Below are 144,179 nucleotides of genomic sequence, written 5' to 3' on the forward strand. Positions count from 1 at the left end.
TTTCTCTTAGTGTGCAAAGAATTTTTTCCCTAAATATTTAGTAAATTCAGTATTTAACCCACCTAAGACTGGTGTGTTTTTGTTGTTTTGTTGCAGTGCTAGGGATCAAACCCACAGCCTCCCACATGCTAGACAGGTGCTCTATCACTGAGTCACCTTCCCAGCCCTGGAGTTTTCTTTTGAAAATATTTTAAACTACAAGTTACATATCTTTGGTAGATATAGAGCTATTCTGGAATGATTGCTGTTAGTGTGTAACTTTCAAAGAAGATGGACTGGTGACAAGGCAGAATGGTGACTATAGTGAATAATACTGTATTGTATACTTGACATTTGGTAAGACAGTAGGATTTAAATGCTCTCACCACTCAATAAAAACAATAAATAACCATGCAACTCTATGGATATGTTAATTTGCTTGACTGTGACAACAATTTTGCAATGAATATGGATATCAAAACATCATGTTGTCTGCAGGTAAATACATGTAATTTTCACTTTTCAATTATACTTCAAAGCTGAAAAAATAACTTTAAAGAGTAATTTAAACAATAAGAAAGTACCTTATCCAGTATGGTTTTCATTTCTGATGCTCTTCATTACTTTATGTTGACTCATATTTCTACCTAGTAGAATTTTCCTCATGGCTTGAAGAATTTCCCTCACCTGTTCATACAGGGCAGATTTGCTGGTGATTAATTCATTTGGCTTTTATATGTCTGAAAACATCTTCATTTGTCCTTCATTTTTGAAGGGTATTTTTGATAGAGAATTCTATCTTGAGAACTTTTCTTTCAATAGTTTAAAAATATTGTTCCACTATCTTGTCACTGGCATTGGTTCTAACAAGGAATCTGGTGTTATCCTCACCAAGTTCCCTTGTACCTAAGTGACTTTCTCTCCTCTGGTTACCTTCAAGAATTGATCTTTTTTAAAAAATTTAGAACATATTTGTTTTTATTTCTTCAAATATTTTTTCAGTTTCCTATCCCTTCTTCAGTGATTCCAATTATATAAATATTAGGTTAATTAAAGTAGCCCCATGGCTCATTGAGCCTATGTTCACTCATTTACTTTTAAAATTTCTCTGAATGCATCATTAAAGATAGTTTCCATTACTATGTTTTTCGATCTCACCAATCTTTGGCTTCTTAGAATTTATCCAGTATGCTTCTTAGGATTTATGATCCTCATCTCTCTATATTTTGACTCAGGTCTATTTTATATTTCTTCTGTATATAACATTGAAAACACATGGAAAAAATTGTAGCAAGTGTTTCAGTATTCTTCTTTTACTGATGCTAAAATCTGTGTAACTTGAGTCAATTCTGATTGATTCATAAATTTTCTCATTGAGTCTTATTTCTTCTTCTTTGCATGCCTAATAATATTTTTGATGGTACACTGAAATTTTTACCTTATGGAATGCTAGGTATTTTTGTTCCCATAAACATTCTTAAACTGTCTTGTGGTATAATCAAATTATTTGGAAATAATCATAATGGTATTGCCATTACGATCTGGTAGGTAAGTCCTATATATTATTCATTCTATCACCCATTATTAAAGTAGAACTCTCCTGAATGTTCTCCTGAATGCCCAGTCTAATTGATGGGAACAAACGGTATTCCCAACCCCCTGCCAGCATTAGAAACTACTGCCTAATTCTTTCAGATGTTCCCACAACCCCACTGATCATGTAGTTCCCTCATACACATATGCTGGCTACTAGTTTGCTAAATGCTCATCAGAAACCTGAATGTGCAGATCATCTAGACTCTATTTTCAACTCTTTTCTCTCTGGTGCTCTGCCCTGTGAACCCTGTCACCTTGGATTCCCAGGGCTCTCAGCTACTTTTCCTAAACTCAAGGTGTCAGCCACCTCTGCCCCAAATTCCCCATTCTTGTGCCACAGCTCAGCTATTCTCTTAAAGTAGTGGGTTGGAGGACATTATAAGGCTCTCTTTATTTGTTTTGTTTCTTATCTCTCAAAGAAAAGTGTCCTTCAAAGTCTATTATAAGTGTCTTCAAAATGGTTTTTCATATACTTTGTCATTTTTATTTTTCTCTGGCATAGGCAGGATGGTAAATTCGTTCCCGGAAATTCCATCTTGGGTAGAACCCCAGCTTCCCACCCCTGCCCTTTTTTTAACTTCTAAAGTTTCCTTTTATTAAAACATTTCAATTTAACCTTTTTTAAAAAAATTATTTATTCTAATTAGGTATATATGACAGAAGAATGCATTTTGATTAATTGTACCCATTGCAGCACAACTTTTCATTTCTCTGGTTGTACACGATGTAGCTTTGCACCATACGTACAGCCATACATGTACCTAGGGTAATAATGTCCATCTCATTCCACCATCTTTCCTACCCCCATGCCCCTCTACCCTCTGCCCTTTACGCAATCACAGATCCTCCATTTTTCCCACTCCCAACCCCACCCCATTATGGATCATCATCCACCCATCAGAGAGGACATTCAGCTTTTGGTTTTGGAGGATTGGCTTACTTCATTTAGCATTATAGTCTTCAACTCCATCCATTTTCCTGCAAATGCCATAATTTTATTCTCTTTTAATGCTGAGTAATATTTCATTGTGTATATATATCACCATTTCTTTATCCATTCATCTATTGAAGGGCCTCTAGTTTGGTTACACAGTTTAGCTATTGTGAATTGAGCTTCAATAAACATTGATGTGGCTGTGTCCCTGTAGTATGCTGATTTTAAGAACTTGGGTATAGACTGAGGAGTGGGATAGCTAGGTCAAATGATGCTTTCTTTCCAAATTTTCTGAGGAATCTCTATATTGCATTCCAGAGTGGTTGTACCAATTTGCAGTCCCACCAGCTATGTATGAGTGTGCATTTTCCCCCCTCATCCTTGCTAATATTGGGGGCTTTTTTAAAGGAAGAATTTTTAAATAAAATCTAAATCCCATTGATCATTTTTATTATTGATTTTTTTTTAAAAAAAAAATGACAGTGGAATGCTTTACAATTCTTATTACACATATATACCACAATTTTTCATATCTCTGGTTGTATATAAAGTATGTTGATACCCAGTTCGTGTCTTCATACATACACTTTGGATAATGATTATATCACATTCCACCATCCTTGCTAATCCCCTGCCCCCTCCCTTTCCCTCCCAACACTCTGCCCTATCTAGAATTCATCTATTCCTCCCATGCTCCCCCTCCCTACCCCACTATGAGTCAGCCTCCTTATATCAGAGAAGACATTCGGTATTTGTTTTTTGGGGATTGGCTAACTTTACTTAGCATTATCTTCTCCATCGCCATCCATTTACCTGCAAATGCCATGATTTTATTCTCTTTTACTGCTGAGTAATTCATTATGTATACATACCACATTTTTTTTTTATTCATTCATCCACTGAAGGGCATCTAGTTTGGTTCCACAGTTTAGCTATTGTGAATTGTGCTGCTATAAACATTGATGTGGCTGTGTCCCTGTAGTATGCTGTTTTTAAGTCTTTTTGGTATAGTCTGAGGATAGGGATACCTGGGTCAAATGGTGGTTCCATTCCCAGATTTCCAAGGAATCTCCATACTGCTTTCCATATTGGCTGCACCAATTAGTAGTCTCACCAACAGTGTATGAGTGTGCCTTTTTCCCAACATCCTCGCCAACACTTATTGTTGTCTTCATAATGGCTGCCATTCTGACTGGAGTGAGATGATATCTTAGAGTAGTTTTGATTTGAATTTCTCTAGTTGCTAGAATTAAAACCAAGAATCAATAAATGGGATGGAAATGAACTGAAAAGTTCCTTCTCAGCAAAAGAAACAATCTATGAGGTGAACAGAGAGCCTACATCCTGGGAGCAAATTTTTACCCCCATATCTCAGATAGAGCACTAATCTCTAGGGTATACAAAGAACTCAAAAAGCTAAGCACCCAAAAAATCAAATAACCCAATCAAAAAATGGGCCAAGGACCTGAATAAACTCTTCTCAGAAGACGATATACAATCAATCAACAAATATATGAAAAAATGCTCAGTTTCTCCTTTTTTATCCAACTAATTCATTCAGTCTAAAGTTTGACTTTCTAACTATAAAGAAAATTTTTCTACCATGTAAGTTCTTGGATCCTGTAAATTCCACCTAAGGACTCCTTCATGGGGGTCTATGAACCCAGATTAAGAGATCCTGCACAAGAAAAATGAAATATCCTATAGGAAAATTATATCTTAATTTGCACTAACCTCAAGTTGAAATTTTTCATTTCATTCTGTTATAAATATATAACACAAATCATAGTAACATTAACACTCTTGTAACTATCACCACTAAAATTCATAGACATTTTCATATCACTTAACATTTTTTGCCCTTCTTTGGAACATGGAGGTTGGAGTATATAAGCCATGGTCCCACCAATCTCCTTTCCTACTCAGGCCCCTTCCTCACATGGGATAATTTAAATACAGCGTAAGTCTCTTTCAGCCTTCTGCTACATTACCCAAAGTTTTCTGTGTGCTGTATGATTCTATTTAGGGATTGACATGTTGATACAATTTTATCAGCACTCTCATTAAAATATATGGGAAAAACAAGACCTAGGAAATTTGTTCAAGGTCTCAGGGCTGATAACACATAAACCCTACTCAAGTCTTGATACTCACCCTGTGAGTTTTCCCCCACACAATATTGATATGAAATATCTCTAAATTTTAGTGGTGATAGCTACAAGTGTGTTATTGCTACTATATAACAGAATATATATATTCTGTTATATATTTATAACAGAATGAAATGATAATTTTCAATTTGAGGTTAGTGCAAATCAAGATATAATTTTCCTGTAGGATATTTCATTTTTCTTGTGCGGGATCTCTTACTCCGGGGTTCATAGACCCCCATGAAGGAGTCCTTAGGTGGAATTTACAGAATCCAAGAACTTACATGACAGAAAAATTTTCTGAAACAGAGTTTGACTTCTAAGTGAAAACTACTACAAAGTGGCATTTTCACCCAGAAATTACATTTTAAGCATGATGACATTAACTTAACCACGTATCTGGAGATGAGAACTTTTGCTGCCTGTTTGCATAAAAGCCTAAAATTCTGAGTTTCCAAATAATAAGATGTCATTCACTTGGGCTCATAGTAAATTAAATTTATAATAAGTACTGAATTAAGCTTACATGATCAATTCTATACTAGCTTCCCTGTGTCTGAGGGAACTGGAAGAAATCCATCAGGATGGAATATGAAAATTAACATAAATTTGCTATCACCTAACACTCAGTTCTACCAAATGACCAATTTGGTAGAACTTGAAAACTACATATGTTTACAGAGACAAGTAAAATGCACATTTTTCCAGTTTCCTCTAAAAAGAACAAGGTTTATTATTGCTGTTCTGATACCTTTAATGTTGAAAGAAGATTCTGTCATACCAGTGACCCAACCAGCAACTTCAAGTCCACATCATCAACACCAAAACATGCTCATAATTTGTAAAAGCAAATGGATCTGAGCAGTCAGCATTTGGACATGTTGCAAATATTAATACGTCCAGCCTTATTGATCATCATGAAGGTCTGTAAAGAAGAAAAAAATGTATTCTATTTTTAAAAGTGGGGCTGGATTAAGTTTTTGTTAGAGAAATCCCATTTTTCTATAGATGTTTTTTATTGACTCAGTGATGTGTTTTGCAGGGAGAAAGCCCAGGTGTACATATTAGAAAACATAGCTGGGGAGAGGTCCACAGATGTAGACAGACCCAGAGCCCTGCTGCAGGATCACAGGCTAATGATGCATTTAAGGTCTTTGAAGCACCTGGTTTCAGTCGAAACTTGCCAGGCTGGGTTTTATTCCCCCAGTTAGGCTTCCTGCTGCTCCACCATCCCTATCAAAGCTCTAAGGTTTGCAGCCAACTCTGGTGACCCAGAACTCCAAGTTCCCTGCTTCCAGCACACTGCTTTCCTCCAGCTGAGTCGGGTTTATAATCTACTGCTGCTTACCAATTTGTCCCACTCGGGGATCTTCTAAAGAGGCCTCTGGCTACAGTACAGAAGAAAGAAATGGTGGGAAGTATTACTGAGCACCTACTGTATAACTGGCACTGGCTCAAAACTCATACTGCTTCTCTCTTCTAATATTCACAGTAGTAGCAGGTAAATATTAATTGGGTGTGCTCTAGATAAAGAGCTGAACACTCAGGTAAGTTGTGTAATTTCCCAAATCTCATGGGGATACTATGGCAAAACTGGATCAAGGTCCATATGCTTCTGAAGACCATGCTTTGTTTATTCCCTCTCATAGTTACTTGAATGCCAGCATCCAAAACAATGGACAATCCACATAGAATTCAAGGTCTCCACCTACAGTGAATGTCGGCAAATGTGTACTTGTTAGAAACTAAATCTTACCAACTGGGGTTGGAATGATTTACAATGTGAGGGTAAAGAAACTTTCTGACTGGAACTTTAAAGGATGTCAAGGGTTCATGGAGAAGAAATTTTAAAGAAAAACTTTATAAACATCAGAGCCCATAAAACTATTCTCATTTTTCCATTAAGGAATATAGAATCACATATTTTGAAACATGATTTGAGTCAATCTCACACATTTCAGTTATAGGCAAGATAGATTCACCTATTTAGACTGTTTGACCCCTTGGTTGACAGTGGAAGATTGGAGCAGGAGGGAATTATCCAAATTCTGCTGTATTGTATCATAGCTTTGCATCTTGCCCTAATACTCCCCACTATTGCTGGCTGCTTTGACCTGGACACCAGAGCAACACTGTCCACAGGCTGCATGCATGAATATGTCCACTGTGTCATCCTTGAAGCAAAGGAGGACACAAAATACCATGCTTCTCAGAGGTCCCACTAAGCCTCTCTCAGGCTCCTCTCCACACCAAGGGAATAAGAAGAGGGCCTGGTCCAGAGTGACTACGTAAAGGATTCCTTGAAGGTCTCAACTTTCTCTCATGCACACTGGCAATAGGGAAAGCTAATGGAATCTGCAGAAAGTCGCTTTTAGTACATAGCCCTCTAACAGGTGGTCCTTGAGATCCTGGTCATGCAAGCAAACTAAAGAAGCTAATGCTGCTGATGTTGCTACTTCTGCAATCTGACATATAAATCCCTCCCTCTCTCAGTGGCTACTGGCACAGAACTGAGGGCACTGTAGAAAGAACACGCGTCACTAATCCAGCTGGCTGCCACTGGACAAAATGCCATGAGGGAGAGGAGACACTGCTTGGCCAAGTACTATGAGGGCCAAAATGCTATCTGCTCTGCCTATCACCACTGGACCATCCTCACAAGCATTTTTAAATAAAGCCTTCTGCCTTGAATGTCATCTCCAGATATTTTGTCTCTTGTCAACCTATCCCACTGTCCCTGAACAACTGAGCTCTGGACCTGATATCCACTTGAATGAGGAATTTATTTTTATTGGTTTATGTGTTATACTTACCTGGGAAAGAATATTCTATACCAAATACAAGTTCTAAAAACAAGATGATTTTTAAGTAAAAGTGCAGAGACTTATGACTAAAGAGGTAGTGCAAATAATTTTATTATGATCCAAAATTAAATTTTAAAAGGGAAAAAAATTAAAATCCAGTCTACCAAGTCACTCGTATTTAGGGAATAATGTCTACCCTCTGGCCATTCTGAAAGTGAACTGGACACTTTTCTAGCCACCCAAGCTCCTCCTTGCCTCATTCTATGCATTAGGAATTCTGCAAATGATTGTTCATGGTTCACAGGGGGTTGGATCACAGAAAACTAGTTGTTGATCTTTGGATGCCTGCAGGCCTGCAATCTGTGCTACAAGTTTATCCCTCCTAGGGAAAAATAATAATAATAATAGAAAAAGGGGAGGGGGCGAGGAAAGAAGGAGAAGACAAGAGGATGGAACCTGTACAAGCATCTGTAACAAGCTAATTGGACCCTTGTGGGCCACCCAGCAAGCACAAAATTAAAACAAACAGAGCTTCCCATCCTGCACTTTCAGGACCACAGCCACACCGTGTCTATCAGCTTTTCCCCTGCCTCCTCCCTTGACCTTCATTTGTAAAGAGCTTAATTATGGGTCTTGCTGAAGGATCACAAGCCAGTTTTTATCTAAAAAGAATAAGCTATTTTGCCTCCAAACTAGAGACACTGATAGAAGTTGGTAATTAGTATGACTTGTTAATGGAGTTTGGCTGTGATTAAGCAGTGATTGAGTGTGAGTTTGGTGCCTGTCAGTGGGTAAGCCTGGGAGGGTGAGAGATGTTTAATGAGACACCTGTTGTTGGGGCCCCGCTGGGGTTTGCTACAGCTGATTGGCACTTGGATGCAGTGTGCTCTGTGACGGGGGCTGGGCTTAGCTTGGCAGGTGGCTGGCATCACAGAGAGCCCACAGCTCCCTCTTAGTCAGTGATGGCTGTATTTCCCCGGCTGCCTGTCCATGACTGCAGCCGCATGTTCCCATATGATCTGGACTGACTATTGTCCTGTCTACTTCCCTTTAGGCTCTGCACCCACCCTGTGGGAGAAAGACCTCCAAGGCCCCTGATCCGTACCAAGCCCCAGGCTCTCTTCCCCTCATCCATCCCCTATGGACAGGAGAGGAAACTGAAGTCAGGTAAGTCAAATAGTATGTCCAAGTTCACACAGCTGACTCCAGGCTCGAATGGACAGCACCCCTCATGCTCAAGGACAGCACCCCTCAAACTTTAGAAAGGGTCTTTGGGAGCATGATGAAGTTCAGGGTCCAGCGAGTAGTTCTGCAGTAGAGCCTAAGACATAGCTTCATCAGGGTTTCCACATGACACTCACGCTGCAAGGCCAAGGACCATACCTGAAACACAAAGTATACGGGAGACTTTCTTGTATTTGAATCAAACAGAAACCCTCAAGAAAAGTAGCTACAGTGCATTTCAATTTTATGTTTAAGACTATATCATGCTTTTTAGAGAAGACAGAAAGGCAATGTATATTCTTTGCCTTAAAAAAAATGGAGCCTGTTGCAAAAGATGTTCTGGAACTCTCTATCTAAGCATGTGATAGAAGAATGCTGGTAGAAGCAGCACAAAAATAGAGGGGAAACCTGGAAATTTACAGAAGTCCCACACTCTGCAAACTGGCAGAAGATTTCCAGAAGGAGAAACAAACAAACAAATAAATAGGAGTTTGGTCTCAGGATGCTGCTCTGTCACAGTGCTAAGGATGCAGCTTCAACCAGCCACCCTCAGGCCCGACCTTGCTCCCACCTGTCCAAATCCATCTAACAAACCCCACCCTGTCCAGGTCAGGGACAGACCCTAGGAGAAAACAGCCTTTTGTTCTTTTGGACTAAGTGTTGAATCAAAATACAGGCTGGAAGCCCACAAAGGGACCATGGCCACCTGGGCCAAGTCAGGTTCAGGGGGAAGGGTCAGGCCTCCAGCCTGACCTTAAATATGACTCTGCTTATAATTCATGTCCTATTTCTCCCAATACTCAAATGAAACTTTTCTGAGCATAAAAGAAAATAAATTCATGACATCCATAAAAGTTTAGGACTAACTTAAGATAAACTTTATAGAACACAAAAATACCTGAAGAACAGAACAATATCAGATGTCTTCAGAACCCAACATTAATATGAAAAACAGATAAAATGATTTGGATATTTCATAATTTTTTAAATGCTATATCTTAAATTCCATAGATTATTGATTTTTTTTCCTGAGTTTTCCAGAAAACCATCTCATTTTTGGCTTCACTGACTAGAAGAAATTGGAACTGAAAGGCTTATGTCAAAGTATATTTTCCTTAAATTCAATGATCAGTCTATTCATTTATTTTTCCATAGAAATAAAATATTTACCTGATGTGGGTAATTTCATTTTGAATATGTAAAATATTGTCATAATTAACCATGTTTATACCTAATAACAGACAAAACTCAATGTGTGAGTTGTTTAAATATTTTTATATGTAGTCACTTTCTTTACATCTCATCCCATTGTAGAATAAAGTGTCTTTGGGACTATTCACATCACATGTGACATTTATAATAGAAACTATGCCCTTAGACTTCTAGAAGGATATAGAAGTTTCAGACTGGTCTCTCAATAGAGATTCAGAATATATATTTTGCATGTGAACATGGGGGATAAGGGATAGTCACATGCCAGAAGTTTACAGGAAATGTAGTTATGGCTTATGGGAAATTTTTTTAACTGTTAAAATTTTCAAGTCCCAAAAGGTGCTACATCTCAAGGATTCATATGAGAGAGGAATGTGCAAGATGCTCTATGGAAGAGTGAATAAACAGCAGATCTGCAAACAGATGGATTTGGGGGGAGAAGCCTGGTTCTGCCAACTCATGGCTGTGTAGCCTGGGACCAGTGGCATAACTTCTTTGGGCCTCAGTTTCTCCATGAGTAAGTTAGAAGCAATAACATCATTGAAAACAAGGGAAAACCTAAATAACCCTCTAGCTTTACTTGATTTTAGTGGCCTACTTTTGGTTGACTTTCTTTAAATCACTAATTTTGGAGGTCACACAACAAGGCAATACATTATTAGTCTCTCACAAACTTTGCTATAGGTAAACCCTCTGTCATGATGTAACAGTTGCCTAGGTTATTTCACTTGAAGACTACTTTTGTAGAAATCATTGACTCTTCCTTCAGTTGAGCCTCTGTGACTTCTGGTAGGGGTCAACTTGACATTAGGAGACCACTCTCTGATCATGATGACATCAACACTTTATGAACATGCAACCCATGAAGAGCCACAAAATTGATTATATATATATATATATATATATATATATATAATGATCATTTATTGGTTCTCTTCCAATCATCCTTTGCCTTGCTTTTTTAAATCCCCTCAAAAATCCTCAAACCCTATCCTGGGGAGGGAGATCTGAGAGTTAGGTCTCCCACCTTCATACTTGCTATCTTGTTTGCAAATCTTGTTGTTTCATTGATTGGCATACTGTGTGGCAGGCAAACCAAGCCTGGTCCATTAATGTTATCTTGTTCTGATCAGTGGATATAAGGTATGGAAAGTTCCTGTGGTATGTCAGACACCTGATGAAAACCAAAGTGGGTTTAACTTGCTCATTGTGTAGACAGAAACATTTCCCACACAGTGCAACCTATTAACCTGTTAAATGTCCCCACGACAGAAGCAGCTTGGGGCATATCTGTTTAGCCACTTTATACCACACAGGTAGACTTAACAAAAGCACATCTAGGTGGCCGCACCTCCCACCTGGACTATTGTCATAGACTTCCAACTAACAGTCGCCTTGATTGGACTCTTGGATACCTCTACCACAACTGTCTATCATCTACATGGAAATCAAAGTGAGCCTTTTAAAATGTAGTCAGATAAAGTCACTCTGTCTTATATTGTACAGAGTGAGAACCAAAAGTCCTGCCTGGTCCAGTCACTCATTGCCCCACTAACCACATTATTTCACTCACCTGTCGGCCACCATGAGTGATGCTTTGGTCCCCAACATAACCCATTATTCCCTAGCTATGTTGCCCTTGCCATTTTCCTAACTTAGAATGATCTTTCCTCAGCACTCAGCTCATCATCCCATCAGTTCTCTGTTCCAATGAGGGCCATGTGCAGACAATCCTACATAAGTTTGCAATCCTCCTACACTTCCCTTACCTTGCTTTGTATTCTCCTTAGCACTCATCAGCTCTAATGCATATTTAGTTGTTCCTAAGCATTAATATCTTTCTCCCTGTGACAAGGGTAAGGGTTTTGTTTTGTTTCTTACTGAATCCCTGACAATTTAAAAACTGGCAGCTACATGGATAAATGAATAGCAAACAGTGGGCTTTGTGTGACTATTGGTTGAATGACTGAATGGAATCAGTTCTAATAAAGCCTCTCTATAAAGCAAAAATCAACCTCCTAAAGGGAAGGGCATTTATTACTATGGAATGTCCCAGTGAGAAAGTATCAAAATGACTCAAACAGAGGAGAAAAATTGAAATCTGGAGAAGAAAATGATCAGGAGCAAGAAGAACTTGAACCCAGAGCCCTTTTCTTATCCTTGTTGCCCCTCCTATCAGTCCTGATGCCCCCAAAAGACTGTGGCAGAAAGTCAGGGTCCCAAACGTAGTGGGCATGTGACTGTCTGAAGCCCATTTTGGTGAATGTCACAGATTTCCTTACGCATACCATAAGGAAGAGGCAATGGCTCCTTTGCCCTATACAAGAAGAATAAAAGTCAATGACCCTGGAGCAATTCCCAGCTTTAAAAAGCCTGGAAGAAAAAGCCACCATGTGCTGACTGCCTGCTGTTCTTTGGGCACTGCTCAGTGGAGCTTTCTCTCTGACTTTGGTATGCAATGGTCACTCATTCTCTTGAGACCCTCAACCAGTAGCCTAACATTCAGCACATGCAGGATGTGTCTGTTTACTCCCACCCCAACCCCACCCAGAATAGTTACAGGTCAAAAGGGTGCAGAATCCAGAGCATCTAGACTAGATGTTGCACAGAACTTAATCTAAAAGAAGAAAAGTCTTCCTCCTTCCCCACCAGTAAGAAGCCTCCACCAATGGCAGAATGCGTGCAAACACAGGCCTCCTTGGGAATCCATGGAGTTTATTCCCAGAATGAACTTGGAGTCAAGATGGATAAAGCTTGAAAACAGAGTTGAGATGCAAAAAGGAAGTTTCTGCTATAAGCAGATGGGGTTAAGAACTGCCAGAGGCATCCAGAAAAGGGTCAATAGAGTGTGAGCAATGCAAGGGAAGAGCCAGGCAGATGAGCCCCCACCAGAGACAATGCTATATGTAGACTCACAGCTGTGACCTGAAAAGCCTGTCAGGTCATTTCAAGTGACTAAATGCTCAGTGCCTGCCATAATACTTACACTAACAAAATCATAATACATTGCATTTTCTAGTCTACATTCCAGAGTTGGGGTTTGGCCATTCTTAACTTATCTTTTCTTCTTCCAAAAGTTCCAAGTTAAAAAAAAAATCCTTTAAGCTATCATTTTCAAAAGTTATACATATCACAGATTTCCTTACAGTGAGTGTCCCAGACAAACCAGAGTGTGTGGCAACTATTATGGGCTGAATTGTGTCCTTCACAGATTTCCTTACTACTGAGTGATGGCTATTTACTGTCTACATAATCAAGAACCCAGTTCACTCCCTGAAATTGATAGAACCAGGAACTTTCAGGATATAGGCTTAAAAATGTCTACAAATATATCTATCAAAGAGTAAACACGTTGCATTACAGTACAGTGCACTTTGCTAAGCATCATTTATGTCACCTAATTTAATCCAGAGTGGTAGGTATGATTCTCTGCATTTTTGTAGATGAAAAAAGTTGGGGAAAATAGGAAGCCATGTTAATCTGTTAGGGCCACTAAAACAAAATATCTAGATTGGGTGGCTTAATAAAAAGAGATTTATTTCTCACAGCTCAGGAGACTGGAAGTCCAAGATCAAGGCATTAGATGTATGAGGTCTGTCTCCTTAGCTTGCATATAGCTGTCTTCTCATTGTCTCCTCAGTGCTCATATCTCTGTGCACATATATCTCTGATGTCTCTGTGTGTGTCCAAAGTTCTCTTACAAGGGAACCAGTTAGGCAGGATTAGAGCCCACCTTAACAGCTTTATTTCAACTTAATCCTGTCTAATGCATGCATAGGCTGAGGGACTAGGAGCAGGACTACACCATATTTGCAATAAATTTGGATGTTGAAGGACACAATTCAGCCCATAATAGTTGCCACACACTCTGGTTTGTCTGGGACACTCAGTTGAAGTTCATTGTCCCAATGTAATTATTAGATGTACTCTTTCTCCATTTTTCCCCAAACTCTTCCTGTTTGAATAATCAATCCTATGCCTACTCTACTGTGACAATAGGATTAGTAAAACATCTCAAGAACAGAAAAGGAGATGGAGTTCAAATTCTATTCTATTCGCCAAATCTTCCTGCTTCCTTATGCCCCTCAAATACATCCTTTGAACAAATATGTTCCCTCACCATGGAGAATCCATGCTTACCCTGGCCCTTTACAGGGTGTGTGTGAAGAGAGCCACAAGTCTCAGTGACTTGGTAGGCAATGGGCAGGAGACATGTCTGGCCATTTTGTTTCTTGCCAATTTCAGAATGAAAAGTAGCTTAGCTGGATGAACGGGAACAGATTGGTCCTCTTCTTTCAGTTCTCATTTTAGGTTTAACTTATCACATTTTACTACACCCTTTTGTTCCAGAATTAAAAACAAAAGCAAATGCCTATATCCAGGAGGACGCCTTGAAAGTACCTGCTGCACCTTGTGGATACTCCAGTCTGAGCTCTGCCAGGCTTCTGTCATTGTTTATTCTCCCTCCTGGAGGGCCCAGCAGCATATGATGCTTCCCTCACCTCTTCAATGTCTTCTGCGTCACATGCAGGGAGACTCCCCTCTCCTGGGGTGTATGTGCTGGCCCCTCACTGGGACTGTATCATCTGGCAGATTACAGACTGCAGACTGCTGGCTCAGCCTCTGTTGAGAGCCAGCTTAGTCTTTTAACAGTTCATTCAGTGGGGAAGGAAAAATGGTCCCCCACCACTGGTAATGAGATCAATCTCATATAGAAGAGGAGGAGGAACACTTCTACCAAAACCCACAAATATGTAGGTGGTCCAAATTTGATGACTTGACTTAGTCTACCCCAATTTATCATGATAAAATGAAAATAATATAATAACATCCAAATGGTGAGTACTTGCCATGTATTAGGTTTTGTGCCAAGATCTTTAAAACTATATTTTAGTCAAACCATGCAACCTCAAGGTTTGATTTGGATGCAGTGAGCAGCAAATTTAAACTTGGGTCTTCCTGTGCCTCTACAGCAATTGTAGTATGGTGCCTCTTCCAATTTGTTTTGCAAGCACTGTTAGGGCAATCTTCCTAAAATTCATATTAATGTGCATTACACATTCATTAAAATTAAAGCAACTTTTGCATTAAAAAATCATGAACTTCTTATGCTCCCAAAGAATCTCAACAAAACATTAATAAATGCTCTACCCTGACCTTTCTCCATTTTGGTTCTTAGTGTTGGAGATGTTGGGTTGTATTGGAAACGTCAGGTTCCTTAGTGCAGGACTTTTCCAAGTCTTCAGAAAGTTCATGTTAATCGTGAATCTCCACAAGAACACAGCACAGAGTATTTCCCAGATGCCCAGATGAAGTACCTCATGGAAACCTTTCTCTGAAAAACCTCACGAAATCTGGTCACTTAGACAACACCCTCCATGAAATGCTGCCTTCTTTCTTATTGTCTCAAGTCTCCATCTAGACTTCCCTCCCCTGCCTCGTCATTTCTCCCTTGTTGTGCAGCATGAACATTTCCCTTCCAAATGGATAGTTGGAACCTGCCACAAATGCTGGCCCAAACTCAAATTCTCCCTCCCCATCAAGGTTGCCCTCCTACTCCTTCAACTCCAAGTCTTAGGCCAAACCTTACATCCCTCCCTTCTTCGATGGCAACATCCTTTTCATTAGTGCAATTCATTCTAGCTATTTAGTAAGCACCTGACCCATGCCCTAATTGTGTGCAAAGCATGTATTAATAAAACAACATGCCCAGGGTTGTTTCATTTTAATGCTGAAATGGTTCTGTGCTTACTAATCTTAACTTCATCAACTAGATTGCAAGCTTCATGTTTGTGTTTTTGGTGGGTTTTTTTTTTTGCCTTTATTTAAACCAGCAGCATCTGACACTGAACTGGGACCATAACTCACCAGTCTGGCCATAACCTTCCCTGTCATTCTAGCCTTGCTACAGAATGATCAATATTCCAAATTGCCTGGGACTTATGGTGATCTTAGTATTGAAAGTTCCATCACAAAGGAACCCACTCAGTGCCAGGAAACCAGAAAAGTTTGACCTACTCAAGCATAGATTAGAATTTTACATTCTAAATATTTATCCTGTGCCTGAAATGCCTTCACCCCATGGCTAACCACTCAAAGGCAGGTTCAAATGTTTATTCCTTTATTAAAAATTCTCTTCTCACATTCCTGATATGATTCTTCTCTCCGATGATTTTAACCAAGTCACATGGCTTGGCATCAGAGCTAACAACCTATTGACCCATGGTCTTATTCTCAGTACAGCTGCCACCCCTGGGTGATTGATTGATTTTTCAGTACTTGGAATTGAACCCCGGGCATCATACATGCAAGGTAAGTGCTCCACCGCTGAACTACACATCTAGTCCCTTTTACGATTGGTAACTTGTACAGTCTAGCCCCAAACTTGCAATCCTCCTGCCTCAGCCTCCCCAGGGGATTACAGATACACTCTGGATGATTCTTAAAGGCAAGATACTTGACATGTATGTACATCCATATTTCCCCTGAAAGCCCAGAACTACAGGTTCATCACATGGGCAGGCACTCAGTTGGCTTATTGAGTGGTTCTGATCCTTGGACCCAGTAGAGAACAGCCTTGCATTGTACTTCTGTACAATGGAGATTCCAAAACCAATTGTACTCATTCCACTACAGCTGTAAAATTTAGCAAATAACAGTGAAATCTTCAACTGGTAGAACAGTGAGCTTCTCTGAACAATGGCTGGGGTTTGTATAGCCCATTAGATGTACCTTAGAATTTTTTTTTTCCAAGAGACAGACACCAGGCTTTACTGATATATGCAGAAAGGAGTTAGCCACGGAGCGGAGTGCCTGGGAATGGAGACAGTTATCATACAACTATGCTAGGTCATTCAGAATAGTTATCATTACAAATTCTGCCTGGGAAATTGCAGAGGCCCTATTTTAAAAATGAATATAGAGTTGAAAAGGAATTTTGACAAGTCAGATTCACCAAAGTCAAAGTAGGCCACCCTGACTTAAGCTGTCAATAAGGTGTTAGGGAAGATACTGGGAGATTAACACCTTTTCAGGGTGACCCAGCTGTTCTCTTGAAGGTGATAACTTGCAATCAGGCACAGGATGGAGAACAAAGAGGAAGGGGGGCGGAGTGGGGAGCTTTCAAATACAAGCATCCCTGAAGTTCCTACTTATTTTTTTTAAATGACATATTTTTAAATCTTAGTAGCATTTCCAACCTTTATCAACTACAAGAAAGAAAAACTTTCATTGGTTATTTTCCTCCTGTTTATATTATCTGACACTGATTTTTAGACAGCTGCTGTATAAGAAGTCCCTCTCTTGATAATGAAAGAATTTCTTTTTCTTCAAATATATATAAGTGAATTTTTTAATTTATATTAAATTTATTATAAATTTATCTGTTATATATTATTTAAATATGTATGTATTACATAAAATATTTGTATTTTGTATATATTGTGTATGCATTATATATTATTTTGTGGATGTATTTATGTACATAGTAAATTTTATATAGTTGATGGAAACCAATTCCCATCCAAATACCTTATGTTTCATTACTAAGGATATTAAGTGTGCCATACTGGGAAAAGCCATGGAAACCATTGTGCTTGCCCTGCACATCTAATGATGAAGTTCCTCTAAATTCACAGGCAAACTGAACTAGTCAAATACTCAGGGGCTTAGCTTCTCACAAGCCAGCTAAACAATTCATTAAAATGAAGGACTTGTATTTCCATGATCCAGTTGTATTTTTAGCTACATGGAGGTTCAGCAAACATAATAGACTCTCATGTCACTTTTACAGTTTGCATGAAAATAGAATCCAGTATGAGGCATCTGCTTTCCAAATGTTTAGCTACACTGTGCACTTCGGAATTCAGTTATCAGTGTTTCTCCAGGTTTTAACATCTCTGTCTTTAATCTGAAGCTCCACATATCACATGGGCTCACCTGTACAATTCCAGTTTCCCCTCCTTGCACACCTGACCTCCAAGGAGGTAGCCATTTAACATGCCCTCACTCCCACTGAACAATACAGAGCCTTATCCAGGCAGCCTGCAAACTTGAGAAAACTTTCCCTGGTCTAAAATACTGCCCTGACTGAACAATGGAAATTTTTATTTGGTTATAGGTAAAAAAGAAAAGGGAAGATATGAAAAATTAAAGAAAATGAAGTAAAGAACAAAATAAGCAATACAAGCAGTAAATATGCAATGGTATGTTTTATGATTCTTTCTTGATATTCTTTCTAGAGCTTTTATTACCAAATGTTTTAAATGAACACTTATTAAGTCAAACAGAATCTGCATCTTCCCTTGGTAACAGCTAAGAATACATTTCTGGACTTCCAAAAATATTTACATAGTCTTATAGTTAGTTAATCATGAAGTAACATGAATACTTCTAAAATATAAAGAGTCAATTAGATTTTTTTATATAGGAAGAAGAGATTTTTTTTAAAAAATGCTTAATCAGCAAAGAGTTAAAATATTACTGGATTCTAGCCCCTAGTTCTGCTAGAGGCTAGCTTCTGGAATATAAGCAATCAGGCCTTCTCCTGGAGAATCAATTTCCATACCAGCACATGGAAGGAGGTAGATCAAATTAGCCTTAAGATCCCTTACAGTCCTCATAGCCCATTGGTCTAAAAAAAGAAAAACAAGAAGTTAATTAGTATTAATTAGCATATTATTTTCTCTTATGGACATCACATCTTGGAAGGAACTAGAGAATTAAATTTTTAATTAGAAAGAAATAAATATCCATTGTAGGAAAGCAGAAAATAATGTCAATCCCTCTCCCCTAAAAAATACCAAAACCCTAAAATCCTCATCTTCTATAATAACCATTCCCTACAACTGTAGGATTTATTTTTTGGAATATGTTCTACACAAGCATATAAACATATACATATACACAAACACATACATATATCAATGAGATACTGTACCTCAGTTTTAAGGCCTACTGCATAGGGAGTGAGGAATATTAATTGGTATAAATCTTCTAGGGACCAATTTATGTATCCAAAGTCCTAGAATTACAGGTGGCAATCACACTTTGATCTGGCAACTGCAGCGCTAACAAAGTAATTGAGTGAAGGATATATAATGTGTGCAAAGTATTCATCAAAGTACTGTTTAGACTTAGTTAATAAAATGGAAACAAACTAAATGTCCAAAATTCAGGGTCCTGCCAGGTAAATTCAAACAATGGACCATGGAGGTGCCTTTAATAACCACACCCAGTGTATTTAGGAAAATGAGAAGCTCTGTAAGACCAGTATTTGAGTCATTTCCTCCAACAACCACAGGTAAGGGAGCTCACTGAACCGCTTGCTTTAGATGCCACAATAAAGCTGCTGGGATGGCACAGCCCCGATCTGGGCTGCTGACAACAATCCCAGGCTCTCCATATGCTCTGCAGCATCCAGAAATGGCAGGCTAACATTTCCCTCCTGCTGGCACTGGTGGGTTTGCTGCAACTGTCACTGTTCAGCCCTCACTCTGCTCCCTCTCCCAAACCTTTTGCCCACTCCTACCAAAGGTGGAGAGAGAGAGTTCTTGAGGCTAAAACTTTAACCACCTGTTGGGTGGTTAAAGAAAGGAAGGTTTAGGACCTTCCTTTCTTTGGGGAGGGGCAGGGTGGATGCAGCAGGAGGAGCAGAAGGCAGAGGCAGCAGGCAGAGCAGGGGAGGTGTGGGAGTGCACAGGGACATCCAGCAGAGAGAAGGAGGGTCACAGAAAGAGAGGAAACCAAAAGAGAAGGCTCAGGGCTAGGGCAGGAAATGGAAGCAGTACTTACCAAATAATCACAAAGAGCAGGAAAAGAAGATGTGTCCTTTTGTGTGTGTCCTTCTTTCTGATAATGCGACCAGTGCTTTAATCAAGGAAACCCAGGTGCAGTCAACCAGGAGCTGAACTGCTGGCTCATGCCCAGGAAGGAAAAAGTTTCCTTCCTTCACTTACTCTCTTCCCTTCTTTTTCCATTGTCCTTTTGTGATTCTCCAGATCCATTTACACCCTCCCATTGCTTCAATTTGTTTGTCTTCATCAACCTGCTAACCATCCCAGTGGCTTGGAATAGTATTAAAAAATGAGAAACCAGCTGAGAAAAGAGGGAGCTGGGACACCTGTACAGGCTGAGGATGCATACAGCAATTCACCTATCCTCACCCTTTTCTTCAACCTGCCCATCTTTGATATGGACGATTGCAGATTAAGGGAGTATGAAGGTGTCCCACTGTCACTTCTTCATCCTCTACTTATGGCTGGTATTGGGTGCTGTCTCCTTCAGGTCATAACTTTATTGTTCTGGTACCTCCTAACTAACTCAATGTACCTGCCATCTCTATGCTCTCAATAATACTATTTATTGCTATGATTTAAAATCACACTCAACATCTAACTTCTTCTCTAAGATGAAGCATAGTTTTCCTCAACATCTCTATATTTTCCAAATGTGATATATCATTTCCCTTTAAAGTGGGATAATTAACAATTAATTGACTTCTAATCAATGGACATAATTTGACATGCAATCAAAAAATAGAATAAAAGCCTGTTCCAACATCCTCCTTGGCAGCCTGGTAGTACTCTTCTGTATCTAGACACCAGGGACCATGGGGAGAGGCTCCTTTTTTGTGGGTCTGGTGCTTCCATACTGTCCCTGGCCTTCCAAGGATCCTGGTTTCTTAACTAGGGGTGATAAAATAGAGAAGAAAAGTCCTGGTGCAGCACAAACCTAATGAAAATATAAATGGCCACATTTTCCTATGATGGGGGATGGAGGGAGTTCACAACACCACTCTAAGGTGGAAGAAAATCTTTCAATTAACTGAGAACCTACTTGCCAATAACTATGCTGGATGCCTCACTCTCACTAGGAAACTTTATCTCACCAGGTACTGAAGACACAGCTCCTATCCTCAAACTATTTTCTCTGTCACACAGATAAACCATTCACACAGTAATTGTCTTATGGATCCAGGCAAGCAGCATCTATCTGCAAGAGTGTCTTGTAAACAGATTCAATACCAGAAAAGCATGAATTTATGAGAATAAAAATGGTTCCTGTTTATTCAGTGCCTACCACAGGCCAGATCTTATGCCAGTCCCTTTAAAACTCCAGGCTGCAAATATAAATATTGACTTCACAGATGACAATAAGATATGAGATTTACAGTGATGATCCAGCACACTGTGGACTTTAGCCATGTCTTCTGCCTCATCAGAGATGTTAAATGAAGAAGGTAAATCAAATGGCTTTTAAAACCAGTGATCCATTGGCATATAGGATGCCTACTTATTAACACAAGTTATTAATTCTCATTTTCAAAACATTTTAGATGAAGTGGAGTTTAATAAAACCAAACAACAATAATTAGTCTTATTGGTTTAAAGTGCTCCACTCTACAATATAATTAATAGTAAGTAATATTTTAATGTAGTTGATATTTAAAACATGAGTTACTATTATTGTGATATTTGTAACTTGTAGGTAATTCTATAAATCATGCCATTTAGTAACCTATATGAGAGATTCTATTATTGGGCTCATATTACAGCTGTAGAAACTGAGGCACACATAGATAATTGCACAGTTTAAATCTGGGGAATAGCAAAGGTTTTTAGAAGCTCCCAGAGTCCTAACCCATGACCAGGCCATTTAGTTTTTAGTTGATATTTTTAATATGGAAGTTACATTTTTAAAAAACCCTCTAGGGCAGGTTTCACTTAAGTTAAAATCTAGTTGAACTCAAACTGGGTATTATTTTTTTTTTAATTTCTGATCATCAATAAGCAAGTTAACTGCTCCTTTTTCTAAAAGGTTTCTATAAAGAAGTGTTCATTTATCAAAATGCTTTCTTAAAAACTACTAGCCTGTGTTTAAACCACCAAAGCTGACGTTAAACAGGAGAGGAGGAGAATGTTGCTTCTTTTACAAATCGTCCTTTGTTTGCAGTTCTGACACCTGTGAAAGTCAGAATTGTCACTTTCTTGCATTGTTGCTCCACTCACGCCCGCTCTGGGATCTTGCATCAGAGCCTTTACTTGGAACAGGTTGGTGGCCCTGGCTTGGCATCTGCCCTTGGTGCTGCCTGAAGGAGAGCCATGGAGTCTGACAGGCTCCTGGGGAGCCTCCTCACTGCCTGATGAAGACATCACAGACCAAAGGGAATGTTTAAACCATGCTGGCTGCTTTGCATCCCCTAGAATGCAAACCTCTTTGTTTTGCCTCTGGGTTTACCTCCTGCCTAGGAATCTGGAAGTGGCTCCTAAGCCAGTTGCCAATGATTTGGACTGTTGCCATTTTATTTCCAGGCGCTGAAAAATGCTTTACATGGCAAAATGGTTTAAGGTTCCCCCAATTTTTCCTCTGAAAATTGCCATTTATTCCATCCCAAGGTCGGTCTCTTCCTAACTACCTTCCCGGTCTATCCTGTGTGTTGATGGGTACCTCCAACTTGCTGTGGATCTCAAGTCAGGGCTAAGGCTTTATCAGGCTCTATGTGCAGAAGCTTCCACATCTCCAAGCTAAGCGGAGGACAAGAGATTCTGAAATTTTGCAGAAGGAATTTTTGCTAAATTTGAGACTCAAAATAAGAAAAATCTGATTTTTTTCCTCAACAATTTTCTCACCTGAAAGACGTTGGAGCACAATGACTATAACCTTCATCTCACAGTGAACATTTTTATGCTTGAATAGATTTTTAAGACCCAGAAACCTGCATATCACTGTACAATTCCAGAGGTAGAAAATGAAGTTTAAGAAGCTTTCCTAAGAAAAGTGAGGCTAAAAATAAAATTGAAAAAAGAAAATAAATAAATAAAAAATAGGAGTGTTCTCTCTTAACATCTGCTACACTAAAGACAAATATATGATATTTCAGAATGGTCTGGATTCACATACATTAAGTTGAAAGTTAAAGCAAGTTAGCCTTAAGCCTAAATAAAAAACTTGTTTACCTCAAACACTGAGAAAGGTCTTTGAAACAAAAGACCTTTCAGGCTTATGTTATCTAGCAGACTATAACAATTCTCTCCTTCATAAATACAAATTCTTGGTAAAAGTTCGAAACCAATTATGCTTTCTGGACGTTTGTGCACCTCTTTCAATAAACAAGCCACCTTCTGCATTCCCATATGTTTCAACTCATTCATATTGACCTTGGCAAGTAACTCAATTTAGAAAATTTTAGTGCATTCCCACTGAGATCCCCATCTCTAAGTAATTATCACTTTGCACAGGCTAGATTAGAAAGTCAAGGTGTTTTTTTTCCACCCCTGGTGATTCCCCTGTGTTTTCTATAGAGCACTTAAGATTTTCTGGTTGAAGTCCATTTCTGTGTATTTCTTGCTAGCTAAACCATAAGCTTCATGAGAGTAGGAATGGTTTCTTGACTGTGAGGGTTATATTCCATTTATTTATAGTCTTCTCAGCACTTTGCATACAGTAGTTATTCAATAAATTTAAGCTGAAGGACCCGGGAATTCCTCTTCTCTAGTAGTATATCCTATAGATATATTGATACAAGTTCAAAGCACATGCTACTATATATTGTTTCTAACAATGAAAATTGGAATATAAATGAATCTCTACCAACAAAAGAATGGAAAAAGAAACTTTCATATCCTGCAAGTTAAGACTTCATATATTAAAAAAAAATCTGTAATACAAGGATTCAGGAGGCTAAGGAAGGAGGATTATAAGTTCAAGGCCAGCCTTGGCAATTTGGTGGGACCCTATCTCAAAATGGATTTTTTTAAGTGACTGGGGATATAGATAAATGGTAGAGCACCCCCTAGGTTCAGTTCCCAATACTGCAAAAAGAAAAACAATCATACACCTGTGCACCTGATAACAAGAGCAAATTAGAAAAATAAGATGTGGGAAAGAATCTATGAAATTGATAGAAAGTTAAAATGGAAAGTTGCAGAATAACATGTGTAGTATGCTTCCATTTTTTTAAAAGAGAGAGAGAGAGAGAGAGAGAGAGAATTTTTTAATATTTACTTTTTAGTTTTCGGTGGACACAACATCTTTATTTGTATGTGGTGCTGAGGATCAAACCCAGCACTGCGCACATGCCAGGTGAGCGTGCTACCGCTTGAGCCACCTCCCCAGCCCTGCTTCCAATTTTTAACAGGCATACATATATACTATATTATGTGTTGTAACATAATTTTCCTGAGTATCCAAAGTTTTCATGGGAAAATACCTCTGAGAAATTGGACACACATTATGTATTTCTATGTTATTCTTTACATTGAGTATATATGTCTATATAATAAAAGGTTAAGAAAAAGAAATGTTTTCTAAATGAATGAATAAAATTTGAATGAATAAAGTCTACATAATTAAACTGTTAATTCTATATATCTATTCTGGTTATGAGGAAATACTGATGAAATCAGTTGTCCCTTAGCAATAGACTCATAACAAGACAAGAAAGGTATTTGCTAAAGGGCAACCCAGCAGCATGCAAATCACCCTCTCCTAGGAGTCTGTAGACTAAACTACTGATTCACCTACTCCTCCCCAACTTTTGTGACCATATAGCTTCTGTACACCTCACTCTACTTATTTATAAAGTGAGGTTGGGTGAATTAAATGATCCCCAAACTCCCTTTGAATTCTAGGTTTTTCACCACTCTTTTGAGAGAGAGAGAGAGAGAGAAAGAAAGAGAGAGGTAATGAGGGTCATCAGATGGCCAAAGCATTAGAGATGTTAGTGACACTGCTATTAGAACACAGGCAGTTAACAGGATCTGACAATGAAAAAAAAAAGGAGCACTTAGAAGGTTAACATTCATTTTATGCTTTGCCTCGTGATATAAATTTAAGCTTTCATCTGCATTCAACCCTACATAACATCCTATAAGACAAGGGAACACTGTTTACGGCATGGCATTTCAAATATCCAGATGATGGTCCATTTGGAATAGATTACAACTCTGCTTTCTGTCATCAAGCATTCTCAAACCCATATTGCATCCATATGGAGCCAAGGACCATTTGTTTGTCCAGTTTTCTTTCATTTGGTGGGAAAAGAAAAATAATGGCGCAACAGTTTGGTGTGGAAATTTTTCTTAATATTCTTTTCTACTGACTATTCTAGATTGAAAACGAAATAAATTATATATAATGATTTATCAATCAATTTAAAAAGTTAAGTCATCAATAATGCTACAATGGAAAGGAACCTGAATCTTAACATGAAATGTCAACTCCTGTCTCAGAAACCATATAAATACATGGATTTTACTCCAAATATGTTACAGATACAAGAGCAGTAGAAACACTCAGATATAGTTTAATGAGAAGAGCTTTTTAAAAGTTTTCACCTTAAAAATAATAATAATAAAGCAACTTCTTTGAATCATGATTCAAACCCATTAAATGCAAAAGTGGCCAAAGGTTTTCATTGTCTCCAGTGATTATTATATACAGTTCTTTTTATGTTTTCTGATAGGGGATTTTAATTAGGTCTCTGAAAGGACAAATTCATTTCTTAGCCAACTTTGAAAGGTGTTCCCCACTTAATTCTACTTGAAAATCCATACAGAGTTTTTCACTTAGCAGTTTGCAGAATGATATCTATAGCATTCTATCTCTCACTCACATGCATTTAGTTTTCATTACTCAAATATTTCTTATTTCCTTTTTAAAAGTTATTTAAAAAATGAACTGGTAAAACTGCAATGATAGTTTTGAGAAATAAAATACTTTTGAGTGAGAAGCATGAAAAGAAGGATTGCCCCTCGGAATAAGGATTTCAGCAACAATTGTTAGAGAGAATTATGGAACTCGGGCCAGCAAAATGGTGACCATATGCATTCTTCTCTGATAAGATTTTGCCTTCCACAAATTCTCCTTCTTTTTTCCATTATACTACTCTCCCCAAGTACATTCTTATTTCCCTTTCAATTCACTAGGAAACCCTCCTATCCACTGTGAAATCTCAAACTGGATCAGGCTTCTTCATCTTAGCAATGCAATTTTTTCAACTCCATTGAAACATACCTAAATGGAGTAGCCCATACTAATCTGTAGATACTACAAAAGCTAGACTGTCAAGGTAAGAACTAAGTGCAAGCTCTTGAGAGTAAAACCATAGATCCAAGAAAATCATCCCCTTTTCTGCCTTTGACAGATCCTACTAATCAATTCTGGCACTCATTTACTCAAGGTTCAGTCAAAATTTTACAATTCTTACTACTGGATATCAGACAGCCATTTTCAGTGGACTGGAGTTGGCCCAAAAGGCAGAAACTGTTTGGCATCATCACCTTATTCCCTGAAGGCAAAACAACACTCAGATAAGCACTGATAGCTACTAAAGAAAATGTGGGAGGCAGATGATAGGTGGCAAGTTACCTTATCACAGTCAAACTACAACATAGTGGGATCATTCAGTAAACTATGACAATACTCCACCATGTATCCATGGAGCTGAACCCTTCTGGTTCAGGACTATGAGGACGGAAGTGGCCATTATCCACCTATAACACTCTCCTTGAAAACAATTAATTTCTTCCATACTAAACCATTTATTTTTACACAGTTAAGGTATTCAACTGAACTATTTTATACATTTAAACAAGGTAGAAAAAATAAGTTGCCACTGTGTTGAATGCCACACTTACACAAATTTTTTTCTCATCCAGTTATGAACTTGTAAGAATTTATTCAAATGTATTGTTAAGAGCATGTAGTATTCCCTTATAATGAAAAACTGTGCATTAAAAAACATTTCAGCAAAATTTATTAGTCATCTAGAATTTGGGGAAAACTTTTTGACCTTGTATAATTTTACCTTCTCTCCAGGTCATTGTATTTAATTTACAAACTTGTTACATAGGAACTACAGTCTTCCATATGCAAATAACCCATTGGAATCAATGACACGGGTGGAACCCAAATTGCCTAACTTTTGAGAAACAAGCCAATTGTTGAAATTTATGAAGATGAATCATCCCTTTACAATGACTTAGATTTGTGATATTTTTTCCCATCACCTCACCCCCATCTGTACATACCCATTAATTCAGGAATCAAATTATTCTTGTTTTATTCATTTCAGGGTATTAGTCACACTGTCCTTATTCCTCCTGCATGATTTTGACACATTTTTCCAAATTATTTGGTAATTTTCTTCTCCTTCAAAATTTGAAGTTAGCACTAGTTTGCTCTCAGATCAAAGTTTCCTAAAATATAAAATTTCCTTTATTTGTAACAAAGTTTGATCAATCCAAACAATTTGTGCATGATTATTTACACAAGAAAAGACACTAGTCTTTCTGCCCACAACACAACAGATATGGCCCAATCAAGATCAAACCCTTGGCAGCTTTGACATACACAGCAGTCTCATTTCATTTACTAGGTAATTAACCTTCTATTAATTTTTTTCTAGAAGTTCAATTTAATACCAGAAGGATTAAGTCTTATGACGTACAAAGTAGTTTAGAAGTGTCAGGATCCTATGAATCTGATAATAAAAACTGTGATTCTTCTACTTTTGGTACTGCTTATTAGGAATTTATAATACAATAAAATTTCAAATTCTGAATTTATTTTATTCATCAGGAGTTGGACCCTAATCTCTTCAAATCATTTTGAGGCATTTGGATTTAGTGATTGACTTGAGATGAAAAGTTTCTGGATTTCTCCTGAAAGAATTCCCCACGCAAAGACACTTCGCCTGGAGAATTCCAATTTTATTGCAAAAAGCTGTGTGCTTATATAGAACTAAGGGGGAGATGGTAGGGCTTAGATAAATGGCAGGCAACCCGTTTATTGGCAAGTTCTTCCAGATATCAGCTCCGGAGCCAGGAATTAGTTCTCATTGGAGCTAAGATTCCCCGCCAGTGAGATTTGAAATTGGCGCTGGCGGGAGAGTTCACATGGGCAGGAACTTTTCGCGCCACTGCAGAAAAGAAGAAGGTAGGAAGAAGAGGTCCTTAGGCGCCATGTTGGGGTTTTTTCTCTGGGGTATGGCTGCCGTTTATACTTTTCCCAACATCTCCCACCAGGGACAACATAATGCCAACATATGTGGCAACTTTTTGTTTAAATGCACATTATTTCCCAAAGGCCTGAATTTTCTATGGAAATAAAGACCACTCAAATAAGAATAAGTAAAGCCTAGTTATTCAGAGCTTGCTACAACAAGGGGTCAACCACCATCACTTGTGCTTGGCAGAAACTCCAAGGCAGGCAGAGGACTAGGAAAGCTTTATAGGGAAAAAAGGGAAGACTTTCAGTTCCCATGATTGGAGGCTGTAGACATGAGGAAACTACAGGCAGCCAACTAGAAGTGGGCTGGAATTTGCTAGGGGAACATTTGGCTTTCTCTACTTGGTCCTAGGTTGAAAAGCAGAAGACAATTAGGAAGGTCTCAGTTACTAATCAACATCTGGCCATTTGGAGCTGTTTGCTGTAAGAATTTTTGTTTGGCTTCCTTGACTGACTGTCCTGGTTCTAAGCCAAAGTTCTATTTTTATGTATGGTCTGTCCCTTGTCTGTATATTCAATCTCAATTGATAAATACTAAAAAGTCTCACTTATATCCAGTGACATTAGAATGTCCATGCTGTATGATAAATAGCATGACCATCCAATTTGTTAGCCCAGCATTTCTTTTTTGTGACTACAGTATAAAACCTATTTGTTGCATGTTATTTTGAAGAGGAAAAAATACACAAAAAAGAGAATACAATAAATATTCCAACATGTTTAAAAAATGGCCCAGCTAACATGTAAGAGTATATATTTTCACTGTTCTTTATATATATGAAATTTCTAGGACCAGGGTTGAACTGGGCATAATAATTTGAAAACTGTTTTATAAACCAGCAATAAACAGATAATCATGAACATTCTTGGCCTGATCACTTATCAATTTTCCCTATCATTTTAATGACTGTGTTATTTTAGTGATTACACACATTAAGGATTCCTACAATATAGGCAGCAGTCTGCTAGCTTGAGAAATTCATGGTGTGTCTTATTTCTCATTATGATAAATAATATATCTCTGAACCTTCCTATCGGTGACTTAGTATATAGCAATTAACTACTAGATTCTCAAGGAAAGAAATATGGAAAAGGATCGGTGTTAAGAACTAACCAAGAGGAAATAGAGTGGGAAGATCCATGCAGTGGATCCATGTTTGTGTGAGTCAATTTTCTGTCACTGCAACAAAACACCTTAAGTAATCAACTTGTAAAGAGAAAATATTTATTTTGACTCAAGGTTTCATGCTTCAGTACATGGTTGCTTAAATCCATTGCTTTTGGGTGTGTGGAGAAGCAGCACATCATGGTGGGGGCACATGGCAGAATAAGCTGCTCACCTCACGGCAACAGAGAATCAGAGAAAAAGAGAGAGAGGGAGGGAGGTTCCAGGGCCCCAGTCCCCTTTCAGGACACACCTGCAATGACCAAACTTCTTTCCACAAGACCCACATCCTAAAGTTTCCTCCATCTCCCAACACTGCCATCAGCTGAGGAGCAAGCCTTCAAAACATGTGCCTTTGGGGGACAGTTAAAATCCAAACCATAATACTGTTCCACTATCACCTCTTTTGCCCCTCAACTCCCTCTCTTCCTGGGCTTCAGTTTCCTCATTGTATAAGGAGAAAGAGCCTCCAAAGATGTGGCAGCAACACTTTGCAATTCTGCCTGACCTGATCCTGTTCTTTTTGTAATCATGCTGGCTGGTGACTCAGGCTGCACCTCCCAGGAGCTTGGCCTAGACGGAGCTGACAGAACCCATCATTAGCCTAGGTGGACATGGAATGGTGGCTGTACTCAGGTTGCCTGGGTTTCACTGACATCTCAGACACTGAGAAGAGGTTTCTGGGCATCTTTGAACTTCAAAGCGTGTCAGGTTGCAGCCTGCCTATGAGCCTGGGGATATGCAAGTCACTCTATAGGACAAGCAAACTGAATGTTGAGGGTGAAATTCTTGGCACATTACAAATCTATCTCTCTCTCTCTCTCTCTCTCTCTCTCTCTCTCTCTCTCTCTCTCACAAACACACACACACACACACACACACACACACACACTCATTTTCCTGTTGTTCTGTATCAAGTTCTACTATTTTAGCCCAATAAACTTTGTGTAAACACAAAGTTTCCCAGACAAAAGCAAGCTCTACTTCAGTGTCAGGGAAACAAGCACTTTGAAAAATCATAACCAGAGGTAGACATATTATTTGGGTTGTCCTCAAGAAAAAGTAAAGAAAGTTACAAGCATAATGTTAAGTGAAGGGGCCTTGCAAAATACTGCAGGTGCTCAGGTTTGCTGCTAAATCTTCCTAGGGGCCTGGTCAACTCCCAATGCCAGCTCTACCTTCAGAGATGCTGATTCAGGTAGACACCAGGTTGGGTCAAAATCCTTCATTTCTAACAAGTTCCTGTGTAATGCCTAAGCTACTGGTCCACACTTAAGAGCATCCACACTTTGAGAACCAATGACTTACACAAATGATAGTGGGAGACTCCAGAATACAAAATTCTTTTTCACATTTTACAAGAATCACAGGAGAACTTTAGGGGCCCTCCCAGGGCCATGAGAACTTGCCTTTCTATGAAAGAGGAGACTGCATTGACTGTCCTCAAAACAAAACACATCCCCTTATCTAGAGTTTCAGATTCTGGTTGTTTCCATTGCTCCGAGAGGGCGACAGTGTAATTAATGTGTGCAAGCTGTTTCTATAGAGCTAAGTATTAAGTATTTAAAATCTTGACTTTGCCACATGTGACCTTAGTCAAGTTATTAACCTCCTCATCATCAGTTTCCTCATCTTGAAAGTAGAGATAGTAATGACTCCTCTCTCAAGGTACAGTTGTTAGAATTCAGCACCCAATAAGGGTTCTCACTACCAGCCGCAATTGCAGCAGCAAAATGTGGCTTACAGCACTGACTCTAGTAGGAGACAGGCTGGGCTCAAATTGGGCCATCATAACTTCACAGCAGTGCACACATATTCAAATGAAAGAACCACCCAGGGCCTTTGTATGTTTGATCTGAAATGTCCCCCAAAAACTCATGTGTTGAAGGCTTAGATGGCAGTGTGGAAGAATTTAGAAGTGAGACTTTTGGGAAGGGGATTGTATCATGAGGGCTGTAACCTCATTAGTGAATTAAACTATTTGATTGGTTAATAATTTGAATGGATTACTGGGAGATAATAAAAACTGTAGGCATGGGTGGCATGGGTGGAGGAAGTAGGTCACCTAGGGCATGCTCTCAGAGACTACTTCGTCTCTGGCCTCTGGACTTTGCTCACACTTGTGTTTTTGTGCGCTCGTGCTCGTGCTCTCTCTCTCTCAACACCCTCTACCCCCACCACCTTTCCTCTGCCATTTTCCTGTCATGATGATCTGCCTCACCTCAGGCTCAGAACAATGAAATTAGCCAACCATGGACTGAAACCATGAGCCCAAAATAATCCTTTCCTCCTATAAGTTGCTTTCCTCAAGTATTTGTCACCGCAATGAAAAAGTAACTAACACAGCTTTTGTCTCCTCATCTATGAAACAGAATAATAATGATAACATCTGCCTCAGACTTCTTTAAAGGTTAAATGAGATAATGCATGCAAACATGCGCGGTGCCTATCCCACAGTAAGTCTCCATAAATGTCGGCTGCTTTTGCTAATTGTTTTCCATGATCTCCTGTTAATTATCATTGGCTCAGGAAACCAGAACCACAGAGGAAACCCTCTTCCATTGCTGAGCACATGATAAAGAAGCAAGACATTTCTTTTGAATTGAAAACAAAACTGAATTGAATTCCTTTGTCTCATCAACATCAATCATGAGAACTTATTATTCATTTTGACATGAATTAATAAAAATAGTTCTATGGAAATCAAGCTTTAAGATTTAACCAAATTTTCCCTTTTAGGTTGAACAATTGATTGGTCTACTCATATCTGTCGATGGTGTGGTGGTTTCATTACTTCTTTACATACTTGGCCTTGAATATATGGAACATTAAACCCAGCAGAGCAGAAAGGAGGGAGTAGTTTTAGGGACTATCACCATTACACCAGCCACCAGCAAAATGACTATGGATGAATTTTTGAGGGCTCCTGAAAATGGTGACAATTATCAATGGGCCTGTTGGGGTTGTCTATAGCAGGGGTTCAACTACAAAACGCAGAATGTTGACAGAGCAGACCCTGACCAAAAGCTTAGAATCAGCAGCAATCATCCTTTTGATGAACACAGAGGCTAACTCTGTCCCTGACTCCATCTTTCCCTTTCTGTCTAACCTCCTGCAAATAGGGACTTCCAAGAGGCACTTGAAATCCTCATCTAACCAGAGGCTTCAGTTAAACCAAGTTGTGACTATCCCATAATCAGATGCCAAGAAATATCAGTATGCAGAAAAGGAGTAAAAATATGACAACTCTCTGTTGTCATATTTTTCAGGAGCCCTCAAAAATTCACCCATAGTCATTTTACTGGTGGTTGATATAATGGCAATAGCCCCTAAAACTACTTCCTCCTTTCAGCTCTGCTGGGTTTAATGTTCCATATATTCAAGGATTCCCAAGTAGCAATTCAATTCATTCAAAATTCTGTGTATGAAACTCTTATGAGTCATAAAGGATTCCACCACCAAGGTAAGAAATAAAGTACTTACTAACATTTATGGATTTCAGAATCTTTGTGATAATGTCTGTTGTCAACCCCTTGAAGACTTAAGATTCCCTTTAGTTCAAAGACCATGTATGTACTTGATGAGTTTGATTACATTTAAATATGGTGGTGTTATAGACTAGAACACTAACATCATGTTCACCAAGGGAGCTATGATTCCCTGTCATTTGTCTTCTATATAGATATGCTTTCTCTTCAAGGTTGACAACCAGGAGTCTCTCAGAGAGAGGGGTTATATAATGACCAGCACATGCTCTTCTAGCATCTGGCACAGGACCTGGTCTTTGCTCATGAAGGCTATCATCAACATTTTTCATATAGCAGCCACAGTTTATCATGGCTCAGGCATTCCCTTTGTAAACCATGCCTACCCTTCATGAGTAGAGTATCATGGAATCATAGAAGAGGGAGTCTGCTTTCTGCTGAGAAACTTCAGGAGGCATCACAAAGAGCAGACATTAAATCTAATCATGAGGCATGGGTAGGATTTTGGTGGTGGTGGTAATAGAGTAAATGAGAGAAAGAATATCCAGGGTGAACACCACAAACAAAAGCATACACATGTACAGGAACACACACACATACAAAAAAAAAAAAAACAGTAGAGAGACACAAAAGTGCAAATTGGGTTTATAGTCAAAAGAATTGAAAGCATTGACTCAAAGAGATAGTTCTATACCTTCATTCATAGCACAATAGGAAAAAGACAGATTCAACTCAAGTGTCCATCAGTGGATGAATGGATCAAAATATGGCAAGTACATACAATGGAATGTTATTCAGTCATAATAAGAAAAAAAGGAAATCATAATATAGGCTATGATATTCAGGATATTCACCAAGTGAAATGCACTAAGATCCAAAAGGGCAAATGTCAGGGGATTACCCTTATATGAGGTACCAAAAATAATCAAACTCAGAGACAGAAAGTAGAATGGGGGTTGACAAAAGGAAGAATGTGGAGTTAGTGCATAATAGAGAGTTCAGTTTTGCAAAATGAAAATTGCTCTACAGATTGATGAAGATAATGTTTACATGATATGAGTGTGCTTAATGCCACTGAATTGCACACTTAAAAATGGTGAAGATGGTAAATTTCACATTATGCGTATTTTACCACATTAAAAAATTCTAAGAAAGAAAAGCTAAATCATCACAACCAACCTCTGAGTTAAAACATTAACTTCTATTTACACACTTACACTTTCCAAATATAATGCAGTTACATTTATACAAATTCATAATATGCAAATTTGAAATATACATGATTAAAACATTAATAAATGTCACATTACACCAAAATGTTGAAATGTGAACCCCGCCCTAAAATTTTGTAACTTAACTAAGAACCATATACATTTAGGTCTCAAATACCAAGTGAATTGTGAACTATATTTAAAATAAAACATCTAACAGCTTTTAACTGATCAATAAAAGCTCCCATCTTGGACTGGGGATGTGGCTCAAGTGGTAACACACTCTCCTGGCATGCACAGGGCGCTGGGTTTGATCCTCAACACCACATAAAAATAAAAAAATAAAGATGTTGTGTCTACCAAAAACGAAAAAATAAATATTAAAACATTCTCTCTCTCTCTCTCTTAAAAAAAAAACTCCTATCTCCTTTGTCAGTTACTTCTGAATTGTAGCTATGATTTTAGTAAATATTTAATTATTATTTTTAAATACACCATCATGAACATGAATTTTTCCTTATGTCATATTCTTAAAATTCAAGCTATTATATGATAGTACCAGTACTCACAAAAACACATCTGGATATAAATTATTTTGGAACAGAATTTGAAGTGACACAATCTTAAGAAGTAGGACAATCATTTATTCATGATCTACTGCTCTCTATAGGATGAAAGCTACATTTAAATGTCCTATCTTCTTCAATTGGTGTGTTCTGATCATACATCTCTGTGACTTTAAATTACTTTGGAATGAAGTGAATCTACATACATACATTCTTGGCATGAAATGCAAATACAGTGTGTCATAAGTTGAGCTTTTTCTTCAGAAATATTGGACTCTCAGCAATCTCTGAAGTGTGCAGGCCCATAGCTCTCTTCTGCTGTCCTGAGCAATGTAGCTATTTAACTGCCAGGTTCTGGGGTTCATGCAGGTGGGCAGCAGACATGCAGACAGCCACGTGCCAGTTTGTTCATCTGCCTCGCTCCTAAGCACCCAAGTCTGGAAGCTTTTCCCTGATAAAGGTTGTTCCCAAATGGTGGGAAACTGTCTCAATGCCTATAAAAATTTTTCATCCAAAATTCAGCCCAGCAAAATTGTCATAGCATTGGGCCTCAGATCATCTTAAGCTCCAAACAGTGTCAAAATAATTTAATAATTGTCTCATTAAAGACTGTAGTAACCTGATGTCATACATAAAACTACTTCTAATTCAATCTGCAAGTATGTGAAAATATGTGTATCAGGGCATTTGCCAGTAAATGGATGGAGCTGGAGAATATTATGTTAAGCAAACTAAGCCAGTCTCAAAAAAGAAAGGCTAAATGTTTTCTTTGATATGGGAATGCCAATTCATAATAAAGGGTTGAGATTAGGAAAGAATAGAGTACTTTGGATTAGACAGAGGGGAGTGAAGGGAGGGGGAAAGGAGGTAGGCAGGATAGTAGAATGAATCTGACATTATGACTCCATATACATATATGAGTACACAACCAGCGTAATTCTATATCATGTACAATCAGAAGGATGAGAAGTTATACTCCATTTATGTATGATGTATCAAAATGCATTCTACTGTCCTATATAACTATTTAGAACAAATTTTTAAAAAGAGATGTAATATTCCAACACAAATGCATCTGCCAAATAAGAAGAAAACTGAAGTCTAGGAAAATATTACCAAGAAACCTAGCGCCACATAAAACATGAAGCCTCTTCTCAAATACACATTTTTGCTCTTCCAACCTTTCCATTCGGGACACACAGTCAGTCTTTATGCTTGTATGAAGGTCAAGCTGTTGAAATCACGGTTGAGAATAACAGAGGGACATACTCTGCCACTCTTTAAAAACCTGTGAAGAGGCCAACTACAATGTGAGGAAGAAAACATCTAATGAGGCTGTCAGGCATATCATCACCTCCAAGTCCAGCCTGTGCTCACCCTGACAGCATTACATGGCACCCTTTGCCTGAGTGTATAAAGAGTTTAGCTTTGAAAGATGCCTTCATGTTTCAGCCATTCTCTAGGGTAAGAGACACACAGGCAGCTACAGAGGACCTTCCAATGAGGTGAGGCACCCTTGTGTCCTTGTGGAAAGACTTCCCCAAACCAGTACCCAAAAGTTTACCCCTCAACACACACAAATACATGCATACCAGTGCATTTGTGTATACACACACACATATACACACACTCAGACACACACACACAGAGCACTAACTTTCCCAGAAAAGATAGGATGGCAAGAATTAAGTGGAGTAAAATTAGAACATTATATGACAACTTTTAACCATAAAGCTGCATCTAGAAATCAATTCAGAAATTACACTTGGATTTCTGCTCCCTGTAAACATTTGGGTGGAGACTGACCAATGGAAAACATGAATTTCTCCACTCGTCTCAATGGTAATGGACATAAGGAGATTTTAAAGAATAATGCATTATGTTTCTAACTCAGTTCTTCTAAGATTTTATTTTTTGATTCTAGGATTCCTGTTTTATTTTTCAATCACTCAGAAAGATACTTACTAATGAGCTCTCAAATTACATGAAAAGAGATCTAAAATGCAGAAACACTAATATGTCCTATAATATTGTGACTTCAAATGCAGAAATGGTATTTGTGTGCAAGTGAGGAGGATAGGCAGCAGCTCCGGAAACCAGAGCCAGAGGAGAGGAAGACAGGCTAGAATGAGAGATGGAGCGATGCAAAAAGGAAACATGCCCAGAAAGGAAAATAGAGGCATTCCTACATACACACACACACACACACACACACACACACAAACATACATGTCATTAGTACTTTAAATGATACAACACTCATATCGTGATCATTTTTTGTTGTAGGGTTTTCCAATGAAGTCTCTGACATGAATATATATATATATACATATATAATATATATATACACATGCAGACACACACATACATATACATACACACATATGCATACGTGTACATATATTCAACATATATGTATATATTAGTTTAATAAACAAAACAACCATTTTTGCAAGATATAACATTGCTAGACCTTTAGTCCATTATGATTTTCCTCTGTATGTTTCTCCTCCTTTCCAGATGGTACCAATTAAGAGTGAGGACCACAGTCCTAACAGATGTTAGCCAAGTATGCCCAATCTGAAGCTTTAATGAACAAAGTCAGACACATTTACTATACCCAGGAGAAGCAAAAATAAATATCACAAATACAATGGACCACTTGGGTTAACTTGAGATGACTAGGGCTTTGACCTGTGGCTATGATTAGTTTCAACTCTTCCCTCTATTTGTAATTAGCATATCAAAGATTGTCATGGTGTTTACCACAACCCTGACCTTGGAATTCTTTGACATGATGTATTTTTCCTTAATATCGTTTGAAGACGCAATTTCCACCTCTAAAATACTTTGCATTACAGCTATTGAAATGGGAAGCATACTATTTTTAAGATCTTAAACCAATGATGGTTAGCAACTAAGCATGCAGCTTGCTCTGTGTCAAGAAAATGTGCTATTTTCCAGCTCTCTCTGGGAGCTATGGTTGAACTCAGCTGGCATCATTTCTATAATTTGTGCCTCCAAGAGTTCCTTTTGGGAAGGCCTAGCAGAAAGCAGACTGATGTCAAGCATTCTTATCGCCTCTAGGGGCCCATATTGGCCCTTATATTTTCCAGAACAACAGGTGGCAGTAAGGAGACACATTCTGCAGGAGCTAATTAAAGAGGTTTTCCATTTCAGGCAGGGTTGTACAAATGCTGCTTTAAAGAAAGGATTGAGTAGTAAAAAAAAAAAAACTGATTCAAGTCTCTCTGCACACACTGTTCTGTTCCTACATATGTTGCACCTAGCTCAGAGATTCTCTGCCCACCGCCCCCTTTCCTTATATAAAGAACTCACCTTGTGATATAAATACTTCCTTAATGTGAAGAACTCAGATTTTGCAATTAACAGACCTCCAACCACCTACTCCCCATCCCCATGTGCACACACCCCCACACAGACACACACATGCACACACACACACACACACACACACACACACACTGACACATCTAAGAGAGCTTAAGCTTGTCAAAAGCACAGATTCCAAAGCTGCAAAGCCAAGGGGTGCTTTGTGAGAAATCTGCCATATTATGGGAACATTTGGTTTCTGAACTGCCTTAAAACAGTGACCTTTTTTCTGTTGCCAAATAAACATTCTGCAAGCTGCACTGGTGTAGAACAAAAGTATCATCCAATAGTTGATCACGCTGATCAAAGAGTTGTCTTTTAGGTCCTTTTGTCATTTTGACCAGAAAAGGCAGTTGTTTGAATTCTTAGCAGAAACCAGCCTACTTTGCTTTAAATGCACATAAATTTTTTTTTCTTTAAGTGTGCACAGCTCTCCTCTGAAAACACACACACACACACACACACTCACACACGGTGGTGCAGGGAGAGAGACTGATTTAATAAAACACCAAGTCCCAGGGAATCTACATGACTAATTTTGTATTAAAAAATACTGGAGACGTCTGTTCCAGTGGGCGCAGTCCCCAAAGATTAGTAATTGCAAACATTAGTCATGAAGGCATGGAAAATACAATCTGTAGCTCATCTAGTACATTTTGCCCAAAAATACAATCTATGGAACTCAGATTTACCCATTAACTTGCAGCATGCCTCATAATGACGCAGTCCATTTTATAAGGAGGATCTGACAGGTTTTCCTGAGTTGTCAGGTTCCCCTCCCTGGAAACCGCTCCCTCTGTACCCAGCAGTATTCCATGGCTGGTCCTCCTCCTCCTATACTCAATCTATTTAACCTGTAAGCTCATGGATACTCTTCTTCTGATGCTTTAGATTCACCTGAAAAGAAAGGAAACCTTGAGAGGGTGATACGGAGGACATGTGAGTTATTTCACAATGTAGCTGGCCACTCTGTGCTTCTGCTTCTTGGTTGCCAGAAACTAATGGTGACATTTTCTCACCAATTGATTGTGAAATCTCCCAAGAGATTCCCAGGGAGAATGAACATGTTGACTTTTTTTCAACATCCATCACTGTCTAGTCATTCATTTCTAAAAGGGCAACTTTGATGGTCCAAGTCTAAATGTCCACCTGGGTCCCCAGTCACATGCCAGACCAGACGTCTAGGAGTCACCCTTAATTTCTCCTTCTACCTTCTCCCAGTAAATCAGATCGTGGTCAACGATCCTTGTCACAACCTTCTAAAATAGCAACATCTACTCCTCCTTCCAGATTTACTAAGGCATCAGCTCCTTTTCCGAATTCTCCTTCTGATGTGGTTTAGATGTGAAATGTCCCCAAATGCTTGTGTGAGAGAACAAGACAAGAATGTTTCGATGTGTAATGACTGGGTTATGAGAGCTTTAACCTAATCAGGTCATTAATTCACGGACAGGAACTAATCAGGTGGTAACTGTAAACAGGTAGGCAGTGGCTGGAGGAGCTATGTCACTGGGATTGTGCCTTTGGGACTTATATTTTGTTCCTGGTGAGTGGAGGAGGTCTCTCTTTGCTTCCTGGTTGCCATGTCCTGAGCTGTTTTCCTCCACCATGATGTTCTCCCTCACCTGGGCACAAAGCAATGGAATTGGCCATCTCTGGACTGGAATCTCTGAAATTGTGAACACCATATAAACTTTTCCTCCTCTAATATTTATCTTGTCAGGTCATTGGGTCACAATGGTGAAAAAACTGACTAAAATATCCTGCATTCCCCAGACCTACATTATGTCCTATGTCTTTGCATTTCCCTAATCCCCCATACCCAATTCATTACAATTTTATTTTATTTTTTGTAAATTGCAGCTCAAGTTACCTGTCAGTCTTACCTAGGAGACTGTGAGATCCTTGAAGAATGCAACTTTCTTTTCTCTCTTACGCCTCATCCTGTGCCTCGCCCAGGCACTTGGTGGATGAATGGAAGGATGAATGTGTGGGTAGAGGGACAGTTAGAAACACTCCAGGCAGGGGATCTCAGCTTCACATCTATCATGAGGACATTCTTCTTAACCACATTACTTGGATGATTCTTAAGAACAAACTATTTTTAAAGAAAAAATAATTTGCATTCCAAAACGTCAAGTCCCTGAATACCAACTCTTGGAGGAAATCTCAAGGAAACTGTTTGAAATAATATAAGGCTTGTCTTAGAGGGTGGACCACATTTAAATTCCAAATCAAACAGGCTGTTCTTCTGCCCCCATTTCCATCTCTTTATACAGCCTTAAATGTAACTCTGCTGTAGACTAAAAAGCCAGGTTTGAATTTTCCAGGTAGAACATACTTGTCTATATAATTAGAGGCACTTGATCCATCAAGAGTAATAACATGTTCTTGGACCCAGATTCTTAAAAATTCCAACAGAAGAGAGTCAAAACTTTTACCAGCAGGAAAACCTCTGTATATGATCAGCTGTCCTAAGCACTGAAATCATTTCAGGTTTCTGACTAGGATCCAGGGAGAGGTACCAGATAAAATACTATATACCCAGGTCAATCTGTTTCAGATAAACAATGAACAATTACTGTATACATATGCTTCATGACATATTTGAGGTACACTTAAACTATTATTGACCTAAATTTTCACTAAATATCCCATATTTTTATTTACTAAATCTGGCAATGCTAGTTTTAGGGTGTAGGATCACCAAGGTGTCTTATCTTAGATTCCTTTGAAATGGATATTCCACAGAGAGTTAACATAGAAGTTCTATATTTAGCTGGTCCTGCCATGTGATTGTTCTTTGTCTCAGTCCAAATTGGTCATCACCTGGGTTGGGGATGTGTCTGTGATAGAGTGTTTGGCATGTGTGAAGCCCTGTGTTTGAGCCTCAGTGTCCCCCACACACACCACAAACAAATACTCTTTTTCAAATCATCACCCCTGAGAAGGCTGTCCTTCTTCCAGCCCTTCTCACACCCTTTTGAGCTCGTGATATCAGAATGTGTTTGCTGAAGTATTCTCTGATTTCTGGAATCATAACTCCAGTCCCATGCACAGCTGTGCACATGGAGAAACCTCATGGGAATGAAGGGAACAGTTGAAGATAGTACCTATCAGTGTTCCGACATCCTACCTGCCTGTGTCCTTCTTTGGGGCTTTAAGTACAAATATGCAGGGCTTCCAAGAGGGTGAGGTAAAAGAGCCACCCAAGGTACTAAGTTTAAGGAGGCAGGAGTCTCAGAGTGAGCTCCTGTGAGTGAGCACCAGCCCCACTGGTGCTCCCCAGGCACCTGACTTCCCTCTCTCTGATCCAGGCCCTACACATGTAGGCCACCTCTTCTTCAACCTGAATGACTGAAGCAAGAATTTGACATTTCTGTCACATCATAATAATTTCTGGGTGGGAACAATCCAGATTTATAAGGAACAAGATGGTGATTTTTAACAAATATATGACATAGTCCCTCACAGAACTATAACAATCAGTGCGATGTTCTTAGCACTGGAGCTGGTCCCTGCCCTCATCAACATGGTGAGCACAGTAGGCCATGTGCTCATTTTCTAGGGTTGTAACAACGAAGCACCTCAGACTGTGTGGTTTAAAACACAGAAATGCACTTGCTTCATCCTAGAGGTCATGAGGGTCAAACCAAGATGCTGGAAGGCCTGGTTCCCCGAAAGGCTGGGAGGAAGACTTTGTCCCAGGGCTCTCCCCCAACTTCAGGTGACCTGCAGGTGATCTCTACCATCCCTTGGCCTGTAGATACCTTTCATCCTCATGTGTCATTCTCTGTTTGTGTGTTTGGGTCCACATTTCTCTTTTATTAGGACATAAGGCGCATTGGATTAAGGCCCAGGATAATGACCTCATTTTAACATAAATACCTGTATAAATACCCTATGTCCAAACAAGGGCACATTGTGAGGCACTTCAGGCTGGGAATTCAACATAGGAACCTCAGGGGGACTCAATCCAACTTGTAATAAAAGCATGTCAACACTGACTAGTCAAGGACATGACTGTGGACTCTCAAGGTCCCCAGAACAGGTAACTGTTTCTCTTGAATTTCAATACTGTAAAGGCCTATCTTTCTACACCCCCCAACTCCAAACCAACACCTTGCTCCAGTCAAATTGAGTACTGGACATCCTGAATGCCCTCTTTACAGAGGAACAGTCCATGGAAGCTCAGAATGTAGTGACCCACCCCTGCTCTCATGTCCGCACCACTAAGTCGTTCTGGAAAGTCCTTTGAACACTCTGCTCCTCCCCATTAGCCTTCACTGCCAGAACTAAGTGCCTTGAAGGCCCCTCCTACCCTACACTTTTTATGTTTCTTCTTACTTCATTGTAAGTGTCACTTCAAGGGAAGTGGGCTAATGGGCCAGAGCATCTCACATCCCAGAGGGCTTCTTTTTTCCCCCACAAACAAATAACTACAGAGAAGGATGGACATCTGCCTTCAAGTGGGTAGGGCTATCATGAAAACTCAGGAGGGGTGGCTGGGGATGAGGCAGCTGGGGCTGTCCGTAAGAGTCAACTAGGGCTCTTTCCCATATATGCACCATGTGATATATAAAGCAGGAATAGAGTGTTTATGAGCATCCCAGGATATCAGGCCAAGGTGTGAAGATTGCAGGAGGAAATAAACATGGGGGGGTAAAAGGGTACCTTGAACTCTGAGGAAAAAAAAAAAAGTACTGTTGTCTTAGGAGGTACTGGTCAGCCAGTGATGAGTTTGAGATCTGATTCTTTCTGGAATGGTGGTGTGACCTGGAAAAGAGTACTCAATCTCTTTGAGGTTAATTTCTCCATTTATAAAATTGGCTTATGATAGCTACCTATCACTGGCTCACTGAAGCATTAAATATAGAAAACCCCACAATCTGGTACATGTGTTCCAAGATAAATAGGTTGTCAATGAGTATCAATTTCTTCCATGGTCTCCCTTTAGGAAAATGAGACTTCTTCTTGGGGTTTCCAGGCAGGGCCAGTAGAGGGAAAGCAGAAAGGACTGGGAGGAAAGTTTCACTAGACCTTGGTTGCTGTCCATGGACCAGGGGCTCTTGGGGTCCACAGAAAGAAGGGACTGAATAAAGATGGCCTGTCAATTCATCAGGACTCTGGGGACAGTGTATAAGACACTCATTCCCGGTCCTTTCCAAAAGGGTCAGGTTCTGCACATGTTAAGGCCAAGGATACTCAAAAAAACTACCCCAGTGATTTAAACCCAGAGGAAACAAAGATCTGATTAATCGCGGCACTGAGCCCTGCCGACACTAGGTGGCGCCGCACAGCAAGAAGCCCGAGGCGGCGGCTCCACGCAGTGCTTCAGCGCTGAGTGCAAGTCCCTGGTCTGAGAAGACAGCTTCTGCTTAGTTCATCCGTGGGTTATTTCTGCCTTTCTATTAGCATTTGCTGAGTAAAACACCATCTTTTATGACACGCAACTTCCCACTCCCACAGAGGAAGAGATGTAGAGGCGAATTTTGATCACAATATATGATGCCTGATGCATTTCCTTAGTTCAAATGAGATTTGAAGAGCTGGTCAAAAGTTACAAAATTATTCTAAACCGTGTGATTCTTGCCAGTGAGTATTGTCTGAACTCCCCAATAAACATTTATAAAAGTGATAGTGAAAAAAAGAAAGAGAGAGAAAAGACAGAGAGGAGGGAAAGAGAAAAGGAAGAAAAGAAAGGAGATTTAGCTTTAATAATCAAAAGGCAATTTCTAATGATATTCAGCATACTCCACCCAGCGACGAAGGAATTCCACTTCTAGAAAGGAGTGTTGACATCCACAAACTATCTACAAGAATGTTCAAAGCAGTTCTAATCCTAATGACCTAATCTGGAAATAATCCAAATGTCTATCAACAAGATTCTGGATGAATAAATTGTGATATATTCATCCCATGGAATTGCTCTCAGCAATAGGAAGGAATGAACTGCTAATATGTAGAGCCACATGGCTTTAGGCTGAATGAAAGGAGCCAGATGTAAAAGATAGCAGAATGAATGATTTCACATATATGAAATTCCAGAACAGTCAAACCAGACTATGTGATAGAAAGCAGCCCAGTATTTGCCTCTGGGGGTGCCCACTGTCTGCAAAGGGACAGAGGGAACTTTCTGGAATAATGGAAATGTGTTAGTTCTTGATTTGAGTGGTTAGTTACTCAAGTGTGTGCAGCTGTGAAAATTCATGGAGCTGCACATTTAGATTAGCAAAATTGGTCAGGTTTGCACCATTTGGAGATGGTGAGATTTCAAACCACTCAACTCTCTGTTCTTATGTGCTTTTAAAAGATTTCTCTCAGCAAGTTTTTCCCTCTAATGTGAAGAATATGGCCTATTTCTGGCATCTGTCCCTCCCGTCCAAATTTTTTTTTGTTTTGTTTTGAATAATTTAGCTAAAGACTTCATTAGTTGTTTTTTGTAAGTGCTTATGTTTCTAACTAATGAATTATCCAAATCCTTATCATAAGACTTCCATTTTACTCATTAGAACCTTAATTGTCAAGCAGCTGAAATGATTCTTATTGTTTATTCTAATTGCTATTAGGAAGAAGTACCAGAATTATTTGTAATTTATTAGCCACAGAAAAATAATGAGGGATGAATAGAGTTATTTTCCCTGAAGTGGTTTTCAAGGTACAGAGACAAAGAAGGGCATCTTGAAGCAAGGCCACTCTGGGCTTCTCTGGGATGGGGAAAAGTCTGTCCCTGGGTCTCTCTACTTGCCTTGTTATGCTCAAAATTGCTCTTTCCCACCCACTTCAAGCACTCAGGACTTTCAGAGGTTGCTTCCTGTTGTGCCAATCAACATGCACTCTTGGAAAGGATCTGGTGGTGGCTCTGTGAATCTTCACACTTCCATGAGGACAGGAAGCACACCTGCTATTCACTCCTGATGTCCTCAAGCTATGCATAAGAGAGACAGGTGACTTGATTCAGGGGACAGGAACAAAAAAATCTGGTGCACATAATCAAGTACTCTTTTTTATTTTAATATCTTTTTAGTTGTCAATGGACCTTTATTTTATTTATTTATATGTGATGCTGAGAATCAAACCCCAGGCCTCACACATGCTAGGCAAGCACTACACCACTGAGCCACAACCCCAGCCCTGATCAGGTATTCTTGATTCACATCTGTGTGCAGGAGGTGCCTGCTGAAGGGATGGTGGGTAGCAAACTTCAAGTCAAAGACTTTAAAGCAGGATCTAGGGTGGGGTGACTTTTCCTTGTGCCTGCTATTTACCCCTAGAGGGACTATCTTTAATTTGCATAAGTCATTGTTGAAACTAATAGTGGCCCAAGATTTGTCTTCTGGAAAACTCAATGGCTGTTATGAGCAATGTACCTATTTAGCACACCTGGTTGTGAAGAATTTGTGGACCTCCCTTGAGGAATTTATATCCCAGCCAAGAAGAGTACAATTATGCCAAGGAACTGGATCTCTTTCCCCACCTTGCCCTCATCACTTAACTGATTATTTGGTCTTTCCTCCAACAGAACCTTTTGATTCTCCTACTTTGGCATGGATGTCTCTGCAATGTGCTCCAGAGCATGATGACATAGAACAATTCTCATCATAATTATAACAAATGGTGCCAGAATTCACACATGCACACATATTTATATTCCATGAATTTTGTAAAGCATAACATTATAACCCAGTACAGTCATAGCCTCAGTTTTCTCATCAGTAAAATGGAGATAACAAAGATGCCTACTTGCAAAGTTTCTCTGAAGGATAAAAAGAAAATTCACTCATTTATTTGCTTAATACACCTTCAATATTCTACAGAGCTGAGAAACTGAGAATAGAACCTCCCCCAGTACCCACAAATAACAGAGATCTAGAGAGACAGAGAGAATTAGCAGATGTCAGCCTGGTCCAGTCTCAGATCAGCACCCTGCCCAACTGGCTTAGGCCTCTGCTTGAAAGTGCTACTTAGGGCTAGATCTTTACTTCCCTCCCATAGGACACACAACCCCACCCATCTCTCCATCATCTCCCTACCTACCTCTTACCCAAGAATCATGGAATTGTCAAATGTTAAGTCTACATTTATAGGATTTTAAATTTTAAAAAATGTTTGAAAGAAAATACACTAAAATGTTTTAAATTATTAACTTTGGAAAATCAAACTATGAGGAATTTGTTCTTTTCTAGTTTTTCCATTTAATCATCTCTGTTTCTGTCATAAATTCAGCAGAGTTTTGAACATTGAGCCAGCTCTGTGTTACTAGCCAAATAAAAATCCCTGTTTCTGCCCTGTACTTCCTTCCTTGGCTTGGGAACAGTCTCATAACAAGGGTTCAAGGCTCAGGTTGGGATTCTACTGCATGTAGCTCTTTGCAAAGATGAAATGGCCATGGGGATGCTGGGCCATCCCATACAAAGTTCTGGCAAGGTTTTTATTACTAAAAATCCTGAATTATACATTATTTTATCAATTTCGTTTTTATTATGAGGTTTGATTTGCTCATTTTTTAAGGTTCCCATTTATTTGAAGTAGAGGTTTTACCATGTAGAATTTATAAAAAAAAAAAAAAAAAAAAAAAAAAAAAGATCTGGTTATCAGTGATGCCATGGCTAGTATTCATCCCAGCATAGCAAAGGCATGAAGAAGGTCAAGGTCTTATTCCCCAAAGCATGGGGAAAAGCACAGGAAAAGTTTCCCTGATAGACACCTGAAGATCCTGTGAGGACCCTAAAGACGTATTCCACTAGAGTCAAGAAGTTGCTTGAGAACGGAGAAAGAGTGAGTATACTCTTCACAAGGGATCAGAACCCTAGGAGCATGCTAGGGGAAACTACTTCAGGCTGACACTTCCCCTTGCACACCTCACTTCCCCTTGTTCCCCTTCTACTTGGTTCCCATCTGGATCATAGAAATGATGGCTACAGATTCAACAACCATCTTGAACCATGAGGCAATCTTGAGGATAAGAATCAAGGGTTATGGATACAGACCAGCAAGATAGAGGAAGACTGTTTATCCAAAAGGCCCAGGGAATTCTCAGACCAACTCTGAGGTACTTTTCTCTCTATCATGATATGTAAGAAAAATATCCTTTCATCTTATTTAGTCTCTCCCTTATTAGTAGCAGCCAAACACATTTTTAACTGATATAACAAATAAGACAAAGATATCCTTACTTTGTAGAGCTAAAATCTCATTGGCTAGAACTAAGGCTGTAGGAGAAATGTAGGATAGGAGATTATAGGAGGCACAAATCCAGGAAACCCAGAAGATATGGGAACATTTCTCTGTAGAAAGAAATTAGGACACATAATTGTTGGGCTTAGTCCCAGAGAGAGAAAGGAGACACGTGTTGGAAGGAAAGGAATAACAGGCATGAGGCCCCAGAGGCAGGAGAGAAAGCACAGCCTGTTCTGTTCAGACATCTGGACTTTACCACAAGACTTACAGAAGTTCCTGAAGACTATTTAACAACAAAAAATCATACTACAATTTTTAGGAAATTTTCTCTCCCAGCTGTGCAGAGAAGAACTGAAGAGGTTATGGTGAAAGCCCAAGGCCACCAGGAATCCTATGCAGGAATCCAGGTGAGATCCTGGAGCAATGTGATCTGGCAGTGGGAGGAGAGAAGGAGGAGGTCTGGCAGGTAGAACTGGCAGGATGGGGCAAATAAGGACAAAGATGGGGCAAGCAGTCTTCTGGCTGGAACCACTTTCAGGACAAGAGAATAATCTTAGTCTCAGTCCCAATACTACTTATTTTATAGCAAGATAATCTCTCTCATCCAACCTTATTTTATAGCAAGATAATCTCTCTCATCCAACTTCACTGTGGGCATGTCAGGGGGTCAGCCCAGACCTAGCTGTCCATTTCTACCAAAAATGTCAGAAAAGCCTTTTATTATCCAACAAAGGTGACATTATATATGAGGTACAGATAAGTACATGACAATTATCTTAAAGGGAGAAAAAAAGATCCCAACTATGATTATAATCCAAATTCTGTGGATCTTTTTCAGCAATGTTGTCAGTTTCAAATGTCAGGGATGATTTAAGAAAATTTCCTGAGATTTAGTACATCAAATATGCTAGACCTCAAGAAGCAATATCCTGGAGATAAAAAGAAACCCATCTCACTAAAAGGAACTGCTGTCTCTACCTGAACACCAGGTGTAGTTTGGGTCACCAACATTAACAGGCTAGCAGAAACCATGCATGTGCAGTTCAAGTGGCTGCCATAGGAGGGCAGTCTCACGCGATTCTGCAGGACCCAGGTATGCTCCAGGCTGAGCTTCAAAATCACCACCACTCACAATCCCACTTAGAGAATTTTTCCGTTGTATAAAAAGTGTAAAATATAGGGTTGAAGGACACATCCTTAAAAATAGCGATCACAGTGTAATACACAAAAAGGAAAACTGGAAGAAATCCAATGTCCAACAATAAAGAAATGTCAGGGAAATTATACAATGTCTTTATTAATTCAGAATGATAAAGAACAAAACAGTAATATTTAGTTTTAAGTGCTAGATAAAAAGTGCTATGAGAATGAATGAAAATGTATTTAGATATACAAATTAAAACCAAATTATCATGGTCAATGTGAGTAGAAAAGATGAATATTATAAACCTTGACAAATACAAAAACAAATGCTTAATAAACATCTAACAGGAAATATAAGGCAGGAAAAAATGACAAAATCTATAAATTAGAAGAGAAAAGTAAACCATCTAGAAAGTCTCAAATATTAATAATTCTTGTTTCTTTGAAGCAGAATTTCAAGGAAAATGTGTTCCCTAGTGATACATAGCATTAAAAACCTACATAATTAACTTAGGAAAAATTAATAACTTGAACATCCAACTCAATAAGTTGAGAAAAACAATAAAATAAACCCATATTTCAGATGAAAGAGGATAATAAATGTGAAGTCAGAAATAAAATATACAAAACAGAAAAGAAGAGAACGGAGGATTTTCTAGGAAAATCCTGATCCCAGAACAAGGAGAAAACAAATATATCAATGCAAGTGAAAACACAGCAAAAGAAGTAGGAAATATTTGTAGCATTCAAAAATGGAGTTTCATTCATCAACAGAAAATCATGTAATTTTTTAAAAGAATAACATTGCTGTGAAAAAGCTGATATTAAAGTAATTGTCTTTAAAGGAAAAATGTAAATTCAGAAGAGCAGGTATGTGTGACCTCATCTGTGCAAAATTTTAAAACTCACAGCATATACTTTCATGTAAGCTTATTACATTAAGGATATGTTAGCGTGAAGCAGCACAGTGCACTAGTTAACATTTACACTCTCGAGCCAGATGGTCTGAACTTGAACCACAGCTTTACCACTTTCTAGCTGTGTGACTATGAGAAGTTTTCTTAGCTTCTCTGTGTCTCAGTTTCCTCATCAAGGAAATAGTAACAACGCAGACACTAATTCACAGAAGTAGGGAATAAATGGGCCAATTCAAAGTGTTTTAGAATACTGTCTAATCATCATATGACAGAGGACTGCTGAACAATTAACTGTGATCTACACACACACACACACACACACACACAAAACACACACGAGTCATCTCTTGTTACCCATAGGGGTTTCGTTCCAGGATCTCCATGGATACTCAAATCTATTGATGCTTAAGTTTCTTTTACCAAAAGGCATAGTATTTGCATGTAACCTAGGCACATCATCCCATATACTTCAAATCATTTATATCTAGATTACTTATAATACCTAATGCACTGAAATGCATGTAAATAGCTTTCATGCCCTATTTTGGGTAAAATACCAAGACAAAAAGTCTGCACAAGCTCAGTACAGACACACTGTTTTGTAAATAGTCCTAATGAGCTGTTGGTTGAATCCACAGGTGCTAAACCTATGAATACAGCAGACCAACTGTATATTCCTTTAGTTTTTTTTTTCTCTAAAAAAAAAAAAAAAGCTCAAGAAAGTATGACTAGCAATGGTCTTTGGTAAATGGGACAAAACACAAGTACAGGTGGAGGTTGATCACAGAAAAAAAGGAAGCCTTTCATGTTCCTTCTGTTCCATGTGAAACTGCTTGTGTTTCCTAAGCGCACACACAATGGTGGACAGCCTGCACACAATGGGATTATGGGACACTTTGATTTTGTTAAATGCTATGTCCACACTTGGCACACCTATGTAAAAGAGGTTCAAATGAAAAAAAAAAGGTTAGAAGGAAAACTACTATAGTATTTTTGCCAGGGTAATACAAAGATCCAGCATCTTATTTTCCCTGTTCATTTTTAAAAATATTTATTCTTAAGTTTTTTTTTTTAGGTGGACACAGTATCTTTATTTTACATTTACGTGGTGCTGAGGATCAAACCCAGTGCCTCGTGCATGCTAGACAAACACTCTACCACTGAGCTACAACCCTAGCCCCTTTCCCTGTTCATTTTAAGAAATTCTTTCATATTTATTTTCAGATATAATAGTTTAAAGTAATATGTTCTTATAAATTATTTAAAGGTGACACAAAAATACTTCCTGATCTTTCCCATACCTGGCCTCTCCAGAGTCGAGGGCATCTTCTGAAAACTTTTTTTGTTCAGCTATATGCATAATTATATACAAATATATAATTTTACTTAGCAATATAAATGTTGTTGAATTTCATGGATTTCTCTACAGTTTGCTGTCTTCAATTAAAATTACGTTGGAAAAATTAATCTATTAGAATACAAATATCTAACTTGTTTATTAACCGCTGCTGTATCCATTTACCTGATATGTCCATAGAACAGCTTATATCACCATTTCCCAAGTATTGAACACTTAGTTTGTTCCCAAATTTTCCCTCTTGTCATCAACACCAAAATACAAATCCTTCTGCACACCTCTTTTTCTTTGACTTTCCTCTATTTTCTATACTTTTTTGAGATGTATTGCCTTTACAGTACGAAATAATTTTTAAACTGATGAGAGTACCAATAAGGGAATATTTTAGTCAGTTTTTGCATCATGTGATCAAAAGACCTGACAAGAACAACTTAAAGGAGGAAAGGTTGATTGTGGCTCACAATTTCAGAGATTCATCCATGGTCAGCTGACTCCATGGCTCTTGTCCTGAGGTGAGACAGGACATCACGGTGGAAAGATGTGGTAGAGGAAGGCAGCTCAGAACCAGAACCAGGAAGAAGAGAGAGAGAGCTCCACTCAGGGGACAAAATATAAACTTCAAAGGTACATACCTAGTAACCTACTTCCTCTAGCCACACTACCTGCCTACAATTACAACCCAGTCAATTCAGATCAGTGGATTAATCCAATGACTTGTTACTCCTCTCATAATCTGATCATTTCACTTCTGAACATTCTTTCATTGCCTTACACATGAACTTTTGGGAGATACTTCATATTTAAATAATGGAGGAGTATTAGTTCATTTTCCAAACCCAAGAATTCCACAGTGTCTTTCATCCCTTAAAGTATAACATGTCAATGGATATCAGGACACCTAAAAGGGGTTAGTGAAGTCAAACAAAACTTCACAAATAATAAACACTTATTTTCCTCTAGAGGGTGTAAAATGTACAAAAACAAAACTATACTTCAGCTGCATGCATAAATGTCACAGCATTAACTGTCCAGTGGGATGTTTAGGGACAAATTGAATTTAATGGAAACACTATGAAGAACAGTTGCATTTCTGGGTGCAGTGGGCAATGACAGCATGGTGGACTAGATGGATCACAAGCCAGCTGGGTGTGATCAATCTTATGCCCTGACCACCATCATTACCAGCCAATGACAATCCTTTGCAAAGATCTCCCCCACAATTTATTACCTTGTCTCTTTTCTAATAGGCTTATTGTTTCGTGATAAGAAACCACAAGTAAATTAAATAAAGTTTATTATTTTAGATAAGAAAAGTAAGCTATTCTTTTTCTAGCTCCCGTTTTCCTTCCTCTAAATTTGCATATAAGCCACAACAAGTCCCATGTCATTTATCATACCCAAGACTCAGTGGAGCAGCAGAAATCACTGGGGAAAGGAAAAACATGAAAGACCCTCTCATGCCCTCTCGATTGGGGGAAAGTGTCCCTTCAGTAAGCTCTCGTGTCAGTAAAGCAGAAAGATGGACAGGCAGAGGTTCGCCCTATTAAATATCAGAGTAGAACGTGTTATTTTGTTTAATGGAACCGCAATGTGATCCTCTTCTGAATAGACAGTTTGATTTAAGAGAAAACCGAAAGAAAGAAAGCAATTTGGCCATTCTTGTTCAAATTGTCACACTCACTGAAGAAGAAAATAAAATGAGTACATTCTGCTTAACCCCACAGTTGCAGGGTAAAATATCTCCATGTGAGTATTTGGGAAAGAAAGAAAAATACAAGTACAGATTCTCAAAGACAAGTCTATGAAATTTACATCAAACTATTTGGGAAGTAATAAGACTGGGAAGAAGAGATTGATGAAATGTTAAACAGTTGTTAGAAAACGTTTTATCTGAGTTTTCAGGTAGTCCGAAGAAGAAATTATTATGTCGCACTACTCTGTCAGATTAATCTTAAAATCTTAATATTTTTAACAGGTGAACCTTTCGTGGAGCTTGTACCTGATACCACAGTTTATGAGTCAGCTTCAAATTTCTTCCAGCCTTTAATGTCCCCTGGCTCTGGCACCTTTCTTCAAAGAGTTACTGAGTCCCTGCTCAGCAACTTCCTCCTTCCCTACACTAGCCCCATCTGACTTCTATTTTGTTCCTTCTATTGATTTCATTCCATGGGCAATCAAAGAATGAATGCAGGAGCTGATAAGGATGCACACCATTTGCTAAGCTCTTAGTTGAGAAACAATCGCCAAATTAAGGCTTAATTAATGGTCTCATGTCACACTTGGGGAAATTTCTTTCGTAAAGTGTGTTTGTTCCTCCTGAACCAAAAGGCCACATGATGAAAAATTCCCACTTAAGCGGATGTTTAATTTCTTCCACAAGCACTTGGCATGGTGTTAGCCATCAGGGGGTGAGTAATTCAAAATTCATTTCAACTTCTATTTTTTTCCATTTTCTACTACAGAGTCTGGAAAAACAAAAACTCAACACCCACATCTCTACTATACTAGTGACTCAGATCTGACCTATTATAATATAAAGGCTTCCCAGCTCTATTCCTATCTGCTGGAAAACAGAGATGAAGGCCGGCTAAGCAGCTGCTGTTTTCTGACCAAGAGAATTTTGGAAATGCCAAGAGAATTTTGGAGATTTAGCCTGGGTTGTTGAGCCACTGAAGTAATGATGCCTCATTCCCTAGGCTCTTTGTAATGGAAGGGAAATAAACTCTCTATTTATTTTAAACTGGATGTCAGTTGTAGCTAAATGCCATGGATGATAGACGATACAAAGATGACAATCTACTATAACTTCTTAAAGGGAGCGAGGTATCCAATCAATTAGCTATAATGTCAACCAAAATATGAGAAGTAGTAAATCGAAGAAAACAAAAGTCCACAACATGGAAACAGAAGAACAAATGTGTTATCCGTGTTTTCTGAGAAGCCCTCACAGGAAAAATGGCGACTTTGGAGTCAGAATTTGCAAAATGAAGTTTCTCCTAGCCAAGAGAGCTGAAAACCTACATCAAAGACACAGCAGGAAGTAAAGAATGATGGCCAGAGATAATTTTTTTTTTCCTTTAAGAATAGTCCTAGGTAGCTGGAGAACTTGACTGTGTTTAATGAGAATATTGCTTGTTATGGTTTAGATCTCAAATGTCATCGATAAACCAATATGTTAAAGGTTTGGTCATCAGCCTGTGATTCTATTGGGAGGTGTAGAACCTTCAGGAGGTGGAACCTAGTGTGAGGAAGTTATGTCATTGCAGACATTCCCTTAAATAGGATATTAGGACCATGGCCCCCTAGTCTGTCTCTCTTCCCAGGTGCCAGTAAACAGCTTCAATCTGTCATGCTTTCCCTACCATGATGTTCTGCCTTGTCACAGACCCAAGAAGAATTAAGCCAACTGATCATGGGCTGAAATCTCTGAAACTTTGAATCAAAATAAATTTTTCTTCCTTATAAATTGATTGGTTCAAGTATTTTTTCAGCGATGGAAAACTGACTACCACAGAAAATTGATATCAAGAGTAAGGTCATTTCTGCAACTGTTTGCAGGAGGAATTTGGAAATGTTTGAAGGAGCCGGCTAAAGAAAGCCTAGAATGCTATCATCAAAGTCTAATGGGTGATTCTGGTGAGGGTTCAGAAGACCAGTGAGCTAGCTGATAGAAAATCAGAAAAGGCTGTGCTCATGAGATTTAGATGGAATTAGGACTCTATGGAAACTGGACTATAGGCCATTCATTTTACATTTTGGCAAAGAACTTCCCCTAAGATTTTGTGGAAAACTGGGTTTAAAGGTGATAAACTACTCCATCTACCAAATAGGTGAAGACATCCCAGCAATAAGGCTGAGGCATGGATATTTGGGGCTTCTTTTAGCCTGATTTACAGTGAAAGTCGGGGAACAAACAGAAGCAGAATGGAAAAATTTTTTATTTGGCCAGAAAAGAAATATATGTAAAGTTGTATCAAGAAGGTATAGAAATCAGCACCATTAGAAGATACTAAATATTCTTCACTGGGAATATAGGAAAGATGCCTTGAGGGCACCTTAGGAATTAGTAAGATCCCACTCATCATAGCCTCAAAGGTGTAAAAGAGTAAGCTCATTTGAAAGGCTTTCCTTGGAGAACAGGTCCTTAGGGAAACCTGTTCACATGGGACACTAGGGAGCTCCTTTCTCCAGGATTCTTTTTCCCAGTGTTCAGCCCTAAGGACATCTACAGCCAAAGGTTGAGGAGACTCGGATACAGATCACACTGGTGACAGACCTTGGCATGGTACATGTGATGCTGATTTCTCAGGCATGGAGAATAAGAGAGTTGTGGGCCATAGAGGATTTCATGGAGATTTCAAAGGAAATCTTGGAAGGCCAGGCAGTGTATGACAGGGTCAGTGTCCCTGCAAGAGCCCATGACAAGATGATGTGCAAAACTGTGGAAGTGAAACCAAAGCTCTAATGGAGACCCCAGGAAGTTAGAGATGCCAGGAACACAGAACATCTGCTAAGGGAATCTGCAGACAGGAATCAAGGCAGCCCGAGAGAGTGGCCATTTGTGCTATAGTTTTCAAAGCCATAGAAGTAGGATTGTTTAAGCCCTTTGTAACTCACATGCCACCTTGTGTCTTGGAAACCAGATATGGAAGCATAGGATTAAATATTTGACCTGCTGGGTTTTGGTCTTGTTTTGATCCAATCCATCTTTTCTATGACTCAATTGCTCCCTTTTGGATGAGAATATTTACCTCTTGTCATTGTATCTTGAAAATACATAAATTTATTTTAACTTTTACAGGGGCTTACAGCTAAGTATCAGAAGAGACTCGATTTGGACTTTACAACAACACTTAAATAGTTAAGACTGTGGGATTCTTGGATAAAGACTAAGTGCATTTTGCAGTGTCAGATGGACATAAGCCTTTGGGGGTCAAGGCTGCGATGCCATAGTTTGGATCTTAAACGTTTCTCAAAGGTCCATATGCTAAATGCTTGGTCATCATCTTAGAGCACTACTGGGAGGTGACAGAACCTTTGGGAGATGGGACCTAGTTGAAGGAAGTTAGGTCACTTGGAGTGTTCCCTTGAAGGGGTTATTGGGACCCCAGCCTCTCCCTCTTTTTTGCTTCCAGGCTGCCACAAAGCAAGCATTCTCCTTCATGTTCTCCCTCCCATGATGCTCTGAGTCACTACAGGTCCAAAACCAATGAAGCCAATGACCATGGACTGAAACCACTGATACAGTTAATCAAAATAAATCTTTCCTCCTTAAAAGTCAACATCTCACGCATTTTGTCACAGTGACAGAAGGCTGTCTAACACAATGCTATTGACCTTATGTATGCCTTTAATCTATTTTCAAAACTGCTCTTTCAAGTCCCAGATTTTCCTAATCCATTCCTCACAGTCTTCCTTTCTATGTGTAGTGTCAGTCTCCATCACATAGTCTTTTACAATGAGAACGTAGGTATAAGTCATTAGCTATTGACTTGCAAAAAGAAAAAGGAAAAAGAAAAACAAAGAAAGAGAAAACCTAATAGTTTTCAACAGTTAATAACAATAAAAATATAATGATTCCTTTTACATGAACGGTTCTCAACCAAAAGTGATTTCCATCCAAGGAAGACAATTTCTGGAGATATTTTGGAACATCATAATGGTACAGGAAGGGGTGGGTGCTACTATTAGAAGAGACTAGGATGCTGCTTCATATACCACAGTGCAGAACACAGCCAGTCTCCATAACAAAGCACGATCTGGCCAACAGTATGGTAATTGAGGAATCCTACTCTTACAATGTGTGATAGTGACTAGTGGAACTAGTCATGTGAGGCTTCATCTCACCAAATGAGTTCAATAGAAGAAGGTGAGGAACTGTGGGCATCAAGGTAAGAAAAGGTGGCTAAGTCTCTGTGGGATATACCAATGTGTTTTCTTTTGAATACTTAACAAAACTACATTGACTAAAGCAACATACCATTTAATACTTCTAAATTTCCCAATACAGGGGAATACACCTAACAAGATGCCTGGTAATTAGCACTCGTTTACTAGAATAATGAAGAAATAAAGGCCCATCACACAGGGTTCAAAATACATTTCTTTTACACTGAGGTTTGCTGAGAGGTAATAGAGCAGCTTCTTGTTTATTAACTGTTGACGTTTTAAGTCCCAGAATGCAATGATAATAACAAATTTTTAAAAGCCTTGTAAAGGCCATATTTACTATTTCATTCAAATACTCTGTGCCAAGAATGATAGTGTCACAAAAGTAGTTTTCTTAGAAAAACTTTTTTTAAAAAAATCATATTGAACTGCAACAGGATTCAGCCTTTGTTAAGAACTGTGTTTAGATCACAGATGGAATATTGAGAACTGTGCTAAATCACAGATGGTATATTTTTTCCTATATTTCACAAAACAGGCAATTTCTACCACTTTTTTTCTTTTACATTTTGCTCTTGGTAATCCTGTAGATTGAAAAAAAAACTAAACTAAAAAGAAACATGGAAACATTTACTTTTAGTGCTGTTTATAATCTTATTCTTTAGTGGATGGATACATCACTGAATATTCTGTGGCGTAATTTACTTCAAAAAAAACACTTAGAGTGTAATTCATTTTAGGTGAGCAATTTGTTTTATGAGCCATGCATGTTTATTTGGGGTTGTGCTGTTTTTTTATTGAGTGCAATAAAGACACTTCTTATCAATTGATTTGTTGTATCAGCAATGGGCTTCTTTCCAGATTGAAACATGGCAGCTTTGTAGAGGACATTATCCAGCATATAATTTCACCACAGATATGAATCTGGGTTCATTAGGGCCCACTTGCACTGCCTGTTATGACCTAATTTCTAGGATTCCTGCTTGATGGTGGCATTATCCTTCCCCGTGCACCATGCATAACATGGTTGTCAAATGGGTTCTCCCTCTTTGATGGTTCATCACATACACAACTTTGAATTGTGCCAACTTTTATATCAACTGATAAAATCAGAAGTTCAAAAGTTCACTTCCAGTCCCATATAACATAGAAACTTTAGGTGTTCTAAATCTTACACCTCTTGTGAATAATTAATTGCAATGCAAGGCAGAAACTGAAATATACAATTAGTAGTCTAATAGTGTGAGAACACAACCAGGAAACAATTCTTAATCCAGATGTGGACAAGTACATTGCAGCTATATCTCATGAAAGCTACTAGACTTCTACCAAACAAGGGTATGATGAACACTGTCCTTTTGAGCCAGCTGACCATGATTCCCAGACCATGAAGCACCTTGCAAGATCTGTTATTAATGCTCTAGTGTGACATGTGATCGTACTAATTTGCATCTTTCCTGAGTGAAAAAATCATGCTTTGAGAACTAAATGATGCAGAAGAAGGTCTCATAAAAGTACATATCACAATGTCCTGAGAAACATTCCTTTGAACTTCAGTAATGTCATGCATGAAGCAGAACACAAGTGATATACGCCCACAGAAAGTAGAGCCAAGAGATTTAACAGCTGTGCAAACGGGTTTCAGAATGCAAAATCAGATAGCTATGTCTTTAGAAAAAGTATTTTTTAAATTCCCAAATATCACATCTGGTTGCATCAAAGTTGTCATTATGACATAGTATTTAAGATGATTTAATGGGTTATTGCAGAATAAGAATCTTGGAGTTTATTTAACTACTGTGCATTAACAAAATGTAGCTATTAAAATGATGTTCTGACAAAGCAGATAAAAAGATGTTCTTGATGTTAAATGACTTTATTATATATATATTTTTTACTATAGTCAGTATAAACATAGTTATTCAAACATAAACAGAATATATAGAAATATAAGAGTGAAAGTTGGGCTTTGTCATAGAAGTTTAAAGCAAGCAGTACATACCAAAGTATAGAAAACTATTCATCCTTAAAAATTTATGAGGTACATTGACTATGTGTATGAACATGGTGTGCCACAGTACAAATGTATCACCCATTGTCCTGGATTTGCAAATCCTCTGACTGGGCCTCTACTAGTTAACAGGTCAGTCCCCAACTTGATGACTGGGTATTTTGGATCTGGAAAGTCTCATTCACATTCATCCTCTTCCTCCATCAATATGAAATTCTTACCACTTCTCAGACACACACACCATTTACAATATAAACCTGAGGTGCTATGTAGTTAAAACAATCTCAGACAAATTATATAGGGCCCAAACTGAGATCCAGCATCCCAATATCCTGATTTGTTTCTCTGTCTACCATGTCTTCCCATGCTTGCTGTTATTTATGGAAGTTGCTGATAGACATCAACATAACACACTTTTCCAGATCGACCAAGTATACAAAAGTCTTTATACAGATTTTCTAGTCCTAGAGTGAATGTATTTTGTCTCAATATTTTTCTAAGATTCTAAGAATTTATAATGAAGGACTTGAATTAAAACAATTTATGGTGAACTCCAAAATTATGGCAGGTTGCAATGACTATATACCGGTGTCCTAAACAAAATAGAAATAGTCAAAGTACTGTTTTAGTGGCCCAGTTCAGTAATGTTTTCAAGAAAATAAACTCCTCCAACTTACCAGACCCTCTTCATAGCAAGTCTGTATTAAAGGTGGCAGAATTAAAGTTAATAACAAGAGGAAGAGGAGCACAGTGCTTGCACCAACTGCCTACTAAGAAGAGTTCCAGAAACGTCCATACACACTATAGCTCATATCCACTGCCAACGCTTACTCTCCATGGTTGCATCCAGCCACAAAAAATAGTCCAGGAAATCCATTTTTATTCTGAAAAACCACAACCCAGGCTAAATCCTACACTATGGAGAAAAACAATAGAACAATGTAGTTGATGGTGACCTGTGAATTTGCCTGTAGACTTTTAAACATTAATGATCTTTTTTTTTTGGGGGGGGGTCTTAATGTTTCTTTCATTGTCTCAGACTTGTGCACTAAAACAGCAGATAGGTTTTATATCTTTATCCAACACTGATCACTTTGTAATGGCTGCATGAGAATCTGAAACAAAAGTATGGCCTTAGTGACAGAGAGTTGTACAATTCATTACCAATGACTTATAATAGGAGAAGAAAAGGAGTAGAGAAAAAAAGGCCTACTTTTATGTTGCTGTTCTCACACTCATATGGCATTTATTTTCAAATTAAGATAATGGTTCTATAAGTCAATAATAATAATAATAATAATAATAATAATAATGTTATAGTTCTATCATGAGATAATAAAGTATTTCCATGATCCCTAATATGGAGGTAAAAAAGTTAAGTTTGGAAGCAGAACAATGGATTGTTGGTAAGGTCACCTAATTACAAATGGCAGATACAGAATTTGAATTTAGTTAATTTTAACAAAAGTCAGATTTTTTCCCCACTCTCTATACAATAATACTATCAAAAAATAATTAAGTTACACTCTTGGTAATCTTTCTTGGGACTTTAAAATATTTTGGTACAATGTGCTTAAAGCAGGAAGAGGACATAGCAATTATATATTACCCAAAGGTATTCCTCTCTTCAACTTTTGGGTCAAGACCAACTGAAACCTTCATTCCATGGATCCAAAATTCAAACAAAAATAACTAATGGAAAGGAAGCCTATATGAAACTGGGCAACAATACTAATAAAAATTATTTTTGATTGCCTTAAGCTCACAGATGTATAAACAAATAAATGAACTACACTGTTCTGTGAGCTATAGTAAAGGCAAGTACAAGGACCCATGTGGGTTCAAAGAAGCTGACTGCCACCTTCCTAGATATGAACAAGGAGGATGTCAGAGCCACTTCACAGAAGAGATGGATGGTTCCCAAAAGGGGTTGGTGATCACCAAGCATGCACAGGGGAGCACTAGCCAACCAGAGAGGAGCAGATGCCTACACTGTCCATGAAGAGTGGATATGTGCATGGCTGGAGCATCAAAAGTGGCAACTAGCAGGCAATGGAGCCAGCAGGAGGATTCTGAGAGAAAGCAGGCACATGGATGAGGCTGAGTTTTACCGATTTTAGCCCCAAAGCACTTAAAAGCCATGAAAAATTTTTCAGCAGGGAAGCCGTAATCACATGAATCTTTGAGAAAGACTGCTATGGAAGCTGGGCAGAAGTTACCAAGACCAGAGGTAGTGAAACTAGGCAAGAAATGAGCAGAATCAATGCAGAGTTTTTTCCTCTGAGACCCACAGATTTTTAAGGATTTAAAGAAGTCCTGGAATTATATACCCCAAACATGGGAATGATCGTGTCTCTTAGGAAGCACTCTGGGCCTTTCCCTATATTTTCAATAAAGCCCATAACAAGAAAGACAATGACAACCTAAAGTTTAAAAGCATCTGACCTATACTTAGGTCACTGCAATGGAATTAAAGAGAGAAAAAGAGAGAGAGAGAAGAGTGATATAAAAAATATGGGATTAAAAATGCAGGTATTTAATTTTCTAAAATCAAAAGAGTAAATGTCTAAACAATATGCCAGCTATTTTTGGCTGGTGTTTCACATACCTGCCACATCCCCTTCACCATGTGTGTGCAGGGAGAGGCCTGGGTACAGATTTTCCAGGACAGACCCATCTCCTTGCATCTTCTTGATCTAATAAGTGCTATTTTTACTTCCAGGATTGTGTATCCCAAAGCTTGGTTTTAAAAGTAGATTCCTATAAATTTAAGTTTCTGAAAAGTTTAATCAAAGATTTTGAATACTTTTTGGCAGGGACAGAAAAGTGTTGAAGAATTTTAAATCTCAATGTTCTAGCTAAAGAAATTAAGCAGAAAATGGAGCAATTATCTTGTAAAGAGATAAACATGGAAAGAAAATCCAGATTAATTATTCTTCACTATTTGGGGTATCACAGAACCTTTGAGAAGTTGCTGAGCACTATGAATCTTCTCAGAAAAGAATACAAGGTATTTTCTTACAAAATTATATATAAAATGTTAGGCAGTTTACTAAACCACTGGAGTTTAAGAACACAGACACCATCTTAGAGTCTCCTAGTCTCAACAACTCTTTCCCTCAACAAATATTATATTATTATGGCTTTTCTAAATTATCCCCACCAACTTCTACATTATCTGGTTTTCATTGATCCCATTCCTCTGCAATTTATTTCACCTTTCCTGCATGCTTAAAATTTCCATCAATGGTAAAATCAAAAAGTCTAAACAAATACTAATTTCAGTTGCCACTGAATTCAACGCTGCCCAAATAGCATGCAAACTCCCAAGTACATTTACAAACCTAATATAGAAAGCTGGTTACAAGCTTTCACTTCAAAAATGCCTTCCCCTTTCAGTGCTAGTATCTGGTCTTAAAATCAGGTATGTGAGTCCTGATATTTCATTTGAATGAAATCAATTCTCTCTGCTACAAGGATAAATTCATTTATTTGAAAATTATTTTAACTGCCTTTCAAAATAAGTCCAAAACCCAGCAATGGTCATGTTTTCTTAATGGCCTAGAAAAAAGGAGAATTTGAAGGGAAAAAATGATAGCAAATTCTATATTGCTTCTTCTTTCTCCCTCATTGCAGTTACTGCAAACCTTTGATTAGACCTCTAAAAAAGACCACACATTCAATAATTTGAAGCAAAAGGTTAATGGTGTTGTTACAACTATTATCCCTTTTAAAATCATTATCCTCTTGTTTTTTATGGCTATATTACCTTCACCTTTCCATGAACCCACTTTGCCAGCTGTTTCCCTCTGTCATAAAGTTTGCTGAACATCATCATAGGAATAGGATAAATGCCATGTTTTATCAATCAAGCCTAAGGGAATTCGAGGCTTCTTATAACTACAACTGTAAAGGGAGTTTATTACAAGTTTCTGTTTTGATTTGTAAATTGTCCTTAAGTAAAATACACACCTGATGCCAATGTATAAGGAATGTTAAAATGCAAGACAGTATATTACAAAAATCTGCATCATAAAGTTTGATAGGTTGGCAAATGAGAAAGCTAAAGACTACAGAGGAAAGCATATAGTCCGGTCTCCTCTGTACGTCTACACCTGCCCACATCTTTATATCTGCCAATAACTAAATTCTATGGCCCCTCACTCCATACCACCCTAGTACTGCAAGGAAGATATGAAACATAGGACAGGTATTTTAACATGCACAAGTCCAATTAGAAAGTCTCAAACATAATTCAAAAACTGATATAATTAAGTTATTTTAACATAATTCAATAATACTTAAAATTTACCATAAAATAATGCCTAAATACCTCCATTCATTAGAGACTTAAAAACATACTCTTAAATTATGAGACATTATGAAATATTTATATCTATATGACTGCAAATATTAAAATGTGTAGGTTACAGCTAAACAACTATTTCAGGAATTCTGCACTCTTAATTAGAATCTTAAAACAGTGAAAATAAATGAATGAGGTATTCAACTAAAACATACATATAAGAATAAGAAAATAAATCTAAATGAGCCAGTGGAAAAAAAATCAGAATAAAATTTAATTTACAAAGAAGTATAATTATGGATAAGTTGTATCTTATGTTATTACTGCAAACAATTTTATACCAATGCATTTGAAAACAGAAAATGTAAAGTTTTATGTAAAATATTTTAATCACTAAAGTGTCTCAACCAGACATTTTGAATAGATAAGTCATCATCAAATAATTTCAATAAGCTGTCAAAACAAAAGCATTCCCCCAATCAATTGCACAGGCTAATTATATTAAATTCACAAAGTCCCAAAATAACTATTTTTAGAATTTTTACAAATGGAGTTTCAGGGAAAACAAGTGGGAAAGCACTCAGACTCAAAACATTGTTATAGCTCTATGCCAAACCAAGCAAGAGGAGTGGAAAAAGAAATTAAAAACCCAATTCATTTATAAGCATAAATGCAAAAATTTTGATAAAATTGTTCCAAATCTAGGTGTGTATAAAAATAATTCATCATGAATGAAATGGATTTTTATATATATAAGGCAAAGACATTTTAAAATTATAAAATTGATCAACACTAAGAGTAAAGAACATTATTAAGATTATTTCTCTAGATGCAAAACAGTATTAATATAAACATTTATTACTATAAAAACATTTGGTAAAGTTTTTACACAACTTTCTTAACCTAAATATGGCATAATTCTTTAACATCAAATTTGATAAGAAATTCGAATAAATTCTGGAAAAGAAAAGAATTCTCACTATTAGTACCACTGCATAATCCTACAGTGGAAATCCTGGCCCATGAAATATGATAAGAAAAAGAAGCCAGTGGCTTAAGGTATGACATTAAAAAATATAATAAAGTTATTATCTATATCAAGGTTCTACAAAATAAGGCCCATACATCAACTCAAGCCATTGTAAGCCAAATCAAACCACATCTATTTGTTTCCATATTGTACATGACTGCCTTTAATTCTGAAAGTCAGACCTGAGTATTGTAACAGAGTCTGCATGACCCTCAAGACAAAAACAAACAAACAAAAAACATCTGGCCCTTTCCAAAAAAGTTTGAGTGCTCCTTCTCTACAAAGTGAAAATTAATGAAATCCACAAACAAGTAAAAAGAATAAAAGAATTTAACACAGTTTCTGCACTCAAGATCAACATACAGAAAATCAATAACATCTTTATCCACTAGCATTATCTACTAGAGACCTATAATATAAAACTGCCTACTACTCACAAGAACAACAAATTAATAAACTATATAAAAATATGCTACACCTTTACAAAAAACAAAATAGTTTTGATGAATGTAAAATAAAACTGGATAAATGGAGTATACCACTTACTGAATATGGTCATAAAATACCACATCATAATAACAGCAATAGCAAAAACAAAAACCATATCTAGAACTTGCTGTGTACCAGAAACTACCCTATTCTAAGCTATAGATAGATAGATACACAGACAAAATCTAAAAGAAATTTTAATAAGAAGATCAGTGTAGAAAAGCCTTGTGATATCAAATATTGCAATATATTAAAAAGGTACCATGGTTATGACAGTGTGGACTTAGCACAATAGTAAATAAACTGACAAAGGAGATAAAATAGAACATTTAGATGCACACATATATGGACACCCCATATAAAAAAAATGTGGCATTATAGATCAGAAGGACAGATGATTTCAAAATAGTGCTAGAATAAGTGATTATATATTGTGCTGGTTATTTGTTATTACCTTTCAAATCCAAGTTCACTCTTTTTGCCTACACTGTGCAAAAGGATCAGGGCCTGTTAAGTATCTTTCCTCTAATATGGCACAATGTTGAGCTTTGTCACTAGAGGGTACTCAAGAGACATTGCAAAAAGAGGGTACTGTGCTTTCTGGTTCCAGTGTGTTTACTGGGCATGTTCCTGGGCATGTTCCTGGGCTCAAGTTCTCTAAAAAAAAAAAGAAAAAAAAAAAAAGGCTCCAGCAGTGAAGGTAGCTTCCCAGTGCTTAGAAATAAGTGTCCATAAACAAGGGAAATCAAAGATCAAATGTTGGCTTAGGTATATTATGCGTTAATCTATAGCAGTTAAAATGAATGAATGAACCAATGATAGTTCTCTGTGTTTCAACATGAATGACTTACAATGTGAAAAAAAAAATTGCAGACTAGAGACAGGGTAGACAAAATAATGCTATGTATATTTAATGGAAAATATATGTTAAAATATAAGTAATTATATAGACTTGAAGGACAGATAATATTTTAAAGGGGTTTTTATTAATATGTTTACAGAAGTAAAAAGTGATTTACTTGCAGATATAATACAGTGCAATTCTTTATGAACTTTACTCAATTTTACTCAATTTGAACATTTTTTGCAAAACTTCTACCAATTAACAACTAAAACTTAAACATTGATAAAATCAACAGGTCTTACTTAGATTTTTCTCAGTTTCTCTTGTGTGTATGGGGGGTGGAGTCTAGACAATTTATCATATGTGTTTCATGTATCTACCACAAGAGTCATAACCATGTTTTTCCTTGTGTTGCCTTTTTATAACCACATTCACCTCCCTGCTATCTCCTCCCTTCATTCTGAACTCTGTACAACCCTCAATCTTTTCTGCATTTCTAAATATTGCCATTTTAAAAAATGTTACCCAAATGGAAACTGTGTACAATATGTAATCTTTGAGATAGGCTTTTTGTTTTCATTTAGAATAATTCCCTAGAGATTCATCCAAGATGTTGCATATATCGATAATTTCTTTTCATTGAGGAATAGCTCTCCACAGTATGTATGAGCCAGTTTTTTAACCCTTCACCTGCTGAAAGACATCTGAGCTGTTTCCAGTTTGGGCTATTATAACAAAACAACTGTGAGCATTCACATACAGTTTTCTGTGTGGAAATAAGTTTACATTTCTCTGGGATGAAAGCCCAAAAGTACATTGATAGTAAAATGGTAATTACATATTTGGTTTTACAAGAAACTGTTATGATTGAATTCATAAAGGTCTACCAAAGGTAGATATGCCAGAGGCTTTCCCACCAGCCTGTGGGGCAATTAGGAAGTGGTGGAAAGTTTGGGAGTTGGTGCCAAGTGGAAGGAAGTCAGATCATTGTGGGTACACCCTTGGGTGGAATATTGGGACCCTTCCCCTATTTTTCAACCACCATGAGGTAAGCAATTATGCTCTGTCACATTCTCCCAACCACAATGTACCCACTCACCACAGACAATGGAGCCAATCAATCAACCATGGACTGAAGTCTCTGAAACATTATGCCAAAATAAATCTTTCCTCCTTAGGAGCTGATTACCTTAGGTACTGTGTCACCATGACAGAAAGCTGATTAACACACTGACAAAATCTTTTCTAGTAGGTTGTAAGATTTCACATTCCTGTCAGAAATGTATGTACAACTCTTTCTCCAGCTCCTCACTGGCTTTTGTTATTGAAACTTTTTTCTTTTATCTCATGTTTATTGGATATCTTTTCATACTCTTAAAGTCATCTGTATCATCCTCATTAAAATATCTATTTTTTCTTGATATTTTTGTTGTTTTCCTAATTGGAATTTTGATTGTTGAGTTCAAGAATTCCTCATATATTCATATGCTAGACGTCAGTCCTTTGTCAGATATCAGATAAAAATGGTTCGAACCACATATTTTTTTCCCATTCTGAACATGATTTTTCACAGAGCACAAGTTTTTACTTTTGAGGTTATAATGATCAATTTTTTTCCTTTGTAGGTCATGCTTTTGATGTCAGGACTAAGAATTCTTTGCCTAGACCTAGACCTGGAAGATTTTCTCCTATTTTTTTTCTAAAAGTTTTATAGTTTTACATTTTACATGTATGTCCATGATCCATTTTAAGTTAATTTTTGACTAAACTATAAGACTTAAATCAAGGTTCAGGATTTTTTAACCTATGAATTCCAATCTCCCTAGTACTATTTGTTCAAAAATCAAGCCTTTTTTCTATTGAATTACCTGTTTATCTTGGCCAAAATGTAGCTGATCAGATTTGTGAGGGTCTATTCTGGATTCTCTAATCTGTTCTATTTATACATCTATCTTCCTGCCAATACCACATTGTCTTCATAACATTTTTATGATAACTCTACCTCTAGCTTAGCAAAGGATGTTTGCCCTATGGAAGTCAATGTAGGGATCTTAATTGTATTTGTAATGTCCTGTTTATTTTATATAAAAAAGCAATATCTCAAAGAAAACAACAAAACCAACATTGGTTAGATCTAGTCAATGAAAACCTATGTGTTTGTTTCATTGTTCTCTGAATATCTTAAGTATAAATATAAATGCAAACTGAAAGAGAAAAAATAAAAGCAAATTTAAATGAAGTTTATTTATACAACAGATACTTTTAGAGAACCTGCTATATAACAGGCATCATTCTGTGATATTGGAATAGAACAAAAGTCCATTCACACAAAACCCTTTCTTTCTCAAAGCATAATTCTATTGGAGGAAAAGGGAAGGCAGAAAATAAATCCAATGATATTATGGAAGAAAAATAAAGTAGTGATAATTCATTACGAAGAAAATAAGTAAGGGTGATTGGGAGGGAAATATGGGTTTATTCAAAGTGGTGAATAAAAGTCTCTGATGGAATATAAAAAATTTGAATGAAGTAAGGAAGTGGGTCATCTGCCTACCTGGGGAAAAAGAGTTCTACACAGAGACAAGCAAGAGCAAAGATATGCTTGGAGCATCTGTGAATATCATAGAGACAAGGAAACACAATGAACAGAGGACCAGGGTAGATAAAATGTGTGCGACGTGGAAGGGGCTCAGAGGTCATATAGGGTTTTGTGGACTATTAAAACTGCATTGGCTTTTACTCTACAAAAAATAAGTGACTGGAAGATTGAGCAAAGGAATGATAGTGGTTTATTTATGTTTTAAAGGGATCAATCTGACAGCTGTATTTAGAAAATACTACATAAGTAGAATCTGGAACAATAATGTTATAGGCAGGATTCTAAAAGTGTCCCACCAAGAGTCTAAACGCCTATTTATTTGATCAAACACTAATTTGCATCCTACTGTGAAGGGACCTTGCAGACACAATTAAAGATACTAATGAGCTGAGTCTTAAAATAAGGAGATTCTCTTGCATTATCAAGGCAGACTCAAAGTAATTATATGCAAAAACAGAAAAGGCAGAAATAGTAAATAAGAGAGATGAGGCAAAAGGAGAAGTCAGATTTGAAGTATGAGAAGAACTTGACCTGCTGTCTTTGGCTTTGCAGATGGAGGAAGAGGGCCATAAACCAAGGTTGTTGGCAACATCTAAATGATGATAACTAGCCCCATCCAATAGTCAGAAAGGCAGTAGGACCCTCAGCTCAACAATCATGTAGAGCTACAGTCAACCTGAATGGATTTGAAAGCACATTTATCCTCAGAATTTCCAGGATGTAATGTAGCCCTGCCAACATTTTTATTTGACCCTTATGAAACCTGGAGAAGCGAACCAGCTGAGACTCACTTCATCTGGACTTCTAACCAACAGAATGATGACATAATAACTTGATACTGTTTTAAGCCACTAAGTTAGTTGTCATTTGTTACAGAAGCAATATAAAAATGGTACAACCAGCTAATAGATTCTGCACCAATTCAAGTAAGAATTAATGGTTTGGTTGTACTAGGGGAAGTAATGAGAAGTGGTTATTTATACACTTAAAATGACAAAAAGAACAAACTGACATCAATGGAATTTGGAATGTGAAAAAAACAGGCACATTTTGACCTAAAAACATGGAAAAAATGCCTTTTATTAAGATGAGAAAAATAATAGGAAAAGATTGAAAAGACAAAACCAGTTGGAGCTAGGCAGATAGAGCATATTTATATTCCTTCCTATCAAATTAAAATGCATTTTCCTTGACAAACTGTTGAATCACAACATATACACTATCAAGTTGTATATTCTCAAATTTCTGTTCAGTTATTATTCTGGTTATTCCTGGATCTTCCAATAAAATATGGCATAAACAATAGATATGTTCAACATCATTATGTTCAGTATATACAGAACAATAAAGAATGAAAGATAACATGGGTGTGAGAAAGGAAAAACTAATAACAGTATTTTAACTTATTATCATAAACTTCTTAAATTTGCATAAACTACTTAAATTAATATTCGTGATGTTCTAAACTCTGAAATAAAATTGTAATATATCTATATATTCCACCAACACCCTCTGGGGAAGTACACATTATTATCAACTTACATATGACCTGAATCTTGCAGAAGTTAACAACTTTCACAAGTTTCATGGCTAAGAATTTAGTGGGGATACAAATTCAGGCAATTTAAATACAAAGCCTACTTTCTTAATCCTCACCCTATGAAGGAGGTCTTATTCCCCTCATTACTAATTATAATATGTGGAAACAGAAGCTTGGAGACATCATATGACTTCAACAAAATCACAAACCTATGAAGCAATGATGCTGGGATTCAAATGAAAAGACAGCTAAAGTTCTTTTATTCCTATAGATTTTATTCCTATAGTCCAAAACTTGAGTGATGCCAGTAGTGGGGAAATAAAAAGCTTTAAGTATTAATTATTCATAAGATACTGTGATTTGGGGTAGAAGAGACCTTCAGAAATGTCAATAGAACATACATTATTAATCAATTTATCAAAGTCAAGAATTTAAATATTTAAACATTTCTTTACTGACATATAGGTAGCAAATACCACAATCACTAAAACTATTGTTAGTGCATTAAGTTTCTACTACTCATTAATGAAGTATGGCCTTAATTGATCTAGGTCTGACCATTCTCTATAAGAAAATAGATTGGGAGAAAGATGGTGGGAGCCACTCAGTTCACTGACTCTCATCTACAAAGGTACTTTCTACCATGATGATATATATCATCTTTTAAGATCCTACTTTTCATTCTAGGTAAAAGTTTAGTTCTTGGAAATAATAGTTCAAAGTAAGTGTTGGTTGCTTATTTAAAAAAAAAAAAAAAACTCAATACATGTTTATTGTATAATTAGAGACAAAATGCTCTGACAGTACTAATACCAATAGATAGCATTTTTGACCAACAGGCACATTTTTAAAATTAAAACAACCCCCTGAGAACTGCCATAGAATTGATTCAGTCAGGAGGCTTTTACCTTGGCTATGGGCCATCGATCAGCTAGGATTTTCTGGGGCAAAGGTTGAGTTCATGATGTAAAAATGAATTTGACCTCCAAATAAAACACATATCAATCCAAATTACTGTCTACAAAGCTTATATTCAATGTCCAATGGACCAGTCCAAATAGCCAGGTCAGAGTCTCCTGATACTTTAGGACTGGGGATGAAAGCCAAGCAGATGCAGCTTTTTGATTAAGTGATGCTCTGGATTATGACAGGATCCCTTGCACCAGCTAAAATTTTCAGTATATATTTGAAGCCTCTAGAGAAAGGCATCCATCAAAGGTCAGTCAATGGTCTTAGGCCCCATTGAGGAAGGGTAGACTTCAAAGCCAGCTTCAAGCAAAGATTAACCATGCATGAACCTGATCATTACCATTACAGAAGAACATGAACTTCAGAGGCACGCCCACAGTTTCAGACAGGAGAACTGCTCTTAGATATGTCAAATGATCTGTCTGGGTCAGATTCCTGATCTAGTTATCTCTAGTTCTCAGTAATTGGGTAGAACTGGGATTAAAAGTTGAATATTCTTTGTACTGAAAATGTAAGCGATGACAACACAAACAATAAAGATCTTGTTGCCACATGATAATTACTGGGAATGGATCCAAATTCACAAATTGTTCATCTGATAAGAAATGATACTTTATCAGAGAGGCTAATCATACTAGATAAATGTTATCCCCAGTAATAGAAGTTGGTTAAAGCTGATCAAAGAGTTTGCATTCAATATGGCAAACAGCGCACTTAAATTTATCAATTTATACTTCAAAAATCTCATTTAGATATTAAAAAGTCAAACCAAAATAATAACAATAATTAGTGGATGAGAGCACTGAAAAATCAAAACATCTACCATTAGAAGACAAGAAACATTTAGAAATTGTCTACAGGACTAAAGTTGAGGCCTATTTTAGCTGATCCAGGAAACAAGAGGGCAGCTGAAAAAATGAGTTATAATTTTTCTAAGTGATTCCCCTGAATATTTATACAATCAGCAGTTTCAGGTACTTGGAGCAGGCCATGGGTTCATGTTGCACTCCAGGCATGGGTATTAAAGCCAAAAAGAGAAGCTGAGTAGTTTCCAGGCAAATTTAGACCACAACAGTGGATGTGCACTTATGTACCTTAAGCAAAGGTGACCCAAGTCTCCTCATCTCTCCAAGACACACAGCTGATGAAGAACTCCTCAGCAGCTACTGATGGTGACTATTCTACATGTTAGGGTATACATAAGTATACATATTTTTATATATGCAAAAATGTATGTGCATATATGTGTGTGATCAGTTATTTAAAGAAACAGAATGGCATGAAAGAGAGAAGGTATCTGAATAAGAAAAACACATTGTTCCCAAAGAAATAGCAAGGAGACAGGGAAGAGAAAATCAGTTTGCCAAAAATTGGGATGTATCCCTTTTGATACTGAAGGTTTGCATATGTGTCCATGTGTGTGCTTATGTTCACATTTGTGCATATCACAAGAATATGCTGGTAAAGAAATATAAATAAAAATTCTTAGACAAATAAAAATATGATTACCATTATTTAAAATGCAGAGGCGATAGAATAACAAAATGTTCAAATACACAATCTCCAATGTAGTCATTTCAAAATTTGAGAATGCAAAAGAAAATACAAATGAGGTGTATTTGAGAAGTACTATTTGATCAATATTGAGTTTTTAGAACTAAAGTTCTTAGAACTAAAGAACCAAAGCATTACAAAGGAAAACTGAGAGTCACCACATGTAAATAGATATATCCTGTTATCATTTTTTAAAATTTAGAAGTTAATTCAAAAAAATACAACTAAAAATTTCTAGGATAATGAAACACACTTATTAGGAAGGAAAGAGAAGCAAACATGCAGAATTTGTTATAGAAATTGCTGAGTGCTAGAATGCAATGAAGAAATTCCTGTATTGATCTGAAAAGAATTCTGTAGACCTGACTCCTTTACCAAGCCAAATAATCATTTACATATGTAGACAACCTAGGCGTTTTTCCCATTGTTCAAGAGCTCAGAAAACACACCAACAAACATCATTTCTGAAAAAGAATAGTACTTGATTATAACTCTAGCAAAATAAAATATTACATGTATATATTCAGAGAGAGAGAGAGAGAGAAAAGCCCTTAGACATGAGGCACACTAGAGAGAAAAGTAACCAGTAAAAACCTAAAGTTACATCAAAACAAGCATGACAAGACATTTCCAGGATTTCATGCAACTGTTCAGAATAGATACTTTTAGAAACAAGAGGCATAAGGAAATTTAAAAACCATATTTTCAAAAATCTGGAGCCAAAATAGAGAATGGTTTATAAAGTTACAACTATTATGAAAACTCAAGTTTTGGAAGACAGGGCATGAATATAGAAAATTTTTAAAATGCCAAAGTGTTTATTTTGTTCTGAGATTACAGATAATAATGGATGGAAAAGTACAGACTCAAAGATGCTTACCAAAATTTAGGGGTGCCTTTTGTAGAGAAGTGAGTGAGAGACAGCCAGGAAGCCTTCCAGGATAATCCTTCACAGTGTGCTCACAGCTCCTCATGCTGTGCTTTTGCTGTGAGAGATTTTCTGTAGGCACATTTTGTTTCAATTTAGAACTTTTTTAAAAAGCAATCTCAGTGGGGCTGGGGCTCAATGGTAGAGTGCTTGCCTCACACATGTGAGGCACTGGGTTCAATCCTCAGCATCACATAAAAATAAATAAATAAATAAATAAAGGTATTTTTTTAAAAAAAGTGATCTCAGAAACTAGAAATAAGAGCAGAAATTCCAAATTGTTACAGGTAAAAGAGAATAAACAAAATTCTTATCAGGAATGAAAGAAGATATAATTAGAATATTATTTAGTGGGATAGCCCAAACCAGAAAAAGATCACCATAAATGCAAAGGAGTTAATTTTGTCTTCTAAAACAAAACTAAACAAAACAAATACTCGCAATTAAGTAAAAGAAAATGCAAAACTCACCTCTATTATGTTTAAAAGAAAAGCTCTTGGAAATAAGCAATAGATAAAAACATGTCAGGCAAATGTTAACAAGAAAGGGAAATGGCAATATAAATATCTGACACGGCCAAAGGTAACAAGGGGGAAAGAATCTACTGCAAGTATATTTGGTAAAGGGAATTTAAGGCTAAGTACTATTCACAGGTGTGGAGAGACCGAGATATCCAAACGAGGTGGGGGTTAGGTGATTCTAGCTCATAACTATAGAAAGCCAGAGTCTATAATATTTGAAAAGTTCTCTAGTTAATTTGATTGTATTTAAGTAAAAGAATTTTTCACCTGTCTATACCCACCTCTCTCTGCTCTTGCTTGGTAAGGTCAGGACTGAGACTCTGCTGGCTACATGCCTTTTCTGTCAGGTAATTTTGTGTTAGGCTCTTTGTGTGCGGGTTTTTGTTGTTGTTGTTGTTGTTATTGTTTTTGTGGTTTTTTGTGTTTTTTTTTTTATTTACAGACAAGGTTTCACTGAATTGCTTAGTGCATTGCCTTGCTGAGGCTGGCTTTGCAATCCTCTTGCCTCAGCCTCCTAAACCACTGGGATTACAGGAGTGCGCCACCACACCTGGCTCGTGTTAGGCTCTTGACTATTGGGTGTTCTTGGACTTAACTGTAGGGTTGATAGAAGGAGATCTGACTGGCTCCTTCACCTCTGCTCATGTATAATTTGTACCTGGCTCATCCTCCTGCATCAGAAGTAGTAGTGATTACATTCACATTTTTCTCTGATAAAAGCAGAGCCCACTTCAGGGCACCTCACTTATTCAGCAACTCCTTCTCCAGTGTCTGGGTCCTAGGCTCATTAGGCCCCTTCTCTGTTTCAGACTTCAACTGAGTCATGCTTCAGGCATCCCAGTGTCTTCTGCTTGCAGAAGGCCTATCTTGGTGTTCTCAGCTTTCATAATCACGATCACGTGATCCAGTTCCCCTAGTAAGTCCTCTCTAGTTGTTCTACCTACCAACATACCTACCTACCAACTTACCCACCTATCACCTACATAGGTATCTGCTATGAGTTCTGTCTGTCTGCAGAACCTTGATGAATACTGATGTGGTGACTAGGGAAGAGCTAGCTGACAAGATAGAGATATGATATAGAATGATGTAAGGACAATAGCCCTAAGGGTACCTAGTGACAGAATGCTGCAGGCAAAGACAACACCAATGGAGGCTTCAAAACAGAGCAAACTTATCATGAAGGGAGGTTAGGCTCCTTCTCTCAACTCAAAACTATAGCTATAGGATCCACAAGTTAATGTTTTTTAAAGATGTTAGCTTTAGGATAATTTTCTATGTAAAATAAAGAATAAATACACAGACTCACACCAAATTGGTTTAATTTTGCATCTTATTTCTATAGATATAAGTATACTTTTAGCATTTTGTCAGTTCTAAAACCATAGAAATCATTATACTTTTCCTTTTTAATGTTTTTAAAAACAAAAGTAATGATTAAAACACATTTTGAATTATAATTGTATTTTAACGTTAATGTAAAGAATTTATCGTTCAACTAATAAGATTATAACTTTCACTTTCAAAATACACATGTTAATTACTTCACATAGTTTAAAATAAGTTGACTGGGTTTACACTTTTTTTTTTTTTGCCAGTGTAAGTTTAATATTTTCAATTAAATATTTTAATTAGTTGTTCATAAGGTACCTTTTCAAAAAGCACAGTCATTTGCAAGAACTTGAGACCTCTGAACACCATCTTAAAATTTAATTAGTTTATAATACATTTGAATAAATCATAGTTTTCAGGACAGCGTTTTTAGGAGGTTGATAAACAATTAAAATACATTACATAGCCAGTGCAAATGTGAAATTTAATTTTTATTATTATGGAATATTCTGTGTATCTTAAAGAACATAAATAAGATAGAGGTTTAAGGTATAAAAACAATTTTTAAAATACTCATCAACCTTCTATAAGACTAACTGGACATCAGCAGTACTGTTGAAGTGCCCCAAGTGTTCTACACCTTTCCTCCCTATACCAGTTCCCCTATAACCTCCCAAGGGTAGACAGACTTCTAACAATTGTATGCATCTTTTCTTTGTTTACCATCATAAGGTATGACTCCCTACACAATGTTCTATTTATATTTTAAATGCATGTCTTTGACCTTCCTGAAAGTGTTATGCTATATGGTTTTAATGCATCTTATCTTTTTCAACACTTTGCTCATGAGACATATTTAAATATACATAGCTCTACTCAAGTCTTTTTAATTAATTCACAGGGTGTATTGTATGAATATATTAAAATTCACTGTCTTACCAACGGACTTCTGTTTATTTTTAAAGTTTTGCTATCAGAAATGTTGCTACCATCAATACTCTTGAACACATCTCAGTGCATTGGGTGTATTCCTTTGAATAGGTTTTAGAGTATATGCCTCTTCAATATTAAAAGATAATGACCTGACCAGCCTGGGATTGTGGCTCAGTATTAGAATGCTTGCCTAACATATGTGAGGCACTGAGTTCGATTTTCAGCACCACATATAAATAAACAAAATAAAGTCCATTGACAACTATAAAAATATTTTTTTAAAAAAGATAATGACCGATTGTTTTGCTAAATGGGTGCATGAATTTATATTCTCACCAGAAATGTATAAAATTATAGTTGCTTGATGCTTTTACAGTATTTGTCAGAATTATTACTTTTGCCCATATCTGTAAAATTTTTTTTTGTTATTGATTCTAGAAGTTTTTTTCTAAAATACATTTTTGATCTTGACCCTTGTGAAGTATATACTTTGAAAGTATCTTCATACTTCTTTAAACCCTGCAATGAATAAAACTTCTTATTTTAATGTGTTCAATTTTATCTACTTAATTCCCCTTACTTCTTTAGTTTTATTTAAGAAATCTTTTTCTACCCAGAAATTGGATGTGTGTGTGTATGTGTATGTGTGTTTAAATTCTGACTTATCTAAGAATCCAGATCATTCTAGCTTCCTAAGACTAGTTTCATAGAGTTTTCCATTTCCCATTTTGCAGAAGAATATGTATAAGATTGTAAATTAGTTAAAGGTTTAATAGTATCAAACTGGGAAATTTTAACTACTGATTTGATTTTTTTAATTACTATTATTGACTCCAGTGTAATGGTGATTCCAAAGACATACAAATATTAAACTTGATACAAATGTATGTGCAAGCACACTCACTCACACACACAAACACTGTCATTCATTTCCATTTACAAACATACATTTTTATTTATTTACTTACGTTTTTAAATTTATTTATTTTTTAGTCCTGGGCATTGAACCCAGGGGTGCTTTACCACTGAGCTACATGCCCAGCCTTTTTTAAATTTTTTATTTGGGGACAGATTTCATGAAGTTGCTAAAACTGACCTTGAATTTGCCATCTTCCTGCCTCAGCCTCCCCAGTCACTGGGATTATAGTGGTATGCCACCATATCCAGATAAACAGATTATTAAGTGGTAAGAACTTAACAAAAAATAGTCAATGCTTTTGAAAAAATATAATTTGACTAATCATTGTTTATGTCAGAAATGCAACACCAGGAATTTTATTAATGGAATTCACTATAATAATACATTAAATGAAAAAAGTCATATGATGATTTCAATAGATTCTTAAAGCATTTAGGGAAAAAAGCAACCCATTTATTTTAACAAAAATTATCTAAACAAGACATAGAAAAAAAAATTCTCCAGTTGTTCAAGTATAGACAATAAGTAGATAAAATTTATAGCCAATATTATACTTAATCTTGAAAACTTAGAAGCAATCCCATTTAAGTCTGGGGAAAGACACACTACCATATCTTTTTTTTCCATTATTCATTACTGAACTAAAAATATTACTAGAATATAAAAATAAAAACAAAGTATTGAGTTTAGAAGAGAACATATAAAAATATATCTCTTCTTGCATTAATACAGTTTTTTTTTCCTTAGAAAACTCAAGACTTACTGAGTAACAATAAAACCTCATGAAAGACTCATGTAAGATATGAAGTTAGAGAATCAATGAATAAAAATCAATAGTTTTGAGAATTTTTAAAACACTGGATATTAGGCAATGAAGTACGTGAAGCCTGAGAAATGGGAAACAGGAAGATGAGTCACATAACTTCTCGGCTTACTGCCTTAAGAGAGTTCCCAATTCACAGAACACAAAGAAAAAACCCAAGAGGAAATAACAGATTTTCCTATTTGAGATGTCAGGGCTGAGAGCCTGCAGAAACTAAGTAGGCTAGAGCCTAGAGAGGACATGGAAAGAGAGAAGAGAGCAGAACAAAGACCTAAGTATGGGGCCTGCAGAGCATCCCCTTGAAGACTTCAGCTGAGGATCACTGAGGATGGCTGAGATGTCAGTGCATGTGTGTCAAGAAACTACTAAGGCCAAAGAAGGAATGACCTAGGAGTACTTGGGGCATCAGGACTCTGCTCTCATAAAAGACTCCAAGTAATGTCTGTTTCCACTAGCAACACTGAGAAACCTCATGCTTCACAGTGTAACAGGTATAGTACCCAGAGGGCTTTGCCTCAGTAGTGGGAATTAATCATAACCTGAGCATTCTTCTTGTCTTGCCTAACAAACTTTAAAAGCAAGATGTAAAAGGATCAAACTATTTACAAGTTACTGCATCTTACAAGAGAGCACAAAAAGATCTAAAGGAATACCAAATATAAAACAAAATAATAACAAAAATAATCTATCACCCAAAAAGAGTAAAATTCACAATATCTGACATTCAATTATAATAAACAAGCAGAAAAATACAACCCATCATGAGAAAATTCAACTGAAACTAATGCAGGACACACTTAGATATCAACAAAGATATTAAAACATTTATCATACCATGTGTTCAAACAGTTACACAGGGACAGAGGACATAAAGAAGACCTTAACTACAAAATGTGAGTTAAAAACAAATACACATAAGATTAAAAACAGGTTGGGTAGGGCATGATGGAGCACACCTGTAATTCCAGCAGCTCAGGAGACTGAGGCAGGAGAACTGCAAGTTAAAACCCAACGTCAGCAACTTATCAAGACTATAAAAATAAAATTAAATAAATAAATAGGGGCTGGGAAAGTGGCTCAGTGGTTAAACACACTGGGTTCAATCCCAGGTACCAAAAACAAAACAACAACAACAACAAAATATTAAAGATTAGGCCTTACAAAGGAAAAGATTAGTGAATCTCAAACATAGCAATATAAACAGTCCCAAATGAAAAACAGAAGGAGGGAGGTACTAAAAAAATGAACATAGCCTCAGTGAGCTACAGGTCAACTTTTATCAGCCTAATATACTTGTATTGTAATCCCTGAAGGTCAGGGGGATAGGAAGAAAAAAATATTTAAAATTAATAGCTAATAGTATTCCAAACTGACGTAAGCTCCTAACCTACAAATATAAGCTGCTCAGTAACCCCATAGTATAATTAAATGCTCAAATCTTAAAAGCAATCAAATAAAAAAGACATATTAAGTACAAAGGAGCAAAGGTAAGGATTAAAATGTACTTCTCAGAAAGAATGCAAGCAAAGACACACTAAAGTAACAATTTTAAATGGTGAAAGAATCTGCCAACTTAGAACTCTATATCCAAGTAAAATATCTTTTAAAAGCTAAAGGCAAAATAAGGACTTGGGGGGGGGGGGCGCTTACAACAGATCAAAGAATTCATCACCAGCAGATCCTCATGATAAATTATGCTAAAGGAAATCCTGCAAGCAGGAGGGAAATCATACCAGATGGAAATACTGATCTACAAAAAAAAAAAAAAAAAAAAAAAGAATGAAAAGTACTAAAAACTGACTACATGGGCAAATATATGCTTTTTAATGGCTTTAATATTTTTTATAATATAATTCATCATTCAAAGCAAAAATGACCAAAATGCAGTGTGGTGTTTATAATATATGTAAAAATTAAATGCTTAACAACAATAAAACAATGATTGGGGAGAGAGAAACTGAAGTACTATATTGCAAGATTTTAACTATAGTGATTTATTATAATACCACTTGATAGTAGATGATTCTAAGTAAAGAAGTATTCTACAAAACCAACAAGCAAATAAGGAAATAAAAACAAAATCATATTGGATTACAATTCATCTCCCAGTATCTCTTTATTTTCTGCTTTAATTTTTAGTGAAACTAAAGAGAGCTGTGTCAATCTCAATATTAAGATATGCCTTAAATACTATAAGTGAAAAAATTGTTATCTAGGAAGTTTTCTGAATAAAGAACAACCATAAAATCTGACCAAGGCAAAAAGGGAAATTAAAATATTTTATTTAAAGATGGAAAATATTATCTGAACTTAATTTATTTGAATGTAAAAAAAAATTAGAGAAAATTTATTTTCAATTAATGTGCTAAAATTCCTGTGATATATTCAAAAGCATTGTTGCCCATGTGGTGCTTTTGGGGTTGCAATGCCAGGACTGTGAAGGAGCCAAACTTTACAACTATATCCTTTTTATTTATTTCAAAGTTTTTAATATTTTGTTGTTGTTGTTGTTGAAGATGGACACAATATCTTTATTTTATTTATTTTTTAATGTAGTGCTGAGGATAGAAACCTATGCCTCACACTTGCTAGGCAAGTGCTTTACCACTGAGCCACAGCCCCAACCTCAACATATCCTTTTTAAATAACTGAAACTAAAACTGAATAAGTAATGAGTAAACCTGTTGATGGAAAATAATGTAAATTCTCTTGTAACAAAAAGTCCTTTGCAGACAGTATAAAAACCATTTTCATCTTTAATATGTGTACCTACATAATTTGGGTTTAATACCAAACTAGAAAAATTAACAGAAGAAAAATTCGTTGTAACTATTAAAATATTTTGACTTTTTAAGAATATAGATTTAATGATTAATGGAATAATTAACATAATATGTAGTAACAACAACTTTAAATTGCACTGAAAATACAACTTTCATAAAATAACGGTGATAGTCAATGAGAAAATATACTAGAAATTAAAAGAATGCTATTCACCATAGCAAGAAAGTCATAAAATACCTAGGAATAAATAAATCAAAAATGTGGAAGGCATACCTGGAGAAAACAATAAAACACTAATGTAGGACCATCAATGAAGACCTGAATTAATAGGAAGATATCCTTGTTCCAAGATACAAAAATTTTATATTTTAAAGGTTCAGCCAGTTCTCCAAAATTTAATCAGTGTAGCATGAAATACTGTTCTGACATAAGTTTTAGATTTACAGAAAAATGAAGCAGTAGAATTTTCAATATATACCCCTCATTTCACACTCCATTTCTCTTGTGATTAACACCTTGCATTGGCGTGGTACATTACAATTGATGTAATAAAATTAATAGAACACTGTTAACTGAAGTCCCCAGTTTATCTTAGGGTTTTGTCTTCATATTGTACAGTTTTGTTTTGGTTTTGTCTTCACAAGTGCAAACTGTTGTATATTTACCCTTGAAGTATCACAGAACAGTTTCACTTCAGTGCCCTAAAAATCACCTGTGCCCAACAGGAATTTTAAAACTGGAAATTGATTATATTTGATAAAGGGGCTAAAAGCATGCAATGGAGGAAGGATAGCATCTTCAACAAATGGTGCTGGGAAAACTGGAAATCCATATGCAACAAAATGAAACTGAATCCCTTTCTCTCGCCATGCACAAAAGTGAATTCAAAATGGATCAAGGAGCTTGATATCAAATCAGAGACGCGCCGTCTGATAGAAGAAAAAGTTGGCTACGATCTACAGTCGGTGGGGTCGGGCTCCAAATTCCTCAATAGGACACCCATAGCACAAAAGTTAATAACTAGAATCAACAAATGGGACTTACTCAAACTAAAAAGTTTTTTCTCAGCAAAAGAAACAATAAGAGAGGTAAATAGGGAGCCTACACCCTGGGAACAAATCTTTACTCCTCACACTTCAGATAGAGCCCTAATATCCAGAGTATACAAAGAACTCAAAAAATTAGACAATAAGAAAACAAACAACCCAATCAACAAATGGGCCAAGGACCTGAACAGACACTTCTCAGAGGAGGACATACAGTCAATCAACAAGTACATGAAAAAATGCTCAACATCTCTAGCTGTCAGAGAAATGCAAATCAAAACCACCCTAAGATACCATCTCACTCCAGTAAGATTGTCAGCCATTAGGAAGTCAAACAACAACAAGTGCTGGCGAGGATGTGGGGAAAAGGGTACACTTGTACATTGCTGGTGGGACTGCAGATTGGTGCAGCCAATTTGGAAAGCAGTATGGAGATTTCTTGGAAAGCTGGGAATGGAGCCACCATTTGACCCAGCTATTCCCCTTCTTGGTCTATTCCCTAAAGACCTAAAAAGAGCATGCTACAGGGACACTGCTACATCGATGTTCATAGCAGCACAGTTCACAATAGCAAGACTGTGGAACCAACCTAGATGCCCTTCAATAGACGAATGGATAAAAAAAATGTGGCATTTATACACAATGGAGTATTACTCTGCATTAAAAAATGACAAAATCATAGAATTTACAGGGAAATGGATGGCATTAGAGCAGATTATGCTAAGTGAAGCTAGCCAATCCCTAAAAAACAAATGCCAAATGTCTTCTTTGATATAAGGAGAGTAACTAAGAACAGTGTAGGGACGAAGAACAGGAGAAGAAGATTAACATTTAACAGGGATGAGAGGTGGGAGGGAAAGGGAGAGAGAAGGGAAATTGCATGGTAATGGAAGGAGACCCTCAGGGTTATACAGTGGAGGAGGTAGAGAGAGAGGAGGGGAGGGGAGGGGAGAGGTGGGGAGGGGGGAGGGTGGAGGATGGGAAAGGCAGTGGAGCACAACAGACACTAGTATGGCAATTTGTAAATCAATGGATGTGTAACTGATGTGATTCTGCAATCTGTGTATGGGGTGAAGGTGGGAGTTCATAACCCACTTGAATCAAAGTGTGGAATATGATATGTCAAGAAATTTGTAATGTTTTGAACAACCCACAATAAAAAATTAAAAAAAAAAAAAAAAAAAAAAAAAAAAACTGGAAATTGAGGACCTAATTTTAAAAATCTTTGAAAGGAGGGGGGAAATGCATGAAAACAAGGAATTTTTGGCAAGACAATAACAGAAACTTACTTCATCAAATGTGAAAATCAACATAAATATATACTAATTTAAAAATTTGCACAAATAAAGAAATGTGTGGTCATATTAATGGTACAGAAATAAAATTCCAAAACAAAGCATGTTTTTTGGGAAACAAAGTTAGGCATTTCAAAATAATAATTGAACTAAACATGAAAATTAAATTTATGCCTTCACATTTTATTTTAAAAATCAACCTATATTTAAATGTCTAAACTTAATAAAGTTATAAATGTACTATAGAATATATAAATAAAATAAATGATAATATCTACTATGGCTTGAATATATGCCCCAGAAATAATGTGTTGTAAACTTAAGCACAATGCAACAGTGTTGGTAGGTTGAACATAATGCTGGGAAGTGTTTGGATCAGAATCTTCATGAATAGATTAATGTCATTATAAAAAGGGTTCCCATATATGGGTTCATTCTTGCTCCTTTCTCTTCTGCTTTCTGCCATATGAAGACATATTTAGAAGGCCCTCACCAGAGCAGATGCCAGTGCCTTGATCCTGGACTCTACATCCTCCAGAACTGTCAGTCAATAAATTTTTCTTCATTATAAATTACCCAGACTCAGGCATTCTGTTAAAGTAGCACAAAATGAACAATGACAAATATCTTAATAAGTTGATAGATAGAAAGACCATTACTTAACTTAGAGGAGTTTATTAAAATCAAAAGGGATTGAACAACAAATTTGATTGTAAACTTTTCTGTATAGTTTGAGTCATTACTAGGAGCCAAACTTTTATAATTAAATATTTTCTAGAAAAAGAAGTGTAATGAAATTTCTCCTATGACTAGTCTCTCTTATCAGTTAATTCATGCAACTTTTTTCAAATAAAACCAATGCTATTAAACTTCTTAGTTTGTGTAGTAAAAGAAAATTTCCCATTCATTTAAAAAATTGTTTGCATTTCTAACAAGAAGCCAAAGAAAATTAAAACATAATCTTCTGGAAAACACATTAAGAAGGCTTTTTAAAAGTCTTGTACCACCATCACCTACTGAAATTAATTTCCATGACTCTGATTTTTTTCTCCAATGTATTCTCTATACAAAATAGGTACATTTTTCATTGTTTTATTATAGAGTGAAAAATTCAGTCATTGACTAAACTATGGACACTGCTTTTTTCTTTCTTTCTTTCATTCTTTCTTTTTTCTTTTCTTTTTTGTTGTTGTGGTGGTGATGCAGTAGTGGTGGTACAGAATTAAATTGACTATACAATTTATTGTCCAAACCAGGACTTTGTGACTGTGGAAGAGGACTCTATTAATAATTAAACCAAGATAGCATGCATTAACAAGGACTGTCCTGAAAAACTAAGATGGGTGATCACACTACGTGTTAAGCTTTTGATGGTTGGCCCTTTTCCTCAGTCTGGTTTTCCACCAGTGTTTCCTTATATCTCAGATTCTAGGAATTCCAAACTAAGCACTTACAATTTCTGCAATATGCCATGCTGGTTCGCACTTTCAAGGCTTTGCATATTTAAAGCCCTTCAAATGAAATGCCATTGAGTACTACAGAACCTCCTATGGAGCTTTTAAACCCCAGCTCAGTTGTCATCACTTAGGAGAAACCAGTGCTAACCTTCCTTTAGTGGTAACCATTCTTTTTCATTAATTAATAGTCAGGTGGAAGACTGATTACAGGCTGGCACTTTGTGGTAGTTTTAAAATGAATCTGAAAATTCTTTCACATTCTTCCTTTCAAAAAATAGAGCTAATTCCATTTCTTTTAAATGCAGGACAAATGTGTGACTCATTTCTAATAGAGAATATGGCACAGTGAAGGTATGAGTCTTCTGAGGCATTGCCACTTTTGATTTTCTTTCTTAGGTGGCTTACTAGGCATGAGTCAGCCATCCTGTTGGCAAGATACTTAAGCAGCCTGTGGAGAGAGGCCTTCATGAGGAATAACTGAGGCCTCCAGTCAACTACCAACCCAACAATCAGGTGAGACTGTCACCTTGAAAGTGCATCCTTCTACCTCAGATGATTACAGCAAAGACCAATGCCTTGCCTGAAACCTTATGAGAGACCCCCAAGCCAGAAGGTCCTAGCTAAGCCACAATGAGATTCCTGATCTTCAGAAAATGGGAAATAGAAATGTTGATTTTTGTTTTAAGCCACTGTTATGGTTTGGATATTAGGTGTCCCCCAAAAGCTACTGTATTAATGCAGGAATGTTCAAAGGTGAAACAACTTGATTAAGAGAGCTGTAATCTATTCAGTCTATCCTAGTTTGAATGGACTGGAGAGAAACTATAGTCAGGTGTCATCTTATGGCTGGAGGAAGTGGGTCACTGGGAGTATACCCTGAAAGATACATAAGGGGGGAACATTAATGATTTCAGTCTGATAATGACCAGTGGGAAAATGTGGAACATTTGTTCTTGATGCCAAGATTTCTGGAGTTTCCCCACTCCTGTTCTGTCTGGTAAGTCAGCTTTTCTTTTCCTTTTTTAAACTACCACATGCTTTCCAATGAATGCATTTCTTTTCTAATTGAGTTAGCTAGACTCATTTCTGTTGCATATTATTAAAGAAGCCTGCATTCCCTACCACAATCGTGGTAACCTATGCCTTAGTACCACGAGACCTGAGCATGTGACTGCATTGTTACCTTAGGGCATGTTCCTAATAAGCACTGATACCCCTTTTCTAAGAACTATGAATCAGAAGATACCACAGACAAAGCACTCAGAGATCCCTCAGAACATCACTGGAATTTTTAAAATTACCTTTTAAAATTACTTAAACTTTCCTGAGTACAAAAAGTAATATAAATGCAAAGCAATAGCAATTAATGTAATAGCCCAAAATGTTATTCTCTGCAAAGGCTGAACTGTCTAGCAGCATTTCCATGTGGCAGCGCTGCTGTATGCCAGGGCTATCATATGCCAATAGAGGCCAAAGATTTTGGCGATTGGACCAAGTATTCATATTTAAGCTTGGAAAGCAACCATCTCCTGCTTTCTGCTTTCCACTGACATATGGCAGCTTCATACCACTGTTCTATTGGCTCATTTATTGCAGTTGAGTTTTATAATCACTGCAGGCATGAAATACTTAATGAATTTCACTTTCTGCTGGTCATGTTTCCTCACTAATACACAACATCAATTGGGGATGACAGAAGGTATCAGCTCCCTTCCCAGGTATTTAAACCGTGAGCAGTCATCTCTATGCAGAAAGAGTGCCCATGAACTTTTGAGAGCTTTGATTATGAAGAACTGAGAGTACATACAAATGCAACATGATCAGATGCCTCCCAAAGATATTTAACTAGCTGACGTTTCAGCAGTTTCTAAAAGAAGATCATTAGTATTTCCTTTCTTTAGAGTTCTAGCAGCTGTCAATCAGGGACAGACTCGGGCACCTGGCAGTAGAGACAGTGCACCATGTGGTTATGGGCGCAGACCTTTAATCCAAAAACTGAGTTCCAATCTAAGATCCACTTATTACTGAGAGATGTTAGACAAGTGTCTTAATTCTTCTGGGGCCTCAGTTTTCCCACTAATAAAATTGTGCCCAAAATGGAAATTACTTCATAGGGTTCTTCTGAGAATTAAATTTAACAATATATGTAATTCACTTAGTGTAGAGCTTAGAACATCAAATTTGTTCAATAAATGGTCACTGTTACTGCTTTTATTATTACAATTACTAATATTAACATCACCACACCTAGGAATTATTTAACATGCCAGCACCTTCTAGGGATGAACTACAAGACTCAGGGACACCTAACTCATCAAGTCACAGCAAGGGGCTAATGTTGGCCCATGTGGGACTGGCATCAATGTCCAAAGGCAGCAGTGAGAAGGTGGGGAAACATAATATGGCTCAGAACAAAGGTCAGCACTGGATGCTGTCAGCATCAGACTTTCACAAATCCATCTATGTTGGACCAGGAGTATCAGAAGTAGAGTCTGAACTCAGAAGAAGAGAAGTGAGAACTTGCCTCTATTGCAGGACTGGGTTCCAGTTTCAGTGGTGCACTAGAGCTGAGCCTGGACTGGGGCAGGAAACAAAATAGCAAGAAGGACCAAAGACTGATTCCCATCAAACAGAACAGAGATCTGGCTTGCAAATTGTTAACTCTCCAAACCCAATCTGTCAGCAGAAGGGAGTGAGCTTGCACTGTGCTGATATGACTGGTTCTACAGTGGGTTGAAGGCAGTGTGTGATGGGAACCATTCCTTATTTGTAGGGATAAGACCGTCTCCCTCTCTGAGCTGAAGGAATAAATAAAATTGACAAAGAAAATGGAAAATAACCCACCACAATGGTACATCTGGCCATAGCTACCAAATGCTCCAGAAGGCAATGGCTCTGATAAACTAAAAAAGAAAACATCATCCGATTTGTCAAATACATGACATCAGAACTGTACAGCCCCTTCCCTGCCCCATATGGCAGATATACTGAAGGATCCCAGCACTGTTTTTGACTGCCAGCATTAGTCATTCTCAACAGAATGCTCTAGGACCCCACTGGTCATGGTGCTTCTCAGAGGATATCATTGTGCATTTGAACAAGAGGCTCATTTGCACATTTCAATTTAAGAAATTTTATGAGGATGCTCTTATCCATTGGTGGCATTTAACATCAGAGTCCAGACCTATTCACCAATCATGGTTTTAATCCCTTTTAAGGGATTAAAAATTGGTGCTGAAGGTATGAAGAAATAATAGTAAGCGTTTCTTAAGAGTCAGCCAGAGTCTTTTGATTCATGAGAAAATCCCCAGGTCACCAAAACTAAGACCATCTTAGCCAGAGAAGATGGAGGGCTGGAAGAGAGGAAAGCAGACAAGCTATCTGGGAAGTGAAAGAGAAACTCAGAGTATGAGCACTGGATGAAGACACTGCATGTCACCCTTAACTCCCATGACCTGTTTTGTCATTGTTTCCTTCATTGTTTGCGATTGTATTAGTTTTACTTCCTAATTTATGCTTTAGAGAAGATCAAACACATTCCACTGTGCTAAGGTGCACAAGGAAAGGTGACTTTCTTTAAGTCAGAATGGTAGGTGGGAGCTGCTCTAGTCCCCCGGGAACCAGGAACTGTTGACTAGAGGAAGTACAAGGTGCAGGCACAGGAAAAGATACAGGTTTGAGGAAACACTCAGGGCTACCCCTCCATGACTTAGAGATGTTCTTTCTTAAAAACTGAGTGTGTGCCTTAGTGTAGGCATAAATTTGTACAGATTGATGTTCATTCAGTGGATTCCTAAAAGATTTGCTCCTTGTGGCTTCCTTCCATTATCTTTGAAAGGGATGAACCTTTTTTCCTCCTCACCCCGTCCCAATTCACATATCCTCAAAACCTGGCAAATTATTTCATAGATCACAAGTTAATAACTCACACCTGGCACCTCTCCTGCATATTTATTTCTTTGAAACTACAACTTTAAACGTGACCCTACCATTGTTTCTAAATAAACAAGGGTTACCAGATTGCATTTAAGAAGTTGAAAACTAACTCATCTTTTGGATGATGAGTGTCCAAAGCCATTTTCTTCACTCACAGTGTACACTGGAATTATCTGGAAACCCCAAGCATCTGTATTTTAAAATTTCCCCAGGTAAAGTACAGCCCAGTTTGAGATCGCCTAAGCAATATCATAGTTCTGCCTTCCCCTTCTCCTTCCTCCTAGGTACCTCCTCTGGCTGAGAAGCTGGCAAGACAAGCCTGGGAAATGAGAATGTGGCACATCTTGTATTTGTATATTTTTTTACTCAGGCACAAACCTGGTTTAACCATAAACCCTGGACAAAGAATAATAGACCCCAGTTGTAACTAACACCTGTGGATAAGCTGTGAACTTTGCCTCTGCTTCCCTCCAACATGGACAAAGGTCCTTCATGAGCAGGTTGGAGAAATGCCCACTGACTCTCTCACAATACCATTCATCTCTTGTGATCAGACACTTCAGGTGAGTCACCTGATATTAAGTAAATTGGGATTAATATCACAAGTATGCCTGCTGATAACTCCACCTCTGATCTGTGTGTGCACCCTGTTTCCACAGGCATTTTTCCAGTTAGCCTTTAAAGAACTTACTTCTTTGAAAATCACTGAGCAATAGATTTAAAGTTCATAGATATGGCAACAAATTCAACAAATTGTTTAACTGGAAGTCTTAAAGCTGGGTTCAGAAAACAGTTAATTACATTTAATGGCTTCTTTATGAAATGTGCTTTTTTTCAAGGATGGTTGGCACAGTTTGGTGAATGGTTAATGTCTGTCTTCTAGAATGTTCAGATCAGCCACTTCTTGGTTGAAAAACCCATCTGCATTTGGATATGATACTTTGAAAAAAGTGTGTTGGCAATAAAATTGCTTCAATAAAATGTTTCTTCTTACAGTACAGCCCAGTGTGTCCAATTTTAAAGAAGGTATCCCTCAGATTCAAATTTATGATAAGTAATTTTAATCATTAACAATTTTTCAAGTGCCTCCCTGCTATGCCTAAATTCAATGAATAAATAAAAAAGATGATTTCTACCCAGCTAGAAAGCAGAAGAATATTGGACCCAACATTACGGCAATGCTCTCACTTTTCCTAAGTAATCTATGATACCATTGCTTGAAGCAAGAAGTCTCATCATGTCTCAGAAAAGCAGAATTCTATGGTACTCAGTTTCATGACAAAACTTGGTTTTGAAAGAATGGCCTGGATAATTACCTGGAAAATAGTAGGAGAACATCTTTAAAACACATACAAATCAAGTAACTAAAATCCTGAAATGTTTTTTGTTTTTTGTTTGTTTTTTGTGGTGCTGGGGATTGAACCCAGGGCCTTGTGCATGCCAGGCAGGCACTCTTCCAACTGAGCTATATCCCTAGCCCATGAGATGTTTTTTTTATGAAACATAAATGATACCTGAAGCTCACTTTATATATTTTGATTTAAAAATGTGGTTTCAATGAGAGACACATCTTCTTTATATCTCAATGAGAACATATATTTTTTTGTCTACAGAAAGAAGGGAGATTTCCAGAAATAACATGACCACCAGCCAGTTACATGAAATATCATAATTTGTGAAGCATGCATGTTCACATTCTCACTTAATCCTTAAATTATCTTCAGTCCAACCTTGAGGAAATTGAGGCTTGAAGAGTACAAGTAGCTTGAAGAGTCCAAATAGCATTAGGAAATGGCAGAGCTAGAACTTCAAAACCAGCCTGTCAGACACAAAGTCCACCTCCACCAACATCCTCTTCCCAACAACAGCAAAGGCCTCCATGTAATGGACACTTACTGTATCAGAGACATCTTCCATGCCATATTCCGTTTAACATGATAGACACACAATGAGAAAAGCATTAGCATCTGAGTCCTAGTGAAAATCTCTTCCTCAGACTCACACAGCAAGTGTTGGAAGTAAGGTTTAAACCTAGGAACTGAAACTCCTGTTCTTTTCACTGACTCTGTGCCCTTCATCTGCAGCGGAGACCTTCTCTCCACCTAACGATGAACTTCACACAATAAACTCCACTCAACAGTGACGTGCAGCCCTGTAGCTGATGCAAAAGGCCAACCATTCCATCATCGTATATGTAACACAGGCTTCTCTGTCTAGCCCAAGGGTTCAAAGACACAGGGACATTATAATTACAAGCTGTGGGTGAATGTGTCATTTTAACACTTTGATATCTTATTTTCCCCATGAGCCTATGATCTACTTGACCCACAAAGAAAACCTTAGGAAGCTTTATATCCAAGCCCTGTATTCTAATAGATGGAGTCCACCAAGGGCCAAGGACAGGATTCAGATGCAAAAGGCAATGTTTCTCCTCTGCATAGCAATAATCAATTCAAAAATGTCTATGAAAAAATTCCCATTCAACTCAAAATAATGGGGGAAAGTTATAAAATAAACTTTATCAGAAATGTGTGACTTACATTAAGAAAGAGATAAAAATTCTATTGAAGAATATATATATAAGTGCCTGGATGGAAAAAAATTCAATATTTAAAAATATTCATTCTTCACAATGTAATAGATAAATTCAGTGATTTTCTAATGCTATTTCAATCAAACAACAAAATTTTTGATTAAAACCTGACAAGATAGTCCTAAAATTTGTCTGGAAGAAATAAAATGTTTAAAGATCAGAGATGCGGTAACATTTGCCCTCCTAGTTATCAGAATATACTATAGAAAAAGCTGAAATAAACACAAATGTTGTTTTGGTTCAGGAATAGAGAATATATCAGTATAAAATAATTTTAAAACACACTGATAAGCCAGGTGTGATGGTGCATGCCTGTAATTCCAGTGGCTTGGACGACTGAGGTATGAAGATTGCAAGTTCAAGGCCAGCCTCAGCAACTTAGCTCAGTAAGACCCTGTCTCAAAATAAAAAATAAAAAAAGGGTTTGGAATATATCTCAGTGGCAAATTGCCCCTGAATTCAATCCTCAGTACCAAAACAAAACAAAACAAAAAACACACTGACAGATCTGTATCAACTTATCACATAATAAAAATTAATGTTTCATTCAATGGGTAAAGGAAAATTATTCAATAAATTATATTGCAGGAATTAGCAATTTGGGGGAGATCATTAAATATTTTCTTCACAAGTTGCTCAGATTATTAAAGAGTTGAAGGCTTAAAAAATCACAAGTATTAGAACAAAATATAGGGAAAGTGTTATTGTGGGAAGGGGAAGCTTTCTTACGATTTTCTAGAAAATAAAGCTGAAATGTAAATGATTAATAAATGTTTATATTAAATAAATTTATATTTAATTCAATTTAAATTAAAAGCATCTCTAGGATAAAAAAACAAAAATGTATAATATGGCAAAATATTTATAATATATGACACCAAATTTCAATACCTAGAACACTGTAAAAAGATCTGTAAGTCAATTTAAAAAGAAAAAAGGAAAAAAGCAACAATTATGAGTTCCCATTTCAAAAAATATATATCATATGAAAATATGCTCAGCTTCACTCATAATCCCTCCTATTCCTAAAAAGGTAAATTTAAATCACAATGAAATACCATCTTTTACTTATTTCCTTGACTAATTCAGGCACAACATTGGAAATTTTAAAGTGATCTCACGCACTGTTAGTAAGGATATAATCTTTTTGAAGAAAAGTTTTGTTATATCCATTTACACTAAAAATGGCATAGCCTTTAAAGGATATTAAATGTTATTACTATTCATGGATCTAAATCTAAAATAACCTAAATGCCTATCAGTGAGGCTATGATTACACAAATAATGATGTGGTCAGACAATAGAATCCTGCCACTATGAGACAGATTTTTTTGTATTAATAGGAAGTATGAAGTAAAGGAGAACATAGTTTACAACCCCACAAGTAATATATGATTATCAGTGTATGTATAAGACAAATGCATAAAACTATATAAGATTATGTAACATAGAAAAATAGATACCTATATATTCCTAAATGCACATGCATTTACCAATGCATTACTAATTTGGGAATGGTGGATGGCAGATATTGCTTCAGAACAGGGGGAAAGGGAGCTGGTGGTGGAAGGGTCTGAATGGTACCGAACCACAGGCATAGGACTCACCCATACTCACATGCTCATTGGCTCTTGTCCTTGAGTCTATCCATTGGAATAGAATGTCTTCATTCTTTGGACCTCAGTTCATAAAATGACTTTTTAAAGCCATTATAGCCTCCACAAGTTTCATGATAATTTTTTTCCATAATTCAATTAGAATTCTTTGTCAGGCAACATATACTTGCAAGAAGGTGTTCTGCGAAATCAATAATAGAGTCAGTTATTACATGGCAATTTCAATTGGAGCAGACCCTCATGAAGGGAAAGGGATATTAAAGGGCAATCATGTAGAACAAATAAGGTTTGGTCAGAGATTAACTTTTCTCATGGATTCTGCTTTCAATATAGATGTAATTATATTTATTTTAGACCCTTAATTGTTACTTACCTTGCATGTCTTGATTTCGTGTTTGCTTGTACAGTTTTAGTAATGGCAATGTAATGTACGATTAGTTCATTCATGGGAACTCTTCCCTCTCTCTGCTCATTCTTTTGTAATCACAATACAACTACATTATGCATGTGTAAACCATGAAATAAGAAGGCAGGACCCTTTCTACTACTCAGAATAGATTAACTTCTGTCTTCCCATCAAATGGGGAATCAAACAAAAATTATCACCTGTATTTTGGCTATGGGGGTTGCACTGGTTACTTAGTTGCTCCTTCCCCATGATCCTTCTCCTTTCAAACTTTCCTCCAAGTAAAAATGCTTATTTCAGTTGTTTCCTCCTCAGCTGCCACAGATCATTTTTGGAAGACAGTGGATGGCATATTTAGGCATACAGATGCACAGGGTGATCCAGAATATGATTAACACAGAGAGCAGCACCTCAGTGTAAATAATGCACATACAGGACACTATGAAAAAGAATGTACAGGGAGATTTGTTACTGTCTCTTCATTCTATTTATTAAAATAAGTTTAGCTTTTCCCTTCCTCTTCCTTCTTTCATATTTTCCCTTCCTTCTTCTAACCCCTTTATCCTTGAGGCAAGAGCAGTGAAAAAGTTGGGTTTGATCTTGGCTCTACAACTTATCCTACCTGTGAATGTGAAACATGGCACACAGCCCATCTGTCTGAACCTTAGGCTCCTTATCAATCATCTTGGCATTCTATCCCAAGATGCACCTCCACAGGGTTTCTGTCAGTTTGAATGTGATTGTATATGTTGAACATCTGGACTGAAGTTTAGTAGGTGTTTCATAAAGGTTAGTCCTTGTTCTCCTTTCTAGAGGTATTTGCCTTGTAAAATTTTACCTCCAATTGTGAAACAGAAATTTGGGCCATAAAAGAATTTCAAACATCAGCAAAAACATAGGTTCAGTGCCCTAGTTAAGATCTAGGTATGCACAAGCAGATATCAAATTTACAAGCTAAAAATTCTTAGGCAATAATAAGATGAATGCTTGCACTATACAAAGAGATAATGACTGAGTGTTGATGGTTATGCAGCAATCCAACTACATCTGTAAGACCTGAGGATGAAGGTAGAGAAATTAGGACTTCTGGTATTGGGCAATATGGAATAGAACATTGAATCCTATCTCTTCCAAAGATCAAAAACAAATCTCTGAAGATGATAATAATAAAATAAATGATCTGAGCACTGGCAATAGGAGGTGGTTTGGGGGGCAAAATCAAAAACTGAAGACCAAGCTATAACAAGATTAAGTTTTATGGAAGGTTTTTGCCTCTTTTATTTCCTGGCTTTGAATGAAGGGTGTTCCCACTGTGGGACCATGCAAGGGCACAAACAGCAGAAACTCAGAGAGAAATATCCTTCAGCCAGAAAACCAGGAAAAAGAGGCACATGAAAGCAAGAGAGAATAAGGACAATCCATGTTTGCTTGCTTGTTTGTTTTTTCAATAAAAGCTTACTGTGGAAAATATCTGTATTTACAGAAAAGCTGCAAAAATAGGATGGAGATTCTAATGTTCCTCACACCCACTGTTAACATTACCAGGTCCATTTGAGAAAACCAAGAAACTTGTATTTTTACATTGTTATTAACTAAACTCCAGGCTTTATTTGGATTCAATGGTTTTTCCACTGAAGTCCTTTCTCTGTTCTAGGATCCAATCCAGGATAACACACTGCAAGTTGTCATCATGCCTCCTTAAACTTCTCTGGTCTATGACCCTTCCTCAGTCTTCCCTTGTTTCCTGTGGCCTTGAGAGTTTGGAGGAGTGTTAGATGAATATTTTTAAAAATATCCCTCATATTGGGATTGCCTAATTTTTCCTCGTGCTTCTACTAGACTTATGGATTTTAAGGAAGAATATTAAAGAGGCAATGAGTCCTTTTCATAATATCATATAAGAGGAACACACTATCAACATAACTTATCACTAGTGATCCTAACTTTCATCACCTGGCTAAAATAGTGTTCACTGGGCCGAAAGAAAATCACTAAGTCTAATACATATCAAGCTGAGTGGGAGAAGAATCTATATAAATTATTTGGAATTCTTCGGGGAGAAAGATTCATCTCTTATACCCATTTATTTATTCATACTTTGAGAATGGCCTCAGTTCTGGGCTATATTAGCTTCCGATGAGAGAGAGAGAGAGAGAGAGAGAGAGAGAGAGAGAGAGAGAAACTTTTTCACAAAGAGAAAACTTACCTTTCTTGTTAGAGGAAGTGGGAAAAGAAGACCCTATAATCTGAAGTGAAAGAGGAATCCCCTCTTTCCCTTCACTGCTTTGTCTGATTGCATAAAACTATTCAGCAGCATCTTCCTCTAAAGAGAAACACCAAATTTGTGTCTAGGGGATTAGAAAAAAGGGATCCTGGGTGCCACAGGGAGTGGGGGAAACAATGGAGAGTGAAGTAATGAAAGAGATTTCATAACTCTATGTGTGAAGTGACATCAGTCCCAGACTCCTCTGAGCTGCTCATGTGGAGACAGACTCACAGCAGGAGAGCAAAGGCATTGAGAACTAAGCTGATATTGGAACCCTGCCCACAGAAGGGCAGAACCTGCAGTCTGAATATGTCCAAGACCACTGCCTGTGAAAGTAAAAGAGAGGGTGTTTTCTAAAGGATTTTAACAGGATCCAGCTAATCATCTGATTCAAAATGTCCGGGAAAAAAATCTAAGATCACTCAACATACAAAAACAAGACCAAATCAAAAAAAAAAAAAAAAGAAAGAAAGAAAAAAAAAAAGCCAGCACACATGACAAATTCCAAAGAGGAAAAAAACAATAGATGTCAACCTGAAATAACTGATGTACTAAAATTCTTAGAAAGACCTTTAAACAATTATTATAATCATGCTCAATGGATAAAAATATACATTATGAAAATAAATGGAAAGATCAATGTCATTAGAAAGGAAACAGGAACTATTGAAACTGATTCTTTTAGAACTGAAAAATAATATCTGAAATTAAAAATTCATTCAATGGTCTCAAGGAGAATAGAAATGTGTTGATGAACTTGAAACAGTATTTATTCAACCTCTAAAATGAAGAGAATAAAAATTGGGGAAAAAAATCAATCTCAGGGATGTATGGGGCAAAATTTAACAGATCTAGCCTTCTAGTATTGAAGTTCTAAAAAAAGGGGAGAAAAATGTTAGTACAGAAAGAAAAATTTGAAGAAATAATTGCAGAAAACACAAATTTGATAAAAGACATATATTTACATCCATAAGAACAGAAAGAAACCCCCTGAAAAGTATAAATTCAAAGAAAATCAAACTCACTTATAATATAATCAAACTACTGAAAACGAAAGATGAAGAAAAACAGTCAGAAAAAATGACTCATCAGAAAGAAGGGAACAAGAATCTGAAGGATTGCTGATTTCTTACCAGAAATCCAGGTTCTCAGAAGATGGTGGGATTATACCCATAAAGAACTTACAACCCAAAATTCTATATCCAGTAAAAATATCCATCAATAGTGAGGGCAAAAGAAAAAAACAAAAACCTCAGATGAAGGAAAACTAGCAGAATTCATTGCTACAAGGCCTTCTCTAAAATAAATACTAACTGGAATTCTTCAAACTGAAATGTTGTCATGAGGGAACCTTAAATTTCAGGAAAAAAGAAAGAGCACAGAAATAATAAATATTCCAACAATCATAATAAACTATCTCTTGAGTTTTTACAAATATAAATAACTCTCAAAAGCAAAAATATAAAAAGTATCTGGTATAATTTTCAATGTATGTGAACACAACACACAGGTCAATTATAAGGTAGATTGGAAATAGTATTACCTAGATTAACTGCTAAAAATATAGATTGGAAATAATATTACCTAGATTAACTGCTAAATATATAGAGAATTATGGTCAAAAAATTAGGTATAAACAAGCTGATTACTAAAAGATTTACAGGTAGTCAAAATAAAGGTGTTATCTTTTCATCACTGGAACAGAATCCTGAGAAAATCAACTTAGAGAAGGAAAGGTTTATTTTAGCTTACAATTTCACAGACTTCAATTCATGGTTGGCTGACTCCATTGTTTTGGGGCCTATTTGAGGCAGAACATCATGGTGGAATAGCATGGTGGAGCAAAGCAGATCACCTCAGAGTAGCTGGGTAACAGAAGGAAAGAGAGAACAAAGAAAGAAGTCGGACAAGATAAGCCCTTCCAGGGCACACCCCCAAGAACCCACTTCCTACAGTTTCTACCATTTCCCAATAATGTGATCAAATTATGGACCTATCAATAGATTAATCCCTCTGTGAGGGCTGAGCCTTGGTGATCCAATCACTTCCTCAAAACTCCTCAGAACATTGCTATACTGGGGACCAAGACTCCAATACATGATCCTTGCAGGACATTTCAGATAGAAAGAAAAAAAAAAAAAAGGGGAGAACAGAGAAACACATACTTAAATGAAGTCATAATCAAATCAAATATGAAAATGATCCACATAAAAACCAATTGTCTTAGTCCAACTGGGATTTTATAACAAAATACCATAAATAGCATGGCTTATAAACCATATTTTTTTTTCTCACAGCTCTAGAAAATGAAAAGTCCAGGATCAAGGTACCAGAAGATTTAGTATCTGGTAAGAGTTCATCTCCTCATATATGATGGCTTCTGTGTCTTCACATGATGGAAAGGGCAAGAGATTTCTCTGGGGCCATTTTATTAGGGCGTAATTCCACTCACTCATGAGCTAATCACCTCCAAAGTCCTCACTTCCTAGTGCCATTTCTTGGGAATTAGGATTTCAACCCAAACATTCTGATCAGTATACCAACCTTAACAAAATTACATTCTATATAAGTGGTCTAAGTACATCAATAAAACCACCAAAGATTTCATTTTGCATTAAAAAAAAAAACCCTCCTATATGCTCCTATATCAATGCTAGCTTAACTTATAACATAAATACACATAAAAATGGAATGTTTTGATTGAGATGAGTCACCATGTAATTTACCTTCTCTCTAGTTGTAAAATACTTTTAGTCTGTTTAACTACTCTTTTAAATGCCTATCTGAAGCAGGTCTGCTCTACAGCAAATTTGATCAGATGCATTTAACTATTCAAACCGCTTCAGGTACATACTACTCAAAAACTATCTTCCCCTCTTCCTTATTAACAGAATTCTGATACTAACAACCCCCAGAAAAGAATCATGGAGTCAGAAAATCATAAATATCTCACTTTTTTTTGCCATTTAATGACCTACAGGTACACATGTGACTCAATTTGGACCAATGACATGTATGAAGTCAGAGCATCCAGGAAATAAATATATTTTCTGAGTATCCTCTTTGCTGCTGTTGTTGTTGTTGCAGACACTCTCTATATATTTCAACTTCTGTGAGAAGAAGAGCTAATTAGAGCTATGGTAACCATTGCCACTGGAAGAGCATCGGGCTATGGCACAGGAGAAAAGATTTTTTAAAGCATATATGGTTCTAAACTTGGTTGTCCAACTCAAGGCAACCAGGTTACCACAAGGCAACAAGAAGTTACCACTGAACTTCCTGTCAAGTAAACAAGAAATATATTGTTAAAGCATTGTTGGTGACACCTTCTACTGCCTATAGTCAAACATATGAACTGACAAATGAACAAAGAGAGCCAGGTCTTTCTCGGCACAGAATGCCATGTCTGCAGTGCTGTCATTTCATCATTCTGTTAGGGTCATTGTCCTACTTTTCCTGCCAGTTAATACTGACGGGAGAGGGTTGGAGAACAGCTGCATAGAGACAAGAAAGTATAGTAAGAGGCAGAACATTATTTAAAAGAACCAATAATACTTCATGGGTTGGAATTTATCAATGAGTCTACATACATTTAATGAGCTTTTATTATATACTGAGCACTGTGTTAGATACTAGAGATTTAAAAATCAACAAGTTCTGTGTTTCAAGTGGGAGTGACTGACAATATGTAAATAAACATATACAATCTGATTGTGTTATGAAGAACTAGAAGCAGGGCAAGGAGAATGTTGGGGGCTAGACAAGACAAAATAGTAAGAGAAAAAAAAAAAAGCTATTTCAGAACTTTAGGCCGAGCTGGATTTTTGGCAGTAACCATTTTTTGAGAGGTGATAAGGAAACTCTGAACTCCTACAACCTTATTAAATCACACATTAATAATCCAAACTTAAAAGAGGGCATCAGAACAATGTTTACTTTGGGATTTTAAAAAAATAATCTACATCAGAAAGCTATTTAAATCTCTATTTGTGATGAATCAATCCATAACAGTTCACAAACTTGGAATTTTTATAAAGAGATTATTTAAAAGGTTAGAGAATGCTAGCCAGATGGCCAGATGCTAGATGGGAATAGAAATTTAGAAGAGAAAAGGAATGGAAGATTAAAGATGAAACTGAAACAGATTATAGACAAGAAAAGCTATGGGCGTGGGGGGAGCAAGTCATCAAGGAATCTGGAAATTTCATGGACTATTATACCGAGGTCAGGAAATACTTTTGGGTGGGGCAAAACTTAGGTGATGCATGCTTGTTTCTCTCTCTCTCTCTCTCTCTCTCTCTCTCTCTCTCTCTCTCTCTCTCTCTCTCTGACATATTTGTACATCTTTATAGGGCCCAGTATAATAATTTGAAACATATGTATAATTCACAGTGATCAAATGGAATAGTATTCAGCCGCAAAAAAAAAAAAAAATCATTTACAGCAACATAGGTGGTAGATACTGTTTCAAAACAACCTGATTCATGATCTTTTTCAGAACAGGAAGAATAAGAGTTCTAGTCATTCCCGGCCTAAAAAGAGGCTCCACAGCCTGGGAGTACTCCTTAGGGGAATCAGGTTTAAAAGCATAAGCTTCAGCTTTCTTTGGCGCTTACCTATGCTAGGAATTCTGAAACCCAGGAGAGGTGGGGCTCGGGGACTTGGAGGTTGGTAAATTCCTGGTTGTCCATTAAAGTTCGGATGTGACCCGCCCCCAAGTTTCAAAAGGAAACAATACTGAGTTCCATTTTCCAGGATATGTATTTCCTTTCTCTCGATCGTTGCAAATGTAATGATAAATACCATCCTGCTGCAGCCACAATTTCATGTTCTAGTGCGAACCCGGTGACTCTTAACAACAGATCCCACGCAGCCAGAAACCCCGCCCCCGCATGTAACCATAGGAACAGCTGACACGCCGAAAGCCGGAGATACCCTGTTCTGCCCCCTCCCTGACAGATATTGTTTCCCACTATCTGTCCACATGGGCGCTCCACCTTATTATTGGTTCCTGTGCCGGGACTGTGCTTTGCCCCAGCCAATAAACGCCCTGTGCACGTGCACTCTTGCGTCTGTCGATTGGTCAACACTGCTTGATCACGCACTGCCTACATGAGCTAGCCTTTGCGAGGGGGCGCCAATGAAATTATTCAGTGGCCATTTACAACCAATTGGCAAGAAGCAGGTCTCACAGCTGGCCTATGGGCGCGCGCCGAGGGTGGGCAGTCTCGGCCCCTTTCCAGTCCCAGTTAGGTTTGTTAAAGAGACAGGCCCCGCGGTGGGCTGGTGCTTCACCCGGCACCGCACAGCGGCCGCGGTGGCCCTTGGCTTGTGGCAGGCGCCCTTGACAGCGGCGCCTCTTTGCTCTGGACCCCGGCTCCCGGCCTCCCCGGACCTCAGTGGCGGGGCCGCGTCGCCGGCGGGATGGGTGGAGAGGCGGGGTCCACCGCGGCCTTGGGTTCCGAGGGCCGCGTGAAAAGCCTGGGTCTGGTGTTCGAAGATGAGCGCAAGGGCTGCTACTCCAGCGGCGAGACGGTAGCCGGGCACGTGCTGCTGGAGGCGACCGAACCGGTGGCCCTGAGCGCGCTACGCCTGGAGGCCCAGGGTCGTGCCACCGCCGCCTGGGGCCCGAGTGCCAGCGCCCGCATCTCAGCCAGCGGCGCTGCTTCCCCAGCTGCCTCGGAGGTGGAGTACCTGAACGTGCGCCTGAGCCTGCGTGAGCCCCCGGCCGGTGAGTGAGCACTACTGCCTGGGTTCCCCGCCAGGCCCCTGGGTCCCAGGGTAAGGGCCAGGAAGGGGACATTCTCTGGAGGATCACGCGCAGGCAGAGTGCCCTCCTGGCAGGTGGGCCTGTCGCAGGCTTCAAGAGGTGGACTTCCCAGTGGGGGTCGCAGATGAGGGGCAGGTAACAATGCTTGTGCCCCTACCTCACAGCAACCCAGAGATCAGACCTTGCGCCCTGCAGCATAGCCCTATGTGGCGACTCATTCTTGGCTGGCTGTGGTCGAACACCTGGTGGGTGTCCCAGGATCTTCTAGAACCCAGAAGGGAGTGGGTCATTGCCATGGGGACCTGTGATTAGACTGTCAGGATCCAGGGATCTAGGTTCCTTAAGGCGGTGGGCATGGAGGGTGGAATCAGGGTCTGTAACGTTCCATTCTGATGCCTAGTGTTTCATGGGCCTCCACTTCTTCCCATCGTGGACCTAGACACTCCTTGGTTCATGATGAATTAGCAGAAACTCAGTCTTGGGAAGAGGGAAGTAGTTCTTGAGAGGTGGTTCAAAGGAAGTGTTTCTAGACCTGACCATCATACTTGATTTCCATCTTTGGGGGAGTGGGGCAACTTTTTTATTAAGAGTTCTGACTTTATCAGATATTGCCGCTTTTTTGTTTCCTTCACGTCCTGTTCCTCCTGCTTCTCTCCCCTTTCCCAAAAGGCCTTTGGAGACTGCCATCTGGGCATTTCTGGATTACCCCTCCTGTTCTCTTTTGTGAAATCCAGTCAATTAATGTAGGCTTTTCTAGAAGTCACCATGCAGGGATTACTACATGGATGTTGCATTCATAAGTACCAAAATTTATACCCTTAATTATGAAAATACTAAAAGTGAGTCTTTAGTGTTTTGTTTTTTTTCCCTCAGAGGAAATTATTTTAAACTCTTGCCTTTCTGCCTCATCAGCTTTTAGCTATCAAATAAGATAATTTGACAAGTAAAATGCATTATAATTATATTCTTAAATGTTGCTATATCTTTCACAAAATCCAATGCAGTTTAGTCTTAATCCTACTATGGAATAGACCCTCCACAGTTAAATCCTCCAAAGTGTTTGATAATCTGAGTGAGCACAAATTTATAGGTAAAGGATATCTGGAACCAAAGCTTTCTTTTAGGTTAATGAGAGCCCTGGTAGATGACAGTTCCTGCCTGCCCTCACACTCTTTCTTTAGTGTAGTTTCCAGAATCACCAGCAGGCCCTCTCCCAGTGGTTATAGCCAACACAGATTTTCAAGATGGCTGACTGGGAAGAGGCCATGGAAGAGAGAAGTAAATTGGGTTTTGTCCAAAATTCTTAAACTTCCTGAACCCATAACTACTGAGTAAATAGATAGAAAATTAAAAGTAATTGAACCTAAAATTAGAAATGAAAATTGCTTTGGTAAAAATCCGGCCTGGCAAATGGTTTTTCAATTCAAAAAAATAAGTCAAATTTTATTTTTTATTTTAATGGAATTGAGTCTCTAAACCTAAACAATTTGCAAATCTTCAACTCTTTTTAGTGATGTATCATAACAAATATTAACAACAGTTACATATTTTTTTAAATCAGCCTCTTTTAGTTGATGGGGGTGGGGGGAGCACCCCTAATATCCATAACTGGAAAGAAACAAGCAACTTGACACAGTCATAGGTTCTCAGGGTCACTTAATTCCAAAACATGTCTTTCAAAAGAGATTTTTAGAAATTTCGATTTCTGGAAAATGCAAACACTGGAATCTCTCCAGATATTTCTTTGGAATTACTAATCAAATCCAACTACTGTGATTGTCTTCATATGTTGATTGACAAATACTGAAAGATAGAACCATACAGTAGGTTTCAGTTCTTGGGCACTCAATAGCAGTGTGTGACCTTACATGAGTCCCTCCTCTTAACTTAAGCCCCAGACTCTGCCTCTAATGGTCTTCTAGACCCCACAGCTTATGAAAATCTTTAATTCTGAGCTTTGGTTGTGAGACCATTAGTAAATTAAACAAATTCCTGTGACACTGTAGTCCTCAGTAAGGCAGAGAAGTAATGAACCATGAGAGCAGAAGCAGAAATATGTACATGGTTGTGAATGTTTTCATTAAAAACAAAGAGAATGAAATAAAGATTTTATTCCAAATACTATAGCCCATTTTTATCAGTTTCCTCTTGTTGTTGTTTTTAATTATGTTTTAAGACAGTTGAAAGTCTTATTTTAAGGGGAATAGTGGATATGTTTCCTCTATGAAGGAAGAACTTCATCTCTTTGTCACTCCCTGTTGGTATCCTAGCCAACTCTGTTCTCCACATGCCTGTCATGCTTCCTCATGACATGCCTTTCATCTAAGCCCCTTCCCAACTCATCTCCATTCCACCATCAGGTCTTCAGTGCCTACATAATCCTGTGTGGATGTTCTAGGCTCTAGCACTGTCTCGTAATTAGTTGTGTACAAGTGCCTTTTCTGCTGGTCTGAGGAATTGAAGTTATTCATCTTTTTATCAACAGTGCCTGGCATATAAGCCCTATAAATTTTGAACTCATATGAAACCCACATTTTTAAACATTTGTAAGTACTTTGTCGTGCTCTGCAATCTAATGATTAGAATTTATAGTCCAGTACTCTCTGGAGAATTGGGTCCTGAGCCTTTCACTGGATAGCTGCACTGTGCAGAAGCTCCCCTTGCTTACAGTAGTGCAGCTCTGCTGTGACACTGTTGAGACCTGTAGGGCTGTTCGTGAGAACACCTTAGCCCTGGGACTCACCCTATCACTATCATTTAATCTGATCTCATGTCCCTGTGACTGGTTATTGTTGACTTTGCCTACAAGTCACCCACCTGTGAAGTACAACTATGCAAATGGGCTTGTGACTTTTTTTCTCCCTAATGCATTACACATTAAACACTGAAGGTAGATTTAGAAGACTTAGCAGGCCAGTAATATATTCCTAAAATTACACAGTTAAAATGTGTAAATTGTTTAAAGTCATGAAGCTCTAGTAATTAAGTTTTTTAAGAATTCCATTTCACTCCTGATTTCCTGTCCTTCAAAAATTCAGCCTTAAATCTGAGCTTGAAATGAGAGAAAGTTTACAATATCTCAGGAAAGTCACCTGACCAGCACGGATGCCATCAAGTCCACTTTGGACCTGAACTCTTAATAGATTGTCTATGTACATTCATCAGAGACTCCAGCAGTGTCTCTGGTCTTATACAGTCCACCCACACACTGCATTTTTGGCTTTCTCACAGTCAGTACATGAAATAAAATGAAACCGGCAATCCAGAGCAGGGGAGGGGGTCATGTCCTTGCTTGGTAAATCCAAGTTAACTGCTAAGAAATCCTGTTAATCTCACTAGAGCTGAAGGGTAAATACCTGACTCTTGCTTAGTGGCTTGTCTTGTTGGTTTGACTTTTTTATTTTATACCCACTATTAATAATTGTCAAGATTTTTTATTTCTATTTCCACCTCTTCCCAAAGAATATAATGTGAATTTTATATATAAAAATAAATCTATCTTTTGCTAAATTAATTTTAGGTCCAATTTAATATTAGTATCTCATGTTAACATAATACAGTAGGATATGTGTGTGTGTGTATGTGTACTGCATATGTATATTGGTGCCCTGAGCTCTAGAACTTCATGGTAATTACTTGTGTAATTGGTCTTTTCTGAGATAAAAAGGTGTGTGTGTGTGTGTGTGTCCCTCCATAGACGGCCTGCTTCTTACTTTTTAAACCTAAACTGCCATTTTTACTGGCTAAAAACTGGTACACATTTCATTCTCTGAGTCTTTTTAATGAACTTTTGAACTCTACTGTGTCTTATGGCCAGCAAAACCTTCTTTAGGAAATGTGATTTAGGTTGTGAAGCTCTTTTTCTAGTACTAACCTTGTTAAAATAATCTCTTCTACAGGTGAAGCCATCATTTTATTGCAGCCTGGAAAACATGAATTTCCATTTCGCTTTCAACTTCCATCTGAGTAAGTAAAGCAGGATAGTTTGCAATTTTCTTAGCAGTGTGTCCATCCCATGTCTGAGTCTTATCAGGATCTTCTGGCTCTAAAGTGTGTGTTCATCCTCTGCAGCCCCTCCATAGATGGCCTGCTTACTCTTGTTCTTTCAACCTAAACCACCATTTTATAGAGTACTTTTCCCAGGTTGGTTAACTGAAAAATAAACTCATAAATTAATGCCTTGGTTTGTTTCAGACCTTTGGTGACCTCATTTACTGGGAAATATGGAAGCATTCAGTACTGTGTGAAGGCAGTTTTGGAACGACCCAAGGTACCAGATCAGAGTGTAAAACGAGAACTCCAGGTTGTTAGTCATGTCGATGTCAACACTCCAGCATTATTGGTAAGTTCTTCCTTTTCCTCTTCTTCCTTCCTCTCTTCCTCTATTCCCTCTTTCCTCCTTCCTTTCAATAGTGGTATCTGTATTTCAACAGTTTAGTAGTAGTCTGTCCTGTCACTCTCTGATGGCTTAGAAAATACAATCTTGTCACCCATAGGCATTCACTATAAATATATGATTCTAGGTTGGGCAAATTACAAATTGTGTGTGTTAATACTATTGATTATGTCCCTGCTGTTCAGGGTTCTTTTGCCAAAAAGTTACACAGGCTTGAAATGCATTAATAAGGCTTAATAACAATAATGCATATACAGAGTGTAGTTACTTTTACCAGAGCGGCCACATTCACAGGACTGTGGTATTCTAAACTCTTCAATAATAGCAGGTTGAGGAACAGTAATTATGGAAGAGTATTAATCATGCTCAGCCTGTTATTGAGGCTCAGGCCATTATGCTATGTATCCTTCCATTTTGCATGTCATTTTCTAACATTAAGTAAGTGCATGCAGCTGCCGCCGAGATCCTTTCACTTATCATCTCCTTATGACAGATTTGGCCACATTAAAGCATTGAACTTCTAATAATCACTAGAAATACTGTAGACTGATAAGAAAGATCAGGCTATAAGTAACAACAGAATAGGCAAGATGGGAGCTAATGAGCTAGATTCTTTTATCTAAACCCATATTATCAAAATAATATAAAATTATACCTTGTACTTTCATGATAGCTACTAGGACCTAATGGTTCTTAATTTAAATATGAATGAATGATTTTTTACTTCATAGAAAATACTGAGATAATTTAAACTTTCCATCATGGAATTGATGTGACAAAGATGTATTTTAGTATTATTTTTCTAGCCAGTGTTTTAAAAAACAAGGGAAAAGCCAACAATTAAAAGTTGTTTAACTCCTATTTTCACACAAAAAAGAAGTGCTATTTACTTTAATTTTACCTTTGGATAAATGATAACAAGTGTGGATGTTTGCATGGTCTCTTGTGTCCAAAATCATAAAGGAACCAGCATCTGACTGACCAGGCTTATCGCTATGACTTTAAACTTTTTTAAAACGCTTGGTGATGCCAAGTGTCTTGCAGTTTTTAAAAACAACTTAGAATAGGGCAGTTAAGTATTCTAAAGCCTTTATGATCATCATGACAAATTACTTAAAGGGATTTTGTTTTTGCTAAAAAGAGGCACTCATTATCCCTTAGTGTTCTTTCCATTAAAAAAAAAAAAAAAAAAAAAAACTACTGCAAGTAACTTTGGGTTTCACAGAAAGCTTTGTGTGTATGCAGCTTGTAAACTAAACATTTAAAATCCTGTGTCACTTTTCTTGGTATTTAAAAATAGAATAAAATACTATGATGGGGCATAATGTGTTTAATAACCTTTTTAGATCTGTTAATATATGTATGTTGTCACATTATTACTGTTTCACAAAGCCCCAAGACCGTTTGAAATTTCTGCTGGGTAATCATTTTGAAATAATGGGGGAAAAAAAGAGAGACAGAGGAAAAGACTGCTTATTTCACATAGTAAATACCAAAACGAATATAACTTTCTGTTTAATTTTTGTATCATAGTACAGCCTTTGCTTCTTTAAAGGGCTAGTATATCATTTCCCAGAAATACAGTAACTTCAAAGTAAAATAAGATGATGTCATGCTAATTTGAATCTGAAAATTCACCCTAGTGTTCTTAAGAGGGAAATAAGATTTAGTATCTAAGATGTCACATGAGACTAAGAAAGGTTGATATTTCTTCACAACTATTCTATGAAGAAAGATAATTTTAAGTTCTATGAGTTCTCTAAAATGATTTAATTAAGGTTATTTTATTTTAAATTTTCAAGACCCCTGTATTGAAAACTCAAGAGAAAATGGTTGGCTGTTGGTTTTTTACTTCTGGTCCAGTCTCGCTGAGTGCCAAAATTGAAAGAAAGGGATACTGTAATGGTAAGCAGCCTGTTGGGAAGTTCAACTGATTGACTTATTCATTTTATTAGCTAATTTTACGTGATTTTAAGTAGTGTTTTGTAATATACAAAGTATATCATATTTTAAATCACAAAGAATAATTTTTAATATAAAAATTGATGTTCAAACATTTTTAAATGAATGAATAAGTTCTAGAAATACTTGGTATTTCTGACTTCAGTCCTTTTACTTTAGTTTTAACAAAGAGTAAAACTAGAAGAGTATGAAAGTGCCAATATCATTGTTGCAAAAGGATGTCTAGAGTCATGTTTCTCAGAAGAGAACTATTGTAATATGAAAGTACTCTTAGTATCCTGATTTCTTACTGGTTTGAGATTTACAAATATTTAGGCCTAGAACATAGAAAATTAGCAAACGTTAGTAATATTCAAATTTTAACTATCATTTGTGAAGGGCTTAATTCCTGTAGTGAATTTAGCCTCTAATCCTAGGTTATGGCTTGTTGGAAATGAGTGTGGAATGGAATATTATGGCATGATGTGTAATGTTGTAAAACTCTATCCATTGTTTATTTGTGCCTTAGCCTTAGTAATTCCTTAAAAGGCTTTGTTCTCCTGTTGGGAGGAATTTAATATGATAACCACTAGTGTGTTTGTTTGTCATCTGTTAAACTTAACATTAGTACTGAAATTATATACTTATATTTTTACCTTAATTTATATGCATACTGATAATTTACCTATCTTAAGATTGTTAATATCATTTTACTACAGAAAAGGAAATAATGCAATAATTAGAAAATAATATCAACCTAACCTGCAGTGGATTTTCACTTATGTGACACATATTTACAATGCAATTTATCTATCAGGGCTTCTCAGTTCATTAATATTAGAACATTTCAGCTTTAATTGGTGGTGGCCCAGTTTGATTTCAAGGAGTACTTTTTGAGAAGTCTTTCAATCCATTCTGTTTTTGTTCTCTTTTTTAGGAGAAGCTATTCCAATCTATGCAGAAATAGAGAATTGTTCTTCTCGTCTGATTGTTCCCAAAGCGGCTATTTTCCAAACCCAGACGTATTTGGCTAGTGGGAAGACCAAGACCGTCCGTCACATGGTTGCCAATGTGCGAGGAAACCACATTGCATCCGGGAGCACTGACACTTGGAACGGGAAAACTCTCAAAATCCCACCTGTTACTCCATCCATCCTGGATTGCTGCATTATCAGAGTGGACTATTCCTTAGCCGTAAGCAGAGCTCTTTGTAAAATTAAAAATACTTGCGACAGAGCAATAACTGGAGCCATGTCACTGTCTGTGAATATTGTTACTTATTTAATACTTAGGAAAATGTCATTTTATGTCAGCATTACTACCAATTGTGAAATATATGAAGATTGGCCTTTGCTTTTACAAAAAACACAATCCTTCTGCCCAGGAAGTTAATAAAGAAACTTAAAAGGGATTGAGATGCTTTAAGGGGCCCTTGTCACATTGACAACATGTACTTATATTCTTTATTTATTATTATAAACTATGCAAACTTAAGTGAAGTACACTGAGGCCAGATTCCTGTCAGAGGGTACTCACTGCATTTTGTGTATTTCTCATTTTGTTTGCTCTTTATTTTATTTAGTCAGGACAACTTACATTTGTAATGGGGTGGGGTGGTTGGTGATAAAGGCATTTATTGCCTTGAAAAAAAAAATGTAATTAGGCCATCTCCTATTAAGCCTAAGTTAGATTTGTGCCTTTTTCCTCTATTTTGAAATATTAGGTATACATTCACATTCCTGGTGCTAAAAAACTGATGCTTGAGCTGCCTTTAGTTATTGGTACAATTCCCTATAATGGTTTTGGCAGCAGAAACCCCAGCGCTAGCCAGTTCAGCATGGATATGAGCTGGTTGACACTGACCCTGCCAGAACAGCCTGAAGGTAAGGTATTTTGAAGTTCTCTCATAAAGAAGCTTTACATAGAAAGTAGCTACAGACAGGATGTATGAGATAATAATGCTTAAATGTTAATGAATACTGCTACTACAGTTACCCTTATTCTTTTCACTACTCAAGAATCATAAATCATTCCTGGAAGAGACCTTGAAATCTTAATTTTTTTGTTTAGGACACAAAACTGCTCATGGCAGACTCAGGGATAAAGTGTACATCTCTTGGTCATCTCTTGTACATCCATTGGTCATAGTAAAACAATAAAAAATAGTCAAAATAAAAATACAGTGTTATATATTTTTTGTAGCCACATTTCAGGGATAATTGCCTAAACTATAGCACAACCATCTCAAAAGAGTAGAATATAATTAATATTAGTAACGATTTAACAAAACAATCAAATTTTTTTCATTGCAGTTGGCACACAAACAGACTGATGAGAGGGAAATGCTTTATTTTCATCTTCAGTGTTGCTAAATTCCTTGTCTTTGTTAGAGTTCAGAGAGATAAATTAATTTTACTTGAATTTCTTAGCTCTAACTCCACTACTGTTTTAGCACCACCAAATTATGCGGATGTGGTATCAGAGGAAGAATTCTCTAGACATGTTCCTCCTTACCCTCAGCCCCCCGACTGTGAGGGAGAAGCGTGCTATCCTATGTTTGCCTGCATACAAGAATTCCGGTTTCAGCCCCCACCACTTTATTCAGAGGTAAACAAAGTGAAAGAAAATTAGACATTTATTATGCTGTCTGCAAATATTCATTTGCAGTCCTCCTTTCATGCAAGTGTCTGTTGCTAACTCATAATTAAAAAAGGATACATAGAAATGTGTTTTTACTGTGCTCATAGATTATTACTGATCCATTAGCACATTTTCCAGTATTTTCCATGGATCTATGGCATGCATATACAGTGTCATGGATTGATTTTTCAGATGTTCTGTGGCCATGGAATACCAAGAACATAACAGCCTGCTGGCACTTAGTAATGATAGGCTTTGGGCAACTTGGCATATAGCCATCATATAATTAGAAGTAGATAATAAAACCATTTTAAAGAATGTTACAACTATAATCTTGCTCTTTTTTTCCCCCTTTTTTCTAAGGTTGATCCACATCCTAGTGATGTAGAAGACACACAGCCTGTTTCCTTCATTCTCTGAATGTACTTCAGAATCACTGTGTTCATCATCAAATTAGAATGTTGCTTCTTTCACCTGCCTTTCTGAGGGTGGGAGAGAGAAGGCTAACTTAAGAACATAAGTAAGAATATGAGAACATTCCAGTGGGCCAATAGGATGGTTGCGCTAATTTATTTGTTCCCTTTGAAAAATGGGATGAAGATGTGAAAAGTCGAAGAATGTAGTGGAAGTCCTGGTGGTGGCAGAGTAAGTGTAGGAGTGCCTGTGCTGACCTGAGAGGAAGGAGCCTGAAACTGGTGGGAGCATGCCTTTAAGAAACTGTGAGAGCATGCCTTTAAGAAGGCTTGTCAACGTGGAACGGAACAAAGGTGTCGTGAACTTAAGGCAACTCGGACTAATTGGGAAAAGACAGTTGCAAAGAGCCAAGCAACATAGAAATGTGTGTGAATGGCAAAGTGGCCTACTCTAAATACAAAGTGAGACCCTCAGGTTTCAGGGTCTTCATGATTTCTTTCCATATTAGCACATCAAGGACTAAAGTCCTTGGAAGCATCCTTTCTTGAGACCATGCTCACGTAAAGGTCCTAATGAAGTAATGACCGTTTTCACTCCTTCAATAGTAGGTTACAGTGTACTTTATAAGTTGGCTGTAGAATGTCAGGAAGCCTAAAGGGCTTCTGGAAAGCTTTACACTTCAAAGGGGAAAGGAGAATTTTAACATGAAAATATGCTTTGGTGAAGACTGTACTATTTACCACCCTTAAGTACTTCCACAGGATATATATTTGACTTTCCTCTTGTCTTACTTTCCTATGGGCACATTAAAAAAAGAAAGGGGGATCAAAAGCTTACATATTCAGGATGCCTTGATAACTACACAGTCAAAAACAAAAACAAAAAATCTTAACCTACCTCTAGTGGGGTTATCAGATGTTTTTTAAACTCTAGGCCTGATCACCCTTCTTCAGAGTTTCTGCTACTTACTATAGCAGTCTTATCTATCACTAAATCTGAAACTAGACCAAGGGTAAAATCCACCATGTTAGCATTAAGTGAAAATAAACATATGTATACCTAAGGATATTTCAAAATAAATGCAGAATCAAAGAGGATAGAAACATCTTTTTTTTAAAGACATACATTTGATTTCTATCAAAAGGCTTAAATCGACTGATGATAGTCACTGCATTATACATTGTTTTCAAATTCTTCAGCAACTATTTAAACTGTGATTTTCTTTATTGTTTTGGTGCAATATTTTATTGTCAGTTAATCTCAGGATTTTCAGACCAACAGGATTATGTTGCTGCTAAATGTTTGAGCAGTGTTTTCACTGTCCCCCTGTCCCCTCCTGTGCATGGTCACATACTCACCTGCTTTTCCTTCAGTCTGTTGGTTCTGTGAGCTGAGAACATTTCTGGACACTCATTGGAAGGGAGATAGGGATTCCCATGATAGAGATTGTGGACCAGCCAAGTCTTAAGGGTTTGATCGAGAAACCCTGGTGCTTCCCAGGCATGATACTGTACTTCATTCAATAAAATGATTAACTTATCTTTAAATCAGTATGTTCGCTTAGAAATAGAAAAATTCTACTATGGTTAAATTTTGTATTTAGAAATCAGTCGGACATTTGATCAGGGATTTTCTACAAACATTAGGTAAATGTGCGCTTTTCACCCTTCTCAGATACCTCTCTTCTCTGTAATCATGTAACCATCAAACACACTTGTTTCATGACAAGTCACTGTTTAAAATCATAATGCAAAACTGTTATATGAGTAATTGTGGTACTATATTTGTCACAAAACTTTAATCCTTGCTTTGGTTTTTAGAGATTATTTTTAATGTTTTGTTTTGTGTGTCTTTAAGCAGGTTTGTGTATTTGAGTGCTGTCCAAACAGCTTTATTTTTACTTGAGAAAGATCATTTTCAGCTGTTTATTGACTTCTAAGCTGAAGTTTACATGCCATGTCTAGACATTGTCCATCTCCACAAAACCAAAACAAAGGGAAACTGTATGGACAGAGAGAGAGAGAGTTGAGTTATTTGGCTCCATGTAGAAAAGCAACCACTTAACGGAATCCTTCAGTAGGATTGTTTTATCTCCTTGATTAGAGAAATCACAAAGTCCCCCTGAAAAATTGAAACAATTTTGTAGCATTAAGAAAATAAATCAGAAGTGTGACTTGATACTGGTCTACCTGACCTTAAGCAGCTGTAGGTTCAAACTGCATACCTTTTCATAATCAAAATATGAATACTGAAAACTACATTGGAACAGAGAAAACCTACAAATGAAGATAAAAATTTAGCTGCTATTATTTGTCTGTTTATTCCCTTCTTGTTCTTTAGTTTTAAAAAAAAAGTGGCCTTAGAATTTTGTTTTTGATGCAAAAATTTAAAATGTGCATCTTTTGGCACACAAAATCCTTCCCTTGGCAAAACTATTTGTGTATATATGTTTCTGTTTTGCACAATAAGAAACTCAGTAGGCAGGGGTTATGTTTTTGATAAGTTAACTATGAAAGCTTTTTTTTTATTTTTTATTAAAAATATAACAGTTTAACCCACAGGAAAAAAAACTAAAGATTGTATTTTGTATTCTTGCTTGAACCCCATGGGTTCTTTTTGTTAATAAAATTATTCTATTAATGCTGTGAGTTGCTAATTTTGTTTTTGTTTTTGTTTGAAAGACTATATTATTGTAGACTGAAGGATAATCAATACCAAAAACCACAGTGTTACTAAAAGGTGGCTTTGTCTGTATCTGCTATCAGAAGGTAAGGAGCAGCCTAGGATTCTGACCTTATTTCTACAGTGGACTCAGTTTCCCAAGACAGCCGCTTTTTAGCATTCCATGAAAAAAAGTACTTGAGATCTCAAGTAAGGAAGCTTAAGTTCTTTTGGTTAGTGGAGAGCATATCTTCATTTATACCCAGATTATAGCAGCCACTCTCAAGCTTCCTGAGCTTTAGTATTTGCTTGGCCAGAATCTCATCAGGATTGAGTTAGCAGGTCTGTTGGGCAGTCAAGGGCAACACTGACTGACATAAGCCTCCCCTCTGTACAAATACTCATGGGTGCAAGTACTATGATTTGTACAAGGAAGATGTGATTATAAATCATCTCAGGGAAACTGCCCAGACTCTCTGTCCTGGAAAATTATAACCTTAGCTAAGCATGAAAAATTAGCCTAGTTAGATTGCTCTCCAGTTGTTTTTAATATTTGAGATGATGTTATTATGTAATAAACAGGCTGTTTCTGCATTCATGTTTGTCATCAACATAACATGAAATGTTTTGTCTCAGTAAATACTATGACAGAATCTACAAGATAGCCATTAAAGTTTCTGTAGTTTATATAAGAAAATTGTGGATTAGAGAATTAGAACTAGGCCGGACACTAACAAAGAAACTAGGACAAAGCCCTCAAGTTACCAATGAGGATACCAAAAACCCAGAGAGGTGTAAACTGAGAGCTTGGCCCACATTCTCTGTGAGGTCTCTGCTTGCTCTAAAATTTCCTGATTCTACAACTTTAAAGAAGTGATGAAAACAGTCATTGTTTTCAATTACACAGCTTAAAAGTTGCAACCTGGATACTAAGCACATGGTAGGTCAAGAGTTGTCAGCGTTCATATCTAAAAACCCTCCCTCCACAAAGGACACCAGTCTTTGTCTAAATTGCTTCCTAAGTATGTTTAATTAGTAGCTGGAATCCTTTCTTCACATACATCTAAGACATTTATATTTTGAAATAATTATAGACTCACAATAAGTTGCAAAAATAGTACAGCTAAGTCTTGTATACCCATCAATCACCCCCCCACCCCCCATGGTAACATCTTACATAACAAAAGTACATTAGCAAAATTAGGACAGTAACAGGGTACAGACAGCCAGTTTTGCATGCATTCATTTTTCTTGTGTATGTTTTTGTGTACAGTTCTATGATGTGTTATCATGTGTAGATTCATATAATCATCACTACAGTCACATAAGGAACCACTCCATCACCATCAAGAAACTGCCTGGGGCTGTCCCTTTGTAATCATACCGTCCTCCCCTTCCTTCCCTATCCCCGACCCATTGATCTGTTTTCCATCTCTATAATTTTGTCATTTTGAGAATGCTAGATAAGTGGAACCATTCAGTATGCACCTTTTCAAACTGGCTTTTCTCACTCCACATAACAGCCTAAGATCCATACAAGTTGCTGCTTGCATCAATAGCTTGTTTCTTTGTATTTCAGCTGATACATTTTAAAAGAAAACTTAATTTTGCACTTAGCAAAGAAAATGTATAATAATTATATGCACATAATACTTTTGTTAAGATTTTGGTTTTGAGTTTGAAAATTTTATATATAAAATGCATAAATGCAGCTTTACCCAAACTTTCAGAGGTGAATTTTCAGCTTATCAAAGTACTTAAAGTAATGTGAAGCAAGCTATCACATTATAAATGAGTTAAGACGTGTCTCTGATGAAAATACAGACTGTTATTATATAGAGACAGAAATTTTATTGGGGCTATTTGTTGTATCAGCTTCTGAATCTGATACATTTTAACAGATTATTCAGGAAAGAGATTATATTTTCTGGTGTGTCTGTGTTAATGTCTGGGATGTTTTTTTTCTTTTTTCCTGTCTCCCCTTCCATTCCCTTCATCTACAATTGCACTTCTTAGTGTCTGAGGATATGAAAAACCCATTTGTAAGCTGAGAAATGGTTTTAACTACTTTATATATGCTTATTCTTACTGACACAGTATTATAAAACATGGGCTTACTTGTTATAAGATTATTAAATTTTTTCTAGAGTGGAGAGCTTTTATTTTATAGAAGCCATTATGTAATAACTTAAGGAGCTTTTCCATAAAGCCAGACATGAGTCCATTGGGGATGGAACATAGCAGAAAATTAGACTAACACAGTGATGGGGTTGGGAGTAGGTTAAAAGGGTGACTAGTCCCCATTTTCAGATTATTACAATAATTGAATTTACCATGAATTGTGTCTTTGGTGGAGCTATTTCTGTGTTCACTAATGCAGATATCACCCCACCCAAATTTCCAAGAAACTAGGATCCACCTACTTGTTCATATATTAAGTGATCTATACATGCAAGGTATTTGCCTTAGTTCCCTCTAAGAATGTTTGGACCTGTCTAAACTGGTTATTGAATTGATTAAATACAGTATGAAATTTCATGGCCTATAGTTAGTTAATTCCAAAACATAGTACACATAAATGCGCACACATGTCCATACAAAGTGCACGTGTGCATACACACACACATGCTCTGCTGCTTGACTGGAGGCTTCACTCCAGGGGCAAGAAAACTCATCAACACCTGCACTGTTTGTACACCTGTGATTCTGGGGAGGGCACATTATTAATATCCATAATGTGATATTATTATATCCCACCACTAAAACACAAACATTATTTTCAGTAGCTGATATTTTAGTGGGCAGTAAACAAAGGGAGAAGGGTTCACTCAACAGTTGCACATTTCACACACAGCCTATATCACCACAATACAGGAAGTCCAAAGCAAAACCCTAATGTTGACCCATGATAGTGAAGAACATAACAGAGACAGGCCAAATTATATTGTTGTGTGCATGCACAAATTGGTAAAAATAAATCCCACCATTATGTACAACTACAATGCGTCAATTAAAAATACGTTAAAACATAATAGCTTGAAAAATAAATACAGTAAAACATAATAGCTTAAAATATAGCCAGAAGTGGAGGCACACAACTGTATTCCCAGAGAATCAGGAGGCTGAGGCAGGAGGATCACAAGTTCCACATTTGCCTTAACAACAACAACAAAAAGCCAAGAAACTATCCAGTTATTCACTCTTTGAGAGCTATGCTATAGAGCCACTGTAACAGTTCAAGAGAACCAAGGTTATGGAAAAACAGCTTAGGAACCTAAACACTATCATTTTTTTTTAAATTGCCTGAATTAAAACTGGGTGAAGAAGTATGGAGACTGCTGGGTATGCATACACATGGGTGGAGTGTGATATTAAGATGAAGTCTTCCTGTATCCTTCTACTAGAGAAGAAAGTCAAAAAATCCTATTAAACCTCTTAATAGAATCCTACATCTACAGAGGTGATTTAAAAGCAAATCTCAAAGTGTGTAATTTTATCCTTAATTCAACCATCTTGCCCTCTTTTTAAAATGCAGAATATTGGGTGCCAAGGCAAACCATGAAAGCAAATATCGACTTTTATCATATCTGACATAACAAACACTTTGATCCTGATGGCAAAAGATAACATCTCCAACATGTGTGGGCATGAACACTGACAGCTGCTCCTCTTAGAGGGTGTCAGGATTGCATCAGACAAATACCATGTTTTTCAGAAAACTAATCTCACTGTACTTGAAGTACAGTTCCAGAATTGTTCTCCCAAGAACAAAACAAGATAATTTCCTCTGCCAATGGTAAGATGTTTAAACAGTGTGTACATTAAACGGGGTGAGGGGGCTGAGTTCTTATGATCTCCAGCTTGCTCCTGAACACCGAACAGAGCACAGAGCACAGACCTCTCATGGGGAGGAACTGGGTTGGCAGGAGCCAGGGACCTTAAAGTTGATCTTTTCTCTCCAGCTTCCACCAGCCAGAGATACTGGATCTTTGAACCTTCAGCCTAAACCTGACTGGTTCCAAAACAAACAGCACCTCCATAGGCTCCAGGACAGCTGCTGGGGACAGTTGGAATGTGTCTGATTGCCCCAAGTCTATTCTTAATCTAAGTAGCTGACCGAGGACACACCTTGAGTCTCTGCCTCCCGATGGCCATGTGACACGTACACAGGTCTGAGCATGAGCCCTTCCCAGACAGCAGACCTGGAGCTTCAATTCTACCACCAGGAACCCCAAGGAGAAGAAAGGGCAAGAAATTCCTTAAACTGAGGAATAACTCAGAAATGGCTACTGTCAGCAAAAACAAGGGCTCCACATGTCAGAGAAGTTTGCAAGTGGGAAGTTGTCTTTGATAAGCTGGTGTGTATGCACGTTGTTTTTTGTTTTGTTTGTTTTGGCTTTTAATTTGCTCCTTTCCTTTCAGAAGAAAGTTGATACCTTAAGACCTAACCAGTCCCAAAGCTTGAACCTCTCTTACTCAGACAGAGCCCTGATGACCCCTGCTTGCCCAGGGGATACAACTTGTTCTGGTTTGTCCAGGACTTCTCTGGTTTTACCACTGAAATCCCAACATCCCAAGAGTCCCTCAATTCCAGGCAAACTGGCACAGTTTGTCACCCTGTCCCTGCCCCTCCCATCAAAGGCAACTCTGCTCCCCACACCCACAGATGTCATATGTGGCTTTGCAGAGAGCTGTGATCACCTGTCTCTGAGCCTCAGCACCAAATTCCTCCTACTGACACTCAACAGCTCCTAAGCTGAGTGTCTTCCCAGAAACAATAAAAACACTTGGATAGAACTTGAATTCTCAGACCCTTTTGACCATCTGGCATTTGGACTGTGACCCCTCACAGAGGCCAGCACTATGGTTAACAATGTCACCTCCACACTCCAGAGCCTCTCCTGCTTCCAGCTTCTCAGAAGAGCCTAGGGAAAAAGGTCTGACTCTGGATCATTGGTCACACTTGTGCCATGCATATCCTTCTGAGCTCTGTGCACAAATGTACATGGTCAGAGGCCACACACACACACACACACACAATCAAGAACCTCATTTTCCTAGAGTTGCTGAGTTGCTTTCTTCCCCTTAGAGTTTTTGCAATAAGTTAGGTCCAATGAGGATTGGATTCTTCTCTAATCACCAACCTGGATCATGACCACGGTCAGATGGTATGCTCATATGGATAGAGAATAACTGCATGGTATGGTGACACCACTGTGTTTAGAGATGTCTGGTGGGCTCTCTCTCCCCCTCTCTCTCAGTGATGGGAATTGAAGTTGGGGCACTGTGCTTGCTCACATGCTAAGCACACACTACCACTGAGCTACACCCTAGCCTTGGAGGTTTTTGTTTTGTTTTGTAGTTGTAGATGGACGGAATGCCTTTATTTTATTTGTTTCTCTTTATGTGGTGCTAAGGATTGAAACCAGTGCCTCACATGTGCTAGGCAAGCACTCTACTACTGAGCTACAGCCCCAGCTCCCAGGAGTTCTTTGACAATGTCCTCAAAGTCTGCTATGGTTTGAATATGAAGTTTCCCTCAAAAGCACATGTGTGAGATGAGGAGACAAGAAATGATTGGGTTACTAGAGACTTAACCCAATCACTGAATTAATCACCTGATGGGATTAATTGAGTGCTGACTGAAGTCAGGTGGGGTGTGGCTGGAAGAGGTGAGGCATTGAAGGTGTGGCTTTGGGACATATATTTGTATCGGGTGAGTGGAGTCTCTCAGTTTGCTGATCATCATGTGAGCCACTTCCCTCCGCCACACTTTTCCGCCACTAATGTTCTGCCTCACCTCCAGCCCTGAGGAATGGAGCCAGCCTCCTATGGTCTGAAACCTCTGAAACCATGAGCACCTGAATACACTTTTTTCTCCTCTAATATTGTCCTGGTCAGGCCTTTTAGTCACAGCAGCGAAAAAGCTCACTGAAACAGAGCCTGTGCCTTGTTCTTCTTAATGTCTTCACTGGGAAGAAGTCTTAGCCTTTGAGAATGAATTTGATGCTTTCAGAATATCCAAAGCTTGTTCAAAAATAAGCTGAGAAGGTAAAGCTGGATGCCAGGCTGGCGGTGATACCAAGGAAATCAGACAAAGCAGAAGTGAAGGCCCATGGCAAGAGGAAAGACAATAGTGATCAGGATGCCTCTGTGGGGTTTGGCAGCTAGATATAAGAAAATTTCTGAACATCTGACACATGATACATATTGTACCTGAGTGTTCCCAGGCACCATCAGCCTCTGGAGGAGAGCTGAGTCCCATTAAAAATAACACCCCCATGTCACTGAATCTCCTATCCCAACTTGCTCTTGAAAAAAAATCAGCTTCTTACCAAGTCCTTCCCGTACTCCCAAGAACTTCCTGGAAGTCCCCATGAGTTACAAGAACTTCCTAGAAGGCCCCAGGAGAAAGTCAGTTCCCACTACCCTTCAGTATTACCTCTAGTGCCCTGAAAGCTTCACAAACTCAGATTATGGTTGGTGTGTGTGTGTGTGTGTGTGTGTGTGTGTGTGTGTGTGTGTGAAATACAAAAGGTGATTCCTTTCACTTTGTATTTTATTTTTTAGGACTTCCCTCCCAAAGACTTTCTTGAGCCTCAGTCTATTGCCTTGTTTTTAGAGAAACAGCTAATTTTCTTTTTCAACGGTAAACTTCCCTTTCCTTAAGGGTCAGGCATAGAACCTTGAGATGGGGCTGCTGGCAGAAATCAGGGGACCCATCCTACTCACAATCAGCAGGCTCCTCTGAAGTTGAAAGTTATGGGACTGGAACAAGCTTGTCTTGCCCACATCTTCTTACCTTTGGAATGAGTCTCCCTGGCCCCTAGAAGTTACCTCAACTGTTTTCTGGGCATCTGTACTGGCTCAGAGTCAGATTGAGGCTCCCCTTCTATCTGTATCCAGATGGCCTAGAGTCACAAAAAAGCAGGGTCTCTGCAGGAAGGGTTTAATATTCAGCCCTTTGAAAGACCACCTGCCCCAGACAGCTTTTTGAGAGGCTGAACAGAGAAGCACACCAGACCATTATTACATTCCTATCTGCAACACCAGGACATGGGGCAGGGGATACAGGACACGTATCCATAAGGAAGGAAAGCATCCTAGCCTGGAAAGGGCAGTTCCAGGGCACACTACAATTGGGTCCCAGACCCCTAAAGAGGAAAGCACTGGGTCATGTGTCAGGATGTCAACTGGAAGGAATTAGGGACCCATGTGGGCATCTTACTTCTCACTGACCATTTTTCTAGCTATCTGTGCTAGAGTTGGGTTGTATTGCAGTGTCAGAAATGTAGTGCCCATACCCTCCACTTTTTTTTTAATTGGGTCTTCCTATATGCCCAGCCTCAAACACTTGGGTTCAAGTGATTCTCCTGCCTCAGCCGCCCATGTAGCTGAGACTACAGGTGAATATCACTGCTCCCAGCTTACAGACTTTCCATATATCCTTTTCACCTATTTGGTTGAGATGGAGGGGCTTAAACCCTGAAATCAGCTTTTCCCATAAAAAATTCTCCACTTGTGCTCAGTATAGAGACTTGAAGCCCAGGGAATTTTTATATTTATTACAGAGAGGCAAGCAACCATTCTGTGTGTTTCCATTAACACAGACTGGCAATTAATGCTTTTGGTTCAAAAGCCTTCAAACATTTGTACATCCATTTGCACGTTTAAATGGCTCTGTATAACAGGCAAGCAGGTGGTTAACTATATGTATATTAAATTCATAGAGAAACTGGTAATTTTCAATTATAATTGTCAGTTCACAGTTTACATGATAAGAATTTTTTGAATAGACCCATTAGCTGATTTAGTTAGCCAGGGTTTTTATAAATCATGGTTTATTTGCTTATTCTACTTATAAAAGAGAAATTTTCAGTATTCTCACATGAATCAATAAATATTTACTTTGGTCTTTATTCTGCTCAAATGCAAAGTTTGACAATGGATGAAATATCATTGGCTTTTCTTAAACAGCTGTTTGAATGCGACTGTTTTATTAGTTGTTTTGTTTAGTATTATTACTCAGATAATGGTTTAAAAGTTTTATTCATTTGCTATTAATTTGTTTTTTATAAATAAAATCAAAATAGGGCTAAAGCACCATCCTTTATAATTTTACAATGTAGTGTACTTTCCTGGTAATGTGTTTTTGATAATAGAAACTTCCAAGCCAATCAAAAGCTGTTCCATTTTTCTAAATGATATCCTTTAAAGCAAAATTCTGAAATATATAGCACTAACTTGTGCATAATAAAATTTGATGATTTTGTTACTGTGGATAATATTTCTCTTTCATAGGCAACAGCAATAATTTAAAAGCCTCTCATTTGGCTTTTACAGCTCAAAAGGCAAAGCAAGGCACCAGATCTGTGGAGGAGAATACTGAGCTGGTATTGAGACATGGAATGCTGTTCTGAGAAAAACTTTCAACCTTTTCAACCCTTTGCAATCCCTCAGGACTATACCTGGATTGCCCCCTTTTTAAAAAACAATCAAGCAGGGACTTTCTATCTCTAAGACATGTAAAGAGAGCTAGTAGAAGATTTTTCAAATAGTTTACAAAATCTTGGAATTCCAATTGTCTCCTTGTAGTCCACCATATCTAGAATTAGGTACTGTTACCATTCTTGGCCTCTTTCTTACTTACTCTTCTCCATCTCCGTCATCTGGGAATGAACTTCTTAAACGACATAAGAAACAATATAAAAAACAGTTTTCTTTAGTCCCACAACCTGTTTACTATGGATCCAGCCAGTGGAGAGTTCATGAGCAAAAACTGATTCATCTTTTGAAGCAAATAATTTTCATAATTTTCTCATTTTAGCATTAAGACAATTATGCAAAGCAGTCATTATCTTCTTTTAATACGTCAGAGAACTTAGGAAACTCAGCAGAGTTCTCAAAACTAGTTAATTAGAATTTCTGTAAAAGCCAGTTTTCCTTAACCTCCCACAGCACCACCCCCTTAGGGCTCAAGTGGACAAGCATATGTGGTAACAGACACGTCAGTGGAGCCCAAGCATCACTTGCCACCTGGGCACACGGGAAGCTACACCAGGAAGGAGGGAGACAGGTGAGATGGTGAGAGGCTCAGCAGAAGCCCGGGAGTATGGACTTCAGCTGGCAACACAGGGAGCTGTTCACTGGACCTCTGCAGAACAGAGTCAAGCTGATCATTTTTCAGAGCCATAACTTCTCAGTGAGAGTTTTAACAGTCTGAACTTGTAAGAAGCTGAGCCAAACAACAACAACAACAAAAACAAAACAAAGCAAAACAAAAAACGGAACTACTCTTTTGCTAGAGAAAATGAAAGTGTAGCAACCAGGAAGCAAAACTAGGCACACGATAGCACAGATGAGAGAACCCGTTGAACTCTGTTTAGTCTGGATAAATATTTGTTGAGGGAGCATGTAAATAAAGGAGAGAAAGAATAACAATAGTACATGCACAAGGGAAAGAGCAAGTGGCCCAGGCAAGGTCACTTTAGCAGGTTAAAAACAAATAACTTCACTATTGTTTTCATTTAAAGCTTCTTTTTCTTTCATGCTGTTTACCTTTAGATATTTACATTGTGGAAAGGGTAAAGGGGTCATAACCTTCATTTTCTATTCTTACACATCTGAGCCTCTTTGCAAGTATCCTCAGTGCATTGAACAAAGTGGCCCTTTAATTCCTGCAGGGCCTTCCAAGTTGATATAGAAGAGACCTAAAAACAGATTTCCTGTTTCTATACTGGGAGAAAGCAAGGCCTGGAAATGGAGAAATTTGCCCAGGGTCACTCAGCACTTTCTTATCTGGTCATTTTGTACTGCTCATATTGGAGTTTAATGTCAGTTCTTTAAAGTGGAGATACACTGAACATGCATATATTGAAAAACAATCAAATGCATATGGATGTCTCACAGGTCTTGGACACTGAATTCCTAAAAGAAATGAGAAATAAAACTGAGAAGTGATAGTTGTACCACACAGGAAAGAAAATCAGATAACATGCAGAGAAGACATATAATTCTTCACATCTGTTCAGCCCTTTCTTTGGAAGTGATACAGCCCTTTGAGTTCACGGTCCCCACCGGCCCCTCAGAGGGTGACCTGAAGACATTCCACCCCTTTATTGATTTCCCAGAGATAGAAAATTCTCCAGAGATAGTGAAGGCCCACTCAAAGATTTTACCCAGCTTTTGTATTCCAATGATCACCTTCCCAACATCTCACAGGTGGAAAGACCCATAGAGGGAAGAAGAAAGCACATGCCTCAGTCCTCTTCACTGAGTACAAAGTTCATTCATTTACCAATACCCACTGTGTGTCAGACACCATACCAAGCATGTAGAGGCTCCTACCCTGGTGAAGCTTAAATATTTTGATGCATTCTAGACTATTTTTATGTAACCAAAGAATGAGACATTGACAACCAGTATCTTCCTTTGTATCTTCGAAGTTACCAAATTGCCATCATTGAAAACTCAGTCTCATAACTCCAAAGCATGAAAACATCTTTCATAAAACCTGGTTAATGTGGCAACATCCAGGGCTCTTTCTCAATCTCCTGTGAACAGCAATCCTTGCAGTCCTATGACAGACACTACCTGCCAATCAAATCGTCCACAGAGCCAGTCATTCAGCAGTATTATGAGTGTGTTATGAGAGAATGCAGACACACACAACAAAGCAAAACAGCACTTTCAACAACTTTTATCACTCTAATGGGGATTCTAGCTATTTCTTCAACTTTCTTGATCATAAGACTCCCCGTGGGATGTGTGGTAAAAGTGGAGAGTCATGGTACCATATGACTCTTAGGATTCAGATCTGTCAAGGTCACTCGTTTCTGATAAGTCCAGAAATTCTGACAAATGCTTCTTGTACTCCTTCTGCCATTGAAGAAAAAAATCTCCAGAAATACAACTCAGAGTTTTCTGTTGCAAGGAATATTTGGAAGTAGAAAATACTAAAAGATGTTTAATGAGCAGGATGATGATGGCTGGATCACCAAGGCAAGACAGGGTGGGAGAGGGGTATGGGGAACTGAGACCCAAGCAGGGAGTGGGAAGGGCAAAGGAGCACTCCAATGAAGGTCAGGGAGTGGGGAGGTCAGTCAGAGGCCAACAGCTCTGGAGACAACAGCTCTGGAGACAGCAGCTCAGTTTGACCCACAGCCAGCCTTACCCACATATGCATATTTTCTGGCATAATGCAGAGCTAGTTAGACCAAACCTGCCTAGCCTCAGGCTACTCATAAACAGAAGGTCTTGCTTCATGCCCACGACTGACACCACCAGGGACTGAGTCAGCCTCAATAATACACAGTAGGCTGTTCAGAGATTGTGAAGGAACCTAAGCTCCTCCGTGGCTCTGACACAAGTTGTCCCTACTGCTGCAGCATGAGGAAAATTGATCAGAAGATGTTCACAAAGGTTTCTGTCAATAGTGCTAAGGCTGCCTTTATCAGAAATTCCCATCTTCTCAGCTCTGAAACAGCCTTTTAGGTGACAAGAATATTCAATGCTTTGGTTTGTAGTCTCCAAGAGCCACAAACAACTTAATAATTCCCAAGCTTTACGACCTGGAGAAACCAATTAAAGAGGAGCATGCCTCATCTTAAAAACAAAATAAGAGACAATTTTAATTAGTCAACTTTTGAAAAAAAAAATGCATACACATGCCTGCAAAGCTCTGGCATAAAAATCTTTGGAATCCAAAAGGAGTGAAATCTGTTGTTGTTCATGAAGCCCCCAAATACACCCATTGTCCTTTACATTGAATCATCTGAAAACAACTTTACATGCAGCATCTCAATACTGGGAATGATACAGTGGAGTAGAAATGATTATTCCCAATTTATAAAAGATGAAACAGGTTCAGAATGGTTATGTGACTCAAATGGGAAGCTGTGATTTAGTCAATTTGGTATATTCTGATTCCAAAGAAAGAGACACACCTGCAACACAATGTGTTGGATTCCCCAGAAATATTAATGAGAGTATTCTGACAACTGCTGTCTCCCATGAAAGTAGGTAACTTGTTTTATGTGTCTTTGCCTCCCTAGGTCCTAGCACAGAGCTTGGAAAATGTTTGATGTATGAATGAATGATTTTGATTATTGTATCTCTGCCTGACCCCTAAGAACAATTCTTTCCTTTAAAGCTTTTGTTTGATCCTCCTAGAGCATCTCTGTTTAGGGTTTCATTCCCACCAAATCATTCAGCATCCAAGCTGGGAGCCAATGTGCCTCTCCTCTTTTTCCCACATGCAATCCAGTTCTATAACATCTAATCTCTCAAAAGATCTTTTGTTGCATTTCAGAGATGTGTCCCTTGAGACAGGAGTAGACACCTAAGTCAGGCCACCAGAATGTTCTAATTTTGTGGCAAGGACAAGTAGGCAATTAGATGAGTCACTGGGCAATGGGGTGATGTCTGAGCGACTCTGTCAGATCTCTGGTGGGTGGTAGTTGTGTATAATTGAGAATCGGCTGCAATGTAATGCCTCAGCTTGCCTGCAAGAAATCCCTTCTGGGTGGTGGGTCCAAGAAACTGATTTTGCCTGTGAATCTCAGAGAGGGAGAGAGAAGTGTCTTAGTCCCTCCTTCCAGTGCTCATGGAGACCATTGGTGGAAACAGGCAAGCTTCCCCTGAAGGCCCATCCCTTGTGAGGGGTTCAGCAGCTACAGCCAGACACCTGGACTTATTTCTGACAATTTCCAGATCCATCACTTTTGGCTAATGGCAGGACTTTTCTGAGCCTCAGTTTTCCACATGTGCTTATAAAGGGGGAAAGGGGAGTATAATGCTACTTCTGCCATTGGGTAGTCATGAAATTTAAAAAAATATATTTCACGTAGAAAAGGTTATAGCCCAGTGCCTGGCACATTATGTGCTTCTGAGGAAGTTAGTTATTATTATGACATTTTCCATACTTAAACCATCTTTTTTTATTTAAATGGATTATCAGATTTAGATCAGCTACTTATCATGTAGACAACATTTAACAGTGTGAGACATTCTTGCTGTTTATAGGCTCACAGGACATGAGCTAGAGCAATGATCTCTGAGCACTTCCAGATAACACCTCTCTAGGAAAGAGGAAGCAGAGGCTTAAGGTGGCACTGTCCAGGACCACATGGGTGAATTAGAACTCAGATCTCCTCATGCCTCATCCCTGCTTGCTCTCTTCCTGTCCTGGCTCACATTGTCTCTTTAATGTCCAAATAAATATCACTTTGAAACCTAAACATTTTATTGCAAGCAGTAGGAACAGACCAAGAATAGTGTACATGGCTTTTCAGTCTTTGAATTAGAAAAAAAAAATGTTCTTATTCTTATAAATCTAGGAATTAAGCTCTTTTTTTAAATAAGTTTCAGGCAAAGTGAAAAAAAATCATAGACAAGGGGCTGTTTAAGTAATGTTTGGGGTTGGGCTTGCTCATGTGTCTTAAGTTTCCATTGAGAGATCTTGTTTAGTCCAATATTTCAGAAAAAGAACTTCCTTACTTGATGACATGATGTGTGTGTTGGGGGAATTCCCTTGTATTGATTCTTCACGGAGAAAAATGTAATTGTGAGAATCTTTAGATGCCATGTCTTCTTATCACACCCAAGTGTGACCTGAAGTACAATTGTCTAGCAGAGAGGAGTCTCAGCTGTAGACCTCAGGGCATGCGGGTCATCTGTCCCAGAATGGAGATGATATCTCCATGGTGAGAGCTGCTATGCCTGGCTCCTTTACTACTGCATTTCCACAGCCTGTAGCACCTTGGTAGACCCAACACACCCTTTACTGCCTTCCCATGTATACTCCAGTTCTGTAATATCTAAGCTCTCCAAACTTCTCCTGTTGCATCTCAGAGATGTGAGCAGGAATCTAGGTCAGGCCACCAGAATGTTCTAGTACTCTGGCCTTAGAAGATAGGCAATTAGATGAGTTTCATTCTGGTGGGCGAGTCTCATGATGGGGGATAAGTGCTGTTGCTACGATTGCTTGGAGGCAAGTTGTAAATGGAGATGCTTATTAAACTTTTGATCTCTTCATAGGGTTTAATAGTTCAACAGGAACTTAACAGCAAAACAAACACATAAACTTGGCCCACCAAGGCTGGACTCTGACCTCTATCTGCTGAGTTTGTTTTCCTGCTTTTGCAGGTCTCCGTAGCGTAATCGCTTGTGTAAGCCACTCCAGTCTGTTTCTCGGTGCCTTGCTGTCTTCTAGGAATTCACACAATAAACAGGTTTTGGAGGAAGGCCAGCACGTTCTCAGACTTCCTTCTCTCTGGTTGTTATTCAGAATTCAGGTCAGTGTCTATCTCCAGATCTTCCTATCAGTGGTTACTGGATTTCAGCTTTGGTTTTCTCTCTGGAACAGAGCACAAACATTGTAACTGGGTCACTCTCTGACTTCAGTTCCCTTCTTGTGTCATCGTGAAAGGCGATCAGTTTGCCTTTTGCAACAGGTGGAATTGGCCTGGAGCCCAGAAAGCTGAGCAAAGGTGCCATCGGGAAGGGGTTCAGTTCAAATGAGGAAAACAAAGCAAAACATAATGGCAGGTGGTCGCTTTGGGCTCCAGGAGACATGGATCCCAGTATGGGAAAAAAATAATAAGTCTGTCTAGTCATGCCACAGTGATTTGGTCCTTCCTTTCATGGACAAAACTGATCCTGTACCAGGTGCAGTGGCACACACCTGTAACCCCAGCGGCTTGAGGCAGGAGGTTTGTGAGTTCAAAGCCAGCCTCAGGAATTTTGTGAGGTCCTAAGCAACTCAATGAGACCCTGTCTCTAAATGAAATATAAAATAGGGCTGGGGATGTGGCTCAGTGGTTGGGTGCTCCTGAGTTTAATGGTAAAAAAAAAAAAAAAATCCTGTGGCCAATTCAAAGGTCAGATTCAGATCCCAGATGAAATGAGAGATGAGGCACAGACAAAATGAGTGGAGATTTCCAGAGATTGCAAAGGTGACCTTGTTTCTGACAATGATGTTTTGGTTTTATTATCTCTCATCTCATTGCCCCAACCCTGCCATTTCTGGCTGGAGGCTAGATGTGTTGGAACAAAGTTATCTCTGTGTCCCCTGGAGCTCAGTTCCTAATTCAAAACATTCACACCATTTCCAAGAGCCTCTTATATGCCAAGTACTGTTCTAGTTGCTCAGGGACCCAAACAATCACGGAGTAGTGATTAATGATATGAAAAAATATATAGAGAGAGACAGAGGGAGGGAGGAGAGTGGCTGGTTGGAGTGATTTCCTTTAGCTGAGGATCAGGGAGGGCCACTGCTAAGGACAGCTTATGAGCTGAAATGGGAGCCATGACAAGCCAGCCCCAAGAGGGCCAGTGACAGAGCTTCCCCCTTTAGGAAAGCAGGTGCAGAGCTCAGAGACAGAAAGTAGCTTGGCAGAGTGCCCCAGGCAGAAGGAAATGAAGAGAAGAAAGGAGCTGGAAGGGAAGATAGAAGACCAACACTAGCCAGCCAAGCCCCTGGCATGAGCAGGGCCCTGAGTTCCTCAAATTCAAATCAGCTCATTGAATTTCTGTCCATGAAGTTGATCTCTGACATGTCACAGAAAATAACTGGTTACTGAGGCCTAAAGATGAACAAAGAGAGAAAATAAAGTATAGGGAATTCTTACTGCTTTTTTGTTATCTGTGGACATTAAAAATGGAACCAAGAATGAAAACAAACCTTAAAACTGATACATCTAAAGATTCTGGCGAATTCCTAGGTCTGCCTGTTTTACTAAAATTGAGGAAATACAAAGCTGGGTCTGGAATAAAAGGATCTGATTTTTTTTTTTTTTTTATGCTGCTTTAAAGTGGTAAGATAGTTTCTCAGGAAAGACATGGGCTTAGTCATGCTCTGCCCCTTAATTGTTGTGTGACGGTGAATAAATTACTTAATCTCTCTGCTATAGTTTCAGTCTTACACGTATCCCAAAGGCTAATTTTTTAAAGGTTTGGTCCTTAGTTTGGTCTATTGTGAGGTGTGGAAACTTAAAGAGGTGGGGCCTAGTAGGAGGTCTTTGGGTCATTGAGGGTGAACCATTGAAAATGATAGTGGCCCTTCCCCCTTACTGACTTTGCTTCCTGTCCAAGATGTGAGCAGTTTTTCTCTGCTGTGCACTCCGTATCAGTGCCTTCTGGCATTACCACCAGAAGCTTAAGTTGTTGGTTAGCCTGATCATTTACTGGAAACTCTAAAACCATAAGCCAAAATAATCCTTTTCTCTTTAGAAGCCAATAATAGCAATAGAAAGCCACTATTACACTCTCTGAGCTTGTAACCTGTCTTGTAAAATCCTTACCTGGATACTTTATGAGGATTCACTGACATAATCATGAAGGTCAGCTAGCTTTAGGGTTAGCTCTTTCCTTCTCCCTGCCCTGCCATAGAGACAGTGAGAGAATGAATATCAAAGAGAAGACAAATGCTATTTAACAGAGAAGAAAAGTTGGAAATGAAGGCAGGGATTTGGTTTATTCCCAGAGCTGTGCATAGAATATAGCACTTGCTCAATAAACACTCCTTCAGTAGTTAAGTTCTTCAAGTGCCAGAACTTTAGGAGCACTTTTAAGAGCCAATTTCAGTTGGGGTCTATGTTAGTTCCCCACATTGTTGGTTGATGGCTGTGGCTCTTCCTCTGGTTTAAAGTCCAGCCAGAAAGCAATAGAAGCACAGGGGGTAAAGAAGACATTAATCTGTACCCTATGGGAGACCTAATGCCTTAAAGTTATCCACAAAGCCAGAGAATGCTTTGATACTTGTCTGGATGAACTTTCCACCTTTCAAATAATTCATTTTCCCTATTTATACAAAATTCAGACAATATAGAAGGATAGGGAAAAATCAACACCCCATACTCAGAAATAAGTTGACATTTTCCTACTTTATTTGTTTAAAGTATATATTTAGACATCATTGGGATTCTAAAATGACCTCAGTCATATAGTCTGTCCTTTTTAATTATTCTACAGGAAGCTAAAAGGTTCTTCATAAACATAACTTCTATGGCCCTAAAATAGTCCAGATTATGGAATGCATAATGAATGCTTGCTTCCCATGATGACCCTGGGGGGGAAGGAGAAACAGAGCATAGAGAGTGTGACAGGAGATCATGTCTGGGAAGGACCCAAGACATGCCTCAGCTACCTCCACCAAGCAGTTGTCTCTTCTTGGTCTCCATCACCACCCGCAGGAGCTGAGTGTACAGGGGCATGCTTTCAGTCAAGCCTAGGCCCATTGTCCTGACAGCCATTGGACCTCAAACTCCTAATGGATGGAAGGGCCAGCAGAGGAGAACAAGGAATCCAGAGGCTGCTGGCTGGGTCTGTGCACAGGGACTTGTGCATCTGGACTGGGGGAGACTAGAGTCTTCCAATGACTTCAGGTAGACAACTGGGACCTGGAACGTAGGCCACTTCTCTCACTTGACATCAGAATGCATTTCCAGTGATTTGAATGTGGTTTGAGCGTGTCCCCCAAGGGTTCATGTGTTGGAGACTTCATCCCCAATGGGGCAATGTTGGGAGTCAGTGGGACTTTTAAGAGGTGGGGGGTCATTAAGGAGGCTTCCCTTGGACCCTGGTTCATTCTCAAGAAGACATTGTTATAAAAGTACACAACTGTCCCCTCCCACTTCTCTCTGGCTTCCAGTCTCACTATGTGATCTCTCCATCCCACGTATGTTCTATCCACCACAAAGCCCTCTCCAGAGCCTACATGATACCCTTTGGACTTTAAGTCTACAAAATCATGAATTAATAAATACCCTGGAGAACGGACTAAGACAGAACCCAAGTTTAGTTCTTTCAACTTGGAGTTTCACAAGAGCAAAAAGTAAAGATATCCATCTCTGGAATGAGATCTTGTCAAGATTGGGCAGATGGCTGATTTTCTTTTCTCTCCCACCTACGCCTAGCTGTCTCTCCACTCCAGGGGAAGACAGAGGCTTTATAAGCTGCCTCGCCCCCACTCAGCTCAGACAGGAGTGCATAAATGATAACACTGGTCGCCCTGTACCCAAGTCTGGTTTTGCATCTATTGCATAGAGGCTAGGAATGCTGCACTTTCCTTCTTTGGTGCTGAGCAGATCTTTGGGATCAGAGCAGCTCCTCAAAAATGTTCGTTACTCTTTATTTGTTAGTAGAAAAAGAAACCAGAAATTTTTATTTTTTGAAGTAAACACTGTACAAATACATTGAGGACTGTGACCTTTAGGGTCACATAATTATTACAGACCCACTGACATTGTTCACAGTTTCACAAAACATCACTTGGAAAGATCTTCAGTGGCAAATTCTAAACTCTGCCTGAGAACAACGTGATAACTCTCTTGGCACAGTCGCTGTTTGGACTATTGCAGGGTTGCTTGGTTTGATACCTCATCGTTCACCCAATTTGGCTCCACACAGAGACTGGTGGTTTCTAGAAGCGAAAGTTTGAGAACATGCTGGTATGTAAATTATTCTGTTGCAGGTTTTCTGGGAATTCCCAGAGTATTCTGAGTACCAGAGGCAGTGCTGGGTGGATGAGAAATTTCCCATCCAATCTGCTGGGAAGAAACCCAGGGCCAGAGCTCTGGATCAGCAGGGGCGGCTTGATGGTCACATCAGCCCCAGAGAACACACAATTTGCCTGCAACCTAATAACCAATTTCTGCCATCCCCCAAATCATTGCCAACGATCTCTACCTATTTGCTCTAGGAAGAGTAATAGAATCAAATGGGCAACTGCTCTGTCTTTGTTGAGCTAAACAAAACATAATAGTTATACTCAGCCCAGGGCCAGGCAAGAAATGGTTGCAACACAAGACTTATTGCTCTTAATGAAATCCCAAGGAAAGTGTCCAGGACATTCCCTTAGGAAAAAGTAATTTCAACAGGAAGTGCCTTCTTGGTATTGTAAATCAGAGAATGACTCTCTAACTTAAAGCTTTTTTCCTTTGATAGAAATAAAAGTCTTTAACAAAATTGTAGGAGGAAAATTTTAAGTACTACAACATGCTGTGGACTGAATTTTGTCGTCCCCTCCCCCCAACCAGCTGAGTTGAAATCCTCACCATGAGTACCTAAGAATATGATTATATTTGGGCTTAAGGTCTTTAAAGAGGTAAAGTTAAAATGAGGTACAGAGATTGGGCCCTAATCCAACATGACTTATATTTTAATAAGAGGAGATTTGGACACAAGATACTTATAGGGAGAAGGTGGGGATCTATAAGCCAAAGAGAGAGGCCTCAGGAGAAATCAACCTTGATCTCAGAATTGGGAGACAATGCACTGCTGTTTTTAAGCCATCTGTGCTACTCTGTTGTGACAGCCCTAGAAACTAATGCACCAGCTAATATGTAAATGGCATTTTTTTTAATTAAATTATTTATTTATTCTAATTTGTTATGCACAATGGCAGAATGCAATTCATTTCCTATTACACATAAAGAGCACAATTTTTCAAGTCAGTAATTGTATACAAAATATTTTCTCACCATTCGTGTCTTCATACATGTACTTAGGGTAATGATGTCCAACTCATTCCACCATTATTCCTACCCCTTTACCCCCTTCCTTCCCCTCCCTCCCCTTTGCCCTATCTAAAGCCCCTCCATTCCTCCCATGCTCCCCGCCCAATCATCATTATGAGTCAGCATCCTCATATCAAAGAAAACATTCAGCCTTTGGTTTTTTGGGGATTGGCTTACTTCACTTAGCATTATCTTCTCTAACTCCATCCATTTACCTGCAAATGCCATGATTTTATTCTCTTTTAATGCTGAATAATGTTCCATTGTGTATATATACCAAAGTTTCCCTACCCATTCATCTACTGAAGGGCATCTGGGTTGTTTCCACAATTTAGCTATTGTGAATTGTGCGGCTATAAATATTGATATGGCTGTGTCCCTGTAGTATGCTGCTTTTAAGTCCTTTGGGTATAGACCTAGGAGTGGGATAGCTAGGTCAAATGGTGGTTCTATCCCAAGTTTTCCAAGGAATCTTCATACTGCTTTCCAGAGTGGTTGCACCAATTTGCAGTCCCACCAACAATGTATGAGTGTGCCTTTTCCCCCATATCCTCACCAACACTTATTATTGTTTGTATTTTTGATAGCTGCCATTCTGGCTGGAATGAGATGAAATCTCAATGTAGTTTTGATTTACATTTCTTCAATTGCTAGAGATGTTGAACATTTTTTCATGCTTGTTAGTTGATTGTATATCCTCTTCTGAGAAGTGTCTGTTGAGTTCCTTGGCCTATTTATTGATTGGGTTATTGGTGGGGGGGAAGTTGGTGTTAAGGTTTTTGAGTGCTTTATATATTCTAGAGATTAGTGCTCTATCTGATGTCCTTGAGGTAAAGATCTGCTCTCATTGTGTAGGCTCTCTGTTCACCTCACTGATTGTTTCTTTTTGCTGAGAAGAAGCTTTTTAGTTTGTATCTATCCCATTTACTGATTCCTGGTTTTAATTCTTGCACTATAGAAGTCTTATTAAAGAAGTTGGGGCCTAATCCGACATGATGGAGATTTGGGTCTACCTTTTCTCCATTAGGTGCAAGATCTCCAATTTAATTCCAAGGTCCTTGATCCACTTTGAGTTGAGTTTTGTGCATGGTGAGAGATAGAGGTTTAATTTCATTTTGTTACATGTGGATTTCCAGTTTTCCCAGCACCATTTGTTGAAGAGGCTATCTTTTCTCCAATATATATTTTTTGGCACCTTTGTCTAACATAACTGTCGTTATATGGGTTAGTCTCTGTGTCCTCTATTCTGTACCATTTATCTACAAGTCTATTTTGGTGTCAATATCATGCTGTTTTTGTTACTATTGCTCTGTGGTACAGTTTAAGAATAGTAATGCCACCAGCTTCACTCTTCTTTCTAAGGATTGCTTTGGCTATTCTGGGCCTCTTATTTTTCCAGATGAATTTCATGATTGCCTTTTCTATTTCTATGAGGAATGTCATTGGGGTTTTGATTGAGATTGCATTAAATCTGTATAGTGCTTTTGGTAATGTGGTCATTTTGATAATATTAATTCTGCCTATCCAAGAACAAGGTAGATATTTTCATCTTCTAAGGACTTCTTTAATTTCTTTCTTTAGCATGCTGTAATTTTCATTATAGAGGTCTTTCATCTCTTTCATGAAGTTGATTCCCATTTTTTTTTTTGAGGCTATTATAAATGAAGTGGTTTTCCTAGTTTCCCTTTCAGAGGATTTGTCACTGATGTACATAAATGCCTTTTATTTATGGATGCTGATTTATATCCAGCTACTTTGCTGAATTCATTTATTAGTCCTAGGAGATTTCTGGTGGACTGTTTTGGGTCTTCTAGGTATAGAATCATATCATCTTCAAATAGTGATAATTAGAATTCTTATTTTCCTGTCCATAACCCTTTAATTTCTTTCATCTGTCTGATTGCTCTGTCTAGAGTTTCAAAAACTATGTTAAGTAGAAGTGGTGAAAGAGGGCATTCCTGTCTTCTCAAAACCTTAGAAAAAGAACAAATCAACCCCCAAAGCAGTAGAAGACAGAAAATAATTAAAATCAGAGCCGAAATCAATGAAATGAAAACAAAAGAAACAATTGAAAAAATTGACAAAACAAAAAGTAGGTTCTTTGAAAAAATAAGTAAAATTGATAAACCATTAGCCATGCTAATGAAGAGGAGAGAAAAAACTCAAATTACTATCATCTGTGATAAAAAAAAAAGAAATATTACAACAGACACTACAGAAATACAGAAGAGAATTAGAAATTATTTTGAAAATTTGTACTCCAATAAAATAAAAAATTATTTAAGGCATCAACAAATTTCTAGAAGCATATGATATGCCCAAACTAAATTAGGATGATACACACAATTTATTTTATTTTTGGTGGTGCTGGGGATCGAACCCAGGGCCTTGTGCAAGCAGGCAAACACTGTGTCAACTGAGCTATATCCCCTGCCCCTGATATACACAATTTAAACATAGATTTCAAGTAAGGGAATAGAGGACACCATCAGAAGTCTACCAACCAAGAAAAGCCCAGGACTGGATAAATACACAGCTGAGTTCTACAAGACCTTTAAAGAAGAACTAACATAATACTTCTCAAACTATTTTATGAAATAGAAAAAGAGGGAACATTTTCAAACACATTCTGTGAGGTCAATATCATCCTTATTCCAAAACCAGACTAAGACAAATCAAAGAAAGAAAACTTCAGACCAATATCTCTAACGAATATAGATGCAAAAATTCTCAATAAAATTCTGGCAAATTGATTACAAAAACATATCTAAAAGATAGTGCACCATGATCAGTAGGGTTCATCCAGCGATATAAGTTTGGTTCAACATACGGAAATCAATAAATGTAATTCATCACATCAATAGATTTAAAGATAAAAATCATATGATCATATAAATCTCTTAAAAAGCATTGAGATCAATAGATGCATAAAAAACATTTAAATCAATTTAAAACAATTAAAATACAGCATCCCTTCATGTTCAAAACACTAGAAAAACTAGGGATATCAGGAACATACCTCAACATTGTAAAGGCTACCTGTGCTAAGCCCCAGTCCAACATTATTCTAAATGGAGAAAAATTGAAAGCATTACCTCTAAAAACTGGAACAAGACAGGGATGCCCTCTTTTACCACTTCTATTTATTATAGTAAATGGCATGTTTTGTGATAAAAGTGAAGTTACAAGTTCTTTTTTTCCCCATATAGAGGATCAAATGGAAGAAAGTTACAAGCCTTTGGCAGGTTGAGTCTAATTTGCCCTCTCAGTTTGAAGAGAGCATCACACACTGGTCACATTCACTGACAAATCTGCCCAGTGATAGCCTGAGCCCCCCCCCTCCCCCCGCCCCCCGTGTTGGTGCAGCTGGACCCAGTTCGAAAGTTCCACTTATGGCCTGGACTGTGAATGTTAAAATCTACTCCTCCACTTGAAGGTAGGAGACACAGACCAGCACTTCTCTTTGTTTTTCTTTGTTTATTTTATTTTTTGGAATACTGTTTTAGTCAGCTTTGTGTTGCTCTAGCTAAAACACCTGACAAGAACAACTCAGAGGAAGAAAGGTTTATTTGGGGCTCAGAATCTCAGAGTTTCAGTTCCACAGACTGCCACGCTATTGCTCTGGGCCCGTGGTGAAGCAGCGTATTGTGGTACAAGGGCGTGGTGAAGAATATTGCTCCATTCATGCCAATTGGAGGTAGAAAGAGGGGTCAGAGGGAAAGGGCACAGGGAGATGAGCTATTCTAGAGCACACTCCAGTGACCAACCTCCAGCTACAGCCCACCTACCTACAGTATCCACCCAGCCAGTCCATCTAAATAAACTGGGATGGACTGATTAGGCTACAGATGTTGTAATCCCATCATTTTAGCCCTGAACATTCCTGCATTAACACAGGAGCTTTGGGGGCTCACCTTGTATCCAAATTCCCCAAAATACCCATTTGAACATGAAGAACATCTTAGATCAAGTGGTACAAACTAGTTATATTTTTATTTATCCCAACCAAGCTCCTGTTATCCTGAATAAGAATATCAACTGCACAGTTGCTGGAACCTAATCAAGTAATAAATCATGAAGAGGCTTTACTCCTGCTGAAAAATGCCCTCTAGGCCTACTCTCCTCTCATCCCCTGCTCACAGCTATTATCTTTATTCAAAGACAAAAGAAATTTCAAGAATTTACAACTATGTGTATGCCTATCACAAGAGTCACTTTGGAGATTAATCTTATGCCCAATTCTCCCTGACCTATAACAGGCTCTCCCTCTTTCCTACAACCAAGAAACCAATGAAGATTAAAAAAAAAAAAAAAAAAAAAAAAAAAAAAAAAACAATTTTCTTGTTTATTTAAGGGCTATTCATGGATAGTATCCTTCATTCCCCCTCACTCTATCATTAGTCCCCAGGATATACCCTCACATAGGAGTGGGGTTTGCCAAAAAATTAAAAATGTGTGTGGTGTACGTGTGTGTGTGTGTGTGTGTGTTATGGTGTGTCCCATGTGTCTATAGGGAGTGTGTATGTGCATGCTTGTATTTGTGTGTGTGTGTGCATGTGGGTGGTTTGTGTGGTATAGTGTCTAGGAATGGTTTGTGAGGTATGTATAGTGTATGATGTGCATGGTGGTATGTGCAGTATGATTATGTGGGTGTATGGGATATATGTGGTATGTGTACAATGTGCTTGTATGGTATATATGTGATCTCTGTGATATATATGGTGTATGGTGTGTGGTGTATGTGTATGGTATGCTGTGTGTGTGTGTGTGTGTGCAGTGTATTGTGGCATGTGTGGTATATGTGGTTTATAGTACATGGTATGTCTATGTGGTAAGCAGTGTGTATGGAGTGTGGTGTGTGTGGGAGGGTGGTGTGTATGGGTATGTGTGGTATACATGGTATATGTTATGTGTGTCTGGTATGCAGCATGTATGTGTCTGTATGGTGTGTGGTGTGTGCACATGTGTGCTCATGCACTTAGGTGTGCACTTAGGAGTCAGGAGGGCACAAGCTGATTTCCTCACCACTCTCCAGGGTGTCCTTTGGGCTAATGGGGAAAAGCATGCTGCCCACATCCAGAAGCTCCCCACCTCACCCTTCTCATGAAGTCTGCACACCAGCTGCTTTGGACAACTCCCTGAGGGCTACATCATCTCCTCACTTTCCATCAGATGGGAAGCAGAAGGAGGAGGAAGGGGAATGTTGGGGAAAATGGGGAACAAAGAGTCTTTATTGCTCTTCCTTTCCCTCACTCAGGCACAATCTCTAGAAGACTTTAGCCACAGCCCACACTGGAAAGCCATTTACCACGGTCCAGTGGAGCCTCTGAAAGACCTGTGTGTCCTGAGCTGGGCGGGTGCAGCAGTCAGCGTACATCAAGCATGCTGGATGGCCAGAAAGCACAGGAGACCACAGAGCATGAGAATGGAGTGACAAAAACCATCTCCGAATGACCAAACAAGCAGAGGGAGGAGGTTTGAATATTTTGTCCATGCTCTCACAAGGCTTGGTTAGTCTCCCTCAGCTGTGCTCAGGACTGGCTGTGCATGCTAGGGGAAGATGTCAGTCACCTCAAGCCTCAGCTCCAGGCCCACCTCAGTTGACCCCAGGGAAAGTCATGGGCTGTGTGGGTGTGGATCCCATGAGAATGTATCTCCATGGGTGTCAGAAACCAGATAGCTCAGCAAACCTTCAGTTGGTGTCTACTCAGTGTCAGGTACCGTGTAAGGTGCTAGATGCTCAGAAATAAATAGCAAGCTTCTTGCCCAAGGTGGGTTTTAGATTCATCTGGAAGATGGGCACATAATCTTGAGATGAGTGCTTCTAAAGAACAATGGCCAGGGCACTCAGGGAATCCCCAGGAGTTTAGGAAATGAGTATCACACCTGAATTCATGCCTGAAAGATGAGTAATGGAAAGGAGTATCCCAGACAGAAGCAAGGTTATAAATAAAGGTAAAGCCCTGGAGCCTGTGGAGAACTGCTGCAGCTTGTCTTTACCGAGCACAGCATGTGAGGTGGAGACACACAGGGCTGGGGAGGTCCACAGACAGTCACAGCAACGGAGGTCAAGTTTGCAATTTAGGGTATTTTTGAGAGTGACCTGTGGCAGGCAAGAACACCAACTGGAACACTATGGGAACTTTCTGGGTGACAGAAATAGCAAATCTATTCAGGTTAGCTGGAGACCGTGGGACTTCTACTCTAAGAAATGATCCATCAATTTGGATGTTTCTAGAACACGGGATACAGGGAATGATTGTCTCCACTGCCTATGGGAAGAAACTCGCTGAGTAGCATGATGCATGGCATACAGTAACCTGTAATTGCACAGAATCCAAACACCTCCATTACTCACCCAAAGTGATTGGTTCAAAATTGTGCCAGAAAATGGTCTGCTCTCTCATAGGGACTATTGCTAGTTAGCCAACAGAGGTGTTGCCCACATTCAGGTTGGGCGGGAAGGAAAGCTCATTCTAAGCCCAAGCCAAGGGCTGGCCTAGGGAGAGCATTAATTGAAATTCACAAACAGAATAATACCACTCTAGGGTGTGAAGGAATCAAGGAACTCTTTGGTAGAATGTTTCTCGGTCTCCTGAAACGTCCTTCTGGAAAAATTAGACTACAAGATTTTCTCTTTCTCCAGGTGTATATCTTCTTCTCATTCTCAAATGCCTCAGCTTTGGCTTTGTTCCTTAAAAAGAGGTGATCATGAAGCCTTTCATGAGCCCATGCAGTGCCATTACTTCAAGACTTTCTTTTCAGCCGTTTGGTAGTTGTTCTTGTTGTTTTGTTTTGTTTTGTTTTGTGTGTGTGTGTGTGTGTGTATGTGTGTGTTTATGTTCCTGAAACTATGCTGCAATCTTCTGTGACTTCATAACTTCTCTTCTCACCCCCAGGAATATTGATCTTATCTTCCCCTCTATATTATTATCATTTAGTCAAAAGGATGCCAGCTTTTCTGTTTTGCTTTTTATTTATTTTTTCCCCAAATTGATTTCAGTGGAAAATAAACAGGCAGTAAAGCTATCAATTTCTGGGTTATGTCAACCAGGCCAATAGGACACAAGAAAACCCCATAGTTTGGGCAACTTGGTAAAGGAATAAGGGCACAAATAGGATTCTATACCACTTTACTAAAACACACCTGTCTCATCCGGGTAACACACTGACAACCACCCCATTAATTATCTACCTGAACCAAAAAGTGACTGGCTCCATCAGTGTAGCTCAATCAATTGGTGCCACATATACATGGTTTAAACCTCTTCGATTGGTAGGATTGTCCCTCTTCACCATTGGATTCCTTTGTGATATTCAACAGAAGACCAAGAGACAACTGGAAAACAATGAGGACTTCAAGAGAGGTGAGCAGTGTGAGGAATTAAGGTCATGACAGAGCAGGGAGGATCCCAGTTAGTCACCAATCGTGTTATCATTTTAAATCCTCCAGGAAGCCTTATGATACTTGGCTGCCATTTCCCGCTTGCCAGCCACCTCCTTACTCTGTCCTTTCCCATTCTTCATTTGGGTGTCAATGGGAAACATCATTTAAGAGTTTGAATTTATTGACTTATGCAACCCTCATCTCAGTTCTGCAGAAAGGATGCTATCATTTCCCCATTTTATGGACAGGAAACCAGAGTGTCACAAAGTTAATGAACCAGAAACTTCCCAGGCTACACAGTTATCAGTGGGGGACCAGAAACTTAGAACTGTATGCTCACATCCTTGGCCAGGCATCAGTGCCTCTGCCATCACAGGTGTCCCCTGGGAAAAGTACTCCATCGTTCAGAGCCTCTGTTACTTCTCTTGGATATGACTGGATAGTTTACCTCATTGGTCACTTGTCAGGATTGGAAGGGCCCAGACTTATAAAGGACATGGTATCAGCAATGGCACATCTACGTCAACCCTCCAGCATATTAGCTGTTACCACTACTGTTTCCAGCTACCATTCTCGGGGCTCCTACTGTGGAATCATTAAATTCAGCATTCAATGAATCATCAGTAAATCATTGTTCAGGTGAATCATCCTGGCTGGCATACATGTTCCCCATAGGTTCTGCCCTGTGACTTCCAAGCAGGGCATGTATAGGAAACTGCTGAGCAATTTTCCTCTGTTGGAGGCCAACCTCGCCCAGCTCAGCTATCCTGCAACCTCTTGCTGTGGCCTTCTTGTCAGCCATCTGCCAGGATGTCTGCCCTTTTGAGGGTGTCCTTAAAAAAACCTAAAGGGAATTCTGCTTACATTCCAAAGGCTATGTTTTAGGATTGATTGTCTCAAAACTGAATCTCCAAATTTAATAAATTCTTATCTTCAATTCTAGACACTCTGAAATGACTTCCACACCTCTTAATATAATATCTGGCTCATGGTACAGCCTATATTTTAAATAAATGTGGGCCTCAAATACTCTTCAAATTTAGTGAGAATCCATCCAGCAATGGATGGATGAAAAAAGTTATTTATATAAATAATTTATATTCATATGGAAGATAAACTACATGACTTTTTCTCAGCCAGATTAATAGAGGTGAACAGAGAGCTGGTGGAGAGTGCTGAGATATATTCCATAATGATGTTTATAAAGATCTGATATTAGTTCTTCAAAATACAATTATTTTAAAATAATCTTTTTTTGCATAGGCATATTTCCTTCTAATTTTATTTCAGTGTAATTACCTATACTTTATTCTCTTTAAAAACAGTCTTCCAGGGGTTGGGGTTGTGGCTCAGTGGTAGAGCACTCGCCTAGCATGCATGAGGCACTGGGTTCGATCCTCAGCACCACATAAATGTAAAATAAAGATATTGTGTCCACTTAAACCCAAAAACATAAATATTAAAAAAAGGTCTTCCATTTGTTGGTGGATCTCAATGAACTTTGAGAAGAAACAGGAGTAGTTATACATTCAAATAATAAATATAGATGTTATTATTAGGCAAGGAATCAACAACCATCAATATAAAAATTAAAAGTTAAATTAAACCCATACAGAAATGTCAATTTGGCTTAACTACCTAAAGGGCAGTCAGCTTCACTGTGAATTAAATCAAGCATTTTTCTTCAATATTTAAAAAAATACAAGTGTGTAATACAGACACATTAAAAAAAGCAAACTCATCCACATTGCCAACTCCCACTACATCCTGGCTTATTTTAAACTCTCCTCCAACTCTTTACAAAGATTTAAAAGAAAAAAAATATTCTTTTTTATTTAAATTAATATGCACCGTTAAAAGAGTTCAAACAATATGGAGGAAGATAAAAGTGGGGGAAACATACCTTTTCCTAGAATTGACCACTGTTCATCCACGGAAGGCTGCTCAGCTTGTGGGCACAGAGTAGGAGCCAGACTGGCTGCTTCCTATTTCCTAATCCTTCCTGGTCCACTTGTAAGCATTCCCTAAGCAGAATACAACTGTGCCTCAGTTTCCTCGTCTGTAAATGGAGATAATAATGATAACATTTACTGCACTACAAAGTTGAGAATGCATGAGCTAACCCACAGACAACACCCAGAATGGTCTTGACATACAGTAAATGTTAAATATCATTACATATGGTATGATTGTAATTTCTATGTATATACAGAGCAAAAGGATCAAAAGCCTAGTCAGAAATACTTTTAGAAACATTGAACCATTTTATAGATTCCATTTTTATTAAAGCTATTATAGTGTTTAATTTAAGTTGAATTTGGAAATAAAAGGAGTACCTAAAGAGATTCTTTGTAATCAATGCTCTTTTATCATAAGAAAGGGTATTTCCAAAAAGGAGATTAAGAGAAAAAAATGAAAGAGCCAGATTTTTAGACAAAAATCTTGATGCCTCAGTTTTAGACAGGAGTTATTAGCATATCTGCCAAGATTGCTATTTGTCAATCCTTTTTTTTTTTTTTTTTTTTTTTTTTTTTGCAGTGCTGGGGATGGAACCCAGGGTCTCATACATACTTAGCAAGTGCTCTATCACTGAGCTAGGTCCCCAGCCTGCTGTTTGTTATTTCAGAACATTTTTTAAAAAGATTTTAAGTTAGATGATGCCAATATGATCATTAGGCATAATTTTTATAATTATTAATAATGAGTTTTATATGTAAATGGATTCACTGTTCTCTACAAAGTCATTTTTCTAATTCTGCTTTTCTTTTTTTTTTCTTTAACCCTTTACTTGGATGTCATGGAAACAGAAGATTTTTGTTGTTTAGGTTCTTTTTTTGCTTTTAAATTTCGAAAATTGTTTTGGTTGACATACATTCTCTGAAATCTTTTACACTTGGCAATGCCTCTTGTTTCCTTTAGAGTTGAAAGGCAAGCTTCATAATGTATAATATTTTGAGCTCTTTTGTCCTAGGATGACATATGTTTCTGGTACAGAATATCAAATGCAGAAAAATCTGAGATCACCTGCTATTTTTTTTTTCTTTCTAAGAGGGTCTTTTACTTTCTCCTTGGATTTATTAAAAAATAAAATTTCTGGGGCTGGGGATGTAGTGCGCTCGCCTGGCATGCGCGGGGCGCTGGGTTCGATCCTCAGCACCACATAAAAATAAAATAAAGATGTTGTGTCCACCAAAAACTAAAAAAATAAATATTAAAAAATTCTAAATAAATAAATAGATAAATAAATAAATAAAATTTCTAAGACTCAGTAGCTCAAGCGTATACACCTCAGTGGTAAGCACCATGGAACATTTTTAGAAATATAGTATGGTTATTTATTCTTTTTTATTTTTATTTTTCAGGAAAGTTTCCTTGTATTAAATAGTGAACATATTTTTTTTCCATTTGTTGGATTTTCTGTTTTTGTTTCAGAGACAATTTAACTTACATCGACTTATTTGCATGCAAACATGAATTTCTCTCCTATTTTGTTCTCTGGCCTTTGTCATTTAGCATTCTCTGTGATTATAGTAGGTCTTTTCTGCACAGCACAATTTTCATTTTAAATTTCTCTATGTTCTTTGTTGTTTTTAGTTTACTAAGGTATTAATGACATGCCCAAAATTCACCCTTTTACTATAGAGTTCTACAGGTTGACAATCATGCAACCACCACCACAATCAAGGTACTTTCTATAGCACACTTCTTACTCTCTGTCCCACACACATAGGCTCAAGCAACCACCAAACTGCTTATCTTCTATCAGTTTGTTTGTGTTTTGTTTTGTTTTGGGGGGTGGGTACTGGAGGGCACTTTACCACTGAGGTACATCCCCAGTTCTTTTTTTTAATATATTTTTTATTTTATTTTTTTAATATTTATTTATTAGGTGTAGATGGGCACAACACAATGCCTTTATTTTTTTATGTGGTGCTAAGGATCAAACCCCGGGTCCCGCCCTGCTAGGTGGGTGCTCTACCACTGAGCCACAATCCCAGCCCCCCAGTTCTTTTTTTATTTTTTGAGACAGAGTCTCTCTAAGTGGCACAGGCTGGCTTGCCCTCCTCCTGCCTCAGCCTCACAGGTACCTGGTATTGCATACAGGCCTGTGCCACCGTGCCCAGCCTATATTTTGTCTTTATACCTTTCTTTTTCCAGAATCCTATATAGGTGGAATCATAGTGTAGAGATTTTAGCTCCTTCACTTAATGCAACATATTTGAGATTTATCAGTGTCATTGCTTGTTTGTTTTTATTGCTAAATACTACTGCATTTTATGGATGTATCACAATGTTTATTCATTCCCCACCTGAGCAATATTTGAGTTGTTTCCAGTTTGGGGAGATGACAAATACAGCTTCTATAACCATTTGGCTGTAAGTTTTTGCTTGAACCCAGGTTTCATTTCATTTGGGTAAATCCTTTTGCCCATTTTAAAGTTGGATCATTTAATTTATTGGATTTTGAGTACTCTTTACATGTTCTGGATATTGTTCTTATTTGGATGTGATTTACAAGCATTCTCTCCAAGTCAACAGATTGTCTTTTCATCGTTCAAATTTAATTTAGATTTGAGTTTAGTAATGGCTTTGATTTAGCTTCTGTCCTGAGGTCTTCAAGTTCTCTTTTTAATTTAACTGTCTTTTATCATTTTATCTTGAGCTAAATTCAATTTTTTTTTCTAACACTAAAGTTCTCTGTCACGTAAAGCAAGTACTAAACATTTATTCCCATCCTATATTTTCTCCTAGCTTCATTTCCTCTTAGTTTTCACACCATGTTCCCTTGGCCCCCACCCCACAGTACATTTCCATATGAACCTTGATGTCATATGGCTTTTTCCAACTGGCTTATGTTTGCCCAGATCTAATCAGGCATTCCGTTTGCTCTGATAAAGTTGGGGTACTGTTTTCCCACTGAGCTGGCATTTCCAGATGAGTGGGCATCTCCTATTCTACCCACCTTTCTCTACCCTAAGAGAATGCTAGAGGTTCAGGGAATGATCAATGGATGCTGCTCTTTTCAGTTCTTTCTTCTTTCT

General features: G+C 37.9%; 1 protein-coding gene and 1 long non-coding RNA gene across 2 annotated transcripts; one reads left to right on the forward strand and one right to left on the reverse strand.

The window, feature by feature from the left end:
- Positions 1–7,581: 7,581 nt before the first annotated feature.
- LOC114079667 (uncharacterized) lies at positions 7,582–99,242 on the reverse strand. Its single transcript, XR_003580511.3, has 3 exons — positions 99,028–99,242; positions 91,741–91,920; positions 7,582–8,846 (listed from the first exon to the last, which is right to left on the reverse strand). It is a non-coding gene; the product is annotated as an uncharacterized lncRNA (long non-coding RNA).
- A 423-nt stretch (positions 99,243–99,665) lies between these two features.
- Positions 99,666–112,220, forward strand: Arrdc4 (arrestin domain containing 4). Its single transcript, XM_027956110.3, has 8 exons — positions 99,666–100,142; positions 104,081–104,147; positions 104,376–104,523; positions 106,380–106,482; positions 107,456–107,712; positions 108,242–108,401; positions 108,971–109,125; positions 109,522–112,220. The coding sequence occupies exons 1-8, from the start codon at positions 99,836–99,838 to the stop codon at positions 109,576–109,578; spliced, it is 1,254 nt and encodes a 417-aa protein (XP_027811911.1). The 5' UTR covers positions 99,666–99,835; the 3' UTR covers positions 109,579–112,220.
- The last annotated feature ends 31,959 nt before the right edge of the window (positions 112,221–144,179 follow it).

This window comes from Marmota flaviventris, chromosome 2, assembly GCF_047511675.1.
Source record: "Marmota flaviventris isolate mMarFla1 chromosome 2, mMarFla1.hap1, whole genome shotgun sequence".
Lineage (NCBI taxonomy): Eukaryota > Metazoa > Chordata > Mammalia > Rodentia > Sciuridae > Marmota > Marmota flaviventris.

Excerpts from the sequence above, each read along its gene's own strand:
- Arrdc4 (XM_027956110.3), top strand. The coding sequence starts at position 99,836 with ATGGGTGGAGAGGCGGGGTCCACCGCGGCCTTGGGTTCCGAGGGCCGC. Across the intron at positions 106,483-107,455 it reads AAGAAAGGGATACTGTAATG|GAGAAGCTATTCCAATCTAT; the intron begins GTAAGCAGCCTG and ends TCTCTTTTTTAG. Across the intron at positions 109,126-109,521 it reads CCCCACCACTTTATTCAGAG|GTTGATCCACATCCTAGTGA; the intron begins GTAAACAAAGTG and ends CTTTTTTCTAAG.